The sequence below is a fragment of the Callospermophilus lateralis genome, unplaced genomic scaffold (genome assembly GCF_048772815.1).
Source record: "Callospermophilus lateralis isolate mCalLat2 unplaced genomic scaffold, mCalLat2.hap1 Scaffold_227, whole genome shotgun sequence".
NCBI lineage: Eukaryota > Metazoa > Chordata > Mammalia > Rodentia > Sciuridae > Callospermophilus > Callospermophilus lateralis.
Window position 1 is genome coordinate 141 of NW_027513180.1, and position 144179 is coordinate 144319.

Here is a 144179-nt window from a genome sequence, read left to right on the forward strand (position 1 = left end):
GTTTTCTCTTTTCTGAAAGGCTTATTTTGAACAACTCAAATAAAACGGGGCCATTGGGCCCCTCCCTTCAGGCCTCCGTCAGCATGGTGACTCAAGAAATACAAATCTGACTTCAAAAAGCAGTGTTGGTATCATAGGAGATCCCTGGGCATGGGAGAATTGCAGCTCACTGCAAAACATCCTCCAAACCTTTTTACACAGCTTTCTTTCTCCAGTCACGCATTAAGCTATCTTTACTTCCTCGTCTCTTTTTGCTAATTGCTACTCCAATCTCTGTGCACCTCTCTTTCGTCCTGTTCCTTTTAGTCCAGTCTTTTCTTTAAAAGAAGCTTGATACTGCTACCAATTTTGGAAATCAATCTTTCCTCTTCTCTTTTTCTTCCTCTTTTTTTGTGTGTATGGTGGGGGGGTGCTGGAGATTTTGGATAAAGGGAATTTGACCCCTGAGCCACATCTCCAGCCCTATTTTGTATTTTATTTAGAGACGGGGTTTCTCACCGAGTTGCTTAGTGCCTAGCTTTTTCTGAGGCTGGATTTGAACTCAAAATCCTTCTGCTTCAGCCTCCTGAGCTGCTGGGATTACAGGCATGTTCCACTGCGCTGGGCTCTCTTCTCTTTTTCTTAAATTTGTAGTGTTACTTATGGACCCCAGCGACACATCTAAGAATCTATTTGATGTCACAGAATGTCCTCAGAAGGCAATTGAGGGAGAGAGCTGTGAATAGGGATGCTTGAATACGTTCCCACATATATTAGTCAAGTTGTCCAGAGAAACTGAAGAATAGGGTGAACGTATATGAAGAATTTATTATAAGGAATGATTCATGTTAATAGGGACACTGAGAAGTCCCAAGTGGGACATAGGCTGGGGAACCGAGAGAGCTGATGGTGTAGTTCCAGTCTGAATGCTCAACACCTAGGAAGAATCTGTGTTTCAGTTTGAATTTATAGGCAGAAAAAAATGATGTTCCAGCCTACAGGATGTTAGGCAGGAGGAATTCTCTCTTCTTCACTTGAGGGTCATTTTTTTTTCTATTTGATCCTTCAATAGACTGGATGAGGTCCATCCACTTTAGGGAGGGCAATCTGCTTTATTCAATCTACCGAATCAAATGTTACTATTATCCAGAAATACCCTCACAAACACCCAGAATCACATTTAGCCAAATGTCTGGACACCCCTTAACCCAATCAAGTTAAGATATGAAATTAGACATCACCCCTCATCCCACTTGGTCTTTTCCCCATAATATGGGCCTAATCTCTAGGCTCATCTCTTCTCATTTCCCTTCTTTGTCTCTTTCACATGAGGCTATTGGTTCTCATATCCTGGAGTAGACTCTTTGCTACCACTTTCCCTTTAAAACCATCTGTGTGAAGACCACAAAACTTAGATAGAATATTTCTCCTTCTTTAAGTATTCCTTGATTTCCCTCACTCGACAAAATTGTTCTCCCTTTTATCCATCCTCAGCACTTTGTATGACTGTCAATCTTGTAGCTATCACAGATGGCTTATATTCTACTCATGTCTGTGTCTCAAATGTCCATGTTCTGTAAGTGACCCCTCCCCAAGAGGTGGAAGTGTAGCTGATGTGATGGGAAAGGAGAAGCAATGTCATATTTGCATAGAAATGATAGCAAAAATAATTATTTGGCATGCAAGCAGTGATTTTTATATGGAAAGACCCTTTAGTTTAAAATCAATGCATTTTAAATATAAATGTTAACAATAATAAAAATAGCTAATAGGCAGACACTTTTGCTGCATGCTCTGCAGTATTCTAAGTGCTTTTCATATATCACCTATTTAATCATCAACATTATGAAGTAGGTCCTAATAACCTGTTTTGCAAATAAGGACACTGTGGCAGAGAGGGGAAAGGTAGCACGACAAAGTCATAAAGCTGGTAGGTTTGGTCTGAAGTTTGAATCTAGCATAGATGCATAGAACCCATGTTGGCTCTAGGGAGAGGCAGAGGTTGGTGAAGTTCCCAGGAGGAAAGCTGCACATCTGTGTAATCTATTATCCATCTTCCTGGATTCCTCCTAACCCTACGTATCCTTGCCACCAAAGAAAGATTATTCTCTGCTTCTTTTTTCCCTCCTTTAAAAAATACTACTAACTAATATAATGAAAACTTTTCTGGAAGAGCAACACCAAGAGCCACAAGCATTTCCAACCTGGTTTTTGTTATGAGAGTTTCTTTCCACATGTGATTCTCACCAAGTCATTAAGTTGTGGTACCCTTTCTGTCATTCTGCTTTTTTGTTGGTACTGCCAACCTCTGGATTAAGCAATAAAGAGCCAATTGTACATTTCAGAGTTATTATACATTTAATCAGGACTTTAAAAAACTGTATAGAGCAATGAAGTTTGTAAATATGTCTATAATTAATGTTATTTTCATTTCACTGAAGTAAAAACAGATTTTGTATATTATCATGAGAGGAATATCTTAATTTTTCTTTTCTAAAAATGAGCAACTTTTCCATTCAGAGTCTCCCTCTCTAATACCAAAAGAAAAATCATTGTAATTTTCTGTTAGAAAAAAATAAAATAGGTGGATTCTAATATATTTAAAACTAAATAACTAAATAATAGGACATTATCCACACTGACATATGTAAATAAATTTAGGCCCTTTAAGTTTTATACATTGCAGTCTAAAAGCTATTAAAATGAAATTTAATTCACTTTTTCAAGGGTGTTCTTGTAGGAATTATAAAATGTGCTATTGTAGGGATGGACAGGACATTTATCTTGAAGGAAAATGGTTTTCAGTACTTAAATAGTTATTGTATATAAATCATGATAGTTTCAGAGCAAAACCACATTTCTTTCTTCCTTCCTTTCTTTTCTGTCTCTGTGTATGTGTGTGTGTGTGTGCGCATGTGCACATGTGCACGGGTGTGTATGCTAGGGATCAAATCTGGAGCTTTGCACATGCTAGACAAACATTTGACTCCTGAGTTACATCCCCAGTCTCTACATTTTTTGATAAGCAAATGAGATTAAAAAATAACTTTACCTCTCACAAGCTCTTTGTAAAATTTAAAAATGTTGACACATAATAATTGTATATATTTATGGGGTACACTGTGGCATCTCAAAACATGTATAATTGCAATTAGCATATTCAAGCAATTAGCATATTCATCAAGCAATTAGCATATACATCAACTCATTTGATGCAAATATTAAGTTCCGATGGAGCTCTAGGGAAGTTCCTGGAGAGTTAGCGTGGGCAGCATGCTGGTGTGGGTTCTAAAAATAAAGTTCCTTCCTGCTTGAATCTTCAAGTGGCTCCCGATTTGAACCCAGCCAGACTGTGGCAAAAATCTACTTCTCTTAACTATTTTCCACAAAGCTATTTTTGATGAAAAAGCACAAAAGTTGGGCATTTTAATGTAAAAATGTGGAGGTTTTCAAGATGATTCCTTGGTTCCAGATCTTGGTTCACGTGTCTCTGTGGCCAAGAAGCTGAGTGTGTTGTGAGAGTTTTGCTTTGTGGGACCATCATAGGCTTTATTAGCAAGACATCTATTATGAAACAGCTTAGGGAAGGCTTCCAGAGAAAATATGAGAAATCTGCTATGTATTTGGAAATGCCCTTTCCCAGATATGGAAAGGACATTACTTGCAAAACTGAAATATTTTGGAAGAGAAGTCATTGGCCCATAGCCACCTTTTTTCTTTTTTCTTTTTGCTGGGGATGGAATCCAAGGCCTGATGCATGCTAGGCAAACACTCTACCACTCTTTTAATAACTCTTAATCCCCATAGCCATTTAATTAAGATATTTTAAGAATCTGTTCTCTGATTGGCATAGAGAATAACTTCTACTTGAACAGTCCGATATTTCAAACTCCACTCCTAACCCCTCTGCCTCTTAAAAATCTATTGTGTCACTTGATTTATCAATTTTTATTATTTTAAAAATGAAAAATTAGAGGCCTAGGATTGGAATAAAAGTTTTCTGGATCCAAATTTAGATTGACCTTGGGCAAGTCATTCATTTACCTCTTCAGGTCTATTTTTTTTCTCTTGCTGTGTTTAAGTAAGTTGGACTGAGTCCCAGATTTTCTGGTTTGGTAGAAGAGAAAATGTGTCCTTTGCTTTGGAAGCAGAAGGTAATGTGGTAATTTCATGTGTTTTATTTTTAGACATTAAAGACTTGCTTTCTTAACTAGAACAGTAGGATGGTGATATATATTTGTCAAGAATTTGATGACTGAATAAGAAACAATGATAACGATACAATTATCACTTCTATATGCTTTTTTTTTCTCTCTCAATGATCATAGGTACAAAGCAGCCTCTAATTATATGTCACTTAGATATAGTATTTTTCATTGAAGGATGTCAAAGTGTTTTGTAAACATTAAGGCTTGCATCTTTCCTGTGAAGTGAATATTATTATGTTACTGGTAAACAGAACAGCAAACTGAAACACAAAACAGTTTGGAAGCTGCTTAGATCACCTTAGAACAGTGCCATTAAGAATCAGAGGCACTGTTTGTAAGTTACTTGCTGTAACTGCAGCACTATATAGTTAATTAATAGAGGTAAACTAATGAATAAATTTTTTAAGTGAGGAAACTTTTGAAAGAAGGCCAGTTGGTCTTGGTGACACTGGCTAAAGTTCTTAGAAGTGCCAGTATATTGGAATGCTTATTTTCTACACAGAAATGGATGCAAACTTATATAACTAAATTCTAGGAAGGAAAGTTACCAGGAGACAGCCTGGTTTGTCTTACCTTCAGAAGTCACAGGCTTTATTCCTACCTTGTATTATGGGTAGATTCTATGGTATTCAGTGGAGTTCATAAACGCAGGTTGCTCTATTTTAGTTAAGTGTTCCTTGAAGTTCCATGTGTTAATGATTTGGTCACAGGGTGGTGCTATTGGGAGGTAGTGGGACCTTAAGAGGTGGAGACTAGTGGGGGGTCTGTAGGTCCCTGGAGGTATGCTCTTATCCAGGATTATGGGGACCCTTCTCTTTCCCTCCCTCCCTCCCTTCTCTCTCTCTCTCTCTCTCTCTCTCTCTCTCTCTCTCTCTCTCTCTCTTTCTTTCTGTCTGCCTGATGATATAAGTAATTTTGTTCTCTGTCACACAGTTCCTCCATGATGTGCTGCTGCCTTACTACTCAAGGCAATGGGGCCAACCAGTTATGGACTAGAATCTCCAAAACTGTGAGCCAAAATAATTCACTCATAAGTGAATTATTTCAGGTATTTGATTAAAGCAACAGAAAGCTAACTAACTTGGAGGGAACCAGAATATTTGCCAACTTTCTTTTGTGAATAGCCTTGGCCAGTAATTTTCAGGTGTTTGGATCATATCCTGTTATAAAAGTATCTTTTCTGTCACAACTCAACATACAATACAAACATGAATGCATATAACTTGAGACAAAATTATTGTTTTAGTCAGTTATTTCATAGCTGTGACCAAAAGATATGATAAGAAAATTTTTAAAGGAGAGTAAGTAAATTCTTTAATGGGAAATCTTAACTCAGACACTGACATAACCAAAATCAGTGTTGCAGATAAAAAATAGATTCTGTTTCACTGATTTCTGGGTTATGGATTCAAATCAAATATATATTAGAAAAAAAAGTTAAGCCTACTGGTTAAAATCTACTTAAAACGGGTATTAAAAATGTACCAGGGTCTGGGTGTTTTAGTGCAAGCCTGTAATCCCAGTTGCTGAAAAGTCTGAGGAAGAATTATCAAAATTTCAAAGCCAGCATTAGCAGAAGCGAGGTGCTAAGAAACACAGTGAGATCCTGTTTCTAAATAAAGTAAAAAGAAATCCTGGTGATTTGTCTTAGTAATCAAGTGTTCGTGAGTTCAATCTCCAATATCCCCGATAAAAAATTCTAGGTGCTAGGGCTCAGTGGAGCTCACTTATGTCTGGCACATATGAGGCACTTGAATATAAGGTCTATCAACAACTTTATATATATTGTACCAAGATATTGACATGGACTTTGATCTAATTTGCGAGTACTTTAGCCCCTAAGAATGAAGTTGGTTGGGGCTGAGGATGTCACTCAAGCGCTGGCAGGCTCGCCTGGCATGCAGGCTCGCCTGGCATGCGTGCAGCCCAGGTTCGATCCTCAGCACCACATAAAAACAAAGATGTTGTGTCTGCCCAAAACTGAAAAATAAATATTAAAAGAAAATTCTCTCTCTCTCCCCATCTCTCTCTCTCTCTCTCTCTCACACATACTGTCTTTAAAAAAAAAAAAGATTGAAGTTGTCCAGGCATGGTGGTGCATGCCTGTAATATCAGCTGTTTATAAGACTGAGACATAAGGATCATGAATTCAAAACCAGTCTCATCAATGGTGAGGCACTAAGCAACTTAGTGAAATCCTGTCTCTAAGTAAAATACAAAATAGGGGTAGGGGTGTGGCTCAGTAGTAGAGTGCCCCTGACTTCAATCCCTGGTCTTTCACCCCCAAAAATGGGGCTGAGTAAATAGCTCAGCTTGTAGAGTGCTTGCCTTCTGAGCATGAGGCCCTGGGGTCAATCCCCAGTACAGAGAGAGAGAGAGAGAGAGAGAGAGAGATTGAAATTGCATGTAATTAAAATTCAAGTTAGTCCCACTTTTTTTCCTGCAACACCGGAATAAAACAGTTTTCTGAAATATTTGGAATGTTTCTGTGGGTTATTTATTTATTTTTTTATTTACTTATTTTTATATGGTGCTGAGGATCAAACCCAGGATCTTGCATGTGCTAGGTGAGTGCTCTATCACTGAGCCACAACCCCAGATTGTCTGATCATAAATAAATAAACAAACAAACAAATAAATAAATAAATAAACCCTCAATTGATGACCCATTAGAGTTTTTAAAAATCCTTAGTTGGGACACATAAAACCTCATTTAGGAGAGATTCATTCTTCTTAATGTCACCTAATTTTATTCTGCTTTCTTTTCATGTGAAAATCTCAGAATGATAAATTAAAATCTCTTAAAAATGCCCTCCAGTTCTTGAAGAAAAACATTATAAATGATGAATACATTTGAAATAAAACATGGGAAAATGATTAATAATTTTGAAAGTGGAGTTTTGAGATGAACCAAAATTTCTCAGTATGCAAACTGAATCTGGGTGCTTGTCACATAAATTTTGAAAAAAAAAATCTATTTAAGCAAGAAGAAATAGAACACCCACCATGTGGTATGAGGAATGATACCAGAAAAAAAAAAAAAAACCTCATTTTTGTGTGCCAACTTAGAAGTTTACTGATGGTTTTGGGCAGAACACAAAGCATAATGCATTTAGAATAGGCTTTGGAAAAGGCATCCTGACTACCATAAGGGTTCACTTTCATTCTTTCTATGACCCATCCTTTTCTCTTCAAATTCAATCAGGAATCACCCCTGGGGCAAAGGACTTTGTTGAAGGTGTTGCCACAAGTGGGCTTCAAGGTCTTTTACATTTGAAATAAGCCTTAATGTTGCTCATTAACATCTTTCAGTTAGCCACCAGGTGTGTTTGAGTGAGGCCCATTATCCCCATTACATGGTCATTATACTATCTATTCTATTTTATATGTATTCTCTGTGAACAGAGAACCCTAGTTTTGCATATGTGAACAGAGAGCTAGAAAACTAGGGGTTTATTCTAAGACCTTTGGAGAGCTAAACTGAAGTTCTGGATTTCAGATTTTTGTTTTGGATTTGAGATACTGCTTCTGCTACATTTAAAAATCTCAGGACTCATGAAGAGAATGAGTTAAAAGCCAGCATCATCAAACTTGTGAGGCCCTAAGAAATTCAAAGGGACCCTGTCTCTAAATAAAAATATTAAAAAAGGTGTGGGAATGTGAATCTGTGGATGAACACCTCTGGGTTGAATTTCTGGTACCAAAAAGAAAACAACATACAAACAATAATAATAATAACAATAATAATAATAATAATAATAAACAAACAAACAAACAAACAAACAAGAAACCCTCATGAGTATCAAGCCTGAAAATTAACAGCCTCTCTCATACATGAATACAATAAATGGATTTGTAGTTCTCACCTGTTAATTATCTCAGTCTTCACTATGAAATCTGGAGCTAAGCTGGACTCATGGCACATGGAAGCCCAAAAAGGGCTTTAGAAAGAAGCTGAAAACACCAAACAATTATGGAAAAAAATGCCCAGGTTTTCAACTGCTGATCTAAGCTACAGAGAGACCCTCTGGCCACAAGACTCTGGAGAGGACCACGAGGAGTCCCTAGCCAGGACTGCCAGTTTCCAAAATTACCACTCCTGTCAGCTTTAAGCCACCTTCCTACACAGTCTCAATATAACAAGGCACACTTACCATTTCCTGGCTCTTAGGGTTCTCAGCGTTCTCCATGTGGTTTGTTTTCAGATTCTGCATAGGACAGAGAGTTGGGCTCCAGATCCAGGACAGAAGCCTACAAAAAGATTGAAAAAATGGCGGGTTCCAGACACCAAGGGAGCAGAAGATTATGGAAGCCCTCCCCCTCATCACTGGCTGCATGAGCATTGGACAGTTCTCACTTAAGAGAGTGATTGGTCAAGGCTTCAGGCACTGCCTCCAACCTGAGCCAAGTGGGCACAGAATCAAAGTCCGAATGACAGGCTGCTCCATTGTCATAGTTAACCGACTACAGATCAGGGCTGAGAATATAGCTTAATCAGTAGAGTGCTTGTTTTGCTGATATAAGGCCATGGATTCAATCCCTGCACTACACGCACACATTCTCCCTCCCCCAAAAAAAGGATTAAGTAAAGGACTTTGGGGACTAGGGTTATGGATCAGTGTTAGAGAACTTCCCTAGCATGCATGAGGTACTGGGTTGAACACCCAGCACCGCATTAAACAGCCACCCAAGAGGGGATGTGGCTCAAGCGGTAGCACACTCACCTGGCATGCGGGTGGCCCAGGTTCAATCCTCAGGACCACATACAAACAAAGATTTGTGTCCGCCAAAAACTAAAAATAAATATTAAAAAAATCCAACAAACAAACTACTAATGATACTGTGTCCATCTACAACAAAAAAAAAATATTCAAGAAAAAAAGACTTTGTATTGGACTTGTGCACCCTCACTACAGAATTCATAAACACTTTTTATAAATAATATATACATATATGTCTTCAGACAATGTATTAAATTCTCCTGTGATGTCTTTTCAAGTAACTTATATTACAGGTATGCTTCACAACCTGAAATCCTCCCCACCACAATTATTATTATTATTATTATTATTATTATTATTATTATTATTATTATTATTATTATTATTTGAGGCCTGTTAATTGCATTAAATGCCTCTGTATGGGGTTATTTTAAGGCAAAGTTTTCTTCCAATAATAGGACCTAGCCCAGAGAGAAATGTATTGACACTTATAACTGTTTATAAGGTTAAAGCAATTTGTGAATAAATATGTATATATATTTTTATGAAAATAATATCAATTAATTTAATATATTTTTAAATTTTTCTATTCTTTGTCTCATAAAAAAAACAGTTTGAACTTTAAACTCATTAGCAATGTCCTTATATACCTCCCCCTAAAAAAGTGACCCATAAGAATAATTCAAATTGTTGAGACTCATAAATTTTTGATCCTTTATTTTAACTAGTGAAGTCTAAAGATTTTCTTTTTATTTTCACCTTTAAATGAAGCCCACTTTTTATAGCTTTCTTGTTGTGTAACTGACCTTTAATATTCTACAATTTTTACCCCCATTCTGATCACTTTGGACTATTGATGTTTTCATGGAGGGGATCTCAAAGTGGTCATGCACAAGGTACGAAATGGATATAGTAAGATATAAGACTGGTGATTGCTGAGTATGTAGATTTTGCTATACAAAATAAGTCTTGGTGGATGATATGGGGGTAAGGTGAAAAAGAACAATGAAAAAAAGAAGAAAACTTGAACAGTAGAGGGGTTCACATGCTACAATTCTACAATGATAGTGTGAATATAGAGGGAAGTGTTCTTGGAAGCAGCAATAAAATTTGAGGGTAAGAAAAAGGTAATTTTTTGCACAGTTCCCAAGTGAGAGATCCAGGTGAATGAGTTCTGTGTTCAACTCTTCCAACCTAGAAGCGGAATTTGTAGTTCATATGGTATATCTCAGTAAGTAGTAAAACACCATTTCTATGTATCTTTACACTTTTTCATGGCTACAAGCTGACTTTGACAATTCCAGTCACATTACATCTCTGCACTTGTTAGCTATCCGTTAATTCATTCATTCATTACATTATTTATTTATTTTTTTATTAATTCACTTTTACTTTCATTGTCATTGTTTTTACATTACTGGTGATTACATAATTGCATAAATATTCTGAATGTTGACTTTTGGTTAAATATTGTTTTATGTGTTTATTCATACATTTACTTTTCTTTGAAATGTTTTTCGTTTGCCAAGCCTGATTTATATTAGACCTCAATCTTCATTTATGAAGACTAGATAAAATCACATTATTCCAAATAACTCAAGGATTTATCATCTTTGCAGAACCCTAATCCCCCGCCAAATTTGACCCAGTCTGGGTCAACTAAAAGCTGTGTCAAAAGTCCTTTTTTTCTTATATACACTTTAATAAAGAATTCCTCTCTCACTTTTATATTTTGGAGAGTAGACTAACTTCCCAAGCAGTAGTTAATAACCTAGATGAGTTTTCCAACAGTGTCACTGATTACTTTTTTTTTATTTTTGCAAGATCTCTCTCTCTCTCTCTCTCATATGACAAATTGAAATCAGACATGGTTTTCTACTAAGAAACACTCTCAGCCTTTAATAAAATATTCTACAAAGATAAAAGAGTTTTGCTGATTTTCTTAGAGCCTCACTAAGTTGCTGAGGCTGGCTGAAATTCATCTAATGTTATAGAAGTTTGCAATATATATATATATATATATATATATATATATATATATATATATATATATATGAGAGATAGAGAGGGAGAGAGAGAGAGGGTACTGTTCATTTGACTCTTTCTCTTGGGTACTGTGCCAGAGTTACCTTCTTCTTTCATTTCTACCTTATTTCTGCCTCCACAGAAACTACCCTTTACCCTCATACTACCATTGATCCACCATTAGACTTTTTAAATCTGAACTCTTGAGCTGGTCACTCTTTCCCTTTTTTCTTCACAGCACATTTTTCTCTACCCGTACCTATTCCACCAATACTTTTTCATGAATACTCACTACTACATACTCAGTATCCACCAATCTCACATCCTGACCCATCCCTGTTCTGCCTTTTCCGTGGATCACTTTGAGACACTCACCACCCAGATATCAATAGTTCAGAGTAAGTTCAGGTAAGAGTGTTATATATGCAGGTTTTTAAAAGTCATTTACATAACAATAAGCCTATTAAAATTGGGACGTGTTTTGTCTTAGGTTAAAAAAGAAAATCTACAGACAGCACTGATATACTGAATTGTTTAAAATTTATTAATCTTAATAATTTGGAAAAAGAAATTCTATAAAAATGAGAATAAAGAAAAGAACATAATACATAAAATGGACAAATTTGAAGACACACCAAGTGTACATATCAAAGAGTGTCATATGTCAGTGCTTTCAAAACACAAATTAATTTGAAATAAATGTAGTTAATGTGAGATGTAGTAATCATTTATTAATTATATACAATGGTAGTATACATGTATATGTACAAAATGCATCTCATATAATTATGAGTATACATTGCAAAAAATGACTCTACATAATGTTTTTTTTTTTTTTAATTTTGCTGACAACACTATAAATACCTACATCTAGGTTTATGTATTATCAAATGTTCAGGATACATTTTGTACTTTATAAAGTTTACAACTGACCAACAGACCTTTTTTTTCCATTTTTAAAAGGAGTAGTATTTATTTTCAGTTAGAACATAATGCCAGCATTTATCTTTAATTTTTAAATATTTTTTAATTATATATGACAACAGAATGCATTACAATTCTTATTACACATATAGAGCACAATTTTTTATTTCTCTGGATTTATACAAATTATATTTACATGAATTCACTTCTTTATACATATACTTTATATAATAATATACATCATATTACACCATGATTTTTAACCCCATGATCCCTCCCCCCACCTCACAACCCCCCAAAGTTCATTTTGATACACACTGATGTATGTAAAGTTATAGAAAAGATGATATACCTTTTAATAATATGAACAGATGAAGTTTTGTAACTAATAGATAGCATCATCATCATCATCATCATCATCATCATCATCATCATCATAAACTTGCCATTTAGACATTAATAAATTATACATCTAGCACTATTGACATCTTTTCCAAAAAAATTGGCATCTTTTCAAAAAAAAAAGAGGGGGTTATTTGTGGGGGGAAATGGTATTCTATGCTTTCTTAATGTCAAGAATAAATTATTTTCAGAAGTAATATATATTTCAATATAAAAATAAAATAGAACCAGGTTCCATTGCACACACCTCTAATCCCAATGGATTGTGAGGCTAAGGCAAGATAATCCTGAGTTTAAAGCCAGCCTCAGAAACATAGCAAGGCCCTAAGCAACTATGTGTGACCCAGTCTCTGTGTGCCCCTGATTTAAATTTCCAGTAAGAAACAACAACAACAAAAAGAATATAATGTATTGATGAGGACACAGAACAAATTATCATGAACTTAAGATGAAGTAGAAATTGCTGTTATTTCATCATGAAAACTGTACATATATATATGAAATACTCCTCACCAAGCAGCTTATACCTGTAGAAATTATAGTATGTGTGTACAATGACAGTGTACAAGTATGTGATAGCATAAGACTAGAGCTATACTTGTCAATACATTAGAAATCTGCAGCCTAGAAGGAAAGAGGAGGTGATTCAGAAAAATAAAAATAATAAAGTTTGAGAAAAAATAGTTTGTGGAACCCAGAAAGATTTTTGGTTTAATTAGAGTACAAAATACAACATGAGTATTATATTGTTAAATACAACACATGTATAATGGATTTCAAGGAAAATATGTGGAACTTATCACAAACTAAATAAAAATTTACAAAGGCAGATAAAATAGCATGTGTGTAAATAAAACTAATCATTACAAAGACAACTATTTTAATATTTAATAAATTCAATTTAATATATAATATTTTTCTATCAAAATTTTAGCATGTTTTTCTTTAAATAAAAGAAGAGAGCTGGGCCTGTTGGTGCATAACTGTAATCCAAGTACCTTGGGAGGCAGAGTCAGGTGTATTGTGAGCTCAAAGCCAGCATCAGCAAAAGTGAGGCCCTAAGCAACTCAGTGAGACACCGTCTCTAAAGTCATATAAAATAGGTTTGGGGATGTGGCTCAATTCCCCTGAGTTTAATTCCAAGTACCAAATAAAGTAAAAGAAAAGAAGGGACCAAAAAAATTATCTTAGAAATAAAATATATGTAAAATACCCCAAAACATTTAATAAAAAAACAAATAATATAGTTATTGTTAGGAGACACATTTAATGTATATTATGAAACTATATTGCAATAATACAGACCAATATATCATAATATAAACCAAATCTGAAACCATATGTAGATCAATAGTATTGTTAAAAGCAATAGAAAGGCATATATAAAACCAACTATATGAAAAATAACATTAGACATGAATGAATGAATCTATCCAAACTAAAGTTAGAATTGGGACATAGAGGCAAAGTTCACTGTTAGAGTGTGTGTGCAGAATGTGCAAGATAGTCAGTTACAAACTTAGCAACACTATGAAAAGCAAATATTAAGAGGGAATGGGGATGTTGAAAATAAAGCAGAATATTAAATGAGATAATCTCCCTCCATCTATCAATGAATTTAATAAAAAAAAAAACTACTGTGAGTATTTTGGTACCTCTGGACAAATTCTGTAAGACTTTTCCAAAACTAAGGAATAGATAAATTTTGGAGCTTGGAATGTGGACAACATACAGTAAATTCCTCAAGGGGGAATCTTAATTCAGACACTGTGATAAGGTGCAAGAGTCTGCAGAAGAAAGAGGAATTAAAATCAGAGTTTGAGATAAAATTAGGTTCTCAGCTTCACTGACTTTGCTTCACTGATTTCTAGGTTATTGATTTACTCCAAACAGACATTGGAAAAGGGTTAAAGCTACTAATTAAAATTTATGTAAAACAGGTATTTAAAAAGTACCAGGAAAGAGCTGAAGGTGTGGCTCAGTGGTACAGTGCTTGCCTAGCATATATGAGGTCCTGAGCTTAATTCTCAGCACCACATATAAATAAATAAAATATAAATAAATATTAAAAAAATACCAGTAAGGATTTGGGTTGTTGCTCAGTAGTAGAGTGCTTGGCTAGTATGCATGAGACAGTCTGTTTTATACTGGACCCACACTAATAATAATAATAATAATAATAATAATAATAATAATAATAATGATATTTTGTTCATCTACAACTAAGAAGAAAAAGTTATTTTAAACAAGTACAACAGTGCTTTATGGCCTGTAACCTTCTTATTATCTGTGTTCTAATTAAGCCCTTGCAATTGAATTTTCTTGTTATTTAAATTAAAGTCCAGTTTCACTTTTATTTCCTGCCACACCAGGACAAAGGAGTTTGCTTGAATATTACGAATGTTTCTAAATGTCACTTTAATAAAGTTGTTTTACATATTTAAAAACTCAGTTGAAACAAACTTGGTGGCACAGGCCATAACCCCTGTGGCACAGAAGAATTATACATGGATATCATGAGTTCAAAGCTACCATCAGCAAAAGAAAGGCACTAAGCAACTAAGTGAGACCTTCTCTCTAAATAAATACAAAACAGGACTGGGGAAGTATTTGAGTGCCCCTGAGTTAAATACCTGGTACAAAAAAAAAAAGAAAAAAAAATCAATTAAGGACAAATACATTAAAGAAACAAACAAACAAAAAAAAAAACACCTTAATTTTGGACAAATTAACAACACTATTGTGAGGATGGTCTTAGGCCTGGCCTCAAAAAACTCCATTTTAAAAACTTCAATTTGAAACATGCAGCCTCACCAGGCTTGCCTAAAGAATCCCTGCAGTATTGCCCTCAGACATAAACAAATCACTTCACCTCACCTTGATGAATAGAGTGAGGCCTCTGTCAAATTGTCCTCACCTAGTAAGAAGGAAGTGTGAGAATACCAAGGTGCAGACCACCAGAGAAGATGTTTCTGGCCCTAGAGTAAATGATGTCATGGAAAAATCTGGTGGTAACTAACAAGGATTTAAAAAAGGGTAAAAAGCTGCAAAATTTAGTATAAAGAGTAGAGCAAATGAACAGATGTTCAGCCAGCTCAATAAAAAATGCACTTGAGCTGGGGAGGCGGATGAGGACTTCGAATGACATCTCATCACTTCTCATCATTTGTATTATCCTCACCACTCTTAAACTCTACAGCCACAATTTAGTGAGAGGGGAAAAAGTAAAAGATTATGTGATGTTCTTCTCATGTGATGAAAATTTCATTTCAGTGGGGAGAAACCCAATGGGGAAAATAAAACCAAGAGGCAAGATCTCCCACACACCTAAAATATATACTTTTATGAATAAAAATTTTATCAAAATTACTTTAAAATTTCATTTAACTTTTGTTCTGTCTGGTCTTATGAGAAAGCAAATTTTGTTTTAAACTTCTAAGCAATATCCTAAGGCATTAATATTTTCCCAGTGGGAATAACAATATAATGCATTAGAATAATTTAAAAATTTCTAGTATTCAAAATAAAAATTAAGAAGGACAGCTTAAATCAATTTAATAACTTAAACCACTATATTCAAAATATTGTTATTTTTGAAAATATAAATTTAAAAATAAATAAATGTATTTTTCAAGTTTCATCCTAAAATTCACTCTAGACCTCTCAGGGATATCTATGTTCACCACAGCTATATTCCATGTTTGAGATCTATAAATACCCTGACTTCAGCAAGGTGAAAAAAAAAATGGACAACTCAGTTCTGTGTAATAGGTTATGGAATAAACATACCAAACAACATTCTCTCAGGGCCAAATAACAGGAGAGATTCTGCACTTTGAGAAAGCAGCCATCTACAACTCAGAAGTGTACAAAAGTGGACACTGTTTCTCACAGGATTCTGGGCACAGATCCATATTCATTTTAGATATCATACTTTAACCAAAAGAGATTGGTATCACTGGAGAGGAAACTCTAGGTCATCAGATCATCAGTAACCCAGAAACTAGTGTCTAAACATATAAAAAAATTATTGTCTCAAGTGTGGGCTTATCATCAATTAAGCCTGGGTTTATATGGGATCTTTTTACTGCATTAGGTGATAGTTGGTAAGGTTACTGAACTTCAGAGGGAGATATGGTTTCCAAAAAAAGCACCCTTCTTCTCAGAATAAAATAAATTAAGGTCGGCTCATTCTCATGGAGACGACAGTGTTATGAAAGCAAAAACAAAGTATTCAAAATGTTTCCTGACTAATACACTTTCATAGTCACAGATTTACATAAGTCACACACAAAAAATAAGAGCTCAGATCCAAAGTTTGGGAAACATACTCTGAACTTTGGCTACAAGAGGAGTAAAAACACATTGTCAACCTTATGTGTACAGATAGGGCTAAAAAATTGCTAATATGTTGACACTTGTATCATTCTGCTTTTTGTAATGAATAAGGTTTACATAGCTGTTCGGTGTGAAAGAATATTTGAAAGGTCTCATGAATATTAAGCTACTTTACTGAAATTCAGAATCAATTCTATGTGACCCCAAAGCCACAACTCACATCCTCTAGACTACATGAATTATCAATCTTTCATTATTGTCTTAGAAGTTAGATAGTGGCACAAAAAAGCAGAATTTTTTTTGTACTAAGGACTGGACTCAGAACACTTTATCACAAATCACATCTCCAGCCCATTTGTTTTTAAATACAAGCCAAGTTCTCACTAAGATGCTTAAGGCCCCACTGAGTTTCTGAGACTAGCCTTGAACTTAAAATCCTTCTTCCTCAGCCTCTTGAGTCACTGAAATTACAGACATGCATTACAATATTGGCTCTTGTTTCCTGGTTTATGAACAGGCAAAATTGAAATGCTAAGCATAGAAACAGCTGTTAAAAATCACCCCTTTGTTAATTCTAGCTTATTTCCTAAGGTTTAGGAAATAAGTTAGCCAATCCTAATTAGTCAAACCAATACTTCAATGTATATTGAAGGTAACATTATCTATTATAGTCAACAGTCTGTTGATCTCCATTCCATCCAGACATTTTTTACTGCCTAAACTTTTATTTAATTTTAAAAGATTACTCAATATATTTGAATTTCTGGTTTTTCTGCTGGCATTATTAGGATACTAGGTTCAAACCATACAGCCTATGGAAAATTAAGGTGTGGTTATATCTAAAGAGAAGACTATATGATAAATAAAATTTTTAACTAACGAGGATGTTATTTTTTTATGTATCCTTGGTGAATAAGATAGAGTACACAGCCAAATCTTAAATCATACAAAGCAGGCTCTATCTCTAGTTAATAAAGAAAAATATCAAATACAAAAAGTTGTGTTGCGAAATCACATGGCACTTGGTTTGTTAACAGCAGCACAGGAATGGATTTCTGCCATATTCTGTTGTATGCATATTCTATATCACCAAATAATATCAGTATTACTTCAATATATATTGCATCTTTAATTGCAGCCACACAGCAGTTGAACAATGATAAGTTGAAAGAATGATGAGCTTGTCAGGATACTATCTGGAGAATGCTTTTAGTAATCCTAGGCAGGGGGATTGTGTTCTAGTCATATCACAATTCAGTGTATTTTTTGTGTCCTGTGGATGCAGAGCTCTTACTTCCTTGCTAATAGATCATTGCAGAAGACTTCAGGTGTGTAGATTTTTTGATGATGAATCCTAAAAGGGTGGATCATTGGAAAGGCCAAATATGGCTATAGCTACTCTGTTGTTGATGCTTCCAACAGGTTATTGTTGTTGTTGTTCTTGTTGTTGTTATTATTATTATTATTATTTATTGAAGTAATAAATACCCTGATTTAGTGTATTCATTCATTGTCATAAACATTTTCTTTTGAGCATGTGTTCATTATGTAAAATATTGACCATCCACCTTTGTTTTCTGTCCTATATATGAAAAGACCTATGGAATGATGCAGGAATCTAAGGGCTGAAGGTTCTCGGATGTCTGGGAGCTACTGTGTTTTTTTTTTTTTTTTTGCATAAGCATGACTACACTGCCAACTCTGCCTCACATCTCTCAATTGCTAGAGACCCAAATTTTACATCCTGGGTCTCAACATCCACACAGCAACTGGCAAAGTATTTAGGATATTTGTAGGTGAGAGATATCTCAGTCCTGATAGATTAATAGAGGTTGTTAGGGGAGTGGTGGCACCTATGGACACCTAAAAGCATACAACACCTAGTTGCCTCAGTCCAATTACAGTGGACTCCTATGGAGAGTTGTGATATAATGGGATTAGTTCCTTGTAAGCCGAAATAAGGATTCTGACTGCTCTGTGGGAAAACATGAACCCTGCAAGTTGAAGTGTCAATAAAGTGTTGAAGCCTAAGCCCCAGCCCCTGGCCAAAGAAAAAAAGTGGCAGCAGTGGCATAGATGATTTGGGTAAGTAGTCAAATGAGTCATGTGCAGCTACTCTGGCCATGGGATGAATGGTTTCTATAGATTTGAGAGCAAAACCTGATGCAAGTGTATGAGAGACTATCAGAATGAGGAATTGCAAGATAGTCAAGAGGTCTAGGAATCCAAAATACATCCAGTAGAGTAAGATCTCTGTATTTTGAAAATACCTATCAACCTGCCCCATTGTGATGTTGAGTCTCTAGAGAAGAAGAAGGATAAAGGCCTTCAAGTCCAGTCATTGGATGATGCATAAAGAGAAACAACAGTAGCCAATGGCTCCAGTGAACAACTGGAATGGCCAGCCTGGGTATTCAAGTTTAACCTACTTTACCTGTTAACCAGAACTGATGGACTTAAAAAAAATTTACCCAGGTGTCAAGAGAGCAAGATTATTATTTTTTGTATGTTAGAATTAGAGATAAACAGCATTTTGTGTTGCACCCTAAAAATGGTGAGGTTAGCATTGCTCCTTACAGTAGAAGTTGTAAAATTCTCAATTCCATGAGGCATTTAGAGCCAAAAAAAGACCAAAAAGACCAATTGTGTTAGTACAGCTTCCAGAGGGCTATGTTTTTAGCAAGTAGCCAAGGTCATACACACTCAGATTCAATGTATGTACTCAAGGTCAAAAACATTTGTTTGTGAGCATGCTCTTAAATTAGTCAAATGTTGTTGATGTGCCTTCTTTGTCTGACCTGCATAAAAAAATATTTAATAACTTTGGGGGTGAGGGATAGAAGCTAGAGGCTGGTTATGGGCTATTGCTGCCTTCAGAAGCAGCAAGCCTACCATCTGAAAAGTTTCTCACATCTGGGGAATAGGGAGCCTACACCCTGGGAACAATTTTTTACCCCTCAAACATCAGATAAAGCTCTAATCTCTAGAGTATACAAAGAACTTAAAAAGTTAAACAACAAAAAAGCAAATAACGCAATCAACAAATGGGCCAAGGATTTGAACAGAAACTTCTCAGAAGAGGATATAGAATCAATCAACAAATACATGAAAAAATGCTTGCCATCTCTAGCAATCAGAGAAATGCAAATTAAAACTACTCTAAGATACCATCCCACTCCAATAAGAATGGCAGACATTATGAAGTCAAACAACAATAATTGCTGGTGAGGATGGGGAGAGGAGGTACACTCATATGTTGCTAGTGGGACTGCAAATTGGTGAAGCCAATTTGGAAATCAGTATGAAGATTCCTTGGAAGGCTGGAAATGGACCCACCATTTGACCCAGCTATTCCCCTTCTCGTACTGTACCCAAAAGACCTAAAAAGAGCATACTACGGGGACACAGCCACATCAATGTTTATAGCAGCACAATTCACAATAGCTAGAATGTGTAACCAACCTAGATGCCCTTCAATGGATGAATGGATTAAAAAAATGTGGCATTTGTACACAATGGAATATTACAAAGCACTAAAAAATAACAAGATCATGGATTTTGCAGGCAAATGGATGGAATTAGAACAGATTATGCTAAGTGAAGTTAGCCAATCCTAAAAAATAAATGCCGAATATCTTCTCTGATCTAAGAGGGGTGACTCAAAATGGAATAAGAAAGAAGAGCATGAGAAGACTACCACGAAATAGGAAGAGAGGTGGGAGGAAAAAAGAAGAAGAAGGGGAGTTGCATGGAAGATGGAAGGAGGACCTCATTGTTGTACAGAATACATATATGATGTTGTGATGAGAAAAAAAAAGTGTGTTGTTGAGAGCCACAGTTTAGTTGGAATGACACCTGGCATTTTGCTAGAGGGAATGGTTGAAAGGTGACCCTGCTCCGGGAATAGGGCAGCTCCAGGATTAGGGCAGATCCTGCTGCCTTGGGCACCCGCTACTTTGGAGTTCCAGTTGAGTTCTCGCGGGGGTGGGGGGTGTTCAGGAAGAATTGGCACATGGAGCCTGGTGAAGGGAGTGTGTTGTGTGTTTCCGAGAAGTGTTCCCAGAAGTGTGTGTAGAGAGCCGGTGAGAGTTTGGGAATAAAGAATTGCTGTTTGAACCTAACTAACCTAATGGCTTAGTTATTTCTGCCCAGACAGACTGTGGCAGTGTGTCACATTAGATTGAATGAAGAGAAAGTATGGAACAGGATGGCAGGAGTAGGGGGGATAGGAAGGGCAGCAGAATAGAATAGACAACATGATTGATGTATATGTCAAAATATACATTCCATTTATGTATATTCCATGTATGTATATGTCAAAATACATTCTGCTGTCATGTATGACTAAAAAAAAAATATAAAAATCACATGGTAAAAAAGAAAAAAAAAGTTTCTCACATCTTCTTTCAACTGCTTGAGCCCCAAACATTGCTTTTTTGATATGAGCCCCTACACAGCAGCCACAGATGTGAAACTATTTTTAATTTGAGACTATCACAAATCCTCTGCTTTATGCAAGGAGTACTGTTTTGTTTTGTAGACATGCTCCCAGATAATATTTATATAGTGGATATTTAGTGAATTATTTATTTTAGATTACATATATTGCCTTAATGTTGTCTCCCCCTCACTTTTTTATGTAGTGTTTTTTGTTTCATATTCTCCATTTACAAAATTTTCTGATACAAATAGAGTGGTTTTGTTGCATTTTCCATACCATGCTGCATTTTTATCATGACTGTAATGAAATATATCTGTTTTTAAGTTTCTCCTGATAAGAAATTTAAAAAATGTTTCTTGTCCTTGATTTTTTAATTCAGTTCTCAGCCATTTCCCAAGTTTATTTTAAATCCTTGTTATAAGCTTCAGAAGTTTTTCTCAAACATATTATTCCCATTTAATAGAAAGTTCACCAGATGTATTTTTTTTATTTTCTTTTTCTTTTAAGGGGAGAGGAATGAGTACTTAACCCAGGATAGTTCTCCTAAACCCCTGTATCACAATCCCTTTTTAATTGTATTTTATATTATTTTCAGTTTTCAGACAAAGTGTTGCTTAGATGCTTAGGGCCCTCTCATAACATTTAGGCTGAATTAGAAATTGTGATTCTCCTGATTAAGTCTCCCAAATTATTAAGATTGCTGACATGAGCCACCATATGTGTGTAACCTCCCTTTTTTAAAAAAAAAGTGACTATTTAACTTTTAAGAGAATTTAAAAATAACGATGAATCATGGCTCCTAAAGGAGATAAGATTTGCCTTTGGTTCAGGCATATTTTTTCTTGATATGTACTTAAAAATTGTGAGCACACAAGAAATCATATTTGTAAGATTCTGTCTCAAAACTAAAAAAAAAAGAAAAAATTGAAGATACAGCTCAATAATATTCCCTCAGTTTATACACACACACACACACACACACACACACACACACACACACACGCAGTACTTGTGGTACTTTGAAAATATTTTTTGATACCAAACAGCTGTATAAACCTCATCTTTTACAAAAGGCAGAATTAGTGCCATAATATCAGTAGTCCTTTAGCCTTATCTGTGTACAGAAATTTGGTATTGTGATTTTACTCCTACTCTAACCAAATGCAGAATGTATTCTCCAAACTTTGAGTCAGGGCTCTTCTTATTTTTTATGGCTTATATAAATGTGTGGCTATGAAAAAGTACTTTTCAGGTACCTAGTCAGGAAATACTTTTTAATGATTCTTCTTTTGCTTTTAGAATACTGTCTCCTTGATGAGAACAAGTCCATCTTAATTTATGTAATTCTGAGATATCATGTGAAGAAGATTCACAGTAATCAGGTCCATAATCAAGGCAGATTTTTCCTGGCATGGAGTGGATGACCTGTTGAGGAGAGGGTCATAGAAAGAAGTTGAGGCTCTCACCATCCAGATGAGGTTATAGAGTTTGAGAGGATCTCATCAGGAGAATGATGATAAGTAATGAGATGTCAGTCCAATTCCTCACCAGGCTCTCAAGCCCAAGTGCATCCTTGTTTCAGTTGGATGAATATCTGTTCATTAGCTCTATTTTTACACTAAATTTTGGGGCTTTATGACTCCCCTTTCAATCCTTATCAGCTGCCACCAGATTTCTCCAGGACATCATTTACCCTGGGGTCAGAAGCATCTGGTCTGGTGGTCTCCACCCTTATCTTCTCACTTTATCTTCTTATCAGGAGAGGACAGCCTGCCAGAGTCTTCACTGTGTTTTTCAGAGTAAGGGGAAGTAATTGTCTGAGGTCATACTTGAGGGATCTGTGGGTGTGCCTGGTGAGACTGCAGGTTTCAAACTGGAGTTGTTAAAATGGAGTTGCTTAGGCTCAGGCATAAGGCCATTCTCACCATTCTCCCACTTGATTCACATTGTACATCCTGGGGAAGGGGTGCCTAAGCTTGGCACTGTGAATCATCCATTCCATTGGCCAAAGGCCGGACTTCACCTATGTCCAAAAGTCAATTCTCATTGTGGTTTGTTGCATTGTTCCATAACCACCAATAGTGACCATAGTTGAATTACATCTGGTTAAGACCAAAGCATTTGCAAGGTACCCAGGGATTGAAATGATAATATAATCAAGTGGTATGATAGGGTTGAGACATTTTTAAATTTGTCTTGCATGTAAGTCCCAATGAACTAATTCTGTTACATTGTCTCAGTTGATTCTAATAGTCACTGTAAGGCTCAAAAATGCTCTGAGATATATTGAATCTAAATATTGACTAAAATACAAGAATGAGGGTGGTTCCTCTAATTATATATATGTAGGCATGGCAATTCCAACTTCCATCATTCTGTGTTTATTAAAAGCGGGACTCTGTCCTCAAATCACCTCCTGGGAAAGATGTGGGTAGAAAAACAAAAGATGGAGTTCTCACTGTTCCATTATAAGCTCAGGATTTAGATCTCCAATGGCTATTTTTGCTTAAAAAATAATGTCACTTTCCAGTATTTTGTAGCCTGTGAGTGACTCTTTCAGGCTTTCAGAAACTGTGAGAACCTGGGTCTGTTTCCCAGTCCAGCCATATACACACCCCACAGCCTTGGCTAATTGCTCCAGCAATCCCCCTGCTCATTCCACATATGCAAAATGGGCCTTATACAGTTCTGGATCCTATGGTGGTATTGGGGTTCAAAGAACAGGCTGTGGGGATGAGTGGGAGACTCCACATAACTGGAATCCTTGTAAAACCAAGGTATGCCCAGGAGACATGGGGCTGCATTTTGGGCCTGAGAGACATTAGTTTGTAATGCATGACCTGATTGTCTTCTGAGGGAATTTAATCAGGAAACCTACTCTGCATTTATCATGCTTGTTTTGGTGCCAATAAACTCATAGAGAGACAAAGGGGCAAGAAAAATGATAAGGCCATGGTACACACCCAGACCATATGTGCTTAGCAAGGTTAATTTCTTTACGCTGATTCATTATTAATAAATGGGAAGAATAGGACCCACCTCATGGAATTTTCAGGAAGACTGAGAGATACGGGTGGACAAAGCATCGAGCCCTGTGTCTGGCATACAGTAAGCTCTGTAAATTTTATCTGTGTTTTAGAAGACAATTTAAAGTTTTTCTTCCTTCATATACAGTAACATCCTGATATTTTCTCTTTCTACTTTTAGAAGAGTGGACTCACCCTGACCATCCCTAACCCAGCTGTAACTGGATCCATGGAGGTTCCTGAATAAGCGTGACTGCAAGATGAACCTGGGAAAGAAAGACAAGGAGAGGAGGCCATGGCTGGGAGGCTCAGGATAGACAGTATTTTAATCACCCCCAAGGGCAGGCTTGTAAAGGGCCATGAGAGATCACAGTGATGGAGTGCAGGCTCAAGCAAGGCCAGAAGGACCAGGACCAAGAACACAGGACTTTTGTTATATATCCACTGCCCAATCTGCTTGGTGCTTTACCCTTGACCAAGGAGGGCAACATGACCAAATTATTGCAGTCTTTTCCACTGAGTGAGCACTGTAAGGGTCACTGACTTTGACTGACACTTGGCACCACCCATGTGCTCTCTCTAGAGGAGATAGGTTCCAGAAGGGAAGACCATGGCTTTTCCAGGAGTGGGAGATAAAAAAGAGAAATAGAGGGAATGGAGTGAGAAATCTCAGGATGGAAAGACCAGATACTTTCAATGCTCTGTTCAGAAGAGAAACCTGGCCTCTGACCTAAGCACACAGGGTAGAATGAAGCAATATTTAATCACAAGACACATTTGAGTGAGGAAATTAGGCAAATAAGTAAAGATTTCCCGACTTCGCTCCCAGAGCCCCCTCCCACCTCCCACCCCCTCTTTTATTCAGCAAGACAATGAGGTGACATGAAAAGGTTCCCAGAGGCAGGACACATGTCAAGGTAAATGTGGGGATGAAGGGAGTGGAGATTCCAAAATTCAAACAGCCCCTTAGGGCCAACCCACCCTATTTTTTGCATTTCTCATTGTCTGGGAAATGGAAGGGAGGGTTGCTATGGTCCTAACAGGCAACTCCTGTTTGCTCCTGGACCTGCAGCTGGCATGCTGGGAGAGGGACCCCCCCTGTAGTGGTGGTGATGTTCATTCGAGGGCACAATCAGGCTGGATTCAGGTCCCTGAACCCCAGGACTAGGACTCAGAATGGGGGAGGGGCTCTCTAGCTGGGATGTCTGGGGACTCACCTTCCCACAGTCTGTCATGTGGCAGGGCAGCAGGGCACCTGAGCAGGCTAGAATGAATGGCCCCCCAAGGAGAAGCCCCCATCTCAAGTCCTCAGAGGGCCCTGACCTAGTCCCTGAAGAGTTAATAGAGTCAGTGACAGGATAAATTAGAGAATGGCAGAATGAAGACAAGTCACCCATCAGGCTGCCCAGGACCCCATGTATGAGTGACCTCAAAAGTTTGTTCCTTCCCCTTCCTGTGCCTCAGTTGCCTCACATTCAAAATTGGAAAGTGTGCTCATGGCATTCCCTTGGGACCATGAGGTCATCAATGTACAGACGAGTCCCTGGAACACAGTGAGGCTTGGTAAATGTCAGTGATCTGCTCCATTCCGTAAATGCATAGATGAGGTCCAGAGAGGGCTGGTGGATCTCCCCAAGTCACACAGATTAACAGCAGACACAGGACTTGACTGGAGCTTTGGGCTGTCCAGCATAGATTTAGGGGAAGGATGGGTGGGGGCCAGGACCTGGCCCTGGCCCCCTCCCCTCTGGGAATGGTGCATGGCAAGAAGTTAGGAGGAACCTCTGAAGCCACTGCTCCCTAGGGCTGGGGGGAACCAGAGCTGGGTCCTGGCAGGGCCTCCCCAGGGCCTGGGCAGGGGAAGCTGTTCAGAACTGTCTGTCCATGGAGGGGGCAGGGAGGCTGTCACTAGGAGCACGCAGTGTGCCAGTCCCTGGGGCCAGCCCGGCTCAGCCTGATGGCTCCATCCAGAGCCCGCCCCAAGGGATGCTGGGAGAGACAGCCAGGATCAGATCCCCAAGTTGTGCACTCCTCTCCCCTAGCAACAGGGGACTAAAGTGGGTCAAGGAGGAAGGAGGGGGCCCAGGAGGCCTGGTGGAGGGGCCCAAGGAGCTCAAGAAAGCACCCAGGGGTAGGGGACCAGGGGAGGATGCCTGGAGAGGCAAACCCATGTGTGGGGTGGGCCTGGGGGGCGGGGAGAGCAGCGAGGTGCTATGGCTTTGGAAGTCCTCAAAACTGCCTCAGAATCAAGTCCAGAGAGGCATCAGTCCTGACTCCTGCCCCAGAAGGCCAGTGCTTGCCTCTCCTCATCCCCAACCCTTCAGCTTCTTCCAGAACCCACAGGCATGACTGGCCCCAGCCCAGGGGTCTCTGAGGAGCATCTCAGACCATGGCTCTCTGGCTCAGACATGGAGGGGAGCCCAGCTGGGACCCCGCTGCCGAGCCAGAAGGTGGGTGTGGAGAAATGTAGGGAGACAAGGTCAAGCCAAACCCCAGGCTCAGTGGGACTACAGCCATGTCAGGTCCTGTCACCAGGGAGAAAGGTTAGAGTTGGCTCTTCCCCCCAGAGGAACCCCTGGGGAGTCTGGGTGCAAAATGAAAGGGAGGCAGACAGGAAATGCCAAAGAGGGTGGGGAAGCCAGGCCCGGGACCACCAGAGGAAGGGACTGGGGATCACAGTTTGATCCAGGGAGACACAGGCTGGTGTCTGCCTCCACCCCTGGCTGGCCATGACCCAGTCATCAGCCTGTCTCCCAGCTCCCAGCTCCTCCACCCAGCATGCCCCCCCCTGAAAATAAAAAACAACACCCAGGCAACTCCATAGGGTCCAGAAACCTCCAGGTTCCCTGGGTTCCAGGAAGCCAGCAATGGAGAGGGCGGAGGGCAGAGAATGCAGAGGGTCGACCCAGTGGCTGATTAGCTAGACTTCAGGAGGGAGAAGGGCTGGAGCTCAGAGCCCCTCAGCCAGCACGGGTGCCCCACGAAGGGCAGCCTGAGAAAGCAAGCTTGGGATGGGGCACACACCCACCCGTTCTGCAGAGATGTCACAGTGAAGATGATGCAGACTTACAGGCCAGGCCCGGGACTAGAGGGTAGTTTGGGTGGTGGCAGACAGAGGTCCAGAGGGCAGGGCCCCAATTTGAGTCTCTCAGCAAGGCCACACACTCTCAAAAAGCACATCCAAGTTTCCAAATTGAGCCAGTGGAGCTCCTGAGGCCTGGGGGATAGGATAGGAGGAGACAGAATAAAAGAGAGGACTGTCCACCCCAAGTCCCTAAAAGAGGTAAGCACCTCCCACATGGCAGGACAGAGTTGCTTGTCCAGCTGGGCCCAGCGATGGACACTGCTATTTTGGAGTAGCCAAGAAATCAAGAAGCAGGTAAAGCCCAGCCCAGCACCCACTCAAATGTCCCAGGACCTGGCCTCATCCTCCCACCCCTGACCAGTCCAAGCTGCTTCTCCCCCACTTAAACCTCAGCAGCTTGCCAGGCCCAGAGTAGGGGGTAGGGTGGGGCTGGCCATAGCTAGCTCCTCAGGGGGGAACACAGTGTCTCCAGCCTCAGAGTTCATAACTGTTTGCCCATCTGTCCCCATGATGTCAGAGGTTCACCAGGTATGTAGGAAGCTGTCCTGGGAGTGACTCAGGCAGGCATGGTGGGTGGCATCAGGCCACCTATATGACCTTGGATCCCTGGCTGTCCCTCAAAGCTGCCTCAACTGCAGACAGGTGAGAATAATGGAACCAACTTCACAGAGCTGTTGATAGGGCTCATGAGAATGGTTCATCAAGCACTCAGCATGCAGCTGGCCCAGAGTACACCTTAGTAAGCACTCTAAATAAATGTCCTGTCCCCTTTGTCTCCAGTCAAACCTCCCTCCCTGGAAGCAGACTTGGGACTCTCCTAAGAAAAATAAAGCAAGACAAGAGGCACAGAGAAGTTCTGGGACAGGCTCAGACTCGCCCAGCTAGTCCAAGTGGGAAAAAAAAAAACCTCAGTCCTGGGAATCCACAGCCCTCTCAATTCCCCTAGAAGAGCCTGAGCAATGGGTATTTGGAGCCGGACAGGAAATTCAGAATAAAACCCGTTTGGAGACCCAAAAAAAAAGTGGACTTGGGGATACAATGGGCACATATGGGCAGCTGGTTTTTTACTGACCTAGCGATATCCTGGTTGGACGGGGTTGGCTCAGTCTAGAACCAGGCTAAGAAGCTCAGGTGCATGTAATGGGGCACCCACCAGCATCTCTTTTCCACCTCCAACCCTAACATTGGGATGAGAGGGAGGCAGGCCTTGGTAAACTCCTCTCCATGGGATCTAGAGACCCAGGAAATGAACATCCCAACTGACAGATGGTCACAAGCCCTGCTGCAGGTGCAGCAGGACAAGGCTGCTGGCCTCTGTGGCCCTCCTTTCCTCATTAGAAAAACAAGAAAGATTCCTACAACCTACTCCCTGGTACTCGCAGGTACCAATGAAAATCTCTGGGAACCTTGAGGGTCAAAGCTTGAGGTCCAGGTGGCCTGCCCTGGGGACTCTTCAGACAGAACCTATGTGCATGCACCGAGGGCCACCCCACAATGCAACCCATGCCAGGCAGTCTCTACCACTGTCCTGCCCTGGCTCTTCTTCACCTGGGCTCCAATCCTCTCGGGAGAGTCAGTCAGCACTCGTCCCTGCCCTTCCAGACATATGTGCCAAAGATTCCCAAGATTTCGTCCTTTCAGGTCCTTGCAGGCAGGGGCCACAGCCTCCTCTTCTCCTTCTCCTTTGCAACCCTGGGGAAGGCACTCAGAGCCAGAGGGAACTAAACACCTTCCTCAGCAGTCACCTCTCTTCATCCTGCACTAATGTCCTCTGCAATGTCCTCCCTGAGCACCCTGTCTAAGTCAGATAAGCAGAACAGTCTCTCAGCAAGAAATTGCCTCTTGGTGGAACTGTTTACTCTTTACTGGGGTCTCACTACCACATACCCCACCCCACCGACTGTCTGCTCCCCAAAGGTATAGAGACCCCACAAAAGCAAAAGGTCTGGCCTGGGTTCAGAATATCCCTCGGAGGAAGGAGCCTGTGCATGAATTTGAAATGGCAAACCCAGAATGACTACGATCTGCTTGCTAACCTATCTTTAATTTCTTGGACATGTGCAAATGCACTCAGAATGGCCCCCATGCCCAGATGCCCAGGCCATCCATGCATGCCTGGACACCCTACAGGGACGACACGGTTCTGGAGTCAGAGAGGCCTATATTCAGATCCTATCTGGTCCTAGCTGTGCCTCAGTTTCCTCATCTGTAAAACGGGGATAATCATGGCCTTACTCATAGATACTGTGAAGCGCATGTTAAGGAATGAATGAAGTGAGTGCACAGAACAGTCCCTAGGACCTGGAAAGTGCATTTATTTTTATTGCCATACATTCAGATGGTAGAGGCTGCACTCCCTGCCTCCTTTAACTCCTCCCCAAGTCTGAGGGCCAATCATTGCTCAGCGACCCCAGGGCTCCCCCAAGGCGAACATCTGGCCAGTGGGGGTGTCAGCCCAACAACCAGCGCCCAGCTGAGGGTGAGATGCCCTTTGGTAGGTGCTCCTCAGTGTGGGGCCTGGGACTCTGCAATCCTGGGGGCGCCAGACTCTGAGAAGCAGGCGGCCCCGCGGCACGGAACAAGCCCGCCCCAGCAGGGCAGTGCGAGTGAGCGAGCCAGTGGCGCAGCTTGCGCCTTCCCAGCCAGAACCCTGCCACTGCTGCTTTGTGCCCAAACCTGGCCCTGAGTTATTGCAGCCTTGGAGTCCTCCCCAGCAAGGGGCAGCCCGATGCGTTCCCAGGACAGCAGCCTCAAAGAGGTCCTGGGCTGCCCCCGAGAGCCGGGCAGACAAGGGCCCAGGAGGGGCAGCGTTCCCAAGCACCAGCTGGGCTTGCCCAGGGCGAGGGGCGGGAAGAGCCCCCAGGCCCCCTCCCCTGCCTTACCCAACTCTGTCTCATCGCCACCGCCCTCCCCCACAACTTCTACCGAACTGCCTACCCCACTCCACCCCAGCTCCACGCTCTCTCCCACCCTCGCCCGCTTCCCTTCTCGCGCGGCTTCTCCATCCCCCTCCTCCTACCCCACCTCCCACCCGCTCACTCTTCCTGCTCCTCTCTCAGGACCCAAACCCTACAGGACCACTCTGCAGACAGGCGCCAGGAGGCTTTAAGGGGCCTCACCTGTCCCGTCCTGGAAATCTCTGTTGTCCCCAACACTGAGGCGCAGCCCCACACACACCACCAGCCTCAGGTCACAGCCTGGCTTGGATTCTGGGCCGGCCTCTCGGGGAATGGTCTGGGGAGCCTCCTTGACTCATTCCCCCATCTGTCAGATGGGGGGTGGGGGGAATGTGAGTCCAGTGCCAGATGCTGGGGACATGGCATGGGCACACAAGTAAGGTGCTTGGCCGGGTGGTGTGCGCAGCAGGCAGGCCCAGGGAGGAGTCATCCTTCTCCTTTCATGGCAGAGAAATGGGCCAAGCCACTGAGGTTCCTAGGACAAGATTGGAACCCTGAAGCACCCATGTCTGCAACAATCCCATTTAACTGACTCAACACAAGGGGAAGCCTCTCTCTGGATTCTGGACTGCAGCAGGGAAACCAAAAGGGTACTGAGTTGGTAGCAGGTGCTCCCAGAATGTGAGGGCAACATTCAGAGAGCCCTCTCTCCAGACTTTCCTAAAATCCCCCAGCCCCTCCCAGCCCCTCCGAATCATCAACTGCAAAGACTTTTGGGTCCATAAATCCCCTCATGAACACCCCTGTCATTTGAGCTCAAGTGTCACCTCCAGGATGGCCTTAACCAGAAAGCCTTCCACACCATTCCCTGCCTATTCCAGGATTGGCTTTTCAGGATGAATGGACCCATATACTTGTAGATGGGCCAATCAATTTTACTAGAATACACTTCTGTCTTCTCACCTGTGGAGCTTCAGCACCTTGAGCATACATGGCATATAATAGGTGCTCAGTAAACACTTGGGCTGAATGAATGAACAAATGAAGAGCCAGTAAATAATGTCAACTCTAAAAGCCTTGAAACTCAAACTGTGTCCAAGATAAAGGACTCCACAAAGAGTAATCTAATAAGTTTGGAAATCACAAACTACTAAAAATATCTGAGTTCTACATTAGCATTTTAAAGACTCAGAGAAGACCTAAAGGTTTAAAAAACTTTTTAATTGTTTATTCCAGTGTTTGCCAAATGCATTTGGCCATAGAAAATACTTTTTAACCACCCTCACGACCACAGCTTTATAAATGGTCAACTGATTCTTAGAAGAAAGAACTTGCTTCTTAGTTTTTATAGGACTGAGTCTAGCACAGTGCTCCACACACGGAAGATGCTCCAATTATTTGAATGAATGCATATAAAGTAAATTCACCCATGTGCATTCTCCCCGGGTGAAAACCTATGAGCCTAGGAGTTCAAACTTTTGGTAACAACTGTATCCAAAGTAACACAGCCCCTGTACTGAGATTCTGAACCAGGCAAGTAATGACAAAAGTCCTTTCCCTCAGCTGCAGACACACAAGGCCATTTATATACATTCATTCACATTGACTCATGCACACATGTACAGATGCATGTGTGAGCACACATAAGCACAGCAGCACAAATACACTCATATACAAGTACACATACCCACAAGCACATGGACTCATGCACACACAGACACATGGGCAACCCATTCTGGGGCATACGCCTTCCCTCCCACACAACCAGCTTCACTGTGCCTGGCCCAGGAGGCTCCTGAGATGGGCAGCAGTCCTCTGGTGGGGTGAGAAGAATGACATGAGGAGGGATGCACAATCTGGCATCACCAAGAGGGCTAGGTGTCACACAGCAGGTAACAGATTAAAAGTTTGTTGTTTCCTGCCTATTATCTCCAGTGCTGCATTTTGAGTATAGATATAGATAAGAGGGAATGGGAGAGTCTGCAGTGGGATCCCACCAGAAGAAATAACTAACCCTCCTCTGTATGGCTACTCAACTTACAGCTCTCTCTCCCTTAAGATTTCTTTCTATTTTCTGAACTATGGGTTGAGCCCAGGGATGTTTAACCACTGAGCCATATTCCTAGCACTTTTATTTTTTTATTCTGACACAGGGTCTTGTTGAGTTGCTTAGGACCTCAATAAGTTGCAGAGGCTGGCTTTGATCTTGCAATCCTCCTGCTTCAGCCTCCTCAATCACTGAGATTACAGGCCTGCACCACTGCACTCAGCTCCATGGAGTTGTCCTCACACTTCCCCCGGGAGGTAGGAAAATAAACTAAGACTCAGCAGTGACACAGCAAGTGTGTGTGGGAGCAGGGTTGGGAGCCCAGACCCATCTGCTCAGAATTCCCCCACACTCCAGAAGTTCAGGGGTCTCCAGGCTGTCTCCAAAGTGGGATCTAGCCTGGGTCAGTGGCCGCAGCAAACTCCCACAGCACATCTTCCCCCTCTCTTAGGCACAGTTTTGCCTCAAAATCACTGTATAACCTTGGACACCTGACTTGCATCTCTCTGGGCAAGTCTGACCATCCATATGAGAAGAATTCTCAGCTGAGAATTCTCCAAGGAGGTTCCATTGTTGCTCATGAAAAAGAAAGCCTGAGGCCCCACCTAAGTGTCAATTAGTGCCAATATTAAATGAGACCCTGCCTGTAAAGAACACAGGCTGGCACCTGTACCAAGAGGGCTCTTCTGATGTTAGCTGCTCCTTGTGGTCTGATTTAACCCTTCAGGGTCCAAACAAAATGCCATTCCATATGCTTTGCCTGATTTCCCCTATCAAAAATAATCTCCCCCAACCCCCCAGCCCTAAGCCTGGACCTCAATGCTGGACTGCCCTGTCTGGTCTGGGGATTGAGGCCTCATACCCTTCCAGTCTATGGGCTCCCTGAACATATGGCTTCCTCTTGGTTCTCAAGCATCTTCCTGGGAGTCCAGGCAAAGCTCAGCTGGTAAGATGCTCTGGATTTAGATGGAAGAATGGATGTATGCAAGGGAGGTGGGGGGAAGACTGGAGGACTCACTGAAGGAAAGAGATGCCTATTGGGTGCAGCCTGCCCTGCACCCAGTGCAGCCAAGCTGCCAGAGAAGAAATGAAACCAAAGTGGTCAACTTTGCTAATAATAAAAGAAGTAGAAACAAAAACAATGTGCAATGTCCTGCTTGCCTTATGGGCAAAAAGCAAAAAGGGCAGGGGGCTTGACAGAAACAAAGAGAAGAAAACCTCCTAGGTGGGCAAGGGTTCAGAGGAATGTGCCATGCACCTGGGCCCTGTTGTTGAAGAGTTCCCCGGCACAGCCTTTGCACAAGGTGACTCAGAAAGATCTACCAAATTGCTGGGCACAGTGGCGCAAGCCTGTAATCCCGGCAGCTCAGAAGACTAAGAAAGGAGGATCACAAGTTCAAAGCCAGTCTCAGCACCTCAAGGCACTAAGCAACTCAATGAGACCCTGTCTCCAAACACAATACCAAATAGGGCTGGGGATATGGCACAGTGGCCAGGTACCCCCTGAGTTCAATCCATAGTACAAAAAAAGTATCAAATTTTTGCAGTGATACACTTAGACCCAAAAATTCCACTTCTAGGAGTCCAGCCTAAGAAATACTCAAACAATAACACAAAAATGGATACCTGAGGATGCTCACTGCAGCACTGTCACTAATAGCAAAACAGTAGAAAGCAACTGTATGTCCACCGCTAGATGACTGTAAGTTCTAGAGGGCTGAGAATGTAGCTCAGTGGTCCAGTTCTTGCCTAGGGTACTGAAGGTCCTGGGTCTGATCCCCAACTCCATTTAAACAATCAATAATTCTGGTGCATCCTCTCCATAGAGCCCCCTCTTGCTGTAATGTGGAAATGTGTGACGGAGATGTGGTGCTAACTCCTTCACCAACAATTCTTAACCATGGCTGCACATTCAAGTTTCCCAGGAAGTTTTCAAAGAAACACTGACCTGGAACCCCTCCTCAAAGACTCCAGATGCTGGGCCCAGGTCAAGTTATCTTTTTTTTTGAGTGCCTACAATGATCTTAATTGTGCAACCAAAACTGAAATCTCTGCTACGTGAAAATATGAAATGAGAGTCAGTGTATCCAGGGAGTAGGAGGTACCATCTGTGTTTAAACTGACACACACAGGTGTACACACCCAGGTCTAGTGTAAAGGTACCACTGTAAAGGCTCTGGGTAAGGGGGCACCCAGGATGCTAGTGCTCTGGGAAAAGAATGGGACTGTTCTTTAAGATGTCAATCCCCCCTCCCAGATTGGAAAATGGACAGCCCTAAAGGCAGAACTCCACGGATGGACAGATAGGTGGGAAGGAGGGCTCCCCCTGGGTGTCTTTATTCATGGCTGTCTCACCCAAACCAGAGGTGGGCCTCTGCTGTCCTTCACAGCCACAGAGTAGTTATAAATAAAGGTGGTGGTGACTGCTCAGGCTCTGGACCTAGATAAGGCCTGCCCCCAAATCCCAGCTCTGCTACTTCCAGAAGTACGACCTTGGGCAAGGGACTTCTGTGCCTCAGTCTGCACACCTGTGAAACTGAGATAAGTAAATCAGAAAGCTGCTGTGAGAATATCATGGAGGAATGGGGGACAAGAGGAAGACAGAGCCCCATGGTTCCCAAAGAGCCAGGTCCTGATTGTCCCTCCATGTGTCCTCCATAGGGATCAGGGCTGGTGATTCTAAATGGATATGTGTCTGGCCTGGTCACCACTGGATTACAGCAGCATCCAGATGACCAGCAATGCTTTGCAGAACACCTGGAGCCAAAGAGCCTGGGACACCCCCAGCTGGAATCAACAATGCCCATCACCACCAACTCTCCCTCTCAGACACCTGGAAACAACACCGTCAAGCCTCAAGCCTCTCCCAATCTGTTGCTCACCCTAAACCTTTTAAAAGGCTAGGAAGAACCCAGCTGCCCTGCAGCAGATGCCCTAGAGCAGTCAACTCATATGTATCAACTGTGGCCCCAGCACTTGGAAAAGAAACTTTTTTTTGGGGGGGGGGACACTGGGGATTAAACTCAGGGGCACTCAACCTCTGAGTCACATCCCCATCCCCATTTTATATTTTATTTAGATACAGGGCCTCACTGAGTTGTTTAGTGCCACGCCATTGCTGAGGCTGGCTTTGAATTTGCAATCCTCCCACCTCAGCCTCCCGAGTCGCTGAGATTACAGGCCTGCACTACCGCACCCAGCTTAGCCTGCATTATTTTAAAACCCAAGTTTTGTGTGTTTGCCACTTCTTGTGTTCCAGGAATTAAAATCCTATAGCACCTAAGACATGCAGTTGATCCAACTGGTTCCATCCCATTGGATAGATAGGAAAACTAAGACTGAAAGAGGACACTCTCTTTCCCCAGATCATGGAACACATTGCCTCCAACCCACACCCATCCCCCACAAGAAAAATAAAGCATTTTGAGCCTCACCTTGGAGATAGGGTTGTTCGTTTTTTTTTTTTTTTTTACAGAACTGGGGATTATTGAAAGCAGAGGTGCTTTTCTACCTAGCTATATCCCCAGTCCTTTTTATTTTTTTATTTTTAGATAGGATCTGGCTGAATTGTTAAGGGCATCACTAAAAGGCCAAGGCTTGACTCAAATTTGCAATCCTCCTGCCTCAGACTGCTGAGACCCCTTGCTGGAATCACAAGCATGCACCACTCTGCCAGCTCAGAGTGAGCCTTGGTTTTTTACTCTGGGCAGCAGGTTTCCCTGCGAGCACTGTCCATTTCCTCCCTCCTGCTTCCTTCTCCCGATCCTACCCCTCACTCTTAGTGCTAATCCTGGGGCAAACCCTCCCTGAAAGAAAAGGAGGGTCAAATGGTAGCTGAACTGCCCAGCACTGGCCAGCACCAAGCCAGTTAAGGATGTCCCATCTGGCCCCTGAATCTCTGTGGCAGGATGAACATAAGCAGCAGGATGGGAATTTATTGAGTCAAACATTCTGTTTTATTTCAAATTAATATAAAAATCTCATATTGCTTTTATCATTTTCAAAAGACTATTTTTCAAGCCTAGAACCATAGAGGGCAAAGGCCCCCCATGAGAAGCAACTACCGTTTCATCTCATGGAGCACCTGAGAAGGAAGAGGATGGCACAAGCCACCCCCAGCTCCAGAGCATGAGGGCTGGCAGCCTCACCTCCTGAGCAGGAAAAAAGGCGGGGGGAGACCAGGAGGGTAAAAGAGACGAGAGAGAGTAACACCCACGGGAGCCCAAGTCCTGCCTGGGAGCTCACCCTCTTGCTATTTCTCTTAGAAATTCATTAGTCACAACCTGATCATTCATTCACTTACTCGCTTGCTCACCGGTTCATTCCCTCAACAGTTTACACCTTCACTCATTCAGTTCAGAAGTCCTTTTATTTTTATTTTTAAACACAGTAGTCCAGAATCCCAGCTTGGGTCCTTATCTGTGATGGAGCATGAGGTCCTGGAGGCCCCCCCAGGCTGCCCTGTGCCAGGAAAGGTGCTCTTCCATGGGGAAGGCAGGACCAGTCCGAGCAGCTATCAACAGGGTTGCTCTGGGGACTGGGAACCTGAGTGGTTCTCTGTGGCCCCAACAAGTGGAACGAGTACTCATGCACCTAAATTGTGGGAGCCAGATTGCAGATGGATGTGTGAAATTAAAGATGCATGGATGTGGCACAGAGAGAAAGAGAGAGCTCCCTGAGAAGAGCAGTGTTCAGGTCCAGTCACACACACACACACACACACACACACACACACACACACACACACACGTCTGAATGTAGAAACTCCAGGGTCCCTTTTCCATGGTTTTCAGGATTCTGAGAGATTCAAAGGCAAAAACAGTAAATGACTGAATCTTCCCAATATACATGCCCAGGGCCCTTGCTGACCACTGTCCCTCTGGGGGGAACAGGGCATCTGCAGACACTCTTTTGGGACACCAAGAACAGGTGTACAGCTCACGAATCCCCAGAGAACCCAGCGCTCTCTGCAGCCTTCACCTCAGGTGATGGGAAACTGTCCCTTTTATCCATCTTCCAGCCACCAGCCTGCCAGCCTGCTCTCCTTCCTTGTCCTCGCCCTGCGGAGTCCCTGGAGGTGGTGATTGTCTCCCATCTCCCCAAATTCAAACCTACAGCCCCAAGGGGGCTAAGGACAAAACCAAACCTCTTCTTCAGGAAGCAGAAACACACTGTATACTGCTGGTGCTCCATAGTCCCACCACACCCAGTCTAAGGGGCACAGCTCTTCGCCTGCCACCCCCCACCCCACCCCCACCCCCACTATCTCCAGGAACGCCCTGCTCCCTGACCAGCACCAGATGGCCATCACTCTGCTTTCAGGCAGGTAAAATTTGGTGCAACAGGAGTTAGGTGAACAGTATGTTTTATTTAATTAGGATCAACAGAATAGACAAACCTCACAGCAGGACAGGGAATGACAACGCTGCACAAAATAATTCATGCCCAGGTGGCGAATCTCAATTACAGGGAAATCAGGGAAGGAACAAGTTCCCCAGCACTTTGGAGGAGGCAGAGAGGAGACAACATGCTGAGGCAAAGCCCAGAACTACAGGCCCAACATGGGGCTTCAAGGACACCACAAATCAAGGCAGCCAGGTGGCCATCCTTTAACAGCTGCTCCTCCCTTCTCCCCATCACAGAAAAACCTGCCCCAAGTGCACTGGGCTGGGTGAGCCGATGCTGCCTGGGCGCTGGCAGGTAAGTGCTGGAGCCACTTGAGATCTGGCCTGTGGGGTCCACTAGGTGAGCTCCCACCTAGCCAGGCTTAGTCTCCAGAAGAATGGCACCCCCCCAAAGAGAGGGCAAATGTTCTAATCCTGGGAATGGTCACCAGATCACTAGAAAGTTCCTGTACTTGTCCCTGGCACCCCAGCCCCACTGGCCCTGATGGGGCTAGGCTCCTGCTCTCTCGTAGCGGCAGGCAGACTTGACTCACCTCTCACTCTGGGCTAAGAAAAAGAACTGTGAGCTTTTGAGACACCACATCATCTTCTGAGCAAGTTTTTTCAAATCTGCTCTGGAAGACTGAAGTTTGAACTGATGGCCTTCCCCCAACCATCACTAAATACTACTTAAAAATGGTTAAGATGTAAATTTTATATTATGCATATTTTACCCCCATTTTTAAAAAAGGAGAGACACAGAGTTTTTAGAAAAGGAGAGACACAGAGTTCTGAGCCCCTCCTTGGGTCAGCCAGGTGAGCAGAGGTCTCTGGGATCCAGGCCCAGGAATGCGTGACTTTAAGCAGCTTCACCAGGCAACAGCGAAAGGACATGACAGTTTGGGACCCACACATCTTTAGGAAGCCACTCTCCCCCTGCCAGAGCTCCCCTTACCTATACCAGCACAATGTTTTGAATTATCTCAGCAAATATGTCTCTAGTGACTGAACATCCTCAACAATGAACTCTCCAAGTTTCAGAGCTCAAACAAAAAGATTTTTATTGGTGCAGTCTCCCTCCCAAACAAACCCCCAAGTAGCACAAGGAGTGCCACCCTGGCCCCCTTCTCTCAGCTCCCAATCTCTGGCCTTTGGTGACATAGGCCAAGTAACCCCCATTATGGAGGAGAGGGAAATTGCTGTTTGATTAGTGAGCACATCCACAGAGCCCCATTTTATATCCCAAATCGGAAGATGACATGAACATCTGCTTTCACTTCAAGACATTAATTTTCAATTATTGGAGAAAAACAAAATTAGTTCTGACAAATTGTTGGCGAACACAGGCTCTTGTCTGATGGTTCATAATAATAACTTCGGGGGCCCACCATTAGTGTCCTTGGACGGACAGAGTTTCTGATGGAGTCTGCAGTCTGCGGTGGTGGCGGGCAGCACAGGCATATCTCCTACACCCTGTTCTGTGGGGCGAGAGAGACGGTTCTGCGAGCCCCTCCTCCAAGTGACCGCCTCTTCTGTGACCAGGTGAGGGAACTCAGAACTTTCAAATGTTCTGGAGAAGGGAGAGATGGTGAAGATGGCAGGTAAATAAAAACACCCTCTGGAACCATTTTCAGCTTTAGACATGTTGAGACTTCCTTCCATTCAGTAGCAAGATTTCACACAGGGATGTAAATCCTTCCCAAGTCCAAGTTTGCCCAAAAAGGCAGATTGGAATCCCCTAGAACAACATCTTATAACCCGATTTGTCATCTGCAGTGGGAGAATGGACTGCATGCTTCTCCTATGAGACCACTTCCACCCGTGACAAAAGGCCATTCAGGATCCTAAACCCCAAACTCAATGGCTCTAGCTTAATGCTACATCTGTAATAATAATAATAATAATAATAATAATAATAATAATAATAATAATAAAAATAATAAAATAATAATAATAAACTGTTTGCCAGGGTCCCATCTACCAGGGAACCTGGTTCAGCTCGAATTGCAGACTCTAGGAAGTGGGAGGAGGAAAAATATTTAAAACGCAAGCTCTGAATTTGCCAACCTTAGTGACCCCCAATCCAGAGAACAACCCACTTGATATTAGATTATCAACACTACAATCTTGTTGGATGGTTTTTTTATGTATCTTGGCTGCTGTAGTCACTATATCAATAAAAAGCTACTGAGATGGGGGCTGGGGATGTGGCTCAAGCGGTAGCGCACTCGCCTGGCATGTGTGCAGCCCAGGTTCGATCCTCAGCACCACATGCAAACAAAGATGTTGTGTCGGCCGATAACTAAAAAAAAAAAAATATTAAAATTCACTCTCTCTCTCTCTCTCTCCCCCCTCTCTCACTCTCTCTTAAAAAAAAAAGCTACTGAGATGTGAATGAGCAGAAGAATTCAGAGATAATGATATAGCAGTCTTTGAATTTGGATGGTCACAATTAAAACCAGAGTGTTTGACTTGCACACATGTTCAGACTTTGGGGGGGGGCGTGGGGGGTGCGGTTAGCACATGGAAGGGGAGGTAACCAGGGAGGGAGGCAGGTTCAAAAGGAAAAGGAGAAAAAAAAGCAACAATAACAATACAAAATTATATCTTTAAGAAGACAGTGAAAGACACTGCTACATCCAAAATCAACTGGGTAACTGAGCTCCAACATTGTGTAATTGACTTTGCAAGTAGAACAACAGCAATGTAACAAAGAAAATGTCAGTGTTTTCACAGCACTAATCTATAATGCTGGGAGGCCCTCCCCCTGTCAGGCAGGGCTGACAATACAATAGCTTTCAAAGGGATATTACCATCATGCTTTTATTCCTGACATCAATCGAGACAAAGAGAACCCTTTTCACAAGACATTAAAAATCAAACCCTTGTACAAGAAAGCCATGCAGAGCAATCAGATAATTGGTGATCCTTGAAATCAGTAAAATATTTTTATGTACTGGGTGTACAACCCCAGTCTCTGGCTCCCACCCCATCCTGGCAGGTACGCTATGAATCCAAAGTTTCCATCTTTATCTCCCCCACTCACTTCACCCTGCCTGGCACCCACAGCAGGCTAAGGGAACTGACAGCCAGCACTGAAATATTCAAGTGGGATATATAACCAATGGAGGCTTCACTAGTCCACTTTGAGTTCAAAACTACTCTGATTACAGACTAATATAACTACACACAAAACGCCCTTGCAAGCCAATGGGAATTTGCAGAAATTGACAAATTGTCCCAACCACACCGATTGAGGTTACCTATTATAACCAGGCACTAAGAGTTTCCAAGGTACTCTTCTGTTTTAATTACCCAACACTCACTCAGATAGGAAGAAACCCTGATATCTATACAAATATTTTCAAGACATAAAGATAATACTCTTTGCAAACATCAGTGTACCATGCATAGACAAGTTTGGACTTTACTTCAGCCAGGGATCAGAAAAAGCAAGCACCTAAAGCCACCCACCCAACTTGCAACATGGATGGGACCATCAGGAAACCTAGCCATCCACCACTAGATTACCTTGAAACAGTTAAGATGCCTGCATGCCATAACTTAGTGACACTTCAGGAAAACTGCAGGTCCCAGAGCAGGAAGAAAGGGGGAACTAATGTTCAAAAGAGTTTATAATATACACACCTTCTGAATCATTGATGTATCCACCCAGCAGCCTTCCAAAAGGTCCAAGATGATGGCCTTAACAGCCAAAGGAGGTCACCCCCACTCAGGGCTTGACAGAGCTTCTGGTAAAGGTAACTCCAAGTCCTAGAATGTTGTGAAGGAGGAGAAGAAGAGAGAAAGACACTTTGCTGAAGAGCCCAGACAAAGTGTTTTGTCCCTCTGATATCCAATAGACCACATGCCAAAAGTATGCAACCAAGTTGAGTCACCCTGAGACAAAGATGTTACTCTCGAAGCACCAGAGGCAGCAATGGTTGCTTTTACTTTTTCAGACAGAAGTAGACACTGTTATGTCTTTTTAAACAGTGTTTGAACAGGCTCCCTTCATTTTATTGATAAAATGAGGAGAAATGTTAAAAGAAGAGGGAGCTGGTCCTAACGCTGCCTTGAAAACACACTCTTCCACCACTGCCACCTAAATGAGTCTTTTCCAGAGCCAGGCAGCAAGTCTGCACGCTGGACTCAGTAGTGAGTTCCTTTCATTTACTCATCCAAATGAACAGTTAAGAGAAATCAATACATCGAATTGGCAGACTATTAAATCCTACATCAGGAGAAGAATTCCACAGCCACCAGCTGAAGAGTTGGCTACTGACATAGCAATTATTACAACTTTGTATTAGATTGAACCATATCCCCAGCCTTCCGACTCCAGCCAGGAGAGCTTTACTCCAAGATGCCTAGCTCCAGTTTCCTCCTTGCATGGTTCCCCCTCCTCCTCCTCTGTGAACACGCTGTAGCAGGCCACAACATTTGCCAGGGCTGGCGGGTTCTGTGGAATTACTTTATGACTGTTAAGTCACCAGCATTTTGCACCTTTCATTATTAATGCGCACTCGGCACCTTATGGTTAAATGTTAGCAGGATTCTCCTGCCAGAGGCACATAGTTATCTTATTTTATTGCTTATTAAGTTTTTGCAAGGAATCAGGTGTAAGAATCTAAAAAGCAATTATTATACATAAAGAATGTTTTCTAGAATAAAACAGGCCCTTCCAAAGCTAAGAATAGGTAACTTAATTGGGGGGAATTAATATTAGGATTAAATATCAGTCACCCCAATCCACATAGAAAGCTATGGAATGTACAAAGGATTTATTTTGCCCTTCCCGCAAGATCATGTACATTTAGCCCAACAAATGTCAACAATTTACACTTGTATGTGGTCTCAGATGAATCAAGAAACCTGTAACCTCAGAATGCCTCTATTTATTACATCTCAATTATTTCCATGGAAACACTAGCAATGTCAAGCTACACTGTTCCCAGATCCCTAGACTATCAAATTTATAAAATGGACTTTGGAGGAGCTCGGGGCAGGCAGAAGAAGACAAAGAAGGGGAGGGAAAGAGAGAAAAGTCACTGGGGGTAGTTTTGCATGTTGGGGTGGGGGTATGTGGACACAACCTGAGTGCTAATTAATATTAAGAACTATAATTAACAGGCAGTTGCTAGATGGAGAAAAACTGACAGCAGTACAAATTATTCAAAAGTTTTAAAAAGGATGGGAAAAAAGACGTATTCCTTTTCCATAGAAATGAGAGAAGTTGTTGCGTGGATCTGAGGAAGCAAGCAGCAGCCAGCCATAGGGTAAAGGGAGACAGGGCTCCTTAACATTGAGGGACAGAGGGAACTGCGAGGTAATTGTTACCAAACCATCTGGTATTATCAGCCGAAATAACACCATTGTGCAAGATGGGAACAGCCTGGAGAATGAGGCCAAAATTATCAACGATAACAAATCATTGCAACTATCATGCCGCACCACCAGGACTCACAAAAGGGAAAAAGGGGTGTAGAAAAATAAGTCAGAAAATACGACTTTTGTAACATTCATGGATTTGTTAGTTTTTTTTTTCTTTTTCTTTTTTTTTCTTTTCTTTTTTTAACAAAATCACAAGGCTTTGGAAAACCAATGAGGCTGTTCACTCCCTGCCCTACCACCCCAGCCCCCTTTTCTATTTGTTGGGTATCCTCCCTCTGGTAAATCTGGGTTTTCCAAAGAAGGACAAACATCCTGGGGGGGACAAATGACTCCCCACTCCAGAGGGAGGCTGTGTCTCCAAAGTGGGAAGTGAGCCCCCCTGAGGCCTGATTGATTTTCAAAGCAGCAATGCCTATGCTTTCAAATTACACTCTCTGAGCATCCATTCAAAATTGTTACATTTTTGTCTTTCCTTCCTGCTATGGGCTTTCATATTTCCAAGACCAATTATGATTTACAGTCAAGCGACTTTCACTGCAGAATGTTCAGAGCTGGGGAAGTCCACAATAAATTTCCGTTGTCCAGAATACAACAGTTACTAATATGGCATTATGTAAAAATGTGGATGTGTAACCGATGTGATTCTGCAATCTGTATTTGGGGTAAAAATGGGAATTCATAACCCACTTGAATCTAATGTATGAAATATGATATGTCAAGAGCTTTGTAATGTTTTGAACAACCAATAAAAAATAAAAAAGGAGGAAATGTTAAAAAAAAATTTCCATTGTTCCTTCTCAGGTGTATATCAACTCTCCAGGAAAATATCATCGTTTAATTTTCAGAAATTTTGATCATTTTTCCTTCTTAAGATATCCAGCTAATTCCAATGATTCAGGAGGGTGAGGCCAGAGAATCACAAGTTTGAAGCTAGGCAGAAATTTAGCAAGACCATGTCTTAAAATCAAAAAAGAATTGGAAAAAAAAAAGAATTGGGGATGTAGCTCAGTGGTACTGTGCCCCTGCATTCAATCCCAATCCAAATAATCATCAATGTAATGTACCATTATATTGATGACATTTTTCCCACTGGACCTGTCTTAGAATTGAATAATGTAAATCAATATTGAACTTTCAGGTTTAGTTTTATTCAAAAAATGACTTTTGCATTTTCTTTGGTGAATGTTTTACATTTTCTTTTGTATTAATTGTCTAGAACATTTTACATATAAATAATAATTGTCAGCAAATTAACACGTACTATTGACTATGCAAATGTTATTTTGACTTAATTAAGGAAGGAGTATAGATTCCTTTGACTCTGAGGAACAGAGATATATATGGGCCAATACAAGGAGAGTAAGTGAATTTTGCAGATACCCCCCTGGATTTGAACTTAGATTAGAATTGGAGCTCTGCCAGGATCACTGGAAAAATTATTAGTTGCTTTCTACTGATCTGCTTGGTTCTTACTAGGTCATGACTCACCAACCCTTTTTATGTTCTGAAGTCCACAGTTATGAAAGAAATTAATTTTTTTTTCAGTAGGATGGATTGAATCCAGGGGTGCTTTGCCACAGAGCTACATCCCCTTCCCTTTTTATTTTATTTTATTTTTTGAGATGGTGTTTCACTAAATTGAGGAGGCAGACCTGAAAATTACAGTCTTCCAATATCAGTCTCCCAAGTAGCTAGGATTATACCTCAGGCCTGAAAATAATTGATTGTGATAATGACTCCTGATTTATGGTTTTAATACTGAATTTCAATTGTTTCTCTTCAGCAGATACCTTGAAATATCTTCTCCTTTCTAACTAAAATGCACAAGAATAAGCCAAAGGGCTTTCATACTGTTGTTAAAAAGAGAAAAAAAATGTTTATATATAATACATACATGTCACACGTTTGTATATTGTATTGTAAATAAAGCATATTTTTGGTACATGATCATTTTGAAATACAGTAGGTAATGTCAGAGAATGGAATAGATAATTGCTGTAAAAGATGCACAAACTGATATTTCTAAAGGAAAATAATTATACACAGTTAAGGAATTGAATAAAACTAGTCACAGAAGGGCTAACATTTTAGAAGTCTAGAAGTGTACATAATATTTCAAATGTTAGAAACTGTAAAAGAAGCAGAGAACATTTCAGATAATGGAAATGGAGTGAACACATTTTATAGTGGGTCAGTATGGTTCACCTCAGCTGGAGACTGAGTCTGATGCAATCTGATTCACATAGAGTACATACAGAGACTTGGAAATAAAATTGAATATACAATCCAGGGCCATATGCTAGATTACCATAGACTTCAGGATGAGAAGAGATCAGTTAACTGAATGGGCTTAGAAGAAGGCATTAACAATGTTTGAAGGAAAGAGTTATACAATAAGATCTACTCCTGAAAAAAATGTTATTTTGGCTTAAATTTAAAAAGTATGACATAAGAATGGATGTTAACAAAATCAGTAGTAAAAGGGAAGGCACGAGGCCTGACCAGCAAAAACAATAGGAAATGATAGGACAATGGCTTGAATATAAGTGACAGTGTACAGATATAGACTATAGGATTTGAAGTATTAGAAGTGAGAAGAAAAACAGGAGAAAGGAAGAGATGAAAGGGAAAAGAGGCACTGAGCAGTAGATGACTACAAAAATTGTTTTTCTTTGTTTGTGCGCATAGAATGTTTGTTTTAGGCCATCTTAAATTTTACTGGCTAGCAGTACATTTAAAGCCAGACATCAGAATGTGTGAAAAGCAGAACAAAGAGAATGTGGAATTATAGGGGCCATATAAATACAGAATCTCACAGATTAATTGTTGCCTGTATGAAAATAAGCAAGATTCCTATGAAAACAATATTGAAAAATAGCAAATATGATATGAAGTTAGCACTGGCTGGTGTTTAAGAAAAGCAGAAATCCAAAGGAGGCAGTCAGTGAAGGAGTCCAGGGAATGGACCAAAAAAAAAAAAAAAAGAAAAGCCAAGAGTTTTCACAATGAATACATGCATTGCCTCTGTGAATTGCTACCAAGAGATCCAAATACCTAGTGCTAAGGTCAATCAAAAGGGATTTTTTTTCCCAGAACTGCAGGCCACTTGAGAGATCAATTTTAGCAAATGATGGCAGAAGCAAGAGTCCAGGGTGTTTGAATGGGTGGCAGAGTTTTTTATAGGCACAAACTACATTTTCCAGTGAATTTGGAGTAAAAGAAATGGGGAAAAATTAAAAAATAGTTTTAGGTAATTAAGAATTAAGATCAGGCTGGAAGAGGTTTGATGTATTTATAGGTTGAGGATTAGAAATCAGCAGAGCAATACAAACAAAATCTTATTCTAACCATGATCTCTGAAGCAGTGGGAAAAGATAGAGTAAAGAAGGTTGTGTCAGCCATTTTAGTGAAGCAAAAGATATAATATTTTGGAGAATACAACAAAAGAAAGTAAGAAATAAATAATTTAAAGCTATTTAGAGTAAGAAATACTGAAGGTATAGTAATACATGTAAGAAGCAACCTCACTGCTTCTAAGGCAGGCATAGATAACAAAGGCAATGAAATATGGAGAAATATGTCCAGCTTTTGAGAGCTCAGTGGAATTTACACTGGCTGCAAGTAATTTTCCCAAGCAGAGCTTAAATACATGAGAGCAATAACACATAAGGTATACATGTGAAATATGATAAAAAGTAAATAAATAACTTGAGTATTGAAGTGAGACAGGTTCAAATTTGATATTTCATGCTCCAATTTAATTTACTATAAGTGAGAACTTGATCACTTTAGATGCACTTGCTGAGATTTGGGTTCCTAATCTGTAATCTGGGGAAGATATCTCTGTCCTTGTATGGTTGCTTTATTACCCCAAAGTAATTTGCATAAAGGGAAAAGTAACACCTAGAGTACCTCAAAGTATATAAGGCAATTAATATCAGGAACAATGTAACATTCTTTTCTGATGCTTTTAAATAAACACTATTTTAATTGTTGATAATTCTAACAAATAGGAAATATTGGTCTATAAATATAAATTTCTTCTCAATGATTTCTTGCCAATGTGGTTGGGTATCATCAGATTAGATACTGATCATACAAATGACTTTTAGATACTGATCATACAAATGCCTCCAGAAAACCCATTCTGGAGGCATATTATTTTACTTAACTTAGGAGTTCAAAATTTTAATTTTCCTCCCCTTTAATTTGGCTTTCCATTTTGAAAGAACATAATGTAAACATTTTATATCAAACTTCATAATTCCCATGAAACTAACAAAATGATATATTTTAAAGTGTAACCATTGTATTGTTACTAAGATAATAACAATATAATAAAACATTAATTTCCATCCATGATTATACTTACCTTATTTAATTGCACATAAATTGGCAAATAGATAAATTTCAAAATTGAAATTGATAAAAGTGTATAAAATACACTTTCAATAGGGGTTTTTATTTTAATGAGCTCTATATTGTCAGAAGCATATTATTATGTTAACATACCATTTTTTCTATCATTTCCTACCAAGATAAAGGACTCTCAGTAAAAAATATCATATGGTGAGAAAAAGAAGAAATAATGAAAGCAAACTTGGTTGCTTATCCCTCAAATGATCCAATGGAGCCAAGGCATCTAAGAGACAGACATCAGAACTGCATAATAAATAATTAACCTAAACCAATTGCAATATACTTGTGGGTACCTATAATGAAAGTATGGTTTTTAAGTATAGTTTATGTGTAGTTACTATATATATATATATATTGCCGCAGTCTGGCTGCAGCAAAATAACCACCGGGGGGTGATGAACAACTTGTGTAGATTGATACAGCAGGAGTGGAGGCCATTTATTGTAAGACAACAGAGGTATTTATACATTCCACACAACTTATCTTAATTAGCATAAACTAGATACAGCAGTCAACCAATAAGAAATCTCCACACTTACTGGCTCGCTGGCATTACTTCACAAACCACTCCCTCTGGCATTTTGCCAGATGCCATCCAGACTTGTTTACAGACCTTAAAATTAACCACTCCCCCTGGCAAAATACCAAGCGCCATCCTGACTTGTTTACAGACTCTAACATATATATATATATATATATATATATATATATACACACACACACACACACATAAAATAATTACATTGTATTTCTGCAACATCAACTACGCCCTTTTATTTTTTTAATTTTAATTTTTTTTAAACAGGGATTGAACCCAAGGTGCTTAACCACTGAACCAATAATTTAGTGAGTGAAAATTAAATAAATAGTGGAAATAGGAAATGAAAAAGACAACAAAAATATGGATCTACTCTGTGGTCTTGTTTCTGTTTTTGTCAGATACAATGAAAAAACTAGTGTGCTAAAACTATATCTTCCAGTTCAATATCTATTTAAATATTATTCTAAATATAGGATCCTTTAATGCCTATATCACTTCCATAAACACAGTTGAATAAATCAGAACTTAAAAACTTGAAATAGAAATGTAGATTACCCATTTGAATATATACATTTATAATGACATTAGAAAGCTTAATATTTTGAGAGCCACAGTAATCAAAATAGAAGTCACAGAGCTTTTACCTTTTTAAATGAAATGTCAGATGCCTATATCCTAGATTTTTAAACTTTAATTTTCTGTTAAAACACCAAATACTTAATACAAGCTTCAAGTTTCTTCATACACAAGGTTTAAGGGATAGATAGGTTAGCAGTAATAGAGTTACAATCCTGTGATTAATTTTCTAACTTAAAAGTGGGACTTTAATTTTATTAGTGATGTTTTCTTCCTTATGTGTTAGCTCCAAATCATTTGCTTTGCTCAAGCATTCTACATCTTCCTGATTTATGATATTAGCTTTCCTTTAAAATTACTTTTATATTTTGCTATTAACATAAAGATTTTCTAGTAAACATAATTTGATTTTGTTAAAAAAAAAAGGATAATTGTAAAATTTGGTTCTATAGATTTTCAAGACAACATTTTAAAGTGTCCTAAAGCAAAGTTTTAAATATAATACGCAAAAGAAATATTGATTATAAGAGCATATTTAAGTATTATTTAGAATTATAAATATCATGTCATATGTTTAAGCATTTAAACAAATATCTGCCAAAATTTTTGTATTTTTTCAAATTTTCAAATGTCTTCAAATTATGTTGTATTTTGTGGTTGTATCTTTTATTCATATAACTTTTTAGATCTAAAGATCTGGTTATAAGATGCACAATATATTCTTAAACTCATAAATCATTTCTCTATATTAGAAATAAAAGTTACTCATAATTCAATAATGAAAACAGCAAAAATTAATATTTTATAATCCCATTGATACACAGCATTGGTCTTTTGCTTTCTTCTGAGATTTGTCATTTTGTCTTTATAAAAAATTGTACTAGGGTTTCACCCCTCACCCCCAATGCCTTGTACATACTAGGCAAGCACTCTATTGTTGAATCCATCAACAGCTATTTTTGAACATTATTTTGAGACAAGATTTTACTAATTTGCTGAGTTTGGGTTAAAAGGTGTTGTCCTACCTCAGCCTCCCATGTAGCTGGGATTATAGGTAATGTACTACCATGCCTGGTTTCCATTTACCTTTTAACATGTTTCTGAGATTTTGCTTTCATTGCAGTACCCATATCCTATTTCCCTTTTCAATTTTTTTTTTCTGTAATTGATGTCATGACTAGGCCACTATTTCAATTTAATTAACAATATATTATGTGGATATCATAATAAAGGTAGAATATTCTAATCACCAATATCAAGAATTAGAATGTAACAATTAACTTCTTATTAAAAGGGAGAAAAAATATACTTTTTTATATTATTATTTATATCTTCCTAAATTTTTTGATAGACTAGCCATTTTTCTCTTTTTTTCAGAAACAATATTTAGATTATTTTAAAATTTGTAATTAAAATTATTTTTCCTTAGTTTTTTTTCTAAATATTTTCTTTTTTATGCTCAATTGACTTCTATTTGCTTTTTAACTTGTTTGCCTGTTTAATACCAATTGTCTATTCTTATGAATCAGGCTGTATTATTGTCTGTATCTATGAATAATAGTGATAAATTATTTGTAGGAGAGGTCATAACACTTTATATTTTTGCCAGTATTATATGAATATTCAAAATTTTTCTCACATTCTTAATGCTGGTAATTTTGATATGTTATTTGGCCAAATTAGTTGGTGTACATTTTATCTCACTCTTTTTAATGTGCTTTAACTATTTAGTAATAGTTTGGGCATGACTACATAGATTTTATGAGGCACATGAACTTTTGTTCTTAAGACACTGCAATTTACAACTTTGTATTTTAGCTTGTTCGTCTTTTCTAAATTATATTGGAGAATCATTTCACAAAGTCTGGTTAATTATCATTTATCTAACTGCGTTATAGGATTTTATCATTTTCTCTTTGTATGGAAAAGTTTTTTTATTTTTTGTAATTTTATAGTTATAGTATTTTCCACCCCAGGTAAATATATTTGATTGTATTTTATATGAAACATTTTTATAGTTTGAACTTTCACATTTAATTGCTTAATCTACCTAGAATTGACCTCAGCATATGAAGTAAGGTAGGGATATTATACTTTTTAAATAAAGTTAGCGAGGTTTCTTGGTAATGCTTATTAAATAGTATATGGTTTCCAGGTCGATTTTTACATCAGCCCTATTATCTGTTTTTTTTTTTTTTTTATTCTTGAATTTGTGTATGGGTGTTTCAAGGTTCTCTCTTATCTTTCATCTATCATTATTTCTTTTCTTTTAATTAATATAATGTTTAACTCATAATATTGAGTAAGTCAAGACTGACCCCATTTAACTTATTTATTAAAGTCTTAGTTATTCTAATATTTCTTTCATATAATTTTCATTCAACTTTACATGTCTCATGGAAAAAGTCTATTATTTCTGCATGGAATTCTTTGAATTGATGAATTCTTAAGTCAGAATCAGTGAACAAAATATCTCTCTCCACTTATTCGATAGTTACTAATCAAGTTTTACACTTGCCTCAGTAAAAATGTTACACCTTTTTTTGTTAATTTTTAGATATATTTAATGAATATTAATGAAGCAAATAATTATAAAATGGCACTTTTAACTGTTGTTTTAGGTCTATTGAAATGCAATTAGATCAATACAGTTCAGAACCTTTCTAAAATATCTTACTACTTATAAATCTCTTTTGGATGATACTGTGGAGTTTTCAAAAAAATATACAATTATAAATTCAAGCAATCTTCCTTCTTATTATCTTCATTTTTTTATTCTTATCATCATATCATACTGAAATATAATGAGGATTCATTGTACCTTATGAATTTATATCAGATATCATTCTATTTATTGGAACTCTAAATTGAAAGTATTTTTGTTGTATAGGTTTTAACTTCTTTTATACATGGAACATTATTTTCATATAAAAGGTTTTACACACCCCAATATACCTTAAATATAATTCTTTTTTAATATTTATTTCTTTTTTAGTTGTACACAATACCATTATTTTTATTTATTTATTTTTATATAGTGCTGAGGATCAAACCCAGCGACTCATTGCACCAGGTGAGCACTCTACTGCTGAACCATAATCCCAACCCTAAATTTAATTCTTGATATAAGAATTAATTCTGAATGAAAAGAAAAATGTAATATCCCTCCCACTCAAATGAGAGCAAGTGACTATATATCCTTTGAACAATTTTTTATTGTATTTTTAAAAATCTCTATAAGCAAAAATAAATTTCTTGATTTCTAATTTAGGAAAGCTGCCCCCCCCGCCCCCTCAGGGTATAGCCTTCCTGACACCCAGTTATTTCTTCAGTTTTATCCAATCATGTTTGAATAGTGTCAGCTTAATAAATGGTCAAGAAACACATGTACACGCTACTCGCCGCCTGCACTTGTTTTCTAGTCCTCTTCTTTATAGGGACTTTCTAATATTATGTTAATTACAGTATATTACCAATTGACCTGATATAGACAGACATTTTTTTATCATTCCCTTGTTTAACAACTTCCCTTTTATATTTGAGGCAAAATCTCTTCAATTTTATTATGGAAAAAACTCATGCCACTGTAAAGTGAATCTTTATTTCATTAACACATTTCTTTATTCTTGATGTCTTATTCATTTAAAGTACTATGTGACATCCTTACAAATGACAGCTTCTTTCCCCAGTCACTCATTATATTTCCAATACAGAGATGTCAAATCATGGTACATGGGTGATACTCATATGTTGTTGGTTGTGAAATAAGAAATCTGGTCATTATGGTTTTCAACATATTTTTAATTATCCAATGAAAGTGGAGTTTAAATGTCAGGAGAATTCTTGTTGGGAAAAATGGGGGGAAACCATCAGTAGTTAGTGACCAGTTTTTCATACTGTCTTCTGTCTGGTTGGCCTGCTTCCCCAGTAGTAATACATTTGATTTTCTTATGGTTGTTGGTGTACCTCTCAGTGTTTGTCTGTCTTTCAATCTCTCTCTCTCTCTCTCTCTCTCTCTCTCTCTCTCTCTCTCTCTCTCTTTCTTTTTTTCCTTTAAAGGGATTCTAGTGCATTCCTAAATAGATGTACATTAGTTTCTCTATCCTTTATTTGAGGAAGTATCAATGGAGTTTTACAGAAAGCTTCCTATCTATTTTATTTTTGTAATAGTTAATTCTTGCAATTATTGAAATCAACAACATATTTGTCAGAAATTTGTCTCTGGTCTCATTTCTTTACATTTCTGTATTTTTCATTACTAGGTCAGGCTTAACCTCTTTTGCAAATCCTTTCATTATGGTAGGGGCACTGGAAACAAAATATGTGTCTATCCCAACTTGCAAATTTTTGCAAGGATTTCTCTAACCATTCTTTTCATAACTACTTATACTCAGACAAAATTAGTCCTGGATTTTCTAACATAAGCTAAAATGGTTCTTTGAATGAGTATTCTGAGCCTTGTTGAAGCACAACTACTACCTGTGCTCATGACACGTCCCTAAGCTTATATTTTTCAGGTGCCATTTGTTTTCATCGCTGTTCTTCTTTGTCAATTTTATAGTTTAGATATAAGATGACCCCAAAAGCTCATGTGTGAAACAACGCAAGTAGATTCAGAGGAGAAATGATTAGATGATTAGAGGTGTGGCCCAACCAGTGGATTAATCTCCTGATAGGGATTAACTGGGTGATAACTGAAGACATGTAGGGTGTGGCTGGAGGAGATAGGTCTCTGGGAACTGATTTTGGGATTTATACTTTGCCTCTGATTCTGGTGAGTGGAACTCTCTCTCTCTCTGCTTCCTGGTGCAATGTTCTGAACTACCTTCCTCTACCATACCCTTCTATCTCACCTCCAGCACAGAGCAATGGAGTTGGCCATCAGTGGACTGAGACATCTGGAATCATGGGTGCCAAATAAACTTTTCATCCTCTAAAATAGTTTTTGTCAGATTTTTTTTATTTCAGAGGTTAAAAAAAATGACTAAATAAAAAATAGCCATTCAAACAGTGAAGCAGGTTAGCTAATTACAAAGAGATTATTGTTACACCAGAATCAGAGAGAAGAACACAAAACAGGTGTATAGAATTCTTTAATATGTCTTTTTTTCCGAACAAATAAAATAAAATAAGAGTCTGCACTTATCACTTTGTAAACTAAGAGCCTTAACTTCATTTTTTTTCTGATCTATTTTGTCTTGAATTTGGACATTCCCCCCAAAGGTTCATATATTGAAAGCATAGTTTCCAATGCAGAAAGGTTCAGAGGTGGGATTTCTTGGCAATGATTGAATCATGAGGGTTTTATCCTCCTAAGTGGATTAATCCATTTGATGGATTCATACCTGACTGGGATCTTGTTAGAGGAAGTTGGTCACTGCAAGTATGCCTTAGGATTTGTCTTTTCTCCAGGTTCCTTCATATTCATATTCTCTCTCTCTCTTTCTCTCTCTCTCTCTCTCTCTCTCTCTCTCTCTCTCTCTCTCACACACACACACACACACACACACACACCTATCTGAATTTCATGAGTTGAGTAGCTTTCCTATGTCATGCCCTCAACTATGTTGGTTTGCCTCACTTCAGACCAAGAGCAATGGAATCAGCCCAACATTGACTGAATTTTCTGAAACCATGAGCCAAAAATAAACTTCTAAATCATTTTTGTCACATATTTTGGTCAGAGAAATGAAAGGCTGACTGACACGTGATCCTAGTGTTGTCTTCCTTTACTAAATTTCAAAGTGGTGACCCACTGTACTTTGAATATTTAGGTATGTGTAACTCATCTTGGTAATATTGATCGGGTTTTGTGATTATTCATAAGTCTGGTATGGTATTCTTACTTGTGATTACCAAGTAGGTAGCCAAACCCTGACTTCTTCAGCTTCATACACACTAACCATGTGTAAATCCTACGCATATACCTGAATATACACAAGCACATACATTAAGAATATTTAAAATATTTTATAACAATTTACGAGTAAAACTATTTTTATAAATTTAATGGTTGAAATAAGTAGCATTAATTGCATTTCATTTGCCATATAAAATACTTTTCAAAAATATCATTTGTATAGGATTTTGAGCAAAACTGCACTAACTATCCTTATGCATACCTCCTGTGCATATGTACAAGATTTTGTCTAGATGTACTCATAGAGGTGGAACTGCTGGGGCATAACTTACCTGCATCTTCACATTTACTAGATACAGCCAAATGATTCTTGACATCTGTAGTATTCAAGTTCACTTTTAATAATATATGTCAGTTTCAATTATTCCATTTTCAATTATTGATAATATCTGATATATCATTCAACATTTATTTTGTCTAATTAACTGCGTGAAAATGATGTTGTGGTTTTTGTTTTGAATCTCCTGAATAAATATGTTATGAAGTTTTTATTATAGGCTTCCTTCTAAAGGGTATGGCATGAAAAGGGAGAACACAATCCTAATCATGAGAAATGCTTTAGGCAAATTCCATTGAGGGACATTCTATTAATGTGTGACCATTACTTTTCAAAACTGTTATGGTGATCAAAACAAAAGAAGTCTTAATAAACTATGCAAAGGAGCTTAAGAGACTAAGAAACATAATTACTAAAGGCAATAAGGAACTCTTGAACAGAAGAAGGACATTAGGAGAGAAATTAGAGAAATAATGCATCAATATTTGCTCATTTAGATCTATCTACTGCAATGTTTTTAAAGTAGTAAGAAATGTACCCTTGTTGTACAAGATATTAATAATAATGTAAGTTGAGTGTGGGATACACAAGAACTCTCTTTATTGTCTTGGCAAATTTTAAATGTATATAAAATGTACTCAAAAATAAATATCACAAATAGTTAAAATTCAAATTTTTGTATATGGCTTTTTTTTCTAGTTCTGTTACTTGACTGACTGGCTCTATTGGGGAACATAGTCAAATTGGTATAGAGTAGCAGTTTGGACTTTTAAAGGATACAAGCTGTTTTAAAGGTAGGTTGCAATTAAATCTTATCAAAATGTGTGATTTTAAGCTCTTAATAAATACTTCAAATTTTACATTATATTAAAGATTTCTTTAAACATATTTTAGTATAAATTGAAAGAGTAAAATATTGATTGTACTATAGATGGTTGAAAAAAACACTACAAAATTATAAAACTTTAGTAATCTTTCTTTATCAAGGAGTCTATGTTTTAATCCCATATTGTATTTTTATCATGCTCTTTATTTGTATGCAGATATGAGAAGACCTAATAGTTATTTGCCTCTTAAAAACCATAAACTAATTTTCCTCTTTTATATTCTGTTTCCATGGTACTTTGACTACTCTTTCATAATTAGCAGATATTACATTTGTTAAATTGGATGTGTCTCATTTCAAAGGCAAACATCATGTGAAGCTCTCATTCAGAAAACAGATTCAAAGTCACAAATTTTCTTGCCTTTATAAATATTAATATTGCTCATACTATGCAATTGTTTCTTTTGATGACAATCGTAAGCTGCTTTTCCTTTGCTGAAGGCAAGGATCTAAACTCTGATATTTAACTCTTACAGTTAATCCACATGGACACAATAAAGAGCCATGCTAACACGACCCATCTGGATATACTAGAGTCTATTCTTAGGATGTCGTTCAAAATAACCTTGATATTCATAGCTCCCAATCAGTAATTGATTAGAATCAGTCATTAATTTAACAACTCAAAAAGAAAAGGTTAAGAAGATAAGGCCAGGGCCTGGGGATGTGGCTCAAGTGGTAGCGCGCTTGCCTGGCATGCGTGCGGCCCGGGTTCGATCCTCAGCACCACATACAAACAAAGATGTTGTGTCCGCAGATAACTAAAAAAAATAAATAAATATTAAAAAATTCTCTCTCTCTCTCTCTCTCTCTCTCTCTCTCTCTCTCTCTCTCTCCCTTTAAAAAAAAAAAAGAAGATAAGGCCAGCATGTATAAACTAATATGTCTTCTAAATCTTACTGTGATATTTGTTTAAACTCAGTTCCTGTCCCTATTCATTAAATACAAAATACATATTTATTTTATATCGACAAATCTCAAGTGCCTAAACAAACACAAAATTTAGATAAGTTTTCAAGATTAAATGTAATCAACCTTTTTGTATCTCAAATATTACAGTATCTATCACCTGTGCTCATCTTTTTTGACCATCAATTTGTTTTCATTAATATTTAATATTTTCAATCTTGATGTTGCCAAATCCTTGAATTACAGAAAAATTGAATCATTTTAACATATTTGCACTTTAATAGCTTTAGAGTGAGGGTTTTATTACAGATTATACACACACACACACACACAGACACACACACACAGAGAATAAGAGAGATTAATAATTCTAATTTAATTCCTATAATGGGCAACTTGTTCTTCTCACACAGCCCATGATTATAGCAACCTAAATATTATGTGTGGTACAACCATGAATAATAAATTAATTTCGTGCTGGGATTGTGGCTCAGTGGTAGAGCGCTCGCCTAGCATAGGCAGAACCTGGGGTTTGATTCTCAGCGCCACATAAAAATAAAAGGTATTGTGTTGTGTCCATCTACAAAAAAAAAAAAAAGATTCTCACTGTCTCATTCTCTCTGTCTCTCTCTCTCCTTTATAAAATAAATAAATTAATTTCAAAGGGTTCTAATTTATTATTATTTATCTATTTTTATTTATTTGGTTGTGCTAGTATTGAATTTAGGGTCTCTCATTTAGTAAGCAAGAAGTTTACCACTGAACAATGCCTCTGCCTCATTCTAATGATGAATGCAACTCTTCTTCTGAAGCTTTATGAAGCATTAAATCATCTAAAGGTCCAAATATAAGAGCAGGAGAACACTTTTCTCAACTCTCCTTTTATTCTTCCTGTGCTAAAACTAATGTTAAAAATAAATAAAAGACATGAATAAATATTTGATGTAGAATGATTTAAACATAATAAATGTAGAGAAATTAGTATGTTCATACCTTTTCACCTATAATACAATTCATATTAAAACAGAAGACATTATGAGACAATAATTTACTGTTTCTTTTTTTCCTTTTAATATAAGGAGCAAACTTCATACATGAAAATAGATCTGAAAAATAATGTCACTGGAATGTCATAATAAAATAGAGTGACATTGGATAACAGTGAAGATTCATATGTATAATCAAATAGCTTTAAAGTTTTTTTTAAAAAAAAAACGAAATTCATTGTCTTTTCTCTAATTTAATTTTGAAAAGAAAAACTCCCTGCGGCCCATTTACAATCCCACCACCAACTTTACAAATTATTTCTTGAACAATGATAGAAAGGAATGTTCTTCTATTAATATTTTACAAAATTTGCTGCTTGTTTTACCCAACTTCTCACGTATATTCATGATTCTCTGGTAGGTATTAATTGATTGTGTATCATACAATAAAGGAAATGAAACCATAACCTTTTTGTGATCAAATAGCAGTCTTTGATAAATTATAGAATATGCCTTTTTTTGCAATAATACAAAAAAAAATATAAGGTCAGCATTTTTTTCTGCCTGTAATGGTTGAAATGGGTAGGAAAACAGAGACAGGAGGATTTTGGCTGAATTGTAAAGAGAATTTGAGAAAAATGCGTATAAAAGATGATATAGACATATAAGTCATGAAGATTTTTACTATTATTTTATGATTGGTGAATTTTAAAGGCTTTGAAGAGGTAGGAAGTGAAATGTGAGTCAAATATGAGACTATTTGGCAGATAAATCTACAAGAGTAGGCCTAGGTAATGAAGAAACTTGAATGAAGTTTTAAAGTGTCTGACCTGTGGGTTTTATGTGGTTTGTGCTGTAGAATCATGTTTTGTTGCTCTTGTTTCCTTTTGAATGTAGAAAACCAATCTGAACCGGTGTGTGTACCTGTCTGTTCCTGCATGTGTGTATTTAAGAGAATAATTGTTTTCAAAGTATTGGGAGATCACCTGTTTCTGATATTTTGAGAGCACAAATTAATTTTATTAATTAATAATGTAGTTTCATTATTCTATTCAGTAAAATATTTGAGAAAAGTATGTGTATGCAATTTGTACTTAAGACATTTATTTGTCTAGAGATACATTTAAAGAGTATAGTGTTTTAAGTGAATAGAATTCTTCAGGATTCATGGATATTGCATGTTGAAGATGAGACGAAGGGTATCAGCCTAAGGAAAGTTTTGGAAATGAGCTGTTGGCTGACACAAGCACACAGATAAAGGATATATCTTTTAAAACTCAAGTCTTCAGGGCATTGGTGTGAACACCAGGTCTTGACCCTCAGTGAACACCAAATCTCAACAGTGATGAGGTGAAACAGAAACTGATGGAAATACAGAGGGAATGGCTGAGCTGCTCAGCCAGGGGTGGATTTGAGCATTTATGGTTTTAGTGCTCATAGCACCCTGCTGAGTTGACAATAGGGTTCAAAAAAAATTTGCAGAGCCATCTGTCTTTTGAAAAAATGTACTTTGTAAACCACAAGTAGAAATCATCTTGTACATTGTGTTAGTGCCGTTTCTCCCTGAGGAGATATTGTTTGGCTTGTAATTAGCACATCTGAAGAAAATAAATGTGGGGATACTTCTAATTTTGGCAATTGTCAAAGGTTAATAACTTGAGACATGCCTATTAGAATTTCACAATAGACTTGTCATTCGGAACTATGATTCATCATCCACTTAGAATAACAAGGATGGGAAAGAAAGAAAAATACAGGAGCAGTTGACTACTTCCACTTAGACTCTGTCAGACTTTTTATTAAAAAAAATAGATGTTCCAGTTCCTCACAGTGGCTGCAAAACTCCAGTGTTATTAAACAAGTTTACTACAGGCAATATAAGCAGGAAAAAAAATCTAAAAATGCTATCCAATCTTTCATGAATTTGCCTTTATTTAATTTGGTATTTCTTTGTTTATTTTATTTTATTTTTAATTTTAAAGAATCATAAGTCACAAGATGCTATTAAATCTTCCACAGAAAATAAGGTTGTTTAATTCCATGAAACATATATTCAATTAAGTTTAAAAGTCATTCTGTTTCTGTGGCTCTTATAAAGGAGAAATTTGTTGTTAGTTTCATAAATCTTTGACATTATCCTGCTTTTATGTCATGCTGTTTTGATACTATGTGACATGTCATGACCTGGGACAGTGTGCTATCATTCAGGTTAACTTAGAATTTCCTCAGCACATAAGCAAGTAACTGCATACAAGTTCTTTGTCTTATTAAAATAAAAAATACTGCAAGAGAGATGAAGAGAATGCTTGGTTATGGTCTATGGGACAACAATCCATAATTTACTTTGCAGATGTCTGTGTAATTTAAGCAGCAGGCAGAACAGCCACACAGTTGTAGCTGCTCTAGGGAAAGGATACCAAGAGGCTCATAAATCATGATGAGGATTAAAAGCAATGAGCATTCATCTTCCTAACCTCCTAAGACAATATGGGAAAGCCAAGTATCAGACCATTCAGAGCATAGAATCTCAGTACAGGGATAAAGGTGTCAAGGTTTTAAGGGATTGTCTCAATTAGTCCTGACCTCCCATTTGCAAGTCAGTAGAACATAATTTTAAAGTTAATTAAAAAGAGGCCTCTTCCACAACAAACTAAATTCTTTGAGTGATAAGAAATATTTGAGGGCAATATATAAATTGAGTCAAATCATACCCAGGTATTAATAATTTTCTTAGATTGAGCTTATTTCCTCTTGGACAGTTCATAGAAAATAACCTTACTAATAACTAGTCTATGAAGATTGTCATGTTTAGCTGAACATTTTTAAATGGTGGCATATTAGAAAATTCTAGCTTAAGAGTAGTCAAGTTAAGGAGATGCTGACAGCTGGCTCTCTGCTATGAAATTCAGTAAATAAATGGTCTATTACTAACTGTTTATATTTGAAAAATTATTCTAATCAAAGGTCTTTGGATGGAAATGAGTAAATAATACACAGTGAGAGGTTTTATTTTCTGCAGAAAATTGGAACTATAATCAAATTTTAAAGGTTTAAAAAAATACTGATTTATTAGTTATTCCAGTCTTCTTTTAAATCAAATTCATGATAAAACTGAATTTACTAATTCTACAAAAATAGAAGGCTAGTGAAAAATATAATGTAATCACTTATTGAAGGACAATTATGACCCTGTTTTGTAGGACACTAATAGATTTCAGTCTCTGATTCCATAGTTTAGTATCAAATATCCCTTGGCAAATATTCTTTTTTTTAATTTGTTTATTTTGGTACTGGGGATTGAACCACAGAGCACTTTATTTCTGATCTACATCTTCAGCCCCATATGTTTGTTTTGAGACAGGGTCTTGCAAAGTTTCCCAGGCTAGCCTGAAACTTGAGATCTTTCTGCCACAGCCTCCTGAGTTCTGGGATTCTAGACATGCTCCACCATGCCAAGCTACAATTTTTTAAAAATGTAGTCTTTAATTAATTATTTTAGTTAAGGAGAGCTGTAGTATATAATTAATACAGAGTAGCATATAATTATTTCTTTTTCTATAGAGAGATGGCTACACTGCTCAATCTTTGAAAACAGGTTGTAAAACATAGCAGATACTAAAATATTGAAATTTTAGCAGTTTCTGTGCTGAATATACATACCCTATACTCAATGTGGGGGGAAAATAACCATCCTTTCAATTTGCTAGGCAATATTACAATACTATAGTACTGTATTTAAATAACTTTTTCACTACTACTTTTCCTTCCTTAGGAAAGATAATTTAAATATTTTATGCTTTCATTGAAGATATTATGATGATTTGAGAGTATACTGACTTTGTTATATTGTGCATTATATCAATCACCTTTTCTTGACAGTTTGATCAATATACCTGACAAAAACAACTTACAGGAGGAAAGTTTATTTGAGAATCTCAGTTTCAGAGTTTCAGTCCATGGTTGGCCAACAACATTGCTCTGGGCCCAGAGTGACTTGGAACATCATGAAACAAGGGCATGGCAGAGGAAAGCTACTCAGCTCATGGTAGCCAGGAAGCAGACCGAGAGCAGGGGGAGCCAGGGAAAACATACCCGTGACCCAATTCCCTCAGCGACACCCCAACTGCCTAACTTACCACCTGGTAATCCATTCAGATAAGTATTTCATCAAATGGATTAATCCTCTGATCAGGGTACCATTTTGATCTTGTGATCTAATCATTTTGCCTCATGCATTAACATAAGAACTTTTGAGAACTTCACACATTCAAACCATAACATATATCATTACTGTTAGTTGTTACTTTGTTTTCTTACAAGAGTGTGCTGTATTTACCAGTTACCTTTCTAGAGAAGGAGACACAGAACATGGGGACTCATATGTGTTTTCTGCCATATAAAATAAGACTGAGTACTAAGATAAACAAATGATGAAATTTACTGTGTATATGTGGACAAAAAATAGACTAAATCACTTTTAAATTCATTGTAACAAGTATTATTTAGCCACAAAATTCTGGGCCCCAGAATCTACTAATCAATGATGCACTACCATTGAAAAATAACAAATTATTTGTCTCACTATATAAATTTTAAAATAGGGGTAATTAACTTTACTTATCTCAGTATGTATGTATGTATGTATCAAAAATCAAATTGTGCCCTATGTTCAACTATTATTTGTGAATTGAAAAATTTTTTAAAAGTATGAACCTTAAGTTTTAGGTGGACACAATATCTTTATTTTATATTTTATGTGCATGCTAGGCGAACACTCTACCACTGAGCCACAACCCCAGCCTTGTGAATTGAAAATTTAAATTTTGAAGATGAAAAGAATATATTAGACAGAAATAATTTATATGTAAAATGTAGGTAATCTTATATGTCTATCTTTCAAATGCCTTTATGAAGTCAGTGACATTAAAGCTAATGATAATTATATTTCCACTTTATTTTATTCACAATAATTTTACTTCATCTATTAAAAAAATCCAAATGCTTTGGTTTTGGGAATGGATTATAGATTCTATTCATAAATAGTTCTTGAAAGCAGTCTACATATTACTTATTCCAAGAACCTTCTCTGGGTGTCAATAAGTGCATCAAAAATATTATTAAAAGTTACTGACAATTCTAATGCTTGCATTATTGTGATGAGAACAAAAAACAATCAACTAAACTACCTAATGTTTAGATTAAAGAAAAATAATTTTACAGAAAACTACACACACACACACATACACACAAACAAGAGAAAATTCAAAATGGTACTAGGCAATTGCTTTATTGCAAAAGGAAGGGAAACGGTGTGGTAGTTTGTAAATTTTGAAAGCACCTTTAGAGAACATCTTCCCAATAAAATAACATTTGAAAAGACTTGAAAGGAATGTATAAGCCAGATGCAAAAATATCGGAAGAAGAGACTGCCAAAATAACCATACATGTCAAGTCACCAACGTGGGACATATTTAATATGTACAATTAAAAAACAACAAGAGGACCAGTGTAACTAAAACTGGGAGAGAGGGTAGAAAATCTGTAGGACATAAGATGGTACAGACTGTGGGCTTTGCAGAACAGTGTAAGGATTTTTTCTTGGGCATGGAAAGCAGTGGAACTGAGCATAGCCGCACCATGCATGATGCATTTTTTCTCAGAGGACTTACCTGGTGATAGAGGTGATGATATGCCGTTTGGGAACAGGTTAGAATGATGGTACCATATTTAAATAAATTAAAACTATCCATGTGAACAATGAGATTAGCTGGGAATAGGAATATATCAAGACTAGTGGAAAGAACTAAAAGGATTGAGACAAAATAATTTGGTGATAAAAATAGGAGGTATCCAGTATTACATCATATATGGCCTGAGCAACAGAAGGATGATTTTGTCATTTGCCTAGGATATAAAATCTGTGTTGCCTTAGGAATCTAAGAAGAAATGTTGACTAGGCAGTTAGATATATTTATATGAAATTTTGTGGTGAGTTCATCCTGACAGATAAATGATATGATGTTGACCCAGACTCATTTATTCAGAAACATGTAATGTTCTCTTTCTATTAGGTGCTGTAAGCTTTTGGTATGTATTATTTGCTCTTTCAATGGTCTCAAAAGAGCTGTTATGAGACAGGAAAAATTAATGTTCTCCTCATTTCACAGATGAGGAACATGAGACTAGGGGGGAAAGTTACATTTTCTAAATCATACAACTGGTGAATGACAGAGATAGGATCAAAACCCAGGCACCACAAAATGATATAATTAACTTGATGTGGAATTAGGTCACAAATGGAAGATAATTAGATAAGGATTGAGATGCAAGAAGTTGGCTCTGAAGCATTTCAATAAAAAGGTCAAGGGCATGAAGAAAAGACCAAAAAAATGGTTAAATGCAGGAGAATAAATAAGTAAAGTGGTAGCTTGAAATCAAGAAGAAACAAATTAGTGCTGAAAAATGACCATTGGAATCACAGTGTGGATTCCATTTTTTTATGTTGACTGGAGCAGTGTTGATGGAATGAATAGTGAGCAAAATTTTGATAAGAGTGTAATGAATATAAGATAAAGTTCATTTTCAACATCAAGGCAGTAGATTTTAAGAAATCTCTGAAAAAGATTTATTTTGCATTTTTGTGTTATTTTGAAGCAATTAGAAACATGGTTCAAGGCTCAAAATTCACAAAAAACAAATTGTCATATACATTTCAAATGACCAAGGAGTGATTGTAACAGAGTGACACAGATCAAAACACTTTCACATTATGTTTTATAACTTTTCCCAGATGATGTAAACTCAGTTTTAAAAACCTCACATTTCTATGTCATTAAAATCAAAATGAAAAACCTAATTTACCACACTATTAACAGACTTGTGTCTTCTCCATTGGGCCTTTACTGTTGCCTGGATAGTTTCAGTTGCAGTGGCTAGATGTAGCACCTGCTTACAGAGATCGTGTTAGAGACTTTCTGTGGGATTGTCTAGGATCCAATCCACATTAGCTATTTATCGAATTGTGCATGGGGGCCTGTTCTATGCCTCCCTCCCTTCACCTGTATATCTCCCTTATCCCCAAATTCTTTGTTAAATGTCTTTTATTTTAACCATCTTATCACATGGCTTTATTAGCTGTTTGCTTATCTGTATTTGATATTAAATTTCAGGTTTGTTTCAAAGTCTACTGGTTTCATCTTGATCCCTGCCCCATTCTTTTCATGTGCAGTATTGCATGTCTAAGAATACATGCTTCTGCTATAGTTGTTATAAGGATCATGTAAGTTAAAATTTGCACACGTGATTTATAAATACTTAGAACAGTGTCTGGCCAGTAATAAAGCAGTTTATTTTTTTTTAACTAAATAAGTTATATTTTTTGTTTTCCTCTGGGATTTGGAGAGGATGAAATGTTTCCTTTTTCTATATTTCCCTGATGTCAGGAGACCATGACTAACTTTTATTGTAGACATTTAAGACTCTCATAATCAGGTAATATTTCTTTTCAAAGATTCCACTACATTATTGGTGTGGTTTTTTTTTTCAAAAAGTGGCTTTTTTATTTTTTAAAAGTGCATTTCTCATAACGCAATTTTTGAAATGTCTTGAATAGATGCTTCTGATAGATATGTATATGTATACATATGTGTCTATGCTGCATGCATATATATCTCACAACTTTTCAAACACATTTCATAGACTTTTTTTATCATAAGACACCATTATCTTATGAAAGTTGCTATTTAAACTAGATAGATGTGATGTCTTTGAGCACAATAAATCATTTCTTAAGAACATAGTTACTTCTATCTTCTTGAATTGAATTGACATCATCAGGAATATCCTATTGTTTTCTCACTTTTAATAATTCTTTTCCACACATGAATAGCCGATTATCATAATCAATGTTCAAAACAGTTTCACTGAACAATTTCAAGGAATGATCCTGTGAAGCGCTGAATGCTCCTTTAAAGTTTTTGCTGCATATGATGAGACAGATGGAGAAAGTCATTTTTAAATACTATATTTATTCTGTTTTTTCTTCGTTGTTTGAAATCTATTCTTCCTCTTGCCCCAAGGAATGCCTGCCTTCTAAGTACATATTTGAAGTCAGACAGAAAGCATATGTCCTGTACATCCCTGGAGTCTGACAAAGAGGTGAAATACAGGATAATGCTTCTTCAATGGTTCAAAAGGGAGTTTCATCTGTGCAACTGGTATTTCTTTCATGGTATAAGGTACTGCATTATGGCCTTCTGATAGTTTAATTATTATCACATTTTCTTTCAAAACAATATGGGTATTCCCAAAGATAGGGAATAGTGAGACTTGGCATGAACACAAGGGGTACAATATTCCTTAAATCAAGTTCTCGAGTCTTATCCCTCAGTACTCCTTGAGTTTGCAGAGCACAAGTGGGCAAATTCTAGTGATATATTTATCCTGACCTTTTATGTCTTCAAAGGCTCATCATGGTATAGTCTTTCTTCTTACCTTTTCTCGCTGAGCAAAGCCCCTCTTTGTTTAGGGTTAATCTTGGGATATAGGACAGTAGGTGCTGGGTACTTGGTTTACTACTTTATGAGCCATCATGTGTTTTTCTCTGCGGTATCACTGTCACATTCCCAGTGCACTCCAGAGTCCTGCCTAAGATGCTACAGTGAAATATCTGTTGTCTTTTCTTTGTTTAGTCCCTTTGTGGTGGAGTGAAATTGGCCAGGCCCATCTATTTAGCCATCTTGATGATATCACTCATTAATTCTTATATATATATATATATATATATATATATATATATATATATATATATATATATATATACCAGAGGATTGAACCCAGAGGCACTTAACCATTGAGCTACATTCCAAGCCCCTTTTTATATTTTTATTTATTTTGAGACAGAATCTTGCTAACTTGCTTCAGGCCTTGGTAAATTGCTGAGATTGTCTTTGAACATGTGATCCTCTTGCCTCAGCCTTCCCAGCTGCTGGGGTCACATAGGCATGCACCACCAATCCCAGCTCACTCATCCATTTCATGTTGACTTTTCTTCACAACACAAATATATAAATTATGTGATGAGTGTATTATAATTAAATAAACAATAGTTGGTCTTTTAACTAAGTTATGATACATTCAAATAGGCATATTCTTTTTTCTTTCTTTAGAGACAGATTATATCATACTTAGAAAAGTTATGAGCCATGGGTTTGATTGACCTCAAACAAAGCTATGCTCTATCCCTAACCCCTGGTACCTCTGAATTTACTCTTATTTGGAAATTAGATCTTGGCAGATGGTATCAAGTTAAAATGAGTGCATTAGGGTGAGCCCTATTCCAATATATCTAGTGTCAGTAAAAGAAGAGAAGACAGACACATACAGGAGGAGGAAGGCTATGTGACAACAGAGAATATTAGAGTGAGGACTCTGCCAGTGAAGGAAGAGGAATTACCAACCCACAACCAGCAGGCAAGGGAAGGCAAAGGGAGATTTTCTTCTTGGAATTCCAGAGGGAGCATGCCTTACTGACACCTTGATTTTACACTTCTGACATTTGAAACTATGAGACAATAAATTTTCATTGCTTTAAGCCTCCCAGTTTGTGTTGTTTTGAAACAGCAGCCCTAATAAACTGAAACAGGCAGGACACATTGGCAATGTTTCCCCTGGCAATTACAGGAGGTCTTGTTTAGCAAAGAAAAATAGCTTAGCTTTGTATGAATTTCACTCGAGCTCAAAGTTTCAGAATGAAGATCAATGTCTAGAGCCTCATTACTTTCATGTCAGGGGAGGAACTGTGTATTTCCAGGAGATAAATTAACCTTGATTTTCTTTCTCTTTAGGAAAAAGTACTTCTACTGCCCTAAACTACAGTTTATGCATAATTTCATACAAAGTCAGTCGGAAATGAAGCCCCAACCTTGCTCAAAATTGTTGTGCATCCTCTCAATCTATCTGCTATTAGATCAACAATTGTCTTTGTACCCTGAAATTACAGCAGAGGTCAACCATTCAGACATATTATACTATCAGGTGACATATTTCTGAAGCAAAAGGAAATATGTCAGCCTTTTGTATAAATTATGTCAGATTTCAAACTTGCTTGAGCTAATTGTTTTATATCATGAATATTATTCTAACAAAATTTATCCTTCATAGTTTTCAAAGTCTCCTACAGAAATTCTCTTTACATTCAGAGGCTAACAGTTAATTATTTTATAGTGAACAAATATTTCCTAAATTCTGGGCTATATAGGATATTTATCACTATGTAGTCTACTCTCTAAGATATTTTAAATTTAAAAGTAGAAGATATAAAGCCATCTAAAAATAAAGCCCCTAAAGATAAAGCTAATAAATAAAAAAGTATTTAATATAAAGGAGTATCAGAATAAGATGTTCAGAGGACCTGGTGAAATCTCATTTTAGATGTATAAATAATTATGTACAAAAGTCAAATCTTGATGCTTCATTCGAGGTTATTGCTTAGTTCTTGGGAAATCTGCAAGATTATAATATGGTCATTTGTAAGAGTTAATTATATTTTTATAACTATGTATTCATTAGATAACAATGTTGGCAAATGAATACCAAATCATTTGCTTCTAATTACTTTATTATATTCTGCTACTTTGCTTTTGTATGTGTTGCATATTTTTTGTAACCTTATGAAAGAAATACTCTGTGGTGGAGCATTATTGTGAATCACTTGCCAATTCTGCATACTATTAAATTATCAGGTTGGTAGCTTAAAATCCACCATGCCAAGAGTATTTACAGAACAGAAATTGATAAACATTACAAAACAGGTTTCTCTCTCTTTTTTTAACCAGAGAGGAGTGCTGACTATTAACCAACATATGACTGTTTAAAGTGTGCTAAATTTATTAACTTCATTAAGTTTATCATTTACTCCTTTTAAAATGTCTTTCTTCACTTGGCTTCCATGGTATCTCTTAGATCTGTTGCTGCTTTTACATGTCTCTCTAGCTGTTCTATGTTTTATGTTCTACAATTTTTATTGTTTATTAAGCTATATATGGCAATAGGATTTATTTTGACATGATTAGAGAATCATGAAACATAATCTGCTGTAATCAGTCCCCAGGACTTTCCCTTTCCCTTCCCATGTTCTCTCCCCTCTACTGATTTACTTATTTCATTTTTTTATGGAATTACCAAAAATTCAAAATTTTAACCTCAGTCCTTTGCTACTTTCTCATCCCAAACCACATTGTCCATAATTTCACCTATTGTCAGAGTTTCAAATGCTATTTTACAAGTGTGCTGATCACTTGTAAATTTATATCTCTGTCTCAATCTTCTGTTCTGAAAACCATAAATCCATATGTATCAATTTCAGTAAATGACATTTTTGCAAGTATTGTCTGTCAAAAATGCCTAAAATATTTGTTAACTATGAAATTGCTGAACTTCAGCCCCAGAACTTCTGCTTCTGTAGTCCTGAGGCTGGGTCTGAGGACTTTTATTTCTAAGAATTGCCAGGTAGTTCTGATGATCAGAGACTGCATTTTGAAGGCCACTTGTTTACCACTGTCTAAACCTCATATTCTAAATTTTGTCTGCTGATCTCTTCAAATGGTTGGATACTTTGTTTTTCAATATCAGTATAATTTTTTTTTCATCACTTTGGTACTATACTCATGGAAGTTTCTATCAGTTTTGAAGCTGGGGCAATGGTGAAGGCCACTTTGCTGGACTAGCTATATCTAATCTTTCCCCCATGAATAATACATGACTTCACTGAAAATATAAGCTTTTCAGAACCTATATTAGATGTTATTTAACATTTCCAAATTTCTCATTATGTTTCAAATTAAAATTTCAAAAGTCTCCATATCCTTACACTTGCTTACTTCTTAAATTTTATTTTATTCTATGTCTTCAGTCTTCTTGAGTCAAGAATCTTTACTCTCTTTGATGGTCTGAATGTGAATGTTTATGTTTCCCTAAATAAATAACTTGAATCCTGTCTCCCAGTATGATGGTATTTTCAGGAGGGTCCCAGGAAATTTAGATTAGGTCCTGAGGGTGGGTCCCTCTTGATGGCATAGGTATCATAAGACAAGGGAGAGAGAAAGATATCTTCACATGTGCCAATCTGGGGCACATGGATACACAGTGAGAAGGCAGCTGTCTGCAAGTCAGGAGGAGAGCCTTTAACATTCTCTGAATCTGGTGGCAACCTGATGTTGTACATCTCTTCCTTCAGAATTATAAGAAACTCTGCTGTTTAAGCCACTCAGACAATAGTGTTTTATGATAGCAGCTCAAGTGTTCTTCATACAGAATACTTCTTTCATAGGTAGCATTCTCAGTAGTATTGACTGACATTAAAGAACAGATTTAAAAGAAACACATTCTATGTTAATGGAATTTTAGTCATATTTTTCTATGATATATGAAATAATATTTTTTATGAAAACCATGTTTCTTCTTAAATTGCACATTGACCTGGTTAGCTAAAGAAGCTTCTGAATCCTAGTGACTAAAATAAACAAAATTCAGGTTTTTCTATGAAAGTAGAAGAATTAAGGGTAGGAAAATTTAGAGAATATATTATGTATTAATAACTGCATTTTGTTTATAGAATATGCATTTGGGTTTTCTAAAATGTGAATTTCCTCTATTTTTAACATTTGATTAATAATTTTCTTTTATTATTATAAATCATTCAAAATAATAAAAATCTTTCATGTTTTGTTTAACAATAATTTAAATATCAAATATTTGTGGATTATTTAAAACTTGACTCACAAATTTTAATAAATTATAGAAATTAAATGCTAGATCACTAAGAAATAATTTCTATACAAAATTATAAAGGAAATAAAACAGCAGGAAAGGGAGATTTGGGAAGCTAATATGAAAGCTAAAAGAATTGCTAAGTATAAATTATCCATTATAAATTTGTAATATTTGGAAACTATAGCATTTATAAATTATTTCACCCAATTTATTCACAAATATAGCTTTCAGAATAGTTAAGATAAATATGTAGATTATATTGTTTGATGTTAGATGTTAAACCAAAAAAAAAAACAACTCTTTTTCCCTTTCCCTACAAATTGGCAATGTTAGAAATAAATCATGGCTACTTGAACAGTCCAGGCCCAATAGAAGAAGATTCTGAGTGCAGTCCCTAAATGACATGTAGTGGAAATAAGTGAGAGATAAGACTTTGTATTGATAAGCCACTAAGCATTTGGTGATATTTATCATCACAGCATAACCTAGATTATCTTGTCTGATATGAGGATGAACAATAATGACTCACTAGACAGGGTCATGAGAATTAAAAAGAGGAACAAAAAGGAATTAATTATTTCTGGAGAATAAATTGTGTGTTTTTCTTTTTATGGATATATCATTTCTGTCATGCTCAAAAAATATGTTGCAATTATAGCTCTCATATACAAAAATGTCTAATGTGCATATAAGTATCTGAGAAGTACCAAATATTGCACATGTTTACAAAGTTGTACTATGTAGGTGATATAATGTTACACTTCTTCTTGTTACTATACATAATATATTGTAGATTTAAGAGTTCACTAGATATATTTAAAATAAGTAGACATTCATTCATTGATGCAAACTAAACTTAATGTGCTTATTTTAATTTGATAAGATTTAAAAATTGTGTTTTATAAAATTATTTGTCATTGTTTTTTCTATTTATTATCAGTATGTTTTGGACATCTAACATACACCAAGTGCTATTCTAAACAGAGGATGAAGGAATGAACATGAAAACTAATGTCTCTGTTCTCAGAAAGCACTTGTCCATATTTAATAAGAAAATACATTATAGTGAAAGATCAATGCATAGAATGAGATTAGAATAACAGGGCAGAGAATTACAAGGTAGAACCTAAATGGAGAATGAGAGATGTACTTTCTGTGAATATGGGTTGCATCTAAAATCTTAAAGACCAAAAGGTAATAGGCATGTATATCTTAGGCAAAGAAATCAAATTTGAAAAAACAATAGTATACTTCACAGTTTCTAAAGGAGAAAAGTACTTGTGTGGCCCTGGTAAACTGGAAAGAGAGAATTTTGACAGAGTATAACATCCTAAGGGGATAAGTGAACCTTCAAATTCCAAGATTGGTAACTCAGAAAATTTAGTCACGGCAGGACATAATTTTATTTAAAATCAAGTAAAGGCCATTGGTGGACTTGAAGAAGAGAAAATACATCATATGATTTTTTCATGTAATTTTTGTTTCAATAGTTTTAAAGATTTGGTCTTCTGGGTAATAACAATGCAAGAATTTATCCAAGACAAAATTTAAGAAATTGTTTCAGTAGTGCAAGTGCAAGGGTATAGTAGTACTAACAAAGGAAAAATGGACAGAGTGAGAATGGAATTTTATTTTAAATTTGGAAAAACAATATTAAAATGAATCAACATGAATAAATATAAACCTCACATTTTTGTCTTGAGAACCTGGATAAAGGTAGAGAAGACTTTCAATGAAAAGGCTTCAGGAACTTAAATTTGTATTTTTGCTTTGGTCATGATAACTGTTAGCTCTTAGGTGTTTATTCATGTGAGGATGGTTAGTATAAATCAAATATATACAGCAAGAACATGCTACATTTTATATGGCCACTGACTTAGAAGGTCACTCAGTTTTTAAGAGCTAAAAAATAATACAGGTATCCTTGCAAAGTTATAATTCACTAACTTCAGTGAGCTATAAAAAAGTTACTGGAATTTTTTAGAGAAGAGATGTCAGACATTACAGAAATGTTAATTGGGAAATAGCAACAATGGTTTTCTCTAATTAGATTGATAGTTGCTAGGGATACTGTGTCCAGCCAGATTTCAAGATAACTTGTATTAATATTTTATTGTTTTATAAACAAGCTATTTTATGAACATTATAAATATAGGAACATGAAATAACTAAGAACAACAACAACAAACAAAGAAACAGAAACAAAACTAGAACACCTTCATATCACAAATGAAAGAAATATTTTGGAATCTTACTTAACATTGTCTATTCTACAGTATGACCTGGGCAATATTTTTCATTTTGTAGAAGTAAGTGAAATATGCCTTTTCTCCTTCCAAAAAGAAGGTGGGGGTAGAATGGTAGATTATTCTTTCAGATATGTTGATGCTAACACACACCAAGGGTCATGTAGAAGTTCTTTGAATTAGACAAAGGAAATAAAGGGAAGGGAAGAGGGATTTGATTAGGGCAGACAGAATGAATAGGCAGAATGATTAGGACATAACTTTCCTATGTTCATATATGAATACATGACCAGTGTTACTCCACATAATGTATAATTACAACAATGGGAAGTTATAACCCATGTATGTATGATATGTCAATATATACTCTACTCTCATATATGTCAAAAAAGAGCAAATAAAAAAATTGAAAAAATAAGTAATCTCTATTTCATCTTGCCTATTGAACATTCAAATAAGGAGATCTAACTATCTCATGTACAAACTATGGTCTTCTTCTTTAATTACTTTAATATTTTTTTCATTAATGTTCATAACATACTGCAGGATGCAGTTGATTACAATCAGTTGCCAGATTGTCTAATTTGATTATAATAATTTGGTTCATTGCAAAATTATTTTCTGATTTTGCATCTTTTATTTCAAAGTAGAAAGCAAAATTGGACAGAGAAATTCTTTTAGATTTTAGATTAAGATTCTATAGACACCTACAAAAATTTTTAATTTTGAAAACTACTTAGTTAGAAAGTTAAATGGTTATGACATTCCTAGTCTTTCAGCTCAGTTTACCTGAAACCCTCAAAGATAAGACTGAATTCTCCCAAGATCTGCATGTATTTCCTGCCAAAGGAGTTAACTGGGTGAGAAATAAAAGGAAAAATGATGGGCTGTGATTACAGTCAAGACACATATTCACATTGCATTCCAAACACAATCGATTTAGATTTCCTTAATAAGTATCTAAAGGTGGTATATAACTGTCCTCAAGGGTTATTGAAAACTATTTTTTATTCTGCCAATTTCACTTTTTTCTTGTCAAACCTTATGTTGGAATGTATACAAAAAATGTAGTAACAGTGAGAAATTCATTTGAATCCAAAGCTAATAAAGCATTTAAGGTATTCAGAGCGTTATGTGTATGACTGAGTGGAAATCTTTGTATTCTCCCCATTTTTTTTATGTTTAAAATTTCACTTTTTGATTTGTGCTCGCTCTTTTTTTATGTGGATGTATTTGGGGTGAATTAGTACTTTTGTTGTATATTAACAGCTGTAATTACTTTTTAATTGATATTTCTTCAAATAAACTACATTTGTAAGGCAGTTATATATACATTATCTCAAAAACACCCATTACTTATACAATATTATCAATATATTATTACCAGAAAGCATATCATGAAGAACTGCAAGTTAGAATATAAGTTCTTTGTATCCAGGATCAACCCGTATTCTTTTGCCTTTATGAAAATTTTAACTTTATAAATTTAATTTTAATTTTTTTGTTACTGAGTATTGAATCCAGCAGTGCTTAACCACTGAGCAATTTTACCAACCTGTTGTTTGTTTGTTTGTTTTATTTTCATTTAGAGACCGGGTCTCGCTAAATAGCTTAGGATCTTGTTAGGTTGCTGAAGCTGGCTTTGAACTTTCCATCCTCTTGCCTCAGCCTTATGAATGACTGGAATTATAGATGTATGCCACCACATCCGGCTTTTAAATATTTTTTAAAATATTTTAATTAACATACAAAGACATAAAATTGAACATATTAATGGGGCCTACATGTAATGTTTCAATATATGTATGAATTATGTAAAGTTTAAATCAAGTTGAACATATTTATCTCACAGATATTCATCACTTTATGATAAGAACTTTCAAAATCTCTTCCTCTGCCTTTTACAGTGGACCATACATTATTCTTATCTATAGTCACTCTACTGTGCTGTTTCACAACAGAAATTCTAACTCTATTTAATGGTAACTTATTATCATTAATTTCCCCCATCCCTCACCCTGCTCTGCTCTCCACAGATTCCAGTAACAACTATTCTACTTTCAACTTCTATGAGATGAACAGTTTCAGATTCAAAATATGAATTCAAAATTACATCTTCTTATGCTTGGCATATTTCACCTAATGCAATGATCTGTAGTTTCATCCATATTGCTGCAAATGACAGGATTTCATTCTTCTCTTAATGAATAAACAGAATGCAATTTTGTATATGTAGCGCATGTTCTTTTCCATTCATCAATTGATGGATACTTAAGCTGTTTTCATGTCATGGCTATTGTAAATAATGCTTGCATGAGCAGGTAGTGCAGATTTCTCTTCCATACACAGATATCAGTTCTTTTGGATACATAAATAGTAGTAAGATGGCTAAATCATATGCTAGCTCTATTTTTAATATTTTTGAGAAACTGCCATACTGTTTTCTATACTGGCTATCCTAATTTAAATTTTCACCCCCAAAATTAAGATCTTAATATGGAAACTTTGGCCTGTAAATGCTCTTATAATTTTAAACTTAATCTTGATACATCATTTTACCATATCTGGCACAATATAATGAAAAGGAAAATTAGTTTAATCAATCAGGGAATTTAGGCAAAGAGATAATTAATTCCCCTATTATTTATCTGAATTATTTTACTGCATGGACATAATTAATCAGATAATGGCATTTTGCTCTGTCAAGTTTATCTCTACTGAATGTCTTAAGAAAATTTTAAATCTTATAATAGTATTATTATGACTTAGAATATGCTTGTTTTACTAAGCTTTTCTTTTTCTTTTTAATATTTTTTGTAGTTGTATTGGACACAATACCATTATTTATTTATTTATTTATTTTTATGTGGTGCTGAGGATCGAACTCTGTGCCTCAGATAAGCTAGGTGAGTGCTCTATGGCTGATCCACAACCCCAGTCCCTACATTGATTTTTGAGTATTGCGGTGGTGGAAATAATATAAAAAAATGAAACTTAGTAGCCTAACTTTTGTGCATTGAGTGAAGTTAAAATTTGAAGATGTGTTAAGAAAACTCACAGGATTAATACAATGATTTGGTTGTTCCACTTCATTTAAAGTTTTTATTATTTTTAAATTTTTTTCATGTTTTGCATTTTAATATTTTATTTCTTAATATTATTTTAAATAAAATAATTTCTTTTTATATATTAACATAATGTGATAAAATATATAAATTCACTTCAGGTATGTTGTAGCCAGCTGCAAATTTGTTTATAGTATATGTTGTTGTTACCTTGTTTTATTTTCTTGGTTTAATTTGTTTTTATAAATTGGGAAACACCAGAGAAAGTGAAAAGCTAGCAATAGTTTTCATTTGTTAATCAATCATAACCAGTTATCTTAAAAGATCTATGTAAGGAATATTGAAACCAAATTTGAAAAAATTACTTAATATCAGATCAATTGCATAACTATGAATATGAACTCATAAACTTAGACAGGGTCCATAATATGTGACTTCATCCAGGAACTTACATTTAAATGCAGAAAATAATAATTTTCTTCCTGTTTTACCATCTCTAATGATTGAATTCATGAGAAATTTTTGTATCAATATAAGTATTTAAATGAAATGACACTATTCTTGCATGAGGCATGTTAATGTGTTGTTTTGTAATTTATTAAGCTTTGAGTGACAAGGTCACTCTTTATGATTATTGTTTAGATTTACCTGTCAGTATGTTTCTATTGATAAAGTAATAAAATTATATTAGAATAACCTTGCCAAAAATAATTAATACCCTATATATGGGGCAAATGAAATACAGCAAATTAATTTATCGAGAGAAAACAAATACTAGTGCACAGAAAACTTGATAAGAAATAAGTTAGAATTAGGGTCCTATCAGAAGAATGTTATCATTCTCATACCTATAGTATTTTGTATCACAAGGTAATGCTCATTTTTGTATATATTAGATAAAGAAAATTGCAGTTTGGCAAATGTATTTGGGATGATAGTGCAAGGAAGGAATCTGTGTATGTAAGTTTGTTAGTATTGTGGATAGCAAGCATGTTGAGTGGTAACTGATTGTTACCATTCCGTATTGGCTATTCTAATTCATTGATTACTTAGAACTCAATCTGGGTTGAACTAAGAATTAACATTACAAAATTGTCATCTCCCATGGGTAAAAATTAAAAAAGTTTTCCAGGCTTGAAATAATCTGTTTATTATGAGTACATTATAGATAGACATGATTTGGATATAAAGAAAATGAAAAATTCATTATTTAAATAAGTTGGTGAATTCATTGGACAACTATAGCTATATTCAGTAAAGGCAAGAGACTTTTCCATTTTCCCTTACCCATATTTCAGATTCAGTATTTACTTTTTTCTTGATTCCTTCAGAATTCTAAGTCCAAAGCATAAGGGAAGAAGTTAATTATATCAGAAGGAAAATTTTCCCTCTCTTCCTTTCTCTATTTTCTTTGAAATCTTCCATCGGAGCCATATGCAGATAACATAATACAAAAAGTTTGACCAGGAGGAAGTTTTCTATATCATTTTGGTTGAAGATAATATAGATCAATTATCCCATATCCTTAAATAAGAACACTCAAAAAGTTGGGCAAGTCTGTTGCTTACTTTTGGTTTTGAAACCTGACATCACGTTTACATGTTCAGTGTATCATGGATCCTCACATATAAGGGAGAGGCTTCCATGTGCCTGCTTGGGAATCTACATGTTTTTCCAAACTCTGCACATAGCAGAGATGTTGGACTCAAATTTAAGTAATGCAAGGACTAAGGATTAGGGTTGGTAATTGCTCTATGAAAAGAATAAATTGATATAAACTTGAGTGGGGATTATCTGCTTATTTAGCATTTCCAAGGACAAAGGATAGAGGAGAGTTTCCCAAGGAATTTCAAGAAAGAGACAGCCAGGATTACTTGAGGGAGGCTGGGAGACATCAGTGGAAGGAAGTTGGAAATATGCCATGAGATGACAAAGGCTTAAAAATTAATTATAAATCATCAACAAGTGTGACTATAGAAGGACACTTTTGTCTGCACAGGGGGAAATGTACGTAAGATGTGCAGGGGATATTAGAATGGAGGATAGACATCTAAATGATTGACACAGGGCCACTTTAGAGAAAAGACAAGCTTTCAATTTCATCCATGCCCAAAATTACCCTGATAATTCACCAGAGCAGGGCCAAAGGAAAATTTCCTGCCTTATATGCATGTAAGCATCTCTCCAGCTTCGTTCTTCTTCCTACCTCTGGAAGTGGTAAGAGAAATTTGTTTGTAGTTAGGAGGTTTAAGTGTTTTGTTTTAAAGTTTATTTGCTATGTTTTAATACAGCACTGGCTATATTAATTATGAAAAGATATTAAACTAAACTGAAATTTTACTTAAGTGATGTTACCAGAGGCTTTAAGGATGCCAAAATAAGCAAAATAACCCTGGAGCATGTCACAGACTTTATCCTGGAAGGAATGAATGAATTCCACAGAAAAAAAAATAGACCTGGATACTGTGGGAGATGAGAAGGGGAGAATAAAGTTTTGTTTGATTACATCCACTGTGTTGCGTATTCCTCACAGTTCTTAAATCCTAAGGTCCAATTTCACTTTTAGTTCTCTTTCCTTTTAGGAAGGAACTTTAGCATTTTCAGGAGTCTATGTCTGCAAGGTTCCTCAAAGTTTAGCATTCAAAAAAGAGGCATAAATTTTAGTTATCTCCTTGTGTTTCCCTTTGATTGGTTCCATTCTGTCCCACATGCAATAGAATTTTCACAGTTTGTGGCATATACAGGAAATGCTTTCTTTCTCCCAAAGCTTATTTATATTATCCACATTTAATAATAATAATCTTGTTAATGTAGTTTTTTTAGATTCTGTGTCTTCTCCAATCAAAGCACAATTGTCTTAAAAATGCTTCATTAATTTGGATGACATAACTTTTAATACTTAATTTGAAATAATAAAGTCCAGCCTTCTTGAAAACACAGTGTCTATATATTATACAAATAATAAAACAGTTGAGAAAAATAGTATTTTTTTCCTTTGAAAAATAATTTGTGTTTATTAGTGCATAATTGGGTATGAAAACTACTCCATTTTATTGGGAACCAGAAAAATAGATAACAATAAGTATTTCTATGCAAAAGAAAGGAATAAGACTATTATCAATTTCATTCTTATAGAAATGTCATTATACTGTCCACTCTTCAGCTCATATTTTATTTCTTCTTACCAGATATGATGCCCTAATAATGAAAGGTACATTTAAGTTGTCTTTCTCTTCTCTTAAAATTCTTTCCAGTAGGGCACAGTGGCACACACCCTAGCTACTTAGGCTGAACCAGGAAGACTGCAAATTTGAGGCTCTACTGCACAATTTAGCAAACTGAAATCATTGTACAAAAAAAAAAAAAAAAAGATCTAGATATGTAGCTCAGTGATAGTGTACCCCTGACTTCAATGTCTAGTATTGACAAGGGGACTCTTTCCATACTAAGAAATAGTTGATAATATTTAGAAGAGTTTAATTTATAGTTACTCTTATTATTATTTGAAGTAGTTCTCAAATGAATTTTTTTTCAGTAATACATCTGTGTTTAAAAGTCTCAATAAATACTGCTGAGTTCAGCAACTGAAGGAGATGGGGCTTTGGAGAATTAAAGGTTATACACATTCTACTCAAGTCATGTATGTCAACTAACATATTAAAAACTGCCCTCAAACCAAGTAAACATTTTCTGAATTTTTACTGGAAAAAAAAATAACTGGTAAAAATTGCATGACAGAATCAGCAACTTTGATCTTTGCATCTTTAGCCTCAAATCAGGTTGGCAAGCTTTCTTTTTTTAAATATCTCTCAGTCCCATTGAGAAGGATAAAGTTTTCATGGAGGTAATAAATATTTTCCTGAGTAATATTAGTTTAATTATACAACTACCAACAAAAAGAAAAGATGTTCCTGAAACATTTTTTTTCCAATGAGAATTAGTGTTTTTACTCCTTAGAGATAGCAAAGAAGGAATCAAACGATGGCAATTAAGTTTTAAGTGTGTGTTTCTGGGTAAGGGAATGTGCATATATATTCACAGAAAATAAATCATGTTATGTTTGGGTTTCAATGACTTTCCAATATAAAAAATTTGGAGGTAAAATTGTAGATTCATAATATTTTATTGTATATTTTTCCTTTAAAAGGTAGGATTTTGACCAGATGTTGTATTAGAAAACACCAGAATAATTCATTAATTTTGTTCCTTATAACTCCTAATTTGCTTTGAAAATTGATAATAAATTGATCTCATCAATGTTCTTCTATATTTTCTTGAAATCATTCAAATCTTACTTCTTCCCTCTACACATGTCAAAGTCCTGATTTGCACATAAATATGTCCATACCTACATACACAAAATATTATACATAATCTGTAAATATACATATACTCATGAGTTTGTGTATGTGTATAAATACAATATGTACTGCAAGAAAGAGGTAATTTGTTACTTTAAAAAACAAAATACCTGTACAACCAAAAAGAGACAAGGAATATAATTATTTTATACCCTCCACTTTATAATTGATGTCTACTTAACTCATTTTAGTGAGGTTGCATTTTTTCCTGATAACCATTTTTTGAGGCATACTATCTAAATATGAGAAATAGAAATTTACTTTATTTCAATGTATTTGTATCATAGATTATAACAATTTGAGAACATATTTTAATCAGATGCAACTATGGAATTGTAATCCCTTTGAATTTTCAGGTCCATGTCATGGAAATTGTATGGATTAATAAAATTCCATGGCTACTTTAAAAGCCTAAAGTTGACAATACATCACCTAATTGGCAGCTGTTACCCAAAACTTCTTAAGCATCAACTGTGAAATAATTGGTATGCTACTTTTAAATTTCATGGTAGTTTTAGGATTTAACAAGTCACTGTGGGTTCATTTTATATATGACATTCCATCCCTTGAACTTTAAAAATCAGTCATTAATAACTATAGTTAGTTTAGTATTTTCCAAAAGAATTCTTAAATTAATGGTTTTCTGAAATTTTAAACGTTTTGCCATTGGCCTGAACAGAATGTCTAGTAGAAATGATATCACAAGAAAGTATTTTTGAAGTTGAATGATGAGCCTCTGTTTTAAATAATAAGTTTTTTTGTATATATGCATTATCTAATATAGAATTTTTTCACTAAATCTGCTTTTTGTTCAACAGAGTGAATGAGTTCAGAGGAAAAATGTTCTGCTTGAATAAATATGAAATAATACGGGCCTCTGTTTATGCAATGCCTCTGTTATCACTAGAGAGGGGCATTGCAAGAATGACACTTAAAATGCTGCTTCATCTATATTACATTGATATTTGAATTGTGTTTGGGATTTTTACTTTTTTGTTTTTATTTATTTATTTATATATTTGAGACAAGGTCTCACTAAGTTACTTAGGGTGTAACTAAGTTGCTGAAGCTGGTCTTTTACTTGTGATCCTCTTGCCTCACCCTCCCAAGTCACTAGTATTATAAGTGTGCACACCACTTTGATTTTTAGATCACAACAAACTGAAAAAATCACTAAATTTTTTTTTCAGTTATGTCTGTGCACCATGTTTGGAATCAAGAGTGTTCCTTAAGCCCTAGATGGAACATTGATTTCCTTGCAACTTCTCCCTCTCAATCACTTAGGATCAGGGGAGAATTTGTGACAGGACCTGTTCATTCTTGAGATTCCTGATTTACTGACTAATGTGAATCATCCTCACAACCACCTTTTCCAGTGATGGAGTTACCTGATCATGCACAAGCATTAGCACAACAATGTTAGCACAATAAAAGAAAGGAAGATGGTAGAAGGAAAACTGTATTGCAATTCAACCTTAATTCAGGTGACTGACCTCAGGGAGTCTCCTGCCTTTTAGGATTAAAACTGTCCATTAGATATGTAAATGCATAGAAAGGAAAGATAGCAAGCAAGTAAAGAGATTCAAATTCAATGTGTAAGATAAGGAAGAGTCAACAGGAAAGTACTAAATATCATAGCTTTTGTCCCCTTCCTTCATATACCACAGTGGTTTTCTCCACTGAATCACATTCATGGTTTAACATTGAATAATATAAAATATTACATATAATATTTTATATTATATAATTTTATATTATATATCATATATAATATATATATAATATATTTAGTCTAACTAAATATATAATAATATATTCAGTCTAACTAAAACATTGAGTCTAACTAAAATCATATATAATAATATAAGATTCAGACTCCTCTTTTTGTACAATTCAGCTCTGAAAAAAAATACACAATAAAATATCTGTGATATTTAATGGGTGAAATCACTAATTCATCATTTTTTTTAAAATCATTGAGTTGTTTTTTTTTCATTGTGTAATTATTTTGCTATGAGAATATCTAATAAGAGGAGAGCTTATAACCTAGCATAATTACTTGAGTCTGACTGAAATCATAGTTACAAAGCCAGCATTAAACTCTTTTGATCTTTTAGAAAGACAACACATAAATTTTTTTTTATTTAAAATAACTGACTTTTGAAGGTGCATCTGAACCATAACTTTTTGTTTTTGCTTTTTAGAAAATAAATTGAGTTTTAGTAGTGTTTTACTCTGGGCTAATGAGTGAAGTAACAACTATTACAAACTATCATTTAGCATTATAATCGTGATTTTATACTGAAATAAACAGATGTTCTCAGAATTGTAAATGACCAGCTAATCTATGTTGACATTCTGAAGTCATCAAGTAGTGTATTGAAATAGAGAAATTGTTTTCTTTACAGCAATGATAAACATTAATATTTCATATGAATACCTGAACAGTTTTGTTTATGCTACTTTTGCTTATGTTTCTCCTTTTTTTTTGTTATGGTTATTGAACCCAGGTACACTTAACCACTAAGCCATATCCCCAGTCCTTTTTTGGTATATTTTATTTTGAGTCAGGAACTCACAAAGTTACTCAGGGTCTTGCAAAATTGCTGAGACTAGCTTTAATCCTCCTCTCCCAGCCTCCAGAGCTGCTTGAATTACAGGTGTACACCACTGTGCCTGGCAAATTTTCTCCTTTTTTCTTCATTCTGAATTGCATTGAAATAAAAATGAGCAAAATAATATTGTACGCTTAAATTTATGTGCTTCCTAATAATTGTATGTGTGCTCATAGTGAATGGGAGAAAGTAATTTATTAGTTAATCCAATTGTTAAGAGCCTTGTAATGATTTAAAAATGAAATATCTTACAAAATAAGGCCATTACCAGTTTCACATGAGTGAATCAAAATCTACACTTAAAGGATAAGAACTCTGTAAAAACATTTGAAGGCATTTCATAGATTTTCAAGCACATACTAATCTATGACACACGCTTCTTATTCTATCAATTCTGTCCTTGCCCTAGTTGCTATAACCTGTGAATATTTTACCAGATGTGTTAAGGAAAAATGCCTCTGCCTCTGCAGATGTGATTAATTTAACAATTTGAGGAGGAGTGCCGCAGTCTCTGGCTGGGCACAAATCATGAGTCTCCACACAGTTTGTAGATTCAAACAGCAATTCTTTATTCCCGATCTCACACCGGCCGTCTACTAACACGTTCTGGGGGAATCCACGTTCTCTGCCCAAATCCACACTCTGCCCAAATCCACTCCACATGGGCTTCTGTCTCCCAAAATATACTGTCTGACCCTAAGAACTCAAGAGGAACTCAGCAGCAGGATACGCCCTATTCTAAAGGGGGAACACCCTAATCTCCTATTATGCTAAACTGCCCTATTCTAAAGGGGGAACACCCTAATCTCCTATTATGCTAAACCACCCTGGTCCTTGAGCAAGGTCACCTTTCAGAAGTCCTTCCACTAGACAGCATGGGAGTAAGCTGGCAAGGAGATTGTCATACCTACTTGGCTGATGGCTCCCAGCAGAGGAGGAGGTTCCCCTGTATTCTTCAAATTGATCCAGTATTGTCACAAAAGTACTGATGAGAGGGTCAGAGTCAGAGAAGGGCATGAAAGGAGGGAAACAAAGGCTGGTGTGATGAGGGACACATGAACCAAGAAAAAGGGCATCCGTCTAGAGTCTGGTAAAAGGCCTGAAAATGAGCTTACCCTTATAATTTCCATAAGGAAAAGGGTGATACCTTGAGTCTGACTTTGGAATTCTGTTCTCCAGAACTATAAGACCCTAATGTTGTCTCAATCACCTGTTGGCACCAGTAGGGAACTAATGCAAGCTCACAGACTAGAATCAACTCTATTGGAAGAGAAGTTCAAAGGAAACATTTTCTGGCTTTACATGGACTATGGCTTACACTTGAATCAGCACTCAGATTAAACAGTGTCTTTTATTTAATAATGCTTTGAGTTTCTCATTGATATGCTTCAAGGAACAATTCAGCTCTCACTTTCTATAAGGAAATTTTTCTATTTGTAGTTCCTGAAAAAATCACCCTGAACTTAACTATTTTTAGTTTTCTCTCTGTTACATGCCACAGATAGCTTAATGGCATGACATTTTACATATCCTTCAACACCTTCCAATATTTTGTTCTATTTTTAAGATGTTAGTTTTACATTTTTAAGGGCAAATATCAGACCTAAAGGCCTCTTCTCTCTGATTCGGGTTTTTGCTTCTGAACAGAGTTGATTCATCAACAGTGTAATGATGAGGATAGAAAAAAAATTATGATTTGCTGTGTGACAATTCTAATCATAGGAAAGAGTATAAGAAGTTAGTTATTTACAGAGTGTTTTCCAACTCATGATCATTAGCACATGCTCAGTGATAAGAGAAGCTTCTTGCTGTCTGAAAACAGCCACCTGGTACTGTTTATTCAGGATTCTTTGAAGGTATATCGCTTACTATTCTTTGCATGCTTTCCTGATACATATATTTGGGGACATTGATAGATTTACTGAGTGTTTAGACAAAACCAGGAAATTCAACCAATTTCCCCAAATATCAAACATTAAAGAGAACAGGAGCTTACTGTATATCTATATGTCTAAATGTCTATATCATATCTATTGATATCTGTTGCTTTCAGTTTTAAATGTTAATGCTGTCTACCTTTCTAGCAAAACCTCTTATTTGTAAATTTTTTTTTCATTGTTTACTTACCCTGAAATATTCTCTAAACTGATTTCAGCTTTTTGAAACCATTTCCACACTATAATAATTTTTAAAGATTATTTAATGATGCTACATTTCAGAAATATTTTCTTGAAACAGAAAGAATTTTCATGGTGTATTTTAAATGCAGAGGAACAGCTTTCTGTGATTTTTGGGTTTTGTCCAGTTTAGAAGTCCATTTATATTTTTGTATAATAGAACTTGCCACTGCCTAAATGTCCTTGGCTTTAACTCTACCAATTTTAATAATTGTTTGTATTAACCAGATAAGAGAGCCAATTTACATATCCCAAATTAATATTGGAGGTTATAATTCATTTCCTCATCCTTTCTCTTTATTTGGCTTATCCATGATGATCAAATTAACCTGATCTTCAATTTACATTGTTCTTTGTAGACACAAGCTACGTCAAATTATTTGTCTTAATTAAATCTCTCCTACAAAAGGAGCCTAATTTTTACTGTCATCAGCATAGAGAAATCAGACTTGTTGTCATTACAAAACTGACATTATTTGTAAGTGACACATTAAGATTGTTAAAAGTTTACACCTCAAGTGATATTATAGAGTATTCTGTGGATTTTAAATTACTATGTTAAAGAATAAGATATTTCAAGAAAGACACTGTAGTAGATACAATTAACATTATATAATCATTTTTCTATTCAACTTTGTTTATATTTTTGAAACATGGAAAGTATGGTCTAACAACTTTTTACAAAACTGGAAAAGTTCTTCAGCATTGTCAAGTGTAATAGATATTGGCCACATAAACCATTTGGGAATTGGAAAAGTGGAAAGTACAATGAAGCCCTAACATTGTAATTATGTTTATTATAGTCATTTAATTTCAAATTCAAAAAGGCAAGATTTCTAAGTGGCTATCATATTGGAATATAAAAGTCTACAGAAAAGAGTTTGGGGCAGTGTTTTAGACCTGGCCTGTTAATTTTTCTACTTATTCTGTCATTCTATTGAAGATCATCCTATCACTTGTCTGAGCATTAATATCTTCAATCATTCATAGTTCCTTACTGAGGATATAATAATCCTATGATCTGTGTGAAGTGCTGTGGTTACCATGAGGTTTATGTAAGAATTGATTTTTTTTCTGTATTCTGTGGGGGAAATGATACTAATGATGTTATAATGAGTTATTTAATTAAAATTGTGGTAGAAGTTCAGAAAGGAAAAAAAAAATGAATGAAAACCAGCAAGAGGAGAGACCAGAGACCAGATTACCAGCAAGAAGTTATTTTTAACCTCAGCCTGAAAATTAAGATATTTCTAAGTGAAGATAAGTACACCAAATTTGCTATGGACATTGCTAGGTATGGGTGATTCAAAGAGATTTTACTACCCTCCAAAAAGAAACAATCTAGAAATTGAGCTACCATCAATCCCAAACAATGTTCTACTAATTAATTTAATGGCAATAAAAGATACCATGTAAAATTCACAAGATCATGTAGCTAATATTACAAGATACTCAAAATATGAGGCAGGCGGTTCTCATGACCACCATATTTACTGGGAAGAGTAGATTTAGGTCATTTGGACAGTAAAATAATAAGCTCCATTTTTTGATGTGATTTATTTAATATTCCTGTGACCCAATTAAACAAAAATATCTAGTAAGATTTGGGAAAGGGGACCAATTTAGGGCTAGAAGGGAAATTAAAATGGAAGATAAAATGTATAAATATTTGGTTACATATTTAAGATGTAGAAGTAGATGTATATAGAGAGAATTAAAATGTGGCTAGGACCTCCTAGTCAATATCAAACTCTAAGACACCAACATTGTAATGATTTGAGGAAGAAATATTCCTCTGTTTGAGTTTTTTTTCTTCTTCTCTTTTACTCTTTCAACTGCCGCCAAATTCTATTTACTATGTCAATATTGAGCAAGAGTTAGCGCTCCATATAAATTGCATCTTCTGAATAGCTCTGTATAAATATTTGTGGAGTTATTTCAATACATCTCATTCCTTCTTTGAGCCTATTGTGAAGCATCTCTTGGAAACTTGCCTTATTAAAGAGCTTGTGTTAGCGATGAATATATAAATGAGAAATGGTCTGTGACCAGGACTCAGAGAACTTACAGGAGTTACATGCTGTGTATATAATGATTATTACATCAGAACTGATACCTATTCCCATTCTGAAGTTATACATTATAGTAACAATGTCATGAATACTAGCTCTTTTAAAATTGTCATAGAGGCCCTAGAAGGAGAGTATCAAAGCCATTGAAAGTCTATGAGAGAGGAGACCTGACCACATAAGCAGGAATTATCATCAAGAATATTAATATTCCCTCTCCTGGATGTCTATGCTTCACTGGGTATTCCACTAAGATTGGTCCTTGTCCTGCCTTTGTATATAATACAAATACAACCCGGGAAGAAGCCAGTAAGTATGGAATGACATTTTAAAAATGCATCCATGAATTTGTTACTCACGTTTTCCAGGTAGTTTAAGTGGATCAGGTATTCCCCAACCAAGCTCAACAAAGTGACTACTGATTCTCCCATGTGTCCCTGATTATAAATACATGAACCATTGGATGCTGTTAGGCTTTTACTTACCTCACCAATAGTCTAGCCTGCTGACAATGTGAATGTAATTAATTGCTTTCTTGTAGAAAACCTGAAGGAAAATTAAAATAACATTGAATTATTAGAAAGTTATAATCCCCAATACACCCCTTTATTTTCCTCTTAAAATAGAGGGACAATTAGTAGAGTAGACCAAGGGGATTCAGAGGGAGAAAGGAGAAACAGAATAAGGGAAGAACAGTAAGTGAATCTGAACAAAGTTTTGTAGGTACATATATAAATATGCAACAGTGAATCTCAACGTCAAGTATATACAGAAGACACTAATTCAAAAAGAAGAGTATATGTAAATTGCAGATAGATCAGTAAAGTAAAAGGAGGGAATCAGAGGGGTAGAGGGGAATAGGAAGTGCTGGGGACTGAATTAGAGCAAATTAAATTCCATGTTTTTGTGATTATATGAAAATATATCCTAATATTATATTTAACATAAAAGTAAAAATAAATGTATTTTAAAAGGTTATAACCTTTGAATGTCAGAGAAATTATGTAATGCAATGTGAATTGAAATTTAGATTTTATGGGCAAAACAGTGTTTGACTCTGTCAAGAAATTAAAAAAAATATCATCTAAAGAAATTTTCCATGAGAGGGAAAATCAGTATTTTGAAAAATTCTACCTATCTGGACTTCTCTGTGTTAAAGACTAAAGACACATACATATATATTTGTGTGTTTGTTTATATATGTGTGTATTTATAAATCTTTGTATGTATCATTTTAAATTAAGTATATGAACAGCTTATAGTTGGCACACACTTATAATCCCAGCAACTCAGGAGGCCGAGGCAGAAGGATTTCGAGTTAGAAGCCAGTCTTCACACTTAGATTCTTTCTAATGAAATGAATGAATAAATAAATTAATGCATAGATAATTAAAATCTTCTAATTGAAAGTAATAAATTTCTACGTAAAAAAATAATTAATTAGATATACTTTATTTGAGTTACTTTATGTTTTGCCTACTTTAAGCCTCTGCCTTCTTATGATGTTTTAATTGAAAATCATAATAAAATATGCACATAAGAATTGAACAAAATTTGACAAAATAAAAAATAGCTGAATTATTTTTCCAATGCATAGACATTTAGATAAAGGAGAAAATACCATATTACAATCCCTTTAAAGCCATCCCATGAACATAAACCTAGGAATCTCAGTTTAAAAATGTTCTACTCTGTTAACAAAACTGGGTCACAGTGTGATGTGCTCAGTGATTTTTAGATTTCATTCTTCCGTAATTGAAATGAAATCAGCAAACTACAAGGAAACCCCTGAAGAATGTTCAATCTTCATGAACTTGGTGGTGAGAAACTTGCCTAAATAAATAAATAAATAAATAGTGTCTAATTTTATCAACTTGGCAGACAACCCGTGCTGTCCCATTATATACAACAGTAAGCAATTCCATTTGTCAATATTTCCAGTGTAATAATTTATTCCATGTATGAATTATCAGTGGCTGTAACAATTTGTTGCAGTCAACTTATTTAGAGGCAATATATGACATAAGAGAGCAAACAGAAGTTGTCTTGCAGCTGATTTTCAATACAACAAACCCTCAATAAAAGGAACTGAAAAGAAAATATAAAAAAAGCTAGGTAATTAAAACTCAATTATTAAAAGAATTCCCCCACAATTTTTTATCTCAATGTACTAATTTTTATCCTAATTGTACTAATATTTTAAAATTCTGATATGTATAGTTGATAATGTATTTCTTCACTCTTTTAATTGCATAAGAGAGCCACTATTTTCCTGTTTTATTTTACCTGAGAGACTTATCACTTAAAATTCTTCTCTCTCTCTCTGTGATGTGCTATGAGGTTCAAGAGATCCCATGGGGTTCAAGTAATCCTCATCATTTCTGGAAGGAAATACTGATCTGAACATCTCAAATAGGTAGTTTCTGGAGCATGAAAATAGTACACTGTGATTCAGTGGGCAATTGCTTCTAACAATTATTTTAGCAGAAAAGTCCCTCCTCCATTAGAATAAAAGTATTTAAAGTATTTCCTTGTGTTTCTGCAACCTGTACACTCATAAAAAGGAGAAATCATATCTCATCTGATTCAAATGGATGATATGTCAAGGTCATTGACTACTTGTAGACTAGTAACTAGCATGTAAAAAGAATGGCAAAAAGCTGTAAATAACAACCTGTTTCTCTGTCTGTCATCTATCTTAGGATGATATAAAAGGAAAATGAGGTAGTGTAAACATAGTGCTGTCCTGGATAAGGTTTTTGTTTGTTTGTTTTGTTTTGTTTTGTCCTTTAGAATTCTGTGAAATCATCATACTGTGTTTGTGTTGGTCACTTTCATTCTTTCAAGATCAACATTAATTGCATATTGTTCACTTCTCATGTAAAGTTGCTATGAATTTGAACACATCCATGAATTATACAGATCCAATTGCTTCAGTGCCAAAGACACTAATAACCTACTAACTCCAAATTTGTGTATAACTTGCCAAGATCATACAAGTCAATAAATCACAATATTGATAGCTTAGCATGAAGCATTTTTACTTCAAAAGATAATAATCTCTGCACAATGTTATTGTTACACTGATCTACTAAGTTCATGTTTAATCTAGAGAGAATTTCCAGAGTCATAACACAGTACTAGATATGTAAGTAATACCATGGACAAGGCAAAACGGTACTGACTGGAGGAATGAAAAAGAAAAAAAAATGAGAAAATAGTAAGCATCAGAGAGAGATGTGCAAAACTAATGTTAGCTCAAGGGATTTTGTTTTTAAAGATATTTTTCCATGGAGATCAACTTCAAAGCAATTTTTTTTAAATGAGGTATTGACTGATGGGAAATTTAAGACCAACTGAGAGGTAAATCAGTAGCTTTAGAAATTATAATAAAGATATTTTACATGAGGATTGTTGAGAAGTTGGCTTTTTCTTAATTGAGTTTCAATCAAGATGTAATGTGAAAAAAATGGTGTAAGGTTGAATGTGAGCTTTTGAAGTCTTGAAGACGATGTGATTTTGATTTCAGGTAATTAGACTCATCAACATATTTTTAAGGAAGTTATTCTCCTAGTTTAACAGGGAATTTCATTAAGGCTGACATGCACATATGCTAGAGAAGAGAATCAAGCTTCTTCAAAACCAAGACTGACTGACTGAACTTAAAACTTGGGACATAAGTTTTTCATCAAAAGGTTTTAGTTTCATGGTTAAATATTACGGTTCAAAAGTTGTCATTCCATTTATTCCCTAAAAAGTACAATCTTTGTATAAATAACTGATAGTGACAATCTACATCTACATATCGAGATATTTATTTATTAAGAAAGGAGTGAGAAAATAAAAGGATTAATACGGGTGGGAGAGTTGGAGGAGGAAAATAGTGAAAAAGAAAAAAGGAGAGAGACTTAAGGAGAGGCACAGCTAAGGGAAAGAGGAAGGGTATGTTGAATAATGGGAGAGACTGAGGTGACAGTGGAAAAGATATATTGGAAGAAGAAAAGTTTCATACTATGAACTATCAGGATGAGTTTCTTTAAGCAGCAGATTCACCTTTTAGAACACTCAAGCCCTCTAGTTTGGCTTTGCCTATCAGTCCCATTTTCTCTATCTTGAAAAATAACTAAAGATAAGAATGACTGTGACACGACAAATGGCAATGTGAAAAAAAATCTATTTTTAATGATGAGAGGCAATTTCAAAACAGAGGATGATATGCTACAATTAAATTTAGTTTCATTGCCATTGCCAAAGAATTAAAGGAACCCATCTGTGTGCCTATATTAGCTCTGTTAAATGACCTCAGGTATTTATCCACAATCTAAGTATTGCAATGGATATTTAATTAATTTTGGTGTTTACTTATAGGGATCATAGATATGATTCAATATTGTATTTATTTTTAAATAATGTATAAAAATTATAAAAATTCATTTTGTTTTTTATTTTATTTTTAGAGAGAGAGACAGAGAATTTTTAAATATTTATTTTATAGTTTTTGGTGGACAAAACTTCTTTATTTTATTTTTATGTAGTGCTGAGGCAAGTGCAATACTGCTTGAGCCACATCTCCAGCCCCAATATAACTTTTAAAAATAAGCAAATGTAAACATGCAAAACAAACAGATTTGAAATAATCATGGGACCAAATTGAATAACACAACTAAATAAAACAGTAGTTTTTGATACCTTAACAAATAGCTTTTGCATGTCACTGTAAACAAATATGTAAAAATGAGATTTTGTGTGTGGAAATCTAAAAAGTCTGTATTCATAATCTAGGAATATGTTATCATCTGGATGAATGTACACAAAATGCTTAGTGATTGTGCGTGTGTGTGTGTGTGTGTGTGTGTGTGTGTGTGTGTGTTCACTAGGTAATTGACTTTTATGTGATTGCTAGGTGATAAAGTTATTTTTCTTTATTTTATTATTCTGGAGACGGGCACCAGGGCATCAAGCATGCTGGGCAAGTTATATATATAACTAATACACACTAAGAAACTACAGAGTGTTCTTTCTCTACACAAATGCACTAAATAATCATGGCTAAAACACTTAAACATGCTATCTATATCAGGCATTAAGTCAAAGATATTTGCTAAAGAAACTGAAGAACTATTTTGTCTTCAGTTATTAATGATATTGCTTTTCATAATAAAATCATTTACATTTGATAACCTAAGTAGCTCAACTTTTATTTCTGCATTCTATATGATCAACAGCCTAAGTACATTCATTTTTTACTTATAATATTACATTATTTAGAGTTCTATTACAGTTATAATCAAATCAATTAAAATGGATTTTCATTATTATAAGGTATAAAAAAGAGATAAAAAACACTGCAGGAAACTGAATGAATAATACTATATACAGTAGAAGAAGGCATGAAGAGATCAGAAAGGAGGGAATCTCATAGGCTTAGAATAATATGATTATTTTTAAAGAACACAGAATGCTGGATAAAGAGTGTGTTATCAGTCATCTCTACAATAGTTACAAAGAATTTCATTAGATAGTGACTAAAAACAACACACATTTTATTTGATTGTGATTCTGAGGGTTGGCAGTTATGCAGTTGGCAGTTTCAAAGAACTTTTTTTCTTTTGAAAGCTATCATCACTCAATTTTCTGTGGTCAGTTACCTCTCAGTTGGGATTGGCTGCTTCAAGCTAGATCATAGGGATAATCACCCATATAACTCGCACCATTCAAAAATTTAACTTACAATATTTCACAGTGTCATTCACGAAGCTCCTAAAAGCAACAAGAAAGAAGACTGGTTTTGCTCTTCAAGTGCTTTTACATCTTCTTCTTAAATTCTGTTTGTTATTTATCTTTGGCCAAAGCAAAGCACAGACTCAAGCCCAGAGGCAATAAATCCATTCAACAGATACATAGAAAGGGGAGTTGATACAAGGAAAGAAAAAATTTGTAAGCATTTTTACAATCTATGATACCTGGGAGTTTGGCCACAAAATTTTCATATTCTCCCAGACGAATGAAAGTCATTCCAGTTCAGAACTACCAAAATGCCATGCTCTCAGCACTGTGTTTAAAGAATAGGATCCCATGATTTCTCTGATATTCTGCACTTCTTGATCAAATGACTTGTGAATATAAAAGATAAATTACCTGTGCCTCTCCCATCACACACATACAAACACTAGTTAACAATGTAGAGTCAAGGCTAGCTTGCCTGTAAAAAACCCAACTCCACAACAATTAGGCCCAGCTGTGAGATCACAATCTTTGATGCAGAGTTATTCTGCAATTACCCAGGTCAAATATTGCCAGAATTACCCTGATCTGGAGTATGAAATTTCCTTGACTAGATTCCAGTTAAGCCCCTGGGAGTGGCTTCTAGACCATTCTCTATATTTCCTTAGAAGTACATCCAAAATCTAACTATTATCAAATCTGTCACTTGTGTATCTGTGTTAATTTTTGCCTTTCTGGGGGACCTAAATACAGAAATGAAGAAATTTCAAAACATTTAAGAGATCATTTGCTTTTATTTCCATTCTGTTTCAATTAATATTTACAGTGCAAAAATCAAGAATAGGCAAAATTGCTGGCACATAAGTACAAATCACAGAGGTGATACCAAACAGCACTAGAAGGATTCTTTGCCACAACATTCCAGAAAAAACAAAAACAGAAAAAAACAAAGAACCCAGTGTCATTTTGAATAACCATGAAAACATAAAATGATGAAATTTATTAAATCGTTATCCAATGAGAAGTACACATGAAGAATGTCAACTACATATAGAAGTGTGAAAATTATATCAAAGAACAGCACATACAAGGTTAATTTTCAACCTGGATTGGACCATCTTTTTCTCATGGAATCTAATTTTTACAGAGAAGGAAAATGACACACTATGGCAATTTAGATTGGGGCATTTGGTGGATATTTTATCAGAAATGAATGAAGCAAACTTGTAACTTCTAGGAGGAATGAGCACATTTATGGTCAAAGACATAATGTGATCTTTCCATCGTGTGTAAGGATTTGAGAATACTTGTTTTCATCACAAACTTGCAGCTTCTCAATACATAAAATGATTTTATTAGATCAGTGATGTTATTATACAAATGCAATTTTAAAAATAATAAGCAATGAATTGTGTACATATTAACTTATAGGCTTATTTGATCCACAAGCACTCATCAACAAATAAGAATGATAAATCCTGTGTAAAATTTATCTTCAGATATTGACACCATTATTATAGAGATTTGAATATTCAGAAAGCTGCTATAATCAATAAATTTTTGTCATAAATACAAAAAATGTTACATAATGAAATGTGTTATTATTTAGAAGATGTACATAAATCAATTATGAACATGTCCAAATGACAATTATATTTATCAGAGACTCATTAATGGGTAAATATGCATTCCAGATGAAAAATAAGAGAATGGATTTTTTCCAATATTTTTTACTTTTTAGTTATAAGTGGACACAATATCTTTATTTTTTTTTATTTTTTATGTGATGCTGAGGATCAAACACAGTACCTCATGCATGCCAGGTGAGCACTATACCTCTTAGCCACAACCCCAGCCCAAGGGAATGGATATTAAGAATCTACTACTCATCAAGATTTTATGTATTTTTTGACAAAAATGTCCACAATAATCTCAAAAAAATTCAGTAAATATATCTTCATTTTCTGCTAAATATATGTATACATATATTATGTATGAATTTTCTTTATATTCATTAACTTCAGTAACATATCAGACTGATTTGATGCCAAACATCTATGGGTATAAAGAAATAAACAATATAAGATTGTTAATCAGATACCAGGAAGAACTATAATATATTATTTGTTCCACTTGATACAACATAAAACACTTGTAAGATGCAATACAATTTTACCCATTTAACTAAAATTATTTTGTTTTGCAAAATATATTTTTATTAATTATGTGAAGTTATCAGTTGGTGGATTTATTATTATTATGAATTAAATTTTAATACATAGTTTTTATGTCAAAATTTTAATACATACTTTTCATATCTAGATGTTAAGTAATAAGAGATAAAAACATGTAAAGAAAATCTTTCTGAGGTTTGAGTAATTTTTGTGAGAATAAACAGTTCTTGAGAGAATTATTTGGGACCCTGGGATCTAGTGCATCATTGTTTAGTTCATGGCTCCCCTCTTTTGAGAAAACTATTCATTAATAGCTGGCTAGATTTGTAGCTGAGGAGGTTTGTGGTCCTGACTACTATGAACAAGAGATAAAAACCATAGTGGCTTTTCTTGATGTTGAACTTTCTTAGACCTTTCCCATAGGAGGAGACAGGACAAGTCCCTTTAAAACTTTGCAGATTTCCTATCTGGGTCCATTCCAAAAACCCCATTCTTTTAAGTATGGCTTCTCTCTCCTTTTGAGTGAGCCTGGTGTTAAGTAGCAGCCTGAAGATTTAAAAAATATTTATTTTTCCCTCAGCTGAGAGGTTGTACTAGTCAATGCTTTAAATCTCTCAAGGGTCTCAAACAAGTGTATTGTAGCCACACTTTTGATTTGAACTTTATCCTGGGGCCATTTATACTTTCTGATTTAAAACAGAATAGGGAATAGGGAAATTATATATATTTCCAACTGATTCCCACAACTCATTGTTTCCTTTCTGTACATTATCATACATGCACTTCCATCAGCACTTTGATCATATTCTAGGACATCATGTTACCAAGGTCTATAATTGCATTATAGATACAATTACTATCTTCCAATTGACATCAAGGTTCCCTTTTACTATTTGTTTCACAAATATATAATGTGGGTCGTCACTGTTTATCAAATCTGCTGTAGCACATCACTCCTAATTTTCCTAGCTCAGTTGATTTTTGCTTATTGCTGCTTTGCTTTATTTTGTATTGGACATCGTGGAATCTGTTTTAGTCAGCTATTTCTCTGTTGTGATTAAAAGATCTGACCAGAACAATTGTAAAGGAGAATAAGTTTATTTGAACGTTCACGGGTTTCAGATATGGTAGTCCATAGAAGGCTGGCTCCATTCTTCCGGGCTTGAAGTCAGGCTGAACATCATGGAAAGAGGTGGAGGAGGGAAGCAGAGACAGACCCCACTCTGGAGATAATATACCCCATAGCCACACCCTTATTCCCACCTCATTTAGCCACACCCTACCACTCAGTAAATCCCTATCAAGGGATTAAATCACTGATTGGGTTAAGACTGTCACAATCCCATCATTTCTCCTCTGAACATTTTTTCATTGTGTTATATGTGAGCTTTTGGGGGATACCTCACATGCAAACCATAATAGAATTTTTGATAACAATTCTCTTCACTTACTTACAAGTGTTATGCTTGAATTCAGGACCCCCAAAGACCACCAGAGACCCAAGATCGATGTAAGCAGCAAAGAGGTGTTTATTGCGAGCTAGCTCTGTCCTCCGTGGACACACACAGCAACTGGTGATGCTGAGTGGCCCTGAGCCCAGGGATTGCAGCAGTTTTATACATTCTTTGGAGAGGGCAGGGAGTTCACATACATCATAGCAAATCATCACACACTGTGGGAAAATCAAATAACAACTCTAAAACATGATTAGCACATTCACTGGTGGGAACAAGTTGGGTAGGGGTGATTGGTCAGTACAAAAGGGGTATTCATTTGAACTGATTGGTTTAAGCCAAGAGGGGTGTACATGCTGAACTACATGGTTTCCCAACTTGTTATCAATCACCATAAACTTCTGGGAGGGTTATCTGGCATCCCAGGTATTTCCCTGTCTCATGCTGATTGGTGGCTGCTAGGGGGCTGCTATGGATCCCCACCTAGCCTGACTGAGTCAGAGACACCTGGCGCAGCAGATCTCTCCTGTAGATAAACAACTTAGCAGGGTGGGAATGTGCCTAGGAGTGCTCTGTGGGTCTTTCCAAGGACAAAGGTCATGTCCCTTCCTTGGACAGGCTTTGCTCTGAGGTAGAGGCTGGTTTTTCATAAGGACAAACAAAGCCGTGTTCCAAAGCAATGCCAAATACTTCAGATTTTGTTATGGTAGTACCTGACTAATTTGTGTATCAAGCAAGCTCTTCCCATATTTAAAAAAAATGCACATATTCCCAATTTTGAAATGATAGTCCTGAAAGACCCTAGCCCAGTAACCCCAGGCCCAATTGCAAAACCATCAGGGTGTGTTGCAAACCAACGCAAGCACAGGAGATGTTTATCTGATAATCAGTTAGGGGTAGCCAGTTGTGAAAGAACAGGATGGTTGGGAAAGAACAGAAAACCAGGTCCCAGGGCATGCCTGAACAAACAGGAACTGATAAGCAAGAACAGAAAAAGCAGAGTGCAAATATATGACTGTTATGCGGTTATTCCGGGAACATAAAGTGAAAAACAACTTTGCCCTTTAGGTAATCTATATGCTGGGTTCAAAATAACCAATAAGAAACCTGTTGCTTACCGCGCAACAGGTTTCTTATTGGTTATTATGCGCTTAACCTGCCCCTTTATCCTATAAAAGACCTGTACCCCAAAGCCCAGTGTGCCAGTTCACCAAAGCTCCGGCTGAGGTTTTGCTGAGCACCAGCAGGCGCCTGTGTATCAATAAATTGCCTCTTGATTTGCAGCCAGTGTCTTGTGCGTTCTTCCTTGGACAGGGAGTCGGAGGGTCTTTCATTCCTACTTGGCCTGTCTTACTGGGCATGCTTCTTTGTTCTCATATGCCTTTCAGCTAGAAGCCTGGGCCTGGCAGGAGGACATAATGTCTTTTGTCTTTCACACAACACAGGCCAGCCTGGGCTTCTCCACCTTTTCTTATTAGCAGGAAATCTCAAAATAGTGAAGGACAAATCTTGTTTAAGTACTTTTCCAACTTGTAACTGTCATTTTTGTTAATATCTCATTGAACAAGGAAAGTCACAAGACCTCAAACAAGGTCAAAGTTTTACCGAAGAAGATATGGACACAACAAGGGAAAGAATCTTTGGTCATTTTTGGAAATTACCAAAAAGAAATAACGATTTTTTAAACTAGCATTATCACAGTTACTCTCAAATTTTAAGACATTTTTTTCTTTCTAAAACTGTGATGAATGCCTCTCATTAGTGTGGCTATTGTTTTTACATTGTGTTTTTAATGATACTTTACATATTCGTAAAGGAAAGATTGTATTTCCCATAAACATATTTGTCCTTTCTGTATGTCAAATGTTTTAACAATAGAGGCAACTCACCTAAGGTGTGTCTGCTAAATACATAGATTTTATTTTGATGTTATGTTTCTAAGTAATATTGTGAATTTTATTAGATAATATTTTATTTAATTCAAAGCATATTTCAGAATCCCATTCTAAAGTTATTTTGGGAAATAGAGAGTGAGAGAGAGAGAGCTAGGTTTTATAACTAAGCTCCTCCCTCAACAGCCATTAAGGTACAATTCATAAATGGACTAGTGCCTCCATCAGGTCTGTCATAGTTTAGGTGTGAGGTGTTCATGAAAGCTCATGTGTGAAATTTTGCAAGTTTTAGAGGTGAAATAATTGGGTTATGAGAGACTTAACTTAATCAGTGAATTAATCCTTCCATAGGGATTTATGGAGTGGTAACTGTAGTCAGGTAGGGTGTGGCTATGATACTGGGGTTGACAATCAGGTTCCCTGGTGTTGAAGATAGTACTCCCGAGAAATGCTAAGGCCAGAGCAAAAAGTTTTATTTAAAGGATAGAACAGAGAAAGAGGGACAGAGGCTTCTCTGCAGAAGCTGGGGTTCAAGTTGGTATACTGAGGGAGTGGGGGTGTCCTGCCCATTTTTTAGATTTTAGATTTCCTTTGTTCTCATGCCCTCTTCTCCCATTCAGCCTCTGTGACCTGAAGGAAGAGGAAGTATACTAAAGGTATTAACATTTCCTTTCCTTTCTTTTCCTTTCCAAACAGCTCATTCTTTGAGTCAGATCTGATGACTCATTACCTACACTGACTGTTCTTTTGCCACCCACCCCCTCAGCCAGAGGATCTGGGTCCCTGGGGGCATTCCTTTGTGAGCTGAGCTTGGGGGGAGATTTGGCGGGGTGATCTCTCTCTCTCTCTCTCTCTCTCTCTCTCTCTCTCTCTCTCCCCCCTTCCTGATGTGATAGTCTCAGCTACTTTTCTCTGCCACACTCCTCTGCCATGATGTCCTGTCTTACCCTAGGCTCTGAGAATTGGAGTTGACCATCAATGAACTAAGACCTCTGAAACCATTGAAACCACTGTTGACCGGTGACGAGTTCTTGCTTCCCCAATGTTGAAGAATAACACCAGAAAGCACACGCCGAGGCAAGGTCAGAGTAGAAATTAGAAATTTATTAAAGGACAGCAGAAAAGACTTCTCCCGGAGAAAGAAGGGGACCCAAAAGGTGGGAATCCGTGGAAGTGTGGTTGTTTCCCCTTTTTATAGTTTTGGTGATGGAATGTAGGTTGGAAGAGGGGTGGGACACAGGTGGGCCAAAGAAGTAATCTGGTCAGGAAGGACTTCTGAGTCAGCACCTTCAAGTTTGCTGGGGGCTATTTCCTGGGCTCCATTAACATTTCTTTGAGGTGGACTTTGGCCTAGGGCCTTTTCAGGCCTTCATTAACATTCCATGAGTTGTCCTGCGTTTTCCCTGAGTCATTCCCAGCATGGCCTCCATTTTAGATTTCACTCGATATTAGACCCGATTTACCTGACTACACTGACTACCTAACTTTAAATCTGGCTTCACCATGAGCCAGCAATTAAATTGTTCCTTCTAATATTGTTCTAGTCAGGTTTTTGGGTCAAATTAGTAATGAAGCTGACTGAAATAAGGTCAGAGTACTCATAATCCAATTACATTCCAAAGGTTGCACCTCTGAACACTTGTGTATTGTGGTCAAGTCTTCAATATGAGAATTAAGGAGACAGTTAAGACCCAAACTATCATAATTGCATAGGCTTTTCTTGCAGAACTTAACTCTGAGTGTTATTGCATACCTGATGAATTGCTTAGAATTTTCTTGCCTAGAATTTTCTCAAGTATTTTTATTTTGAAACAAAATATATAATTATTAATGTGAATTATGCTTATTTAGCTAAAGAGATAAATTATAAACTTAAATCATCTGAGTATAAATTATTGTGTTTGAATAATGGAGATAAATACAATAAATCACTAGATTTGAGAAAATTTTCATTGAACAGCTTTTATGAAGTCAAATTACAAAATACCAGTGTTATATACAAAGAAAGAATGTTGAACATTAGCTATAAAAGTAGAAAACATAGATTCGGTTGGAATTATTTTCTCCAAACAGTAACATTAACAAATCAAGAAAGTAATCAACTGAAAAATAAATAGGGAGAAACTAAATAAAATACTGGAAAGTGTTATGCTCAAATTCAGGACCCCCAAAAGACCACGAGAGACCAAGATTGATGTAAAGAGCAAAGAGGTGTTTATTGCGAGCTAGCTCGGTCCTCCAGGCACACACAGCAATTGGCGATGCTGAGAGTCCCCAAGCCCAGGGTTTGCAGCAGTTTTATATACTCTTTGGGGGAGGCAGGGACTTCACATACATTATAGCATCTCTTAGCAAATCATCATACACCGCAGGAAAATCATAAAACAACTCTAAAACATGATTAGCACTGGCAGGAACAAGTTGGTTAGGAGTGATTGGTTACTACAAGAGGGGGAATCATTTGAACTGATTGGTTTAAGCCAAGAGGGGTGTTTGTGTTGAACTACATGGTTTCCCAACATGTTATCAACCGTTGAACTACATGGTTTCCCAACTAGTTATCAATGATCTTAAACTACTGGGAGGGTCATCTAGCATCCCAAGTATTTGTCTGTCTCATGCTGATTGGTGGCTGCTAGGGGGTTGCTATGGGTCTCCACCTAGCCTGACTGAGTCAGGGACACCTGGATCAGCAGATATATCAGGTTATTTGTAGATAAACAACTCAGCAGGGTGGGTATGTGCCTAGGAGTTCTATGTGGGTCTTTCCAAGGACAAAGGTCATGCTCCTTCCTTGGACAGGCTTTGCTCTGAAGTAAAGGCTGGATTTTCAAAAACTGTTAATGTAATGTGGCTTACTCTATGTATTTATGCATATCTCTATGTTATGCTTGTGTAAAGACAGTTATTATTTTAAAATACAACTTTGCATTAAGCCGAAATATACACATAACTATTTTTCTGTAAATTTGTATCACATCCAGACTTGTTGAAATAGATATATAAAAATATTATGTCTGCATCATTAATGCCCATTTATTTACATTTCAAAGTAATATACTCCTACTTCAACTCCACCTTTCTACTGAGACCTTTGTGAAAAAAGTCACCCATGACCTTCATGTTGGTAAAATCAATTCTTACATTTGATACCTTTGACCAGATATTCTCTTGAAATACTGATCTTTCAGTATTATTCTTACCAATCTCTTCTAGTTCTCTTGTAATATTTCTGGATTTGCCTATTCAACCACTTTGTTTTATTTTTAAATTCTCATGTATTTTGAGCTCTAAACTTTGTCTTCCAGACTTTGTATTCCATACCTCATCTCTGGGAAACATTTCATTTTTTTGCCCTAATGTGTTATGAAAAGTCCTTTAAATTTTGGTGATTCCTAAATCTGGATCTCTACCTACCCTTGAGTTCTCTAAATGTATAACTACTAGCTGAATTTACTCTGGTAGTAGACAAAATGACACTTTTTTTAAATAGCAAGATTTTGTATACTCTACTGAATTTAAAAATTTTAATTGTCTTTTGGAGGAATCTTCAGGTTTTTCTAGTACAAATCTCATAATTAAATAGGTGTAATTTCACTTCTTCCTTTCCTATTGACATGCCTTTTCTTTCTCTTCCCTAATTACTTAAGCTGAAACTTTGAGTACTACATTGAATAAAAATCATAACAATGACCACCTGTCTTGCTTCTAATCTTAAAAGACATTCTCCCAGATTTTTCCCATGCAAAATCAACTTAGAGATATCAGTAGCTTTTCTATACACCAGTAATGAATTGCTGAGAAAGAAATCATGAAATTAACACCATTCACAATAGATGCTTCCATGTGCATACATATGGAATAAATAGAATACCTGAGAATAAATGAAAAGAAATATATAATGAAAATTACAAAACACCACTGAAATAATCCTAATCACTAAATATGGAAAGACCTTCCATCTTCCTATGTTCATGGATTCAAAAAAATGAATATTGATAAAATTTCCATACTACCCAAAGTGATCTACAGATTTAATGCAGTCCCCAACAAAATAACAATGTCAATCTTCCAAGAACTAGAAAAAGTAAAAAAAAAAAAAATCATGCATAAGCACAAAAGACTTTGCATGGCCAGAGCAATCTTAAGCAAAGAGAGCAAATCTGGAGGCATCACAATAGCTAATTACAAGACATTACAGAGCCATAGCAATAAAAGTAATATGTTATTTACATAAAAACAGAAACTTAGACCACTGGAACAGGAGAGAAAAAACAGAAATTAAGGCACACATCTTCAGTCAACTGACTCTGTACAAAGGAATTAAAAACAAGTTGTAGAAGAGGCGGTCTATTGACCACAAGATGCTGAAAACCTGGAAATCTACAATGTAGAAGATTAAAACTTGAACCCCATCTCTCACCCTATACAAAAATCAACTAAAAATGAATCAAAGACCTTAATGTAAAACCTGAAACTCTAAAACTACTAGAGAAAAACCTAGGAAAAACACTTTAAGATACTGGTACTGTAATGGTTTCCTGAATAGGACTTCAAAAGTACAGGAAACAAAGCAAGAATTGACAAATGGGATTAATCAAATTAAAACCCTGTGCAACAAACAATTAAAAAATGAAGAAAGAGTCTAAAGAATAAGAGAAAATGTTTGTCAAATACTACCTGAGAAATAATATTCAGAATATTTAAAGAACTCAAAAATCTTAGCAACAACAACCAAAAGCCAACAAGTAACCTAATTATAAATGGAATGATCTTAATGCATGCCTCTTAAAAGAAAAAATGCAAATGCCCAATAAATATATTAAAAATCCTCAATATAATTTTCCACAAGGAAAATGCAAATCAAAACTAAAATTACATTGAAATGCCACCTTTCCCAGTTAGAATGACTATCATAAATGAAAACATGTTGTCAAGGATATGGAGAAAAATAAACCCTTGTTCTATGATAGTGGGAATATGAATTAGTAATGGTATTGTTAAGGTCATATTAATATATAATAAATTAGCTTTTAATGCACCAAATATTAAGTTCACCCCCAAAGCTCATCACTTTTCATTTAATGCATTCAGGTAAATGAGTCTGGGAGACAGATAGCCACCTAGGAAGACATCACTCTTGAATGCCCAAATGTAGCATAAAGAAAATGGACATTAGTTGGAGCTTACAGTAATCTCAGAGGATCTTTATAGGTATTGGCTTAGTTATAAATTGACAAAGAACCTTGTTTGCCCTCAGCTGTCAAGAACCATAAGAGAAGATGTTTAAAATGTTTTGAAACACTTTAATGGATGACCATTTGTTTAAACTCCAAGTGTGGTTCATTGTTTGTACTATTTCCTTTTCATGGAAACATTACAAAAAATAAGTGTAAGCTTTTTAGTTATAGATTTTCATAGAAATTCAATATTCTTTCCGTGATTTCAGATATTTATCAAATTGCACTTGAGAGAAGAGTTATATTTAAGACATTTAAAGTAACCTTTAGATACCTTAAAAATGATTTCCACATTTGGGTGGTGGTAGTCTATGTCAAATTAAAGCTGCTGTTATTTTAAGAATTTTCTAAATTAACTGTATTTTATAAATAGCAAGACTACTGTACATAATATGAATAACTTGTATTTGAGATTCATCAAATCAGTGTCTATGCAAAAGCTAGTGTATAAAAAATGAATCTAAACTTAAAATATTTTTCACATGTTCTCTTCTTATTAGGAATTAATAGAATTTAGTTTTTTGCCCTTGTTATTTATGTTAGCTCTACACATAAATGGTAATTTTTATTGTATATGCACAAGGAGAGTAAATAAAACTCACATGGATGGAGATTACTAATTTTTTAAACAAAATTGAGACCTCCTATATGTTTTGGAATTCTTTTCAAAGAGTAGTGTAAAATTCCAAAAATCCTGTTGCAGTGAATCTCTTTAAATAACATAGAGGTGTTAGACTTCAACTGTTAACTAATTAAACAAAGTTACTATAAATAGTCCTGTAAGGAAAAATACCAGCTTTCAACATCATTATGTACTTCTTCAACTGGAGAAAAGAGGATAGGATATTTATAAGATTGATTTTAGGTCCTAGCATTCCCACAGTGAAATAGCAAGCCTGGCAATTAGATGGCATTAGCTGGGATTTATCACATAACATTGTTGGACTTCTGGGCAAGGATTCAGGTTAGTTTTTGAACTACATGTTGTGGAACAAGTTTTAAGTCTGGTAAATCTTTAATTAATTCATGCCATAAATTAAATGAGACACCATTTCTTCAAATAAAACAGCTAGGATATTTTTCAATTAGTCACAGAATTGTTTAATATAGGGACGAGGAATTATGTTGCTGTGCATTATTAGCTCACTTCCCTTTTTTCTTTCATTTGCCTAAGCTGGAAGGTACAGAATTGGTGTACTGAAACATGACCTGTGATGGTCTCCACCACTGTACAGTGTTCACAAAGGTCATGTGAAGAGTTTTTGAAGGTAGTTTCTCAAAACCTGTGCCAGGTTTTGTATTCTTTCTTTTTTTTTTTTTTCTGAAACATCAGTGGCTGAATCCTCTAATGTTAGCAATTGCACAGAAATGTTGAGTTCTCTTGATTCTTATTTAGCCATTTCAACATACCCTTACACTTCACTTGTAAGGCAAAAAGAAGCCAAGAGAGCTTTTATAAAATACAAGAACATATTTCATTCACCAACCAAGGGCACATTGAGAATCCTAAAAAAAAAAGAAACATACTTAATTTTATGATTTTTTTGTTTTTATTAATAGTCTATATAAAAATAAGACTACAGGAAGGTAAATAAAATGGCCTTTTCCTAAGGCATGATATACTTTACCTCAAGTGACAGTATTATTTCTACAATAGCTTTGTTTGAAATACTGCCTGTCCAATTTCATGAACTTCTCTGATGATGAGTTTGACAGTCTTACTGAATCTCTTTAGTTCATATATTCTCTGAACTGTGGCACGACATAGCCTGCTTACTTTCATTCCTGTTATAAAACATTTAAAAGGCATTTTAGAAGCAGAAGTAGATGTTGCAAAAATCCCCTTTGGTAGTTCAATTTTGTGAACTCAAAAGAGGCTATGGTTGTCCTTTTAAAAATTAAAGTATCAAAATAAGTCCAAACATCTCTCTGCATTCTCCCTCCATCTTGCTCTCTTTCTATATTCTTACACAGAAGGCCAAAAAAATGATTAGCACTTTATAGAGACAACTAAATATTGTGGAATTAGTAAACAGCAACCAAAAGCCTTGTGCTACAAAGTCTGTGCCAGTCACTAGGGCCACACTGGATGTGGTTTTACTCAAGACGACTACAGCAAAGCCAAGAATAAATAGATAGCTCTGAAACAGATGGAATGAGTTTTAGTAAAACAAAATCAAGAGGTTTCACAGAAAGAAGCCTTTGTTTTTAAATGAAGGGAAAATACTTTTACAGACAATGTGTTTAAAAAAAAGTATTAATGATAAAAGATGATTTTTTTAGGTAAGTAACTTTTTATAAGCATTTTGGTTAAAATAACTTAGTAATAAGTCAAAAGTTTAAATAGTTAACAGTTTGGTGATACAACAGACTCTGATACCTAGGCACAGGACAACTTAAGACAGTTATAGAAAAACGCCTAAATTCTAATTTCCAAAAAACATTCAAGTCAGTTTTTTGTAGACTTACTAATATTAGTTTGTGAAAAAAAAACATTCTATTTTTTAACACAATTTAATGATTCATTATTTAAAATAATGAATGTATGATGGATTTAAACAAGAATAAATCACATTTCACAAATTTCAAAAAATTATGGTATGCCCACAAATATTCCATGTTATCATATTTAGCAATTATAAACCTTTTAATTGACATTCAAATATGTCTGTGTTTAAATATGCAAAATGTTCAAATATGCAAATGGTGTAACATTATGACTGTAATAAACAATATAGGCATTTTATTATTTTATCTTAATGAATAGTAGCAAGCAAGGTGTTTGTTATCTATTATATATATCCTAATTTCTCTGTGATGAAATGTGTGATTTATTATATTTAAACAAGGTGATAATCTTATGTTTCCAGACAAAAGAGAGATCTAGTTTGCAGAAAACTAAGAATGATTTATCTATTTTTCTTAAGAATTGCACTCATTTCATTTAGTTGAAGAACTTCATAAAATACTTTAAGTAAAATTTATTCATCAAGTAATAAATGTAGTCATATATGAATCTCTAAACTTTATGGTTTAAAAAAGTAAATATTGCTAAATAAGTTTTTAGATTGAAGAAGTATTTCATGCTTGGTTATTTTACAACAAATGGTATATAACTCTCAAAAAGCATAATTAAACTTTCAAAATGATGTTATTGAATTTTTTTTGAGTTTAAGAAAGGTTAGTACCTTATATGAGGAGCTATGTCTCAGTGGTATCAAACAGCAAAATATACAAAAGAAAATTCTTTTAAGTCAAAGCATTTCTAAAGTAATCTTTCCTCTGTGTTTGGAAATTATATAAGTGATCATTTTCATTTATTTAAAATCTAATTCATAATTATTTATTTATGCTTATCAGAACCATAAGTTTTTATTCCATTTAACTACAAACTATTTGATTTTACTTACCAAAACTACCTTTGCTATATATGTTTACTGTTGTTGAGTTATTACGCTGCCTCTTTAGTTAATGTAGCATTCCAAAACATTCATCATTAGCCAAACCAAAAAACACTACATAAATATTTTCAATGAAATTGTTTTGGGGCAGGCTGTGGTAATGTATGTGATCTATATTTATCAAAGGAGTGTATTAATTTTAAGAATGAGAAAAAAAGCCCTTCAGTTTATTTCCTTTCAATACATCGACACAGTTTGTCTTGAATTTTAATACCTTCTGGAATAGAAACTGATTCTGTACTTACACAGTGAATTTACTTGTATGTATTACAAGAGGTCTGCACTAAGATGATAATGTTCAGTATTAAGAACTAAAGACATTAAAATGTAAGTTTGAAGCAAGTATTTGTATTGTTACTAGTAGGGTAAAACAAATATTATCAGTCATAAAATATGATTATCTCAATTTTCAAAACTGTTATCCTTTAAAACTAATTTCTTCATAAGTGGTTAAAATAATGTTAGCTTGATATATTATTTTTAAAAAAATTCAAGCAAATTATAATAGATTGGTAATATACCATAGTATGAATTTCCAGATGTAATAAATTACCTTTGGTATTATCATGCACTCTAAATTAATACAGCATTGGTGGACACCTTTGTTAGGAGTTAAAGTGTCACTCACCTCATTTCCATCCTGGCTTAAGGAAATATGCCACAAATGTCACCTGTCAAATGGGAAATGAATTGCTTTTTCATTATTAGTGAAAACTGAAATCATTGTACTGGAAATTTGCAATGAAGGTAAGGTGTTGAAAGGAATAATAGACTATGGAAATATAGATGTACAGGAAGGAAAGCATAGAGTTCATAGATCTTTTCTGTGCATTTGTGAAACATATAGCTCAGCTAGTTCAATAAAAGTAAAGCTCATGACAACTTGTCCATGTTGTCCCAGCACTCTCTCTGGAGCTGGATGCAAATGAGTCAGCCCTTGGCCCTCACTGTGCTGGAAGCCATCCTATTCCACCCAGAAAGCTCATTTTAGAGTAAAGCTGGCACTGTTCATGACAGTGTACAGAGAAACTGTGTCATTGGTGACCTTGTTAAGCTACTGAATCTACCAAACATTTATAAACTCTGCCTATCACTGGATGTTCTATTTTACTGAACCTATAAATACTCTTAAGTATGTATGTAATTTTTTTTTCTGTACAAGAGAAGCCAGTCTGTTATGCACATAAAATTTTTGACAAAACAAATGCAGGACTGAAAGAGTTTAAAGGATCTGTATCCTTGGTGTTACTGAATTGCTGCCTCAGTCCATACAGAAACCCACATATCAACTTTGGGAGCACACTCCATACCTGCAGTATTGTAGTAGAAAAAGAGTAAGATACATTTGGGAAATTGTGCTTTCAAGTCTTATTGTTTTTTGTACGCTCTTCAAATATCCCTGGTAGTAAATTATAAACTATTATACTACCTATTTAACTCAGCCAAATCACGCTTGAATTTCTGTTTACCTGCAACTCCGAATGTCTTAACTGCTATATTTTTTCTTCACTAACATGTCAACCACCCTGACCTACCCTGGCATCTTTGCTGGACCAGTAACTGGTGTTAGTCTCTCCTTTTAATTAGTTCTAAATTTGTCCTACAATTGACTCTCCTAACTGAATCCATACTCTATGTTGAGAATACAAATGTCATCTTGTCTTGTCATAACTTAAAATCCCTTGAAAGTTATTTTCAAATATCCAAGAATAACAAACTGGCTCCTGTCTACATACTCAAATTCATATTTCATACTCTTTCGCTATGTTCTTTGTTCTAATCAAAACCTTCCCTTAAAAATATCTTTGAAGGTATCTTTATTTCTCTAGTAATATGTACTCTGTATTTGATATTCTGTCTTTTATACGTGCAATTGCTTCTAAAACCCAGCTAATTCATATAATGTAGAGAACACAGATATATCATTTAAAAAGATTAATGTTCACATAGATTAACTAATATACTAACAAAAGCCCTGTTCTATGTCTTAACAAGGTTGGTATATACTTAACATTATCTGGTTAAAATATTAAAAAAGAAAGAAAATTAAAGAATTACAAAGGAACACATGGAAAAACCAGGGAAAACTCACTTGCTTGTTTGAGAATAGCATTTAAAATCATATTACTCACCTGTCAGAGCAGTAAATTGTCTTGTTTTACAGTTTAAAAACAGAATTAGCTATTTTTTGCTCTGATTATTTCAAGTGTGACATTACATCATTTACAGAAAAAATATGCTAAATCAATATAATATTGCTTTGCATTAACTTATGTTTATTTGTACAAACACATAAGGTGTGTGTGTACCTTTATTTAATATTTTTTCTACTTTAATTCAAAACTATTTTCATGACATTTCTGAGTTCAATAGTTCATCAAATATTTCAAATATGTTCCTAAATTGCCACTTAGGAAAAAAAAAGTACACTTATTAAGTTCACTAGCAATTAAAATAAAGCTGTTAGAGAAAATTTCAACCTGCAAAGAATTTTCTTTCTTATTGTTAATTGCACTCTGACCTGTATTATTATGCTTTACCTCCAGTCATTTGCCTCTTTGGAATTCCATCCTACTATTTTTATTATACTTTTCCTTTCTAAATGCTTTGCTGTACCTTCCAAAGAGAAGTGTATCCTATTTGTTATATTTGCTCTTTGTAATTTTGCATCTGTCTATGCTTAGACTTTTTCCAGTTATTTTCTTTTTAGATGATTTTCTCACTGTTGATGGCACAGCAAGGCAGACTGTGTAGCACCTGAGCAAGTTCTTCCTTAACACATAGTCTAGTGTTTATGGTTATTAAACTTAGTTTCTAATCTGATTCTTTAAGTACACCAAAGTTTCCTATTGAATTTATCTTTAAATTATCTCTTACAGAATTTCCTATTCTCATTTCTGCCTATTCCAAATTGCTAAAAGGAAAAGTTTAGACAGAATTTGATCAATTAGATCACTAGGCTCGCAAAAGAGATGCAGCAAGTCGGAAAAAACAAAGGAAAGATGAAATGTGATTTCAAGTGTATGAAAATGAAAAGCAAAATAAGATGAACCTATGAATAAGCCAAGAGCTTAATAGTTCCTATTAATTGTTTCATAGAAGTAATTTTTTTGAAACAACCTCTGAAAAAATTATTGTTTTATTTATATATATTAATAATTTATATATACATACATATATATATATATATATATATATATATATATATATATATATACACACAATATATATTGTATATTTATATATATTGATAATTTATAAACCAAACCAAAACAAAGCAAAAGAAGCAAATTTCCACAAGCTATACAATAGGCATTATTCTTTGGAGTACATGAATTATACAACTCAGGTTTAGAACCTTGATTGTTTTAGCACCTTGCAGAAAGTGACAGACACTAAATGCAGAATGTTAGGATTAGTATCTTAGTAGAAGGCTAAGGTTAATGTTCTATTAAATAGCACTGAAATAATTTTTATATTAATTACTTTTGGGGGGTACTGTGTATTGAACTCAGGGGCACTCTACCACTAAGACACATCCCCAACCCTATATTTATTTTTTTTAGAGACAGTGTTCCACTGAGTTGCTTAGTGGCTTGTAATTGCTGAGGTTGGCTTTGAACTCAAAAGTTTCCTGCCTCAGCCTCTGGAGCCACTGGGATTAACAGGCATGAGCCACCATGCTGGACCACATTAATTACTTTTTAATTCATAAGCTCTATCTAAACTGTGAAACTGGTAGTTGTGTGGAGATAAGATTACCTTCCAGATGGATTTGTTTATCCATCCACTTATCTATTCTCCCACCCACATATATCACAATCAGGTAATGAAATGCACTGGTTGCCTGCAAACAGATGAAAAGGGTAGAAAAAAGTGTCAGTTGACTCATGTCCTCAAATCTCAAAATGAGAAATTTCATTACTGGGTAAAATTATAGAAAAATAAACTTTACTCAATTTTCACTACAGAAGGATCTTCTGAAGATGGCACTGAGTCATTGGGGCAAGAAGGTTGCTATCTACCTATCTATCTATTTATCCACCTGTCTACCTACCTACTATCTATCTCTCTCTCCATCATTCATCATATACCTCTCTAATGTTTATCTATCAAACTATATATGAGTATTTTCTTGGTAAACAGAATGAGCATCATGAAGTTCTATTTTTCAAACTACTTCAACTAAAAATAGCCACTGAACATTTGTTGAATAAAACTATAATGTTCATACCAACTTCTTTTATTTTATCTTCTCTTAATGCAATAATTTCTACTATTATTTTGTGGGGTTTTATTGTTTTATTTATTTTCCATTTAGCTCTAGTAAATTAAAATTCACTATCAGGATAATGATGATAAAATAGTTTCCTCATCAAGGAAAATAGTCAAAAATAATAACTACAAGGAAGCTAAGGAGCATTTGTAGATCAATTAATGTTGAAATCAAAGTTATTTTGGATTTATTTAAAAATAAAACTTTTTCTATGAACATTTAATTAATCTGGCTAGTTAACTTTTTCTACTTTAAGGATCCATAAACCTTTATTCAATTTCACTTTTGGTGTGACTTTTATTAATATCTATTTCTCATATGCTTACATTTAAATTTAAATTATTTGCTTAAGAACTATAAATTCTTTGAAAATTGACAGATATCTGACTAGTCTTTTGTAAACCAGGAGATGAGCATCTAGAACTCATTTAATAATACTACTTGATGAATGTCTTTCATTGTCAAAATTGCTTTCTAAATATTTCGATCAAAGTGTACCATTGAAAAACTAGAGATGAGATTATTTTACTAGAACAGTAGCATTTTTTAGCCATATCCAATTTCTGTAGGCATTTAAAAAGCAGATTAGGTCCTAAGCATAACAAGAAAAGGCAAAATCACACCCTCAGTATTGGGTATATCTCAACTCTTAGAGAATTAGTCACTGGGCATGTCTATCACCAGAGGAATAAATATACCGAATTTTAATAAAAAGTTAATCTCTCCATTAACTATTAATAGAAATTGTTATGTTTCAGTTGTGTGACCTCGGTCATAATGAAGAAAGGGAGCTCTTCCAACTGTTATCTATGCTTTAGTTTGAAATGTCACTTACTATGTTTGCATGTGAGGAGCAATTATAATTTTTATATTATTGCTTTATTCCTTTATGGGCATTTATGTGAATATTGACAAGATTTTTAATGCTAAAATTTCAAAATTGACCATATTAATTCAACTTTCAGTATGCTTTTATCTTAAGTCCCATATACATATATACCCATGTTAAATTATCCTCATTCTCATATTCTGAAGAGAGAAGATTTCTCATAGATCAAATTTGTATAATAATTTCTATAGACATTACATGATGCTAAAGTAACAGGAATGCATTATTATTTTTATAAAACTTTCTGAAACAATTTTGTCATCCACTCACTCAATTATTGGGCAGTGACATTGTGACTAGCAATTCTCTTCCAGGTTCCAAGATGCCCCGGTCACATATGTTCCCTTCTCGTGGTTACATAATAACCATGCCTAAATTTGATTTACCTCCTTCTTTGCATGGTTTGATTACCTGTAAGTTCTTTCTTAACAAACATAAGTAAACCAATTTCCTTCAACAAATCAACACATAAAAAATAGTCTCCAACACAGCAAGATTTGAACTGCCAAGCTTCATCAGAAATCTGCCATTAGCTAGACAAATTATATCCCAGATTATATACAAAGTCAGATTGTATATCAGATTTTCTTATATTATTTATGACTTTCCTAGAAATCTTTTCATTAATATTTTCACATCTTTGTTTATACCATTCTTGATGCCATCATCTTTTCTTCCCATAATTTCTATTAAGGGTACATAGATTTCCTTTTTTTCTCTTTTCTTTTTCCTAAGCCTTTAGTTAATGGAGAATAACCTAATATAAAACAAGATAAAACACAAACATATCATTCAATTTCTTCAGATGAAGCAATAACTTTTTTGGCACAAGGTCACATACTAATCTTTTAAACCTTTATTACATTAAATTAGAAACCAAAAGACTCTCTCTGTACTTCTTTCAATGCCTGCATTACCACTAACTGAAAACTCTATAGCAGGTTAATGGAAAAGAAGAAAAGAGAGCAGGAATATTAGCCTAATGCCTTCACATGGCCACTGTGTCAAGGACAGGCTAATATGAGCAGTGTCCTGGTTGAAAGAATAGAGTACTCTTAAGATATTCTGTAGGAGTATTCTGAGGGTAAAAATATTATAAGCAGGAATACTTTTGTAAGAATAGCTATTTCTCTTTGTCTATTTAACTCTCTTTAGTTAACTAGTAACTGATGATAATTTCAGTACTTTTTGTGTAACTCAAAATGTCTTTCAATTGCCAAAAGATTTATGTTTAAAAATGCTTTATATTACCCTTTGGTTCTGAAGTGTCCCTAAAAGTTCATGTGTTGGAAACATGATTCCCAATGCAGCAAGCTTCAGAGATAGGGGTTTTAGGCAATGATTAGGACTCTGACTTCATTAATGGATTAATCCAATTGGACTACTGGGTTACCACCCAGTAGGTAGGTTGGGTTTGACAGAAGGAAGGAGGTTATTGGAGGTGTGGTCTTGGACCATAACTATACCTGGCCTTTTCCTTCTTTCTCCCTGACCCATCTCTCCTTCCTATTAATCATGATCTGAGAAACTTTTCTCCACCATATTCTTCTACCATGATGTTCTGCCTCAAATTAGGGCCTGAGCAATATAGTTGGTTGATCATGAAATGAAGACTCAAAAATCATGAGCTAAAATTTTTCTCCTCTGATTGTTCTACTCAGTTATTTTGGTCACAGGTATAAAAAGCAGACTAACACAATTTTAATCTGTGAAGTTCTTATTTGCCTGAAGGATTATTCAAGCAATATCATATACAAATACATTTATATGTAATCAGGAGTCTCTGCCATTATATCCCTCAACTTCTAAAATACATGGACCTTAAGAAAAAGAAAGAAAATGAAAGAGCTTATTTTTGAAGGTAGTTTTAATAAAAATAGACTACCTCTGAAAAGCATTTATTTATTTATTATTTATTTTGGTACTGGGGATTGAACTAAGGAGCACTTGGCCACTGAGACATATTCCCAGCCTATTTCTATGTTTTACTTAGAGACAAAGTCTCACTGAGTTGCTTAGCATCTTGTTTTTGCTGAAGGTAGCTTTGAATTCATGATCCTCCTGCCTCAGCCTCCTGAGCCTCTGGGATTGGAGGCATGTGCCAACATGCCCCCTGAAAAGCATTTTTATATGAGCAAAAATATCTTCCTCATGCCTTTTACCACATATCATATAAGAATGTATTATATTCTTCCTAAATAATAAGCCAACTGGCACATAATTTAATGGTAGTCTGAATTCCCTAAGTTCAAGGGACTATATCTTATTATAATGTACATACACTTGGAACAACACACATGCTGATAATGGAAATCTGCATTTCTCCATTTATTTTGCATACTTTTAAACTTAAGAAAGTTTCAAGGATATTATCATAATTAATTTACAGACTTGGATAAGTGTAATATATTGATTATTTTACTTCAATTATCAATTATGTCCTCATAATTTCTAAAATTTTTCATTTGAAATTATGTTAAAATTTCTACATTATAATCAGTTATTTAAATATCTTTTAGGTAAAAATGTAAATACATGGCAATTTTGTTGTTCATAATATCTTTGCACAAATTAAATAGCTTCTTTGTTTTTTAGAATTTTGTAAACCAACCTCAATCTAACTAGGATTTAACAAACTAATTTCCATGGACAACCAAACATTTATTTATTGGCTTGAGGAAGTACCATATGAGAATCTTACTTAACTATTACCACAGGTGAGAAAAGTCACATATTTAGTTAAGTTCTATGTAAACATTTTCTGTAATACCTTTTTTTTTTCCTTTTTGAATTTTCAGATATATTATTCACTAATTCTATATCAATAGGTGTTGGGCCACATAATACAACATTTGAATCAGATTATCAGAGAGTGTTCTGTTTATTAAATTCTGTGTGGGTTCATTTATGGTATACAGTGTTGGTGCATTTTACAGATAAATAACACTCCAGATAGTCCATGAAAAGTTAAACATAGGGCCACACAGATAATACCAGCCTTTGTCAGATTCATTCAAAGTGGGTTCTACTTTTTCCTTTAGCATTTTCTAAGAAAATCTCCACATGGGTGGCTATATATTTAGTTTAATTTGGTATATCATTTCAGAGAATCATTTAATATTGTTTAGATTTTCAAATCATCTTAATGGTAAAAGAAGATATATATTTAACAATATTGATCAAATGTTCAAATCCTATATTTAATGAAATATTAAATACTAAATAGAAATACTAATGAATTTTAATAAGGTCATAAATATTTGATAGAAAAATACATTTTTAAATATTAACTTTTATCATGACAAATTTGCTCTTATAATTCTACTTTATCTTCTACACACTCTACCAGACTTTTATCTTTGCTATATGCCACATGTTAAATGCAAGTAATGTGAATTATGTATTTGTTCTATACCTGAAGGAAAATTTATTGACTTTCAATTATTAATAACAAACCTAATTTTAACTGCTTACTAATTTTATATCCCAATTGGGACTGAAACATATTGTTATATAAACCCAATGATTTTACTTGAGCTAACATGACAATAGTCTTTTTATTATAACATACTAAGATTTATACACATTTTCCCCATTCTGCATTTAGTGAGGACATTTTTGTATAAATTAGTGTTCCTTTCCTCTTTTAACATATCATCACGCTAATATAATATGTTATAGAATTATTATTATCTTCTATTTGAAATATTTGAGTTCATATTTGGTAAGGAAATTCTATAAGAAGTACAACTTTTAGACCTATATAATGTTTTTCAATATGTCAGTTTTAAAATAGTTGTCAATTGCCCACCTAGATGGAAAAAACAAGCTTAGGTAAACACCAGAAATCAGAAATAATTGACAGTAGCTGTAAGAACAAATGATGTATGCCTCTCATGGGAATACTCAGCTTGGACAATTTTTGTAATTCTGCTGATTTTTCCTGTTCCTTCCATGTTTACTTATGGTTTGTGAGAAATAACTATGTTATTAGTTTGTCTTTTAAATTGAAAAATAACACAAATAATATCTCTACCTACCTACCTATTTACACATGAAAATATTATTTAGAGAGGAGCTGGTTTCCAGGTACAAAACTACAATTAGGTAGATAGAATGAATTCTAATGTTCTACAGTATAGTAGGGTGAATGTGGTTAACATTTTATTTTTTCCAGTTCTGGAGTTTGAACTCAGGACATTGCACATGTTAGACAAGTACTTTAATACTGAGCGACATCCACAGCAATTCATTATGTTTCAAAATTGCAAGCAGAAAAGAGTTTTAATTATTCTAAACACATAAAATGATAAATATTTCAGGATATGATATAGTAATTATGATTTAATTATTGCATGTTATATACATGTATACATTTATTCAAATACTACACTATTGTATTCCATAAATATGTACAATTTTTATGTATAAATTGAAAAAAGATACACATTATATATATATAATATATTTTCATTTTAATATATTGAAATATAGTAAAATGATTCCATTTTTTAAGTAAATAGAGTAGATTTATAACAGTACATACTATGTCAATGTTTATTACCTTTTAATTGCTTTTATTAATCCGTGAGCACATCAAGGATATTCCTAGGTGAAAATTTCAGTTCACTAAAGACAAGTTATATTCTGATTACCAATGCTGTAAAAGCACATTAATATAAGAACCTTATTACTATATAATGATATAATTCCCTTTTGACAGTAAATTACCCACACAAAGGAGTATATCATCCACCTTATTTCTACTTAGAAATGCAAATTTGTTTAGTAATGACACTCATTAAGATGTCCAAATGGGGCAGCCATTGAAAATCATTTATCACAATGAAATTAATCATAGTAAAAGTGAATGTCCCAACATAAATTATTATTCTCTTTATAGGTTTATATGATCATGAAAGTCAGCATGGTACATGAATTAAATGTAGGCATTTTGATGGAGACATCTATAGTGTGAGTGAAGCTCTTCTGTTGGAACTCTTACGCTTTCAGTCAATTCAATTAAATTTTCAGTGCTTCAGCCTCTCCTTTTATAAAATGGTGATATTATCAACTGTGGTGACAAAGACTAAGGGGAATAACATAAGTGACTACTATATGAATATCATTAACTATTACATAAATGACATTTGTTGGTTTTGCTTAAGAATTTCAACTATAGTGGGCAGGGCTAAACCTTTGAGATATCCTCCATTAAACATCTATAATTCATTTAATCTTTTAAAACATATTTTCCCCCAGTGGAATTTCTTTGAGAAGGCTGCCTTTGACCTGACACTAATCAGTGCCATGGATACATTCTCAGTACTGTTAAATACTCTTTAGGCTTTTGCTAGCCCTCTTCCCTGACCAATATTATATGATCTAGAATGTTAACCCTTTTTTTCCTTTTTTCTTATTGGTACCAGGGATTTACCACAGGGAGGCTTAACCACTCAGCCACATTTCCAGCCCTTCTTTGTATTTTATTTAGAGACAAGGTCTCACTGAGTTGTTAAGTGCCTCGCTGAGTTGCTGAGGCTGGCTTTGAACTCATGATCTTTCTGCATCAGCCTCCCAAGCCACTGGGATTACAGGCATGCACCACCATAACCAGCTCTTATATGATCTAGAAATCCCTATCCAACTTTAATATCCACATCAAGGCACCTTGAGCAGCTTTGCTTAGTTCTAGAAATTAAGACAACAATCCTGTCCAGCTTCTGAGTATTTTTTAACTTACATGTGACTTGCACAATAGTCTTCTATCTTCTATTTAGGTTTTCAAACATCTATTTGGTAAATGTTAAATTCTAAAAACTACTGACTCTAAATTTTCCTTCCCTATTATTGGTTGTGATGATTGTGGTTCCTGGGGCAGCTGTGGGCAGGTGGAAGTGGCAGGACACAACTGATTCCACTTCAGCAAATATCCCTTCAGTCCATAGAACTTCTAAAGTTGGTTCTTGGTCTCTCCTCTGTGTTGATGTATGCCATGGAATAAGATTTAGTATTTGTAACTTTTCTGCTATTCACATTTGAATTCATTGGTTATGTCTCCTTTCAAGCAATCCAGGTACAATCTATATACCGAAGGTGAAGATTTCAATGCATTATGCTTCACATAAATACCCATAGTTTAAATGAATGTCATTAAGGTATGTTGACGTCTAATGAGTAAATTTTGTAGATATTTAGGACCAAAAAAATTAGACAATTTGGGTAAGTAAAATAGATAAGTCAAATACAGGAAACAACTATAAAGCTCTCAAAATATTTCTGGGAATTAATCTTTGTATATATTTGTATATTTTCTCCTAATAAGAATGAAATATAATTGGGTTCACAGTTTTGAATTTTTTTCTTTATGATTGTGTATGTATAATCTATGCATCTAAAGTAAAAAACCACTGAATCAAAAATGGGAATTTTAAATATGGAAAAATTTGACTGTATGAAGATACTGTATTTTTAGCTAATTCCTTATGTGAACCAAATAGGAAATACGTAGTTGATTGCTCTTAGAATATTATGTAGTTGTTCCTATGAGCTATCATTTTTAAATATAGAAAAACATTACCCCATACCTGAAGAATAATTTAATTGAGGTTATTGAGCAAATTTCAGTGAGTCTATGCAGTATTTGTAATTATGTGGAAAATATTTGCATCCATGTATAGGTTAATTTATTCTCCAAAGAATTCCACATTTCATCAGATTTTTAAAGATTTTTAAAAATCAATTATGTGGGTTTATTTTTCTCCCAGAAAGTTCATCGAGTTGTTATAATGTGATAATGTAAGGCCTTTAATGAATGACATTTTTTCCCTTCATATTGTATAATACTACTCAAATTATCACACATAACCCTTTCTCTAACTTGTGTGAGTGAGTAACTGTTTGGTGTTCACATTTGGCAAAGTCTCTGCATCATGCAGCCTCTGTGGTTTGCACACACAAAATCAGTTGCGAAGTCTGATTTTTAACTTACTCTTCATATGCTTCCACCTAGTTCTCACCATTTGATTCTGATCCTTGGTAGATTTTGTTACTAGTCCTCATAATAGTCAATAGTTTCCAGATGTTTGTCTATACCAGTTCTCGTTGCACTTAGAGTAATGCCATTTAACTAATTTAACCTATTCACATTTAACTAATTCACAGAGAATTAACTAATTCATTTAACTAATTCACAAAGAGCTCCAGTGTTCTTATTTTTACTTGGCAGAGAAACAGAGAGAAAACTGGTGCACCTTTGTATCATACTAACCATTAATGGTATCGAGAACTTGATTTTATTTCCCAGATCTCACTGAAGAATTCTGTGGGTAAAATTTTTAATGTTGTCCTCTATCATCTATTTTTTCCGCATTGCTATTCTTTTCAGGGCTCATAAACTCAGCAAGGCAGCAAACTAATCCTGTCAGATTTCCAGTTTTTATTTTCCTGGTAATTCGTTTACTGCTAGAAAACAACTTCTACCTTGTAGGGTTGTTTTTGTCCCCTTTATTTTATTTTGTTTACAATTTTTATCATCACTCTGTTTCTAACACTAGGCAATAAGCAAGAAGAAGAAAAGAGTCAGTAATATGAAAGAAAAAGAAGATAAATAATTACTAACAAACTACTAACAAAAGCTAGCAGAAAAGAATACATTCAATAATATTGTCAGCACATAACAGGTATAAAATAATTCAGCTTTCTGAAAACGTTAAGGGCAAGCTAGATAATACATAAAGAAAAAGTCTGCTGGATTTCCAAACACAAGACCATGTCTAAAAACACTAACCCAAATACCTATCACAGCTTTTCATATCCAACATTTTGATAAATTTGATTTTTAAAATATCTAATTAATTAATAAATGGAAAGTAGTGATATCAAAAAGCAAACTTGATGTGGCAATGATATAAAACATGCTTCATCATCAGATGATTAACTGCCTTAGTTGACAAAGTAAAATATTTAGTAAATTTTTCTTCAGTTTAATTATTGTTTCCTTGGTCAATAAGCTGGTAAGTAAAGATGCTATTTATCAAAAATATTCTGCAACCTTTCATTTGTACTGTGACTATTCATAAGTAGCAAGATTCTAAATTTTAAAAAAATTTCACAATACTCTGTAAAACTCAACTCTTTACCTGAATCCCATTACCTTGGAATTAACATTAAAAACTTGTTTAACATGTAATTTAGCCAAAGCTTCTTCTGAGACTATATTTATTAGCTTCAAGAACACACTATTTTCTGTGTAAAATGCAATGTTCCCAACAAAATCCCTCTACCCTATATGATATCCCACTCTCCCTCACCTTTCCCTGAAAACGTAAAACATGAACCAAATTCAAAAGTTTAAAATTATATTAGACTTAAATTAGATTTAACATTAATCCACTACATTTTGACTAAGTATCTTGAGCACATTCCTAGTTACTTGTCTGCATTTTGAATTTAAAATTAATACAATTCTGGTTTGGGATGTGGCTCAAGTGGTAGCGTGCTCGCCTGGCATGCGTGCGGCCCAGATTCGATCCTCAGCACCACATACAAACAAAGATGTTGTGTCTGCCGAAAACTAAAAAATAAATATTAAAACTCTCTCTCTCTCTGTCTCTCTCTCTCTCTCTCTCTCTCTCTCTCTCTCAAAAATAAAATAAAAAAAATAAAATTAATACAATTCTGAATAGTTGCTAATATTTATGTCGATAGAAGTAGGGCAATATTAACCAAAGAGAATTTGTAGGTAAAAGTGGATACAGTTTTCTCTTTACCTCCCATAGTTTAAAAATGTCTTATTATGTAATAGTTATATTGGGCAAACTCTATAAGGACTTCTTAGATATTGAAATTAAGTACTCTTGGATGATCTTTTCCACATTAATAAAAAAAAAATCTAACATAGACAAGTGAAAATTTTTGGCTCTTCTTCAGTATTTTCTACTCATAGTTCACTTCCTAGCACACCTGATAATTCTGTTCTGACTACAATTCTAGCCTGAAACTTACTTCAATAAAAGTAATGGAAATAATCAGTAAATAAATTTTTAAAAAATCAAATATTTACAAATCTCCAATATTCCTATAAACTTTAAGAATACTATTTATTAATAAACATTTTGTTCATTAATAAATTTAGGTCTTTCTTCTGGGATATCTGAGATTTATACAATCTTCCCAATAGAAAAATCAGAATCCTAGTCAATCAAATGTTTGGAAACATACATAGGCTTTACTAATTTATTATTTTCTGTATTTTAACCTGTTAATAAAATTTTGAAGTAAAAGTGATTTAACTTATGTAGCAGTTTGATTTATTTCAATTTAGTCAACTGAGAACTCATAATGTATAAATGTACATATGTGATTAATGTATTCATATATTACAAAAAAGTAATAGGTGAAGTTGTAGCTCAGTGGTAAAGCACTTGCCAAGCACATGTCAAGCACTGGGTTCTATCCTCTGCATCACACAAAAACAAATAATTAAAATGAAGGGTTTTTGTCCATCTACAACTAAAAAATAATAATAATAATATTTAAAATGTAATAGGTGAACCTTTGCTCTCAGGAATTCCACAGTCTCAAAACATGTGCAAGCACATTTATTTGTTCACATAATAAATCTTTTTGTGAGTTGCATGTTCACAATTTTTCTAAAAGAGAAGATGTGCAATAAGACAGGACATCAAAACCCTTAAATGCAGATGAAAATGAAAAAGTTTAGGAAATCAGAAACCATATTTGGAAGTGAACAATAGTCATCTTAATGTTGATTGAGCAAGATGAAGAGTAAAGATTTGCTCGCAAATACCTTGAATACCACAAGAAGAAGTTGTATCAATGCCATCAATTGGGAGAGAGAAAGGAGATTAAAATATGTATAAGATACATACCTAGTGGGTAAAACATAAACATTAAACAAAAACGAGAGGGAGGAGAGAAAGGGAGAGAGAAGGGAAAGCATATGGAAAAGGTAGGAGACCTTCAATGTTACACAATATTATAAGGGGTTGTGAGGGGAAAGGAGGAGGGAAAAAAGGGAGAGAATTAAACAACAGCATCCATAATAGAATGTTGTAGATTGATCCATTAATACCAGTTTAAAACTGAAATAATTGACACCGATCACTCAAGGTAATGGAAGCATCAAGATATAGGGAAATTTTTAATTCAATGATCCTTAATTTTCCCAGCATAAAATAATATATATGAACCTATATGTGCATATGTATAATGTATACATGAGAACTTATTTATTTTTTAAGTCTGCTTACAACACTATGAAGTATTCTGAAAAAAAAAATTACATCTCTAAGTTGAAGCTTTATAAACAGTGAACAGAATTTCAATGAAAAGAAAGCACTTCTTACCAGAGTAAGAATTAGCATTGCCCTACCTCAGTTTAGCAAACAAAATGACTTCCCATGACTGAAATAAATGGAGCTTGGGATATAGAAATCCAGAAAATCCAGATTTATATAATAATATAATAAATCGATCAGCTAAATACTACAATACTAATAGTAATGTGAATAATAATGCTATAAATTATATAAATAAGAGTAATGATCACCATCACAAGCCTCTGATAAACTGAAATATTAATACACAATAATAGCAGTTAATATGTATGCAATACTATTTGTGGCTTTTACAGTCAAAATTGATTTTTTAAAACTATAGGAAAATTTAAAGTTCACTTTTAAAATGAACAAAGTCCATTGAAAACTTTGTATTATTTAAAGTAAGATACCTAGTAAATGGACATAGGATCTAAAATTCATCTCTCCCCATTCCCCCCCCCCTTTTTTTTGGTTCCTTCCCAGTTACCTACACATGATCTGAAGTATACCCACTCCACTTTAGTGAGTAACATTTCAAAGAATCGTTAAGGTATAAAACTCCCCGGCTTTAAGGGTTTTGACTTTTCCGCTGACCTTTTCCAGCAGGTTGTACTGTACATGAATAGTTCCTTTGTAAAAGATCTCATAGTCAGCAATCAACCTCTGAGCAATGCTCTACTGTCAAGGACCTCCGTAGTGAGTGCCATGTCTCATGTTCAACTTTCATGTGATGCTCTGTTTCCCCAGGTTGAAATCTTCACTATGTTATCTTTTTTATAAATTTTGAAGTATTATTTTTATGTTACCAAGAGCTAGAGTCATTATACAATGTAGCAATTGCATTCACATATGTTTATGGGGAAAATGATATATCTACTACTTTTTTACCATATATATCTACAACATTTTTACAGGTAATTCAGGAGAATGTGGATCTAATGATAGAACTTGTTTGTTTTAAATTTGGGTCACTATAAACCAATTAGATAAGTAGAAATGTCAGTAATCTGGGGAAAAAAATCTTATATATTTATAATGGTTCATATAACAAATAGATTAGCTAAATAAAGCTAAGAAAATAATTATACCCTTTTTAAATTTGGGATAAAAAGGATTCTGTGAACTAAGGACAGTGAAAATTCATATCAATCCAAAGTGAATTTTTAGAATGGCATATTTTTAAAAGTATGGATAAGAGTTTAAAATGAAATGCAATAATCATTGAAGGCAGTCTTGGTTTTAGGGGTACATCATGACAACTAGTTCCAGATTATATTTTGAAATAATTACTGGACTTGGAACCTTGAAATTTCAATGGCTAAATGTAGTATATCTTGCTGCCAGTAAACATTTGACAAAGTTTCTCTTAATAGTCTCTTCTAAAAAAATGGAGAAATGTGAATTCATGATAATGCATAAGGTTGTTTTAATTAGTTAAGCAAGCATACTCAAATAGAACTAGTCACTGAAATTGCAGGCATCAATCTAAGGCTAAAAAATATGAATATATTTAATATATTCATATTTATTAGTGTTAAATAATACATCCAACACATTAGTACCTTACATAAAGGTGGTGGTACATGTTAAGGAGTATGTGAATAGCACAAATCTGGTACATTGGATTTTAAATTATGATTCATAAAATTTCTTCACGTTAGAATGGTGTATACAATTTAATAAAATATGCATACAAGAGAAAGAAGAGAATTTCCTATATTAAATTTCAAAATAATTAACTGGATAATTAGAGTTCAGGAAAAGAAATAGTTTAACAGTGTTTCCTTTGAAAATATTGCAGGTACCATGCTATAATTGACTCAGACTCAGTGTGAGCCATCAGCATAACATGGATGCCAAACAGGGGAGAAAAAAAAAGAATCTGAAGTCATTTGAGCTGCATTAACAGAAGGGTAATTGTCAGGATGGGAACGCCAGGGGCCCTTTGACAAAGGCCTCATCACATCAGTGCTTGAGTATGCTCAGAAGACATCATGTTTTAATTTAAAGTTGGCAATTTTCAAAATAAAAATCAGTAAGGGCACTGGTAATTTCCAAATGTATGCCAATTTGAACAATGGTACTTTTTTAGGAAAGATATTATTAAAAGCATCTTGATAAGGTATCTAAGTGACTCTCACACTATCTTAGTAAGAGATGAAAGAAATTTTGAATCTGCAGCACACATACAAACTTACTTCCAAACTGCCATACTTGTTTGCTGTTCAGAAATGTGGTAGCTCATTATCTTGTAGTTGGCTGTCCCTGGAAATATCTGAAAAGCCCAATAACATTCATAATACATATTTATATTTGTGTAGTGCTTTATACCAGAGTCAATATAATCCTGAAAACACATATTGCTTTTATATTTCTTAACATAGCCTGTAGAGTCAGGAAAGTTAAGCCTTTTCCCTGGGCTCACACCTATACAAAGTGGCTGGTCTGTAACTATAATCTATAAAGATGCCTGATGGCGCTGAGCTCTACTAGTCTGTCAGTTGGGTGGCAGCCCAAGAGAAAAACTGGGTCTCATGCTACCTTAAAACCACATAATGAAAGAGCCTTTTTAATGTTATTATAGGGTAAACAGTGAAATTGATTTAATTTTAGATTTTTTTGGATTAATCAAAAATATGGTCATTGCTTTATTATTGATCACATATAAACAGGTCTGGTTTCATGATATTTTCTACTGTGTGTTGGAAGCAAAAACAAAAAGTTTTCTTTTTACTAAAAGTTTTAAAAGATGGTCATGACATAGGGATTCAAATTGATTACTGTGCATAAAACAGCAAGAAAACAAACATTTTTTTTTTGGTTCAGAAAAATAATTGAAAATGTATATGATAATTACATATATATAATCTTTGATACCAGTAAGTGAAGGCCAAATATTTGCCTATGACAAAGCAATTAATTATGGCTTGCTCTAGACTTTTTTTTCATCAAAATATATTAGAACTTTATTTTCTTTAAGCCAAAGACCATTATATATTTGTCAAGCTCTTCAAGGTGTTTCTCACATGATTTCTTTGACTGGGCCTATCACAAATTATCATTGTTTTAATTATTTAAAAAAGATGAAGAGTTTTAGTTCGCCAGCATCATGAAAGAGAGAAAATCACAGGGCATTAAAGAGAAAATTAATCTACATGTGCCAACATATGCCATGTTAAATTGAGCAATTAACAACAGATTTTTGTGTTGAGAAGCTCTACTAGTGTTCCTGAAAACTTGAAAGTGGCTATCAAATATGCCTGTGTGTGGTTAGGAGAGACTTGAGCTTCTATAACTAGAGTCGGGTTGTCAAATGCCCATAGAATTCCTTATGGAGCAAAAGGTCATAATGTCAGTACTCTTTCAGTGTTCTTTAGTCTATAGTGTGTATGTGTGTGTTTCTTCTTTTAAACTAATTTCCAAGCTATATTTTTTTTCTGATTTAAATTTATTATAAGAATTTTGATGAATGGAGAATTGGTACTATATGGAATCTGCCCATATTAGTCTATAGTCTCTCGTGATTATTCAGTAAAAACACCTTCAACACTGCCTCAGCTGAAGCAGCCACAGAAGAACCGGATGCATTTATTGATTGGTTTATGTATTTATTTATTTTTGGTGTTAAGATTTTTGAGTTCTTTATATATTCTACAGATTAGTGCTGTATCTGATGAGCATGTGGTAAAAATTTGCTCCCATTCTGTAGACTCACTGATTGTTTCTTTAATTGAGAAGCTTTTCAGTTTGAATCCATCCCATTTATTGAAGTAAACCAATCACAAAAAAAACAAATGCTAAATGTTTTCTCTGATATAAGGATGCTGATTCATAATGGGAATAGGGGGCATGGGAGAAATAGACAAACTCTAGATAGGGCAAAGGGGAGGGAGGGGAAGGAAGGGGCCCTAGTGTTAGGAAAGGTAATGAAATGAGATGGAGATTATTACTCTAAGTTCGTGTATGCATACACGAATGGTGTGACTCTAACTTGTGTATAACCAGAGATATAAAAAATTGTGCTATATATGAATATGAATTGAAATGCATTCTGATGCCATATATAACATGTTAGAATAAATTTTTAAGAAATAAAATAAAAATTTAAAAAAATAAAATACCAGATGCAGACTTTAGATAAATCTCAAAGGCAGCAAAGCTGTTTCCTGAAACCTCATTAAGAACAAATGCTGGTGAGGTTAGCCAATCCCCAAAAAACAAATGCTGAATGTTTGATTTATGGAGGCTGACTCATAGTGGGGTAGGAAAGGGAAGCAAGGGAGGAATAGATGAATCCTAGATAGGGCAGAGGGTGGGAGGAAAAGGGAGGGGGCAGGGGATTAGCAAGCATGATGGAATGTGATAGACATCATTATCCAAAGTACACATATGAAGACATGAATTAGGTGTCAACATACTTTATATACAAACAGAGATATGAAAAATTTTGTATATATGTGTAATAAAAATTGTAATGCAAAAGAAACAAAGCACATGCATAAAGACATGAATTGGCATGAACGTACTTTATATACAAAGCTATGAAAAACTGTGCTCTATATGTGCAATGAGAATTGTAATGCAAAAAAAACAAATTACATCTAGTAAGAATATCATATGTTCTATGCATGTATAATCATATCAAAATGAATTCTACAGTCATGTATAACTAAAAAGAACCCATTAGAAAATACCATTAAAACAACAATAATAACAACAACAACAACCAAAAAACAAATGGCGATATATTTGCTGAATGTTGTGGGATTTATTTAAGTCCTGTGTTCCCACTAGATATGAAAAAAAATTATATTATTACTATTCCTCAAATATATGAAATATATTCTGTGATTGCTAACAATTTTATAGCTATTCTAATGAATTTGTGATAAAATAGTGAGAACTCTCCTCATCCCACTCTGCTATGTATTAAGTGTTGGTAACTCCCCAGTTCATATGTGGAAGTCCTAAAGTGATAACTTATTTGGAGGAAAAACCTTTAAGAGGCAGGAAGTTTTGATTAGGTCATGTGGAGAAGGTCCCCTAATGGGATTGTTATCCTATTAAAAAGAGGAAGAGACCTGACCTCTCTTTTAATATATGCACCAAAGAAAGGTCATGCAAGGAAATAACTAGGATGTGACTAATAATCTACCTCTGGCATATCTAGCTTTCTTGAATTTGCTCAGAATTTTCTCATGTTTATTCACATAATAATCTCTGATTATTCAATAAATACATCTTCAACACTGCCTCATCTGAAGCAGCCACAGAAGAAAGTTGCAAAAATGAGGACTGTTTTAATAATGAATCAACAACTACTTTTAGTATGGCTTTTTATCTGGGGCTAATGATCAGAACTTTTTTTCACTTTGTTTTGTATTACATCCTAATTTGTCCAACACTGTCTTTTTCATGCAGAAGTCCAAATGGTGATCTCATATTTTATTTTTGTAGTTCCAGAAGTTCTAAAGGGCACCTGTTTCTCTTGTTAGTAAGTACTCACATCCAACTTAGCTTATATGTTAAGTCTAATTATTCTTTTATTGAAAGATCATCTGTTTATTTTCATGAACAGAATGACACCATGATTTCTGGTTATTAAGAAATTAGGTCTTAAAATGGAGCAATCTATATTGTTCGAGTCTCAAAGAATATGTAAGCTAAAGTAAGAATCACCCATATATATTATTAGAATGACTTCAGATCTGTAAATCAGATGACACGCTTCATGAAAATGTAGACCCTAAACTTAAACTAAAATAAAATTTCTCATGTACATCACAATTATAAGTAGCCAAAGAGTTTTATATTTAAGACCAAAGAGGATTCCTAATAATGCATTTTTTCTTGGAAATGTGTATATTTTTCTTCAGTCTCCCAGTGCATTCTGGAGAGTAAAGAAGCAGACTGTTTCATTTCAGTAGGCAAGGATACAATAGCTCTCAGAGATATTCACTATTAACACTAATGACAGTGAAAGTATTTTAGAAAATTTTACAATAATTGCTATTTATATAATACAAAATTTAGCTTTTCAAATACCTTGTCATAGTACACATATAAAAAAATTTATGGAATAAAATAAATGAAAAAACAAATAAAAAATTAGTAACATCAAATATTTGTTCCCAGAATGTAGGCTACCTGTTCACCTCACAGATTATTTTTATTTTGCTGAGAAAAATACTTTTTAGTTTAAGTCTATTCAATTTGCTGATTCTTGGTTTTAATTCTTGTGCTATAGGCATCTTATTAACAAAGTAGGGGCCCAGCCCACATGATGAAGATTAAGGCCTACTTTTTCTTCTATTAGACGCAGAGTTTCTGGTTTAATTCCTAGATCCTTGATCCATTTTGAGTTAACTATTGTGCATAGTGATAGAGATTCAATTTCATTTTGTTGCATATGGATTTCCAGTTTTCCCAGCGCCGTTTGTTAAAGATACTATCTTTTCTTCAGTACATGCTTTTGGCACCTTTGTCTAATTTTACCCCCCACACATCAGATAGAGCTCTAATCTCTAGAGTATATAAGGAACTCAACAAGTTAAGCACCAAAAAAAAAACCAAATAATCCCATTAATAAATGGGCCAAGGACCTGAAGAGACACTTCTCAGAAGGGGATATATAATCTATCAACAAATATAGGAAAAAATGCTTATCATCTCTAGCAATCAGAGAAATGCAAATCAAAACTACTCTAAGATACCATCTCACCCCAGTAAAAATGGCAGCCATTATGAAGTCAAATATCAACAAGTGCTGATGAGGATGTGGGGAAAAAAGATACACTCATACACTGCTGGTTGGACTGAAAATTAGTGCAGCCAATTTGGAAAGCAGTATGGAGATTCCTTGGAAAGCTGGGAATTGAACCACCATTTGACCAGCTATTCCTCTTCTCCGACTATACCCAAAGGACCTAAAAACAGCATACTACAGGGACATAGCCACATCAATGTTTATAGCAGCACAATTCACAATAGCTAAACTGTGGAGCCAATCTAGATGTCCTTCAGTGGATGAATGGATAAAAAAAATGTGGCATTTATTCACAATGGAATATTACTCAGCACTAAAAAAGAATAAGATCATGGCATTCACAGGGAAATGAATGGCATTTGAGCAGATTATGCTAAGTGAAGTTAGCCAATCCCAAAAAAAACAAATGCTGAATGTTTTCTCTGATATAAGGGGGGGTGACTCAAAGTGGAATAGGGAGAGAGAGCATGGGAGGAAAATTACCTCTAGATAGGGAATAGGGGTGGGAGGGCAAGGAAGGGAGAAGGGGAATAGCTAGGATGGTGGAAGGAGAGGGTCATCATTATACAAAATGAATGTATGAAGATGTGAATTTGGTGTCAATATACCTTATATACAAATAGAGATATGAAAAATGGTGGTATAAAGGTGTATTAAGAATTATACGCAAAAAAATATAAGAAAGCTCATGTGTAATGGCATAATTTGGTGTGAACATACTTTATATACAGAGTTACAGATAATTATGAATTTAATGCACTCCAATATTGTCATGTATGTAAGAAATAAATAAAAAAAGAAAAAAAAGTAACACCAAATAAATGAAATTTATATGAAGGACATTTTGTATTTAGGAAATCCATTAGAGTGTGGAAAAGAATGTTTTCAAAAAATATCACTACCACATAGGCCTAAGTAATCTAGAATTGATAACTTGAAAAAGGCAGAGGCAAAGCGTATTTTTCTTAAATGTGATAATGACATGTACGTACGATACAAATTAATATAATTATATGTTTATGTGTGTGTGTGTGTGTGTGTGTGTGTGTGTGTGTGTATTCATTCATTCCAAGTCACTCAGATAATTTTTTAAAAGAGTATAAAATTTTCTGCAGAGGAAATGTAATTTAATTAATCACCTTATAAATGCTTAAGATATTTGAACAGGTATAGATTGATCTAAGTATTTAAATATACACATGTAGATATACATAAATGGAAACATAAGTAATATTATAATTATGATATGCATTAAATTTAAAAGAATTTCAACACATTATTGATAAAAATTTTTACATGTACATATATAATGTACTCTTATTCTTCCACTCTTTCTTTGATATGGAGAAGAGATGCTCAATAAGGTCTTGCTACTCATTTGTTCTCTATTCATTTGTGTTTCAAGGATTACTAAAGACTTGTGATGTGTGTTCAGTAACATGAGTTTAATTCTGTTTTAATTTTTCATAATTAAAAGAAGCTAAATCATGTTTTTTATAGTTACTTCTATTTAATCTTTGTGTTCTCTAGGTCTTCATTCCTTTAGGGTCATTGTCTTCAACAGCATCTTGGGGATTATTAGCTTCATCTCTCCTTTATCCTCAGTTGTTTTATTTTTATTTTTTCAAAACACAATAAAATAAAACCACTCAAATTATTTTTTTAAAACACAATAAAACAAAACCCAACCTTTATAAGCATGATTAGCATTTATTTCAGCACTCACTGTGCTTCAAGCATTGGGTCTGATTTACTTCAACCTGCCTAGCAACCCTAGGCAACGCACATAATATTACATCCTTTGAGGTACAGAGAACTGAGATAATGTTCACAACACTATCAGAACTGGGATTTGAATCCTGAATAGATGAACGATTTGTCTGCTTAGCCACTCAGTTTTATTGCCTCAAATGCAAAAATGAAGACAGTAATTTTTTTTCCTGTAATATATAAGTTTGCCATAAATGTAATGGCTTAAAAAATGAATATTTATTGTGTCACAAAGTCCATGGGTCAGGAATTTGGGCAAATTTGGCAGCTTCCTACTCAGGAATTACAAGATTGCATGGAGGGGGTCAAGGGGCTTTGTTCCCATCTGGAACTCTAGGTAATTTTCCAGGCCCACATTGTCGTCGATGGATTTCAGTTTGTTGTGGTTGTAGAGTTGAGGTCACAATTTTCTTGCTGAGTGTTAGCCAGGAGTTGCCCTCAACTCCTGGAGGGCCAATTAGTTCCAGTCCACCTGACCTTCTCAGACTATCTTACAAACCAGTAGCTTACTTCTTCACAGCCAGCTAGAGAATTTCTGTCTCTAGCTACTCTGCATGGAATCAGATGAAATTCCATTATTTTTGTCACCTTATGGTGGCTAGAAATGAGCATATGCACTCAAGGAGAGAGAGACAGGGAGAGTCTGACTAAACTACAACATACAATTTGACCTACCACACAGATCTCTCTTATGCTCTAAAACCTTGTACTTTCTTGCAACTTTTAGTCCAGCTTCATCATTACAGAAGAGGCTCTATTTGTTGAATTTTTTCAGCTTCTCTTGAGTGTTCCATCCTATGTTTAACCTTTGCTTTCAGTTGGGTAATATGTTTTGTTAATGTTGCTTTGTTTATAGCCTGGATTCTAATTTGCCATCTTCTAGCATTAATTTTTCTGATATTGTTTGATCATCCTGTGACATTTTTTTATAAGGTCAGTTTTATCTTTCTAAATTGAATGCTAATTCATTGAACCTACAATATACAGTATTATTTGAAAATTTTTCTTTCTTTACATTCTGTATTATCTTATCCTGGTTTATTTTCCTTCCTAGGACTTGTTCCCCTTCTTGTTTTTATATTTATTTTTAAGGAAATCAACGCTATGCCATTTAATATTATTGAGCTCAAGATTTCCTTGAAAGACTTTGTGACTTCTTATTGTTCCTATTTCCTTGGTAGATTCCAGTGCAAGAATTCCTAAAACTAAAACCCTAAATGAACATTTCACCCAACTCAGGCATTTTATGATATAAATGACTCTTCAGTGTGCTTCCATGTAATTTAGCCACTTATCTGGATATCATAAAAGTTCACTCAGCATATAGAAACACCACTTTAAAAATGTTGCAAATTGTTTTGGTATGTAAATATTCAATTTTATTTTCAGCACATGAAAATACATTAATCGTTAATGACTTGATGCATAACTGTCTGAAAATATATATTGATATCAAACATCAATGAAGTAATTTTTAATTAGCATAAGTTGAACAATTAAACAAATTGCTACATAATAACTTCATTGATATGATCCTTATATCTCACAGAAACACTACATTAAACCAAAAATCATGTATTTAATATAGCTGAACAAGCTAGCACACTCCTGTAATCCCACAGACTCAGGATGCTTAGGTCCCAAGTTCAAAGTCAGCCTCACCAAATTAGCAAGTCCTCAAGTAACTGACCCTGTCTCAAAATAAATAAATAAATAAATAAATAAATAAATAAATAAATAAATAAATAAATAAACAAACAAAATAAGAAGGGAAGGGTGGGGATGTAGTTAGTGATAGAGCGCCCCTACATTCAATGCTCAGTACCCCCCCCAACACACACAGAAAGTGCTAAATATAGCCGTTTGGCACTAATTTATAACTATCTATGAAGACTAGTAGAAGTAAAAAGCCAAATAACACATTTTTTTTTAACAAAAACATCAATTTACTAAGAGAGAATTAATTCCTTAGTCAAAAATACAAGTATCAAAAATACATTATAAGGCTGGAATTGTGACTCAGTGGCAGAGCACTTGCCTTGCACATATTGAGGCACTGGGTTCCATCCTCACCACATAAAAATAAATAAATAAAATAAAGGTATTGTGTCTATCTATAACTAAAAAAATATTTTAAAAAATACATAATATATATGAGTCTCTACAATAGAACCAAGATAATTTATTGAAAGATTTTCTAAGACTTTATATATTTTCTTCTTAAACCCAGCCTTTCCCTCCATTTCCAAATATGATAAACTAAGCCATTTTGACTAATATTCTTTGATAACATACCCACACCTTATTGTAGTACATAAATCTAGTCCCAGTAAATATACCATCAGCTAATATATTAAACCATTTTAATCTATTTATATTTACTACATAAACATGTTTCTGGAATCCATCAAATGCATACTTAATAGTATGACCCCTCAAATGCAGATCATAGCATAAGGTCATATTGCTTAAGTAAAGAAGACTTAGAAATTCAGAGTTTTTTTGTCATGTAGCCTAGGGAGAGGAAAAAGGTTCAAAGTATTTTAGCAGGGTATTATTCAGAATAGTAATACAGTAAAAGTTTATAGGCTTATAGAACTTTGGAGACAATGGAGTAATAAGAGGAAAAAGTAGAAATTTCTCTTCTTATATTGTATTAAATATCTCATGTCAACTGGAAAATATAGTTTCCTCTGGTTTCTTAGGACTACCCCTCTGTGATCTGCTAAAGGAGTAACTCACTTTGCATACATGATGCTTGACAATATGCAGAAGGTATCAGTCTATTTTATGGAAATTGACTCCAAGATGCAATAGCAGTTTTCAATAGAAAATACACTTTTACTCTACACACACACACACACACACACACACACACACACACATCACACAAATTTTATTTTCCAGTGAGTGCCCTTCCAAGGAACCCTCCCTTTTAATAAAAATAATAAGCTATTGACAGATCATGAAAAACATTACCATGTTAATGCATACCACTGTGATTATTCTCATAAGAAGAAATAACTTCTTTGTGTTTTTTTTGTTTTTCCCTGGTTGGTTTTGATATATTATATGTTGACCTTTCATCTCCCAGGAGTCCTGAATATGGGGAAAAAGTCATCTGACCTTGTATGACACCAATTAGCCATTTCTATTGTATTAAATATCTCATGTCAACTGGAAAATATAGTTTCCTCTGGTCTTTTGTGCCCTTTAAAAGAATTGTGTCTTTCTTAACAAAATGTGAAATAAGCAGTATGAAACAAAATGATCACTTAATAAAAGGACACCCCGTTGTGATTATTTTTCATTACTAATTAGAAATAACAAGATTTCAAGATTTGTTAATATCATTTACCTCAATTTTTTTTGTTGCTTTGTACATGTGAAAGTTATATTCACAATTGGGATTTTAGACAATGAATTCATAACTGGAGTAAGCAAAATGCAGCCCATATTACAATATCTTTTGAGTATTTTGAAGCATGAAACTTTGCCATTTTCATATGATCATTATCAGTGATGGAGCTAGATAGGTGACTTGATATACAGTATATTATTGCTGTCAAATTTAGACACAGAATTTGACAGGACATTACACGTACAATTTTTCACAACTGAAACAGAAATATTTTTGTCCTTCCATTCTTTGTTCTAAGACACTTTCGAGCATATATCTGATGTGATGTGTTGCAGATGCCCAGAATGTTAACAGAGTTATTCTTTGTAGTTTCATCAGAAGTAAAGCCAACTGGGAAATTAGACTCTTGCAGAAATAGACAAATCCTTGATTAAGAGCATGAATTTTGTTTTGCTTTGTTTCCAAATACTGACATTAGGAGAGAAAGAGGTTGAACACTTCTTTTTTTATTTCAAAAGGATACTGTGATGTTAACTACCTGCATATGCTCATTTCTTTTTACGATCAGACCAAGTATGAACTTCCCCCCTCATTAATCCAATTTATTTATCTTCATGAGCTCTATTGCTTGTGAGTACTACTGTTTTGGGATCCATCAGTTACTTAAGTGAAAGGATTCAATCAGTATGGTGAACAAAGCTCTACCTTCTAAAGTACAAATATCTGATACTATAATTCTAGATCTTCTAGTTTGCTTTTGTAGTTAACAAGATACAAATAATAAAGTTGACTATTTTTCAATATATTTTATATTAATGTTTCATGAAATAAACACAGAAGAACTTTCATCATTTATATATCTAAGTATTATCTGATTAGAAATTTATTTCACTCTAAAATATATTTCTAGCTTTCTTTTTTGTTGCTGCATGTTTTGACTTATTTACTATATAACATAAAATGAATACAGGTTCGAGTTCAATCACTTGAAGTCTATTTTTTTGCCATGATTTATATTAAACATCAGTTGTATATAAAAAATAACAAAAAATGAACAGCGTTTTTTTTTTTTTTTTGGATTTTGTTAAATGCTAAGTGATATCGTTTGGCCCTCATCAGGGATGTCTACCATTCAGCAGTATAATACCACAATTTTCTTGTGTGTCACTTTCTGCTGCTAAAGCATGTGCCCTGGTTTTCACTGACATTGAATTATTACATACAGCTATAAATATTGAGTATTTTTTTTTATTTTATGAGTGTCATTTTACAGGTAGAAGGTATATTAAGCCAGCCTCCCATATGGATAATGGTCTTCCCACCATGCTTTATTAAGTTAGCACACTTGGGTTTATGCTGGTTAATGTAAACTGACCCCTCATCTTCTTATAAACTATTACATTTCATTACAAATTATAGAGATTGGAACCTCATTTTCAGTTTTGGAATTAAAGAAACATTGTATTTTATTACTAAGGAACATATCAGTGGAAAAAAAAACATTATGATGATTTTGATTGGTTGTAAATTCTTATATTTATTTTTGAAGTTTTGTTAAATTGAAAATAATGATAAATATAAATATATTTTCTGCTTTTTCAAGTTAACTTTTAAGATCAACTACTAAAATATATTTTATGAAAAAATTCTATTTATTTATTCAATATGAAGTTTAAAGTGTTCTCATGTACTCTCTTTTTTTTAATTAGTATATAGTTGGAGGTAGACTCATTGAATATAAACTATTTCCTTTGTAACTTTGTAACTTTTCAAAAACAGGATGTATACAATCCCATAGGAAAATGTCCAACTTAAAAAAAAGAATATACTGTCATCCCATAAATAAAGAATTATAAAGCAAGTTTATATTTTTTGTATATGACTGTATAAAACGAGGTGACTTTTTTCCTAATGAATGAAAAATAGTCATAATTTGAAGAAATCTATATATGGTTAATTTTAAGTTTTATTTCTTTTTTTAGTTAGTAAGACTCATTTTGACATAATTAAAAAACCATGGAATATAAGTTGCTCAAATTCAATCCCCAGTGTTTCGACTGTCCTTTACTCCCTACCCCTGTTCCATTTCCATTTCTACTGATTTATCTGATATTTAGTTTTAGACTTTTTTTCTTGTGGGGGGGGATAGTATCTTGTGGATATACATGATGGTAAGGTTCACCATGGTATATTCATAAATGTACATAAGAAAGTACATAGGATTCATTCCTCTGTTCTTTCCTTATATCCAGGTCTTTCTTGTATTTTGATGGAAACCCCCACCCCACTTTTCTCTTTTTCTCACCGTCTTTCTATTTTTTCCCCCTACTTATTTTAAACCAGGCACCACATATGAAGAAAAAAAAAATCTGTCCCTGACTTTCTGACTCTGGCATATTTCCCTGTTAGATCTCTATTTCCATCTATGTACCAGCAAATTCCATAATTTCATTCTTTTTTATGGCTAAATAAAATATTATTTAGCCATATTTTTTTGTGTATACATACCACATTTCCTTTATCCATTCATCTGTTATGGGCACCTTGCTTTGTTCCATAGATTAACTATTGTGAATTGTCACTATGAACATTGATGTGGCGGAGTCACTATTGTATGATAATTTTAGATCTTTGGATAAATATAAAGGAGTGAGATAGGTGGCTTATATGGTGGTTTCATTCCTCACTTTTAGAGAAAACTCCACACTGCTTTTCAAGAATGGTTGCACTAATTTGCAGTCTCACAAACAATGTATATGTGCCTTTTTTTGTGGTTTTTCCCCAAAACCACAACAACATTTATTATTATCTGTATTCTGATAACTGCCATTCTGACTGAAATGAGATGTTAGTGTAGTTTGATTTGCATTTCCCTGATTGCTAGAGATGTTCAACATGTTTTCATATATTTCTTGGACAATGGAATTTCTTCTATTGAGAAGTGTCTGTTTAGTTCCTATGCCAATTTTTTAATTGGTTTAATTGTTTTTAGTTTTGTTTTCAGCTTCAAGTTTTACTGAGTTTTTTATATACTCAGTATATTAATGCCATATATGAGGAGAAGGTGGCAAAGATCTATTCTGTAGGCTTTCTCATTATTTCTTATTTTCTTTGCTGAGCAGTAGTTTTCGTTTGTTTATTTAGTGTTTTTTTTTTTTTAATTTGCTATGATCTCAATTACAGATTTCTGGTTTTATTTCTTGTACTTTAGGAGTCATGTTAAAGTAGTTGGTCCCTTTGCCAACACATCAGAGTCTTGGGCCAACATTTTCTTCTAGCAATTGCAGTTTCAGATTTAATTCTTAGGTCTTTGATACACTTTGAGTTGACTTTTGAGCACTGTAAGAGATAGGGGTCTAGTTTCATTCTTGTATACACAGATTTCCAATTTTCCCCGCACTGTTTGTTAAAAAAGATATCTTTTATTTAATGAGTGTTTTTGACACTTTTGTCTAGTATCAGATAATTGTATTTATTTGATTTATCCCTATGTGTTCTAATCTATTCCATTGGTCTTTGTGTCTGTTTTGGTTCCAGTGACATGCTGTTTTTGTTGCTATAGCTCTATAGTATATTTTGAGGTCTTGTATTTTGATGCTTCTATCATCACTCTTTTTACTCAGGATTTCATTGGCTATTCTAAGTATCTTCTTTTTCAGTTTTTCTAGTTCCATGAAGAATGTTATTGGTAATTTGATGGGGATTGCATTGAATCACTATAGATAGTGCTTTTGGTAATACAGCCATTTTTAATAACATGGGAAGTTTTTCCATCTTCTGAGGGCTTCTTCAATTTCTTTCTCCAGTGTTATATGATTTCCACTTTAGAAGTATTTGGCATCTTTTGTTAGATTGATTCCCAAGTATTTTATATTTTTGAGGTTATTGTGAATGGAATAGTTTTCCTAATTTTTTCCTCCTCCTCCTCCTCCTCCTCCTCCTCCTCCTCCTGCTCCTCCTCCTCCTACTTCTTCTTCTTCTTTTTAAGCAAGTTTACTACTGGAGCATAGAAAAGTAATTAATTATGTGTGTTGATCTTGTATTCTGCTACTTCACTAAGATTGTTTATCTGCTCTAGATGTTTTCTGATGGAGTTTTTGGGGTCTTCTAAATATAGAATCATATCATCAGCAAATAGAGATAATTTGAGCTCTTATTTTTCTATTTATATTCCTTTGATTTCCTTCTCTTGCCTAATTGCTCTGGCTAGAGTTTCAGGAACTATGTTGAATAGGAGTGGTGACAGTGGGCATCATTATCTTGTTCCTCATTTTAGAGGAAAGTTTTCAGTTTTTTTTTTTTTCCCATTCAGTATGATATCAACTTTGGGTTTGTCATATATATCCTTTATGATGATGAGGTAAAATCCTTCTATCCCTATTTTATCCAGTGTTTTAAACATTAATGGGTGCTATATGTTCTCAAATGCTTTTTATTCATCTACTGAGATAATGATGCAACTACATGAATAAGATAAAATGATGGAATTAAATAGAAATTACTTCCTTTCTTTTATTATTTTTCCTTTTTAAGTGATACTGGTGATTGAACACAAGAGTGCTCTACCAATAAGCTACAACCCCAGGCCTTGTTATTTGTTGGAACTGGGTCTTGATATGTTGCTGAGGCTGACCTTGAATTTCCAGACCACCTGCCTCTACCTCCAGCGTCCCTGGGATTATAGAAATGCATCACCACCCCTGACCTGACTTCATATTTATTATTTACTTTTTAATTAAATTTGCATCATTAATTCTTTTTTGGGAAGGTAAATAGGGATTTAACTCAGAGGCACTCAACCACTGAGCAACATCCCAGCCCTATTTTGTATTTTATTTAGAGACAGGGTGTCACTGAGTTGCTTAGTACTTCATTATTGCTGAGGTTGGCTTTGAACTTTCCATTCTCCTGCCTCTGGCTCCAGAGCTGGTGGGATTACAGGAATATACTACCATGCCTGGCCCTGCATCATGAATTCTTCATGAAACATAGTTTAAGTAAAATTTCTTCATTAGAATGTCATCTTTGCAGGTATGTTTCTTACAGACTATCTACTAATCATTGTGAATTTGGGGAATTATACTGAAGAAATTTTATATTTATGAAAAACTTATCAACAGAAACATTTAATCTGACTATTGAATGAAATGTTCCAATAGCACATTTTAATTGAATTAAGTTATTAGACCATTTTTGCATTTATTATTTTGATGTTTCTCATAAGTCTTTGGCGTAAGTAAATTATTATTCAAGTTTATAGATGTAGAAATAAGATATTCAAGATGATGAGTAATTAGGCCACACTGAATGCAGGGCTTTGGTATATATACTGTAAACTGTGATGATAACATATTCTATTTTCCTCTCTCCTGTAATTTAATTCAGAGCAACACAAAATCAACAGTATGTGAACGTTTGATCTTTTATTTATTGATGCAACTCCATATCTCCTTATTTTAATGTTGTTTTATAATTTATTCATTTCCTACCACCTGTGGGCCTTGTACATACAGACCACCAACCATCAGGAAATATGTTGCTTCTTTCTTCAATCAGTAGACTTCTTCAGTGTGACCAGACATGCCATTGTTTTCCATGTTTGATATTAAGCAACTCAAACACAAAATGTATTGGTTTTATTTGGATGTCTGACACTAGATGAGTATTTCATAGTCATAGAGATGATAACTACTCTATTTTTTCTACAACTTATATGTGTCTGTGTGTGTGTGAATATATATATATATACACACATATATGTATGTATGTGTGTGTGTGTGTGTGTGTATATATATATATATATATATATATATATATATATATATATATATATATATATATATAAACTTTCAACAGCATGGCCTAGGGGTAACAGTTTTTCACATTTTGAATGGTTCGACAATATATTTATAGGAGTAACAAGAAAAAATATGAATGTTTTGTTATATAAACTAAATGAGAATGAGAAATGAATTTAGTTTTATATTTGTATTTTTAAGAAACAAGAAACATGGAACATATTTATGAATCATTCACATATCCTGATTGTAAGATATTTTCAAATTTGAGGATGAATTCTCCAACAACTAAGTTGAGCTTTCTGATAATTCATCACACCATTGCTGATGAATTACAAATATGACTGTATTGCAGCAAGCAATTGTCTCTTGCCTAAAAATGATTACTCCTATTACCTACAAAGTCACTCTACAATTTTAAATGAGAACTGGAGAACAAATATACAGATTGGTTGCCCTATTATGGTGATTTATAAGAATTTAATTATAAATCATATTTTAATTAAGTTACTCTGTTCAACCAAGTATAACTTATGAAATTTCATGTGTTAAGTATTAATCCAGGCTATAATTGAGTTTGTAGTTTATAAGGGCTCATTGCCCTAGAATGCAGTGGATGACATCAAAAGAGATAGCTCACTAACCTGCCCACTGAAAGAACCTAATAAACACATCCTGGATCATCTATAAATAAAAGTCTGTGTCTGCAGTTTCTTCACTTCTCTTAAAAGTAAAACAGAGGCAAAACCAAAATAAATCAGATTTCAACTTATTTATAAAGACAAATTCAAAGTTAAAATGTACATAGACTTAATAACTGATTTTTCAACTTGTATGTGTATATTTCAGTACAGTTATTATCATTATCATCGATTTATATTTACTGAGGTCCCACTGAGTATTTAGTATTGAAACTGACTGAGCAAAGAAAAAAATAATGAGGTAAAATATTTCTAGAGTCCTAACCTTCACAAAGAGTGTTTTTTTTTCATGCATTCATAAATAATATTAAATCAAAGCAATTTACCAAGTTAAAAAAAAGTGAAAATGCCTTTGTGAAAGTCAATATTTCTTTGAGAAAGATGATTTTTATACTGCTTCTGATATTTTTCTCCATTAATGCTTGGTCTTAGTTCCCAGAGTGGGGTACTAAACTGATGCCTCTTGAGATCTTTTGAAGGCATACAGTTATGCTTCTTTTTTTCTTTTCACCAAACCTAAATGGCCTTTTTACTTTTCACTGTCTGCTATGGTTTTTAAGTGCTTTTTAAGGCTTACTGACTCTTATTCTAAACAGGAAGCTTCAGTGAATACCGAATGTGTGGTTACAGTCAGGAAAGTCACACTCATTAAAATGATATTCTGAGGTTGCCCATTTATTTCTATTTATGAAATGCATATTGAATTTTCTTATTGTGTAAAAGTCAAAGACTGATTGTTCTGTCAGTACTGGAGTCACAGCTTTTGATGTGAAATTTTGCTCTCATCACTTTGTCTTGCCTAATCATCATAATAAAGAAATTATAATTCTGGTCTTAACCAAGAGTTCCTTTAAAGATAGTTTGCTGCTTGCTATTCTTTAGCTAGAGGGGTATGTGAACAAAAGGTCTGCACTGAGCTACTGCAAAATAAATAAATAAGAGCAGAATTTTTTATTTGTGAACCTATAGATCAACAAAATGACAATGAACTGTAAAATTGCGAAGAATACAGTCCTTTAAATGTTGAACTTATTTTTTCTGAAAGACAGTAATATACTTCATGCCCCTGACTAGTTTTGTGTCCTTTTAATTAAAATTAAAGTTTCATAAAATTAGGATTATTTTAATATTCACCATTAGGCAAAACATGCTAGTTTATTTTTAATTTTGCGCTAGTTATTGTGAGGTGTGATGCAAGTATTTACAACAATTGCCTAGTCCTCTTTATAGTTAGTGTGATACATCGTATCATTATTCAAAATATATTCTGTCCATCCATTTTAAGAATTACTGACCAGGACTTAGTTTTGGCTCCCATTCTGCCAGCTTGGAACCCAGTGTATAGTTGAGGGCTGCTGATTTGCACATGGTTTGAGTGTGTTTCCCAAGAGTTCCTGTGTGGAAATTCCATTCCCACTGTGAGATTTTAAAAGGGTGGGAACCTGACCAAGGGGTTTAGAAGTGAGGGCTTTAGAGCTGATTGGATCAAGAGGGTCATTAATGTAGAGTGAGTGAATACTGATGACTTCATAAGAAAAGAAGTGGGGAGGGGACCAGAAAAGTATTCCCTGCTACCAGCCCAATGATGACCCATGCTGCCTGATGACTCTGACAACAGGAAGACCGTTAGCACCAGATATTCTCCCTCATCATTACACCAGAACTAGGAGCTAGAATTAACCTCTTTTCTTTGAAATGTTACTGCACTTCAGGCAGTTAGTTTGATTAATAAAAAACAGACTAAGTTTTGACCATTGACTGGTGGTAAATAAATCATTTTGGGTAAACAGATTGTTAGGGTCATTAGTCACCACTGTTCAATTTAGCCAGAGCTAAATAATACTGGAAAAAAAATTGAAGATCCTATATAATTTTTTTATTCTTATGTTTCTTTGGTATAGAGTTAAATAATAAATGCATGTATACTCAGTAAATGCCATGAATTTAATTCCTAGGGTTTTGCTTTAACTTGTCTATTTGAATGCCACATAGGTATGCTCTGTTTTAAAATATATGTGATAATTTTCCTCTATAAATAGCAAGTAAGGACCTTTACTCTATGAAATTCTCTATTGAATTCTTAAATAGAAAAGTCACTCAATTTCTAAAATGATTGATGTGTGTGTGTGTGTGTGTGTGTGTATATATTATGTATAAGTATATATATTTTATATGACATTGAATAAATATATAGATATAGGTATAATCTATTGAATATACTAGAATATGCTTTTGCAATTTTTCTCATCCAGGGTAATTAAATAAATTCATGCTAATTGGAAACATCTTTTAATTGTTTTTATAATATGTACTAATTTTAAATTATTCCCTATGTGAAACCTATCACCTATAATCAATTTTGCTTTTATCAATTTATATTGTCTAGTTTCTTTTCAGGTACTGGCTGATTCTGTTTGATGTACATGTTTCTCATTTTTTCATTTTAACCCTTTTTTGGTTAAAATAAGGGCAGACCCAAGTGGGTTTAATTCCTGAAGAGCTTATTTAGTTGAGGTCTGTAGCCTCGAGAATTTGGACTCAAAAAAATCTCCCTATTGCTCAATAGATAAAAGTATCAGGAAGTCTCAATCTCTCCTTCTCCTCTATTACCTCCCCATGTCCTCTTTCCTTCTCTTTTTTCCTCCTCCCTCCAGCCCTGTAACTACCCCTGCTTCTCTCAGAAACTCTCACATTAACCAAATGAAGAAAGTGATGGTTTATTAAGTTGGTTAATATCCAGTAATTGCAATTGTAAAAGAAAAATAAACTGAAAAATTAAAAAACATAGTTTGTGAAACTGATTCCCATTTGTGTAATTAAGGTCATTATTTTGTTTCCTTATTCCTATTTATCATTGTAATGTTGGTTATAACAGTGCCTGGCAACAGGCCTCTGTGAAATCAACTATATTCCATAAACCAACTTTATCATTCGCTGCAGGAAAAAACCTAAATTTCTGTATTATATTGCTACTATCTATGTAAAGTAAGCTGCCTTTATCCCTCCTTTTCCCACATAGGACATTAATCTTAAAGTATTTGAGAAGCCCTGTTGTTCCATTCCTGAGAAAAAAATAAGATCGGTTGACACCCTGCTTTCCAGTGAACCCTTAGCTTCACTGTACTTTACCGATCTTTTCTGTTTCTAGAGTATCACTGATGATTCTAATTCTATTCTAATTCATATAATTAGAGCACACATCTATTTTACATTTCCTTTATTTAACTCAGTCTTGAATTAGCATCTCTAACATAGTTTCTGATTTGCTTTAAATCTAAAATTCTAAGTAGTTCTGATGATTCTGCATCATTGCTACATAACACAGATTGAGTATAAGAAAAATTTCATTTTCCATTGAAAACTGAGATTGTGTGGAATCATTTTACACAATATATTCATAAGTAATATACTGAAGTATATTAAGTACATAAGTAACATACTTTCAAGGCTTTTTAAAATTATTTTTTCCAAAACAAAATACACACATACAGTGTATAAAATCATTATTGCCCTACTAGATATGTACTTTGAATTATTGGTTCACACAATGTTTCAATAATTAAAATAGTCTCATCTATTGAGAAATATGCTTGCACATATAAATATACAAACACATGTTTGTACAGACAGGGCAGACTAAG